The 121,083-nt window shown below is 39.7% G+C and overlaps 2 protein-coding genes and 1 long non-coding RNA gene across 6 annotated transcripts; 2 read left to right on the top strand and 1 right to left on the bottom strand.

The window, feature by feature from the left end:
• Positions 1 to 5,396: 5,396 nt before the first annotated feature.
• Positions 5,397 to 6,180, bottom strand: LOC133829951 (uncharacterized). The gene is made up of 2 exons (XR_009891905.1): positions 6,036 to 6,180; positions 5,397 to 5,674 (listed from the first exon to the last, which is right to left on the bottom strand). It is a non-coding gene; the product is annotated as an uncharacterized LOC133829951 (long non-coding RNA).
• A 34,950-nt stretch (positions 6,181 to 41,130) lies between these two features.
• LOC133829947 (probable LRR receptor-like serine/threonine-protein kinase At1g56140) lies at positions 41,131 to 82,359 on the top strand. 4 transcript variants are annotated; one of them, XM_062259793.1, is made up of 25 exons: positions 41,131 to 41,418; positions 41,629 to 41,812; positions 58,127 to 58,198; positions 58,305 to 58,376; positions 58,476 to 58,547; positions 60,335 to 60,406; positions 60,588 to 60,659; positions 60,765 to 60,836; positions 60,946 to 61,017; positions 61,097 to 61,168; positions 61,277 to 61,348; positions 61,429 to 61,500; positions 61,604 to 61,669; positions 61,735 to 61,803; positions 61,933 to 61,977; positions 62,127 to 62,191; positions 62,413 to 62,780; positions 62,918 to 63,116; positions 70,896 to 71,066; positions 71,155 to 71,273; positions 71,423 to 71,633; positions 71,716 to 71,947; positions 72,047 to 72,200; positions 72,374 to 72,766; positions 82,297 to 82,359. In XM_062259793.1, the coding sequence occupies exons 1-24, from the start codon at positions 41,283 to 41,285 to the stop codon at positions 72,749 to 72,751; spliced, it is 3,117 nt and encodes a 1,038-aa protein (XP_062115777.1). In that variant the 5' UTR covers positions 41,131 to 41,282; the 3' UTR covers positions 72,752 to 72,766; positions 82,297 to 82,359. The 4 variants fall into 4 exon arrangements, with proteins under 4 accessions (XP_062115777.1, XP_062115778.1, XP_062115776.1 ...); XM_062259794.1 differs by having other exon boundaries at positions 82,294 to 82,308; XM_062259792.1 differs by lacking the exon at positions 82,297 to 82,359 and having other exon boundaries at positions 72,374 to 72,886.
• A 15,831-nt stretch (positions 82,360 to 98,190) lies between these two features.
• On the top strand, positions 98,191 to 100,680 carry LOC133829950 (uncharacterized). The gene is made up of 7 exons (XM_062259798.1): positions 98,191 to 99,050; positions 99,131 to 99,382; positions 99,469 to 99,687; positions 99,779 to 99,871; positions 99,962 to 100,072; positions 100,166 to 100,278; positions 100,362 to 100,680. The coding sequence occupies exons 1-7, from the start codon at positions 98,997 to 98,999 to the stop codon at positions 100,612 to 100,614; spliced, it is 1,095 nt and encodes a 364-aa protein (XP_062115782.1). The 5' UTR covers positions 98,191 to 98,996; the 3' UTR covers positions 100,615 to 100,680.
• Positions 100,681 to 121,083: the final 20,403 nt, after the last annotated feature.

A 121,083-nucleotide genomic window follows, 5' to 3' on the forward strand; every position in this document is an offset into this window, starting at 1 on the left:
ATGGTGAATGCATGCATATGGGCTCATATGTTAATTATGAGGGTATTTTAGTAATTTGGCCGCTGTGGGTGTAATTGTGTATCTTGGGTGCATGATTGTGATTAATTAATATAGCCACATTATAAGGTGAATTGGTTCGAGCTATTCGACATGAGACGATCATGAGCTGCTAGTGTTCGGTCTAGTCATAACGGGTTTAAGTCTGGGGCTCGGGGTGAGTCTCGGGGTGAATTTAATGATTAGAGCATTACCGGGAATTAAAGGGTAATGGGATATGGATTATTGGTGTTTGAGGTTATTGGGAATAGCGGGAATTGGAGGGTGTTAACTGTGATTAATGAAATAGGTGCGAAAGGGCGGTTTTTCCCTTGGTGGCTGTTAAGGTTTTATTTTAGACCTAAGGGTATTTAGGTCTTTTTACCCTAAGAGATATATATCAGCCCTTAAGGCTATAGAAGAGTAACAAAAACAGAGTCTCTCCTCCTTCTCTCCCGATAGATTTTCTTCCTCTTTTTTCTTTGGATTTTCAAGCTCAGTTTGAGGAATTAAGCCAAGGAACCAAGCTTAGCCAAGCTAGGGTTATGCTCCACCATTGAAGAGGGTGTGTTTCTGGGATTAAGGTGAGTTTCTAGCCACTAGAACTCTTGATTTTGCTCTGTTTTCTAAGTTAAGCTTCAGCTGGTTTTTGGGTTGGAAACTTGGGAATTGGTTGGAGTTTTGGCTAAGGTTCTTGGGGTTGTGGTCCCTAGGACATGTGGAGATGGTATTTGGGTTCATTTGGGAGTTAATTTGATGTTTGGAAGCTTTTGGATTGGGTTAGAAATGGTAGAGTCGAAAGAAGGAAAATCTGGGAATTGGCTGGCTGAAGGTAGCGCTACAGCGCCCAGTGTAGGGCGCTACAACGCTACCTGCAGGAAGGTTGGGCGGTTTGTGGTTCTGCCTTGAGTGCTGGGGCGCTAGAAGGGCAGCGCTATAGCGCTACCCTGTTTCCTCATAACCCTATTTTGGGTGTTTTTAAGGGTTTTTGGCTTGGGGTTTCAATCCTTAAGGCCCGGGATCGAATCTACTCACTATGTGGGCATGTTTCGAGGTCCCGAGAATGGGGTTTAGGTTAAGACCCTATCTTTGGTAATTTTCATTAATTGGAGATTATTTGGTTATGACTAGGTGACCGCTAAAGGACTAAAAGTTGATCGTTCTCAAGGGTCGTTCTTTTAATCGTTCTAGCTCGACTTTGAGGTAAGAAAACTGCACCCTGTGTATTTGTGACATGCATGGCTATTATTGATGCATGTCGGTTGATTATTATGTATGACATGCATGGCTGTTCTTGATGCATGTTGGTTGACTATTAAACGTGACATGCATGGCTGTTAATGGTGCATGTTGGATTTGTGGATATATTGCATATGATGCATAAGAAACATGTGATTAGGACATGCTTGGTATACTGGGTGTGATATCGTTCAGAGCTTGGGCCTCTGTGTTAATGCATAGTCCTGTTGAGTAAGCATGCTGAATACCTTGTTTATAGATATTGGATATGTGATGTATGTTTGGTGGCATGGCTTACCTGTGTATGGCGCTGACTTATTAGTCAGAATCGACAATGGTGTCAGGTCCGTCTGTGAAGCTGTGACTTATTAGTTAAGTTCACCACGGGCTGAGTGCTGGTCGTGTTTTACCGACCCAAGGGTCAGAAGTGGCAGTGTGTTGTGAACGCCGGGCTAAATAAAGATTGGATCCAATCGAGGTCAGCATTGAATGACTCATATGGGGTATTAATGCTGGACCAACCAGAAGGTCAATGAGAATTATAAGCGCTTGCCTGGTCTATGAACAGATGTTTATGGCCAAGGTATATGACCCCGGTGACTGTTTGTCACACGGCCAAGGGACGCTGTCCATGGCACGACTCTAGAGTCGGGAGGAAGGTTATGTTGGTGACCATTCACCATGCACCTGTCCTAATCAAACTTATGAAAGGATCACTTATCAGTTAAGCCCTGGTGACCCTATCGTCACATGGCTAGAAGGAGCGATGCTCATTATTGTGACTTTTGGCTATTGTCACCTATTTGCTTGGACTGATAGTCCTGGATGGTTATTATGATCGTTGTTGATATTATATCATGCTTTATTGTGTTTTCTTGCTGGGCTTTGGCTCACGGGTGCTACGTGGTGCAGGTAAAGGCAAGAGGAAGCTGGACCATCCTTGAGTTGGAGAGTTTAGGTGATGATGTGTACATATGCGGCTGCTCGTCCGCCACGGCCGAGGTTTAAAGTGGAACTAGGGTTGAACCCCGTTTTGCCGCTTAGAACGACCTGTTGTAAATATTTTTCTGTAATAAACTCTGAAACTTTATTTTCGGGATCCCAATATATATACTAAACGTTCTAGTGAAACGTTACATCTTAACCAAAATGTTTAAACTCTAAACCGCTAATCATACTTAGTTACACGTTTTGGCCAAATGACTCGATTAGCGAGATTAGCACTGTTTACAAGGCACACCGTAACGGTCCCTGGAGTTTGGGGCGTTACATTATCTATTCCACTAGTTGTTCTCACTGAGCCTGTTATTGAAGAAAATCAGTATTCTTCTCAGTCTTTGTAGCTTGTCATTTGTTGAGCTATAGGCATTGCTCATCAATTCTGTAGCCAAAGATTTCCCTATCTGGTGGATGGAAGGATCAGTGCGAGGAGGAGGAGGATGTGTAGTTGATCTAGAAAGAATGGGAGCTGGAGGGGCCTCGGGTCGAGCCCTTTTTCTTGGTTCCCCACTGCCTTCTCTAGGGTTTCTTCTGCTCGACTTCTTCTTGCTCGTTGGAGTGTCTACAGAAGCGTAGATATCGAAGGCGTCATCGGATGTCATGACTACAAAACAAAAACAAATGAGCAGATATGTCACAAAATAGTTTGGCACAATAAAGAAACAAACTAAAAATAAATTCTAAGTAGTATACTCGAACTATTATTACTGGTCGCTACATTCTCTAAAGAACTACTGCTGCACTCACTATCTGCCTCGAAGAAGTCCGAGCTAAAACTACTGGTCGTAAATTTAAAGTTGCCATCCCTATCAAATAAATGATAAGGGATAGGCAGTTTATTTATGAGTGAGAAATCTATACCGTTCTCGTCGAAAGATTCGAGTATGAGACCAATATATTCTGGTAGTTTTTGTTTTCCCTTCCCATGATGGGGAGGGGTATTAGTTGCTCGAGTGTTGGGGGTAGGTTCTCGAATGGTCACTCCCGTTGGTCGGCGCCTCTGGGGTTGTGACACATCTTGTTGCTGCTCGGGGTTTTCTTGTCCTTCAGTGCCCTCTCCAGTGGTACTCCCCGCGATGGATTCCATCACTTCCTGGTAAGGTTCTAAAAGTCTGACCAGCCTTAAGTTGCTCTCCATGACCAGCTCCTTGACACTTTTTTCTATATTCGTCATGCTAGCCAGGGTTGTGGCTCTTATCTCCATTTCTGAAGTGGGGTCTGGTCGGTGCCATGGACTCAGATACAGCACAAAACAACTAAGGACAAGGAAAGATGAAAAATAATTGGATAAATGTCGATCAGAGATTAAAAGTTTACCTCCTCCTGGGAAGGCCATGTTGTTTGCAACTAAGTCGGTCATGAGGAAGTACTCTTGGAAGTACCTTCCTACATTGGACTTATGAGTAATGTCACTCAAGAATGTGCGAGCAGATTCCTGGTGGTAGAAATGAAAGAACCCCATGTTGTTCTGATTGGGGTTGGATTTGTGATATCTAAGAAGAGCAAAGGGGAAGTAAGAATCTACGACCGATAGATAGAAGAAAGAGAAAAGCAAGGATAATGTTGCTTGTGTATAAAAGTTAAGTTTTTATACGACCAGTAGCATCCTGATAAAAATACAATGAACATGCAAGCAAGTTGAAAATACAGATCAAAAAGTGAACATGAAATTTTTTTTCGGAAAAAATTTTCAACTCCGAAAACAGACGGGAAAAACCCAATTTTTCCGAAATACTCAAAATCGAATTTTCACTTTGATTTTGGACCCAAAATCGGTGTACCTATACCCCATATTCCTTCTAAGCATTGTTCTTTATGATATATTACCTAAAATCTCTATTCTAGCATAGTTGTTTTATGTTTTTTTTTTCCCCTAAACCCAATTACCCAAAAAAATTCTCAAGAACAGTAGAAACTCAGTAACAAAAACTTGTGAATCAGGACCAGAAGACATTAAAATTGCTACAAAGATAAGAGGATGGGTTCAAAAACTTACTTGGAGTACGAGTTGTAGGAGAAATCACGAAAGTTTTGCTTGGAGTTGCTCGAAGACATCTCGAGTCGCACTGGAGTCTCTGGGTTTTCTTGAAGGTTTTTCTAAATATTCTTGGAGAGAGAAGGTTCGGGTAATAAATGAAAAAAGGTGAAGAGGTTTATATTTATACTGCTCAAGGAAATAATGGAAGGTAATGGTGGGAATAGGGTTTCGATGCATGGGGAATCGTAATAACCGTCAAAACGTTTCTGGGAAACTGTAAACATCATGATTACTTGCCTTTTCAAAAAAATAATTACTAACGGATGTGATAGGTCAGATGGATTGTTGGTCGTGTAAGTTTATTAAATGTTGATCGCATTAAAATAAACTTAGGGGGCAAATGTTTACCCGAAAAATATTTGCTTGATGACGTGGCACAATAGGGACATACGTGGATAGCACGTGACTATTTAGTGATGATAGTCTAGTCGACCAACGACTAGGATAGCAAGCTGCTTGATGGATTCAAGAAAGATGTTGAACAGTACGACAGAAGATATGCTGATATATGCGACCAGGTCTGATTATAGTAACGAAGCCAGAGTTCAAATACAGTTATAAGTCGGATGTTTCTAAGATATTTGACCCTCTTTATGTGGAACTATTATGAATTATGTTATTATTCAAATATGTTTATGTTCAAAGTTTAAACACGGCCCATCAACCCATATGTACATCCTTGAACCTATAAGTAGGACTCATGGGATTCATTTGGGGAAGGCAGTATTTTGTATTCAGAAAGAGAACAAGTGTTTTTATACACAACTTTTGTATTCCACTTTGGAGCTTGTGAAACTTAGTGAACCCTAGTTTGTTGATCGCAGGTTTCAGAGTTTACATTAATAGAAACACTAAGTGGATGTAGGTTATTATCAATCTCTGGGGCCAAACCACTATAAAATCTTCGTGTTGTTTAGTTTTTGCATTCAGCTAACTAATTCTTATCGTTTTTAGTGACTTTGTGTCGTTGGCTAAATCATTCAGTCAACAAATGACAACTTATTTATCAATACAAAATTCTAAATAATAACAAAACAATCCCATGAATATCATGTGATTAAAATGTAAAAAAACCACATAAAAATTAATAACCTCCAACAAATATTTTTCATTCAAATACTCAAGTCTAATTATTACAAATGTCTCCAACAAACAAGGATTGACCTTAAATGCAGTAATCTATAGTACTATTCCAAAAGACAATGGATGAACATGTTTTGAACTTGTATTGTTTCCCCTCCTACTAAATAGGAAATATATACAAGAAAGATACACAAGTCATAGTTGCTAAATAATGGCAGTCTTCACTCGCTCTTCCTAACTCAAGAGTCAACGAAGTTTGAAAGGAACCACTTCAAATACCTGCTAGAAATAAAACCATTGTAAATGTACATCCAATATTTAATACTAATACTTTAGTGGAAACACAATATTGTCACTAATACTTCTTTAATAACAATCCAACAATGTCTAAACTTACTATCACTTTAGCACAAGTCCACAAAATCATTCTCACATAACTTTGGTGAGTGATTTCATCACTTCTTTCATTATTTCTTTTTCTTCTTTCTAGGCTGCCTTTCAATTCCATTAGGAATATAGATATGAAAGAAGATCATTTCTAAAGACGTGATAGCACAACAAGATAACATGGAATCAAAATGTTGATGTTGTAATAGTTAGTCCATAGAATGCAACATCACAATCTCAAACACAAACCAACCTCAAGCTCGCTAGTGTGGGATTAGCAAAGTCAACCAGTAAACGAAGGTCTAGACAGTCCATCTAGAAGACTGTGCACCATTCCATCATCTATCTTTTTTTGTTTTGAGACTAGAATTCCCTCCACAGAAGTCCTATCTTTTGAATAACTACAAAGATAGTAGCTAGCATTACTCTTCAATAAAACAAAACTAGATAAGGTGTCAATTCTTTTTCTTTTTATTTTTTGCAAAACTTTTCACAAAATTGAAATTAACTTAATGTGTGGCAACTAATATTTCAAGAATACATAGAATGCTCAACAAAAGATATTAAAAAATGCCCACATACAAAACATGTACCACTTCATACATCTGTGCTATATTTTTTTTGGAAAAGTCAAAAGATGCCAAGACACCATAGATCAAAACCCTACTTTTTATATTTCACATCGTATTTTTTATTACTCCATACATCAATTACTCTATAATTTTTTACATTATTTAAATATTATATTTATAAATATTTTTTAATAGTTAAAGTCAAAAGAAAAAATTAAAAATTAAAAAAGAAAAAAATAATAAAAAAATTGCTAAGAGCACTCACATTAGCATAGATATAATAGCTAATTTGTAAATTTTTAGCTAAAAACTAGTCAAAGTCTTTTACATCAGATGAGGTATACCTTAGTTATTTTTTCGTATTGCACTATAGCTTAGCTACATTTATAAAATACTATTCATCGAATGTAAAAATATTTTATTATTTTTATACTCCCACTTATTCTCTCTCATTCTCTTTTAGTTTTTATTTAGGTTTTCTAATCTTTATATATATTTATGTGAATATGTACATATATCTCTTCTAGTATAAATTACAAAAATTCTTGGTTTTAACTATTTCTTTTGTTAACTTAACAGAATATCCCAAATATTTAACGAAATATACTTTTTCAAACCAACTAAAAATAAATATTTATCAATTATATTAATATAAATTGAAATATTATAAAATATCATTAGATATTTATTCATTATATTAATATAAATTCAAATGTTATAAAATATCATTATTATAATAATTTATAATACAAAACTAGACATTTAATAATTATATCAAGATAAACTCAAAAGTTATAAATATTATTATTATAATAATATATAACATATAATATATAATCATTTGTTATAATAAATACTTAGTAACTATATTAATATAAATTATATAATCATTTGCTATAATAAATATTTAGTAACTATATTAATATAAATTCAAATATTATAAAATATTATTATTATAATAATATTTAATACAAAACTAGATATTTAATAATTATATTAATATAAATTCACATGTTATAAAATATTATTATTACAATAATATATAATACATAATAAATACATTATATATAAATGTCATGTGTACAAATAGTATGATTGTGTAACTAAATAAGAAATTAGAATAACATTTATCTTCTATCAAGAATAAAGAAATTTCTTCTACAATTATTGAGGTGCGATTTGAATAATATCATCAATGTTTTGTACCTTAAACAAGGTTGTTTGTAACCTAAAATGTTATCGTATTATTTTTTGAAAAAGAAAAACCATAAACTATGTTTTGGTTAAAATTTTCTTTTAATATGTTTATGTCATTCTTTTATATACAATATTGTTTACTTATTTAAAATTTATATAACATTCATAAAAAAAAATTATAAATTTTCTAAACAAAACTAAGCAAACGTGCATTGCACGTTGCTTGCATAAACAATGTTTTGGTTTAATTTTTCTTTTAATATGTATTTTGTTATCCAAAAAATTTGCATTAATAACGTGGAAAGTGATCCCTGGACACGTGGCTGACACCTACAAACGTTCTGCTAGAGTATCGACCAGAAGACGCATTAGAAGCAGTAAGCAGCCCAATCTTACCTGCGACCAGTCTGGTCGATAGTTCCGCATACAAAGCAACATTTATGAGAAGATCTTTGTAAATCCCTGTTGACGCCGTTTTTCGTCAACAGATAAAAGAAGAGCACAAAAACAATGAATGGCAATGGCCAAACGAAACAAACAAATCAAACACACGGTTTTTTACGTGGTTCAACAGTTAAATCTGCCTAGTCCACGAGTCTCTGTTATTAATCTTAAGATTATCTCTGAAAAGTTCTTTAGCATGAATTCTCCAGAGTTTTCTCTCAAGGATCAGAATTTCGGTCCTTTACAATGGTGCATGGCCTCTCTATTTATAGAGAAGGCTGCAGAATACTATCCCACATATTTTGGGTAGTTACTCGTTTGTGAATAAAATAAATGGAGTTAAATGCCTTTAATCAGATATAAAAGGAAACGTCCCCTGAAGATCAGGGGGCGTATTAACTGACTAAATAATATCCCACAATTCTCCGGGATTTACATCAATAAATGAAGATTACATCTCTTGTTTATAATACTTGTTGATATTCAAGGTGATTATCGCGTATCTCTAAGGCTTTAGCATCTCAGGTCTCACGTCATTGTTCGAGCTAATGGCATCTCCCGAGATCACGTGTCTTTCGAGATCGTACGTACATCTAGCTCGAGACCCCCGATCCGAAGTCGTCCCCAAAGATGAGTGTGTTCTCGGAGCTACCTTTCGAGATCGAGATCGTTTCGAGCTCATATATTCGAGGTCATATATCGTACTTTGTAGGCTCGATATACAATCCTGGAGCATACTTCAATCCTTACGAGACCATTTGTTGCGAATCCAACTTTCGAGGTCATATTTACCATGGTTCGAAATCTGGGTATAACATCTTGCCCCCTCAAAAGTATTTGTTCGAATCCTAAGAGAAGGAAACTTTTGAACTACTTTCTCTGGGAACCGCACCGTCATACACTTTCGAACATGGACACGCGTCAGCTAGGTATTGCTCACTTTAGGTACTTGAGTACCTTGGAAACACGCCCACGATCGTCCGTCTGACAACTTTTCGGCGCCTTCTTGTCATTGATCCCCATCTGTTCGATCTAGTGAGGATTTTCTTCAACGCTCCTGATTAATTCCGTTTTCCCACCTATATATACAAGACCCCGCTTCATCTTCTCCTTCACTTTTGTTCCTCGTAAGCAAGAGAAGAAGAAAAACATACCCAGAAACCTCTTGCCACAGTTTCTACTCTGTGCATGTTTTCTCGGCCGAAGAAACATAGGAATCCTGGTCTGTTCGAGTCAGTGAGTTCTTTCTTGCAACCTCTTCTCCAATCGACGATTTCTCTGCAATCACCATCACTGTGTAAGTATGCCATTTTTGTTTTCAGTTTTTTTTTTTATCCATACTGTTCTTATTGTGTATGCTAGTTTATGTTCTTAGCATAATAAGATAGGGGGTTTCGTTTCGATAGGCTTTCAAGTTTCCTAGACTTCCCCTGCTGGATTTCGCATCACTGGTTTATATCCAGTTTTAACGTTTGAGCGAAGTTTCAATTTTCTGGGTTTTGAAAATTTTAGGCCATGCTTCTTGTCTACTAAGTTTTCGGGTAAAAACCCCTGTCCTTGACAAATGCACGAAACCCAAGAATACCCTTTATGGTTAACCGCCACCTTTCTTTCCCTTGAATCTCGGGATTTTCAAAAAATCTTCCACGCTCCTTCTCTTTCCCGTGGAACACACGCTCTGACTCTTTAGTAAGGGTCTCAATATTTAATTTCTTGTTCCTAAATCCCCGAGCTCATACCATCGAGCTCGTGATTCTTGCATGCATGGCCCTCACCATTTTTTCTTTCTCGTTAGATGTCACAGAATCTGGAAAGACGGTGGGGGTTATTGCGAGCCATCCCTTACGAGCCTAAATCTCCGAGCCCAGAATCGCTGTTCGCCCGGAATCAGCGTCGGATAAAAGAATACGAGCTTGCGCGCGAGCAAGAGGACACTCGAGCCCACTATCGCCGTCAGATAGACGAGGTTATTGAAAAGAAGAGAAGAGTTCTTCGGGAGGCCATCTATCTAGAGCCCAACCCAGGACCTAGGCCAATTCCCCTCGATCCTGCGTTAAAAGTCACGATTGCATATCATCCAGGGGAACTCCAATTTTCTTTAATGGCGGAACCTTCGTCCTCTCAGCCTAGGAGAGAGATGTTCGAAGCCGAGCTCTACCAGAGCTCGGTTACCACCACCGACCAAATAACTGACATTTTGGCCCTCCATGGCCTTGGTTCGTTGGACACCCTGAAGTGTCGAGCTCCGGCTAGTCATGCACGAAGCTGTTTCGCCCCTGGGGGCCGCGATGTCAGTGTGAAATATGCGGCCTGGAGCCAGGAACATATAAGGGCAGGAGCTCTGCTGCCCTTGAAGTCCTTTTTCAGAGACTTCACTGATTTCGTTGGGTTGGCCCCATTCCAACTCAACACCAATTCGTATAGGGTGCTGTCTGCCCTGAGGTCCTTGTTCCACGAGCTGAGGTGGGAAGGACCTTCACCTCAAGAGATCTTATATCTCTTTTGTTTGAAAAGTAACCCCTCCCGAGCTCGGGGAGGGGACGGTTTTTACTATCTCTCGAGCTATCCCAAAGAGACGAAGGTTTTTGAGGATCTCCCCAATCACTCTCCTGACTCCAAAAAGGCTTTTTTCTGGACAGACGGTCTGTCCCTGTCTCGACATCGTTCGTTCAGGCGGATTCGTAAGTACTCTTGTTACTTTTATTATTTCTTTTTTTTTGAGCTCGGAATTTTAGCCCTTAAGACCATACTTAGCTGAAATGTGTTTCGCCTTTCAGCTAATTTTCAGCGTCCCTCCCCCACCAAGGCAATGAGGGAGCATAGAGAGGCCTTGCTCCAACTTCCTTATGGCAGGAGGTCTCTCTCGTATCTTCTTCAAGAGGGCAAGCTCCGAGCCTGTGGGTTGTTGGGAGAAGGCCAGTCAACCTCTGACTGGTCTAACAAAAAATACGAACGTTGGGAGGAGGTGCCACAGCCCACAAGCACCCTTCTTCCAAGGAGAGAAAAGAGGGCATCTCTCCCAGTTCGCTTGAGGAGTCCGCGATCTGGGAATGAAGCCAACGACGAGGCCTCGAGCTCGGACTCAGATGAAGGTAAAACCCTTCCTACTTCGAGAATGTGGTCCCCCACTTTGCTAAAACACAGGCCCAATAGGTTAGTCTCGTGCCCACAGGATAGATACCACTTCTACATATGGAGTTGGGTAGTGTGTCCATAGGTTTGATAGTGGGCTCGGGAAATACGACACTATGTACACCACGGACGAGGTGTGGAATGGGATAGCTATGCAGTATGGGACCAATGATTATAGGGACCTCTCGAGGTTATCACCGACTTATAGGGAAGGTACTCCCCCCGCCTCTTCTGAAGACGGGGGAATTTCATGGTCCCCAAGCTCGAGCTCGGGGGAAAGTTCCAGTTAGGTTTTTTCTACCATCACTCTATACGTCTGTGATACTGAAGTAACTTGTACACCTCTTTTACTGACTCACTGTGTTGACTTGTGCAGGCGAGATGGACTCCGACCTCGACGCCCTTATCGACAATGCAGGCGCCAAGAGGAGAAAACGCCCTAGGGCGGGATCACTGAAGACCGGTCAGCTGGGCAAAGGCTCCAAGAGATCTAAGAAAACGCCTCCTCCTGCCCCGCCGGCTTCGAGCTCTGCTGCTGCGTCGACTGGCCAGATCAGCGCCCCCACGACGATGCCATCCTCGCAGGCCGTCGTCTCTGCGGTGGCACCGGCCTCGCTGGCTGGTACCCCTGTCGTGGTTGAGTCCCAACCTCCTGTGGTGGGTCAAACGTCTTCTGCTTAGCTCGCCAAGAGACCTTCTGCTTCTCGAGCTCAGAAGCTAACCATCTCCACCCATATGGACTCGTATGTGGTGGATAATACTGCTGGACCTCACAGATCTACGCTGATCTTGGATGTTATGTCCCGGATCGGCCAGAGCTATGGCAGTTTCGAAGCTCCTCAGTGGCAGTGCCTAACTGGCACCCGAGACCGCACTGTCCTTTACGAGAAGAGTATCGAGCACACTGCCGCGGTAAGTATCCTTCTATATTCCTTTTGCTTACATTCATACTGTCCTCATGCTAATGGTGGTTTCTTCCATTTTTCAGGCTCTTGCCTTCACTGCCCAGCTCAATTACGAGCTGAACAACGAGATCCATTCGAGCAGGACTCATGCTCAAGAGGCGAAGGACCTCCACCTTAGAGCGAACGACGATCTGAAGGCGGCGAATACTAAGCTCGAGGCAGTGGTTAAGGAGCGTGAGGATATGGCCAAGGAGCTCGGAAAGCTAAAAACTGAACTCGAGGAGCAAAAGAAAGATAACACCCAGCTTCGGGAGACCAATAAGAAGCTCGAAGAGGACAAGGCCGCCACCTTTGACTTCATAGAGGATGTCAAAGCTCGCCTTACTGCCGAGTACAAAGAAAAGAAGGAAAAGGCGGTCGACTCAGCCATGTACCGGATGTGGGCTTATAACGAAGAGCTGGATACCAGCTTCTTGGGTCCCCACGAGGCGCCGCTTCTTGAACGATGGAATGCCCGGCTCGAGAAGGAAGAGGCTGAACGGCTTGAGAAGGAGAAGGCTGAGCAGCTCGAGAAGAAAAAGGCTGCTCCGGGCACCGTTTCGGAGGAAGCTCAGGAGGATAGTCATGCTATTTGTCCTGAGGGGTCCGATGCCACTGATGCTGAGAAGGCCAAGGAGACTCTTCTCCCTTGAATCTGACCTCGGGGAGATCAGTTATCGGGGCTGCGTCCCCTTATTTCTGTAACTATTTTAATATATGCCCACGGGGCTGATACAATTTCTTTTACCATTCTTTTATATGCTTTACATTTCTTGGCTCGAAATATTTTGCATATTTTGAAATTGATGAACTGGTTATGTTTATTTTTTCATACAAACATAGTTTGGATTTGGGCTCGAAATTCGATGCATTCATGCATAGTTTATTCGAATTATCCGCTTCCGAGCTCGTTACTTATCAAGGTCGGATATTACTTTAACCATGAACTCAAAAGTACTTATATGGTATGTAATGTGAATGATCTGGTTATATCTTTTTTGTCACTTTTCCTCATCCTCAGTATTTTGGCTCCGAGGTTATGAGTTCGAAACTATTTTTCTTTAAGATATTCCAGCCTCGATCTCGACATATTTCGCAATAGGTTTAGGCTCCCATCTATCATCGATCGATAATTTGGCTGGTTTGTTCCAAACCTGTTGTGTTTGCACATCTGGTTAACTCCAAATATTTTAGGTTCTCGATGGTCGGTTATATCCGAATTTATCTAAGCTCGCGTATTTGGTCATATCCAAATACTTTGTTTTTGATAATTCGGTTATGTCCGAACTATCTAAGATCGCGTACTTGGTTACATCCAAATACTTTATGTTTTTGATAATTCGGTTATGTCTGAACTATCTAAGATCGCGTACTTGGTTACATCCAAATACTTTATGTTTTTGATAATTCGGTTATGTCCGAACTATCTAAATTGCGTACTTGGTTATATCCAAATACTTTATATATTTTTATTTTTTTATTTTTTAAGCTGGTGGTATGTATACCAATGATGCCCCCTTAATATCCTATGAGTGTGACCGTAGGTTATTAAATTAAGAGATTGAAAAATAAAAATACATTACATGTGAAACAAAGCAGACCTTTTATTTGATGAAATTCAGAAACAAACAAACAAACAAGTACAGATAGAAATTCATGGTTACAGGCAACACTTCCTACACTATTGATAATATGGTCTAAGGTGTTCGCAATTCCATGCTCGTGGTATCAGGCTCCCATCTAATCTCGCAAGTTTGTATACGCCAGGTCGGATGACTGATTCTATCTGGTATGGTTCTTCCCAGTTTGGCCCGAGCACTCCAGCTGCTGGATCTCGGGTTGCTAAGAATACGCGTCTCAATATCAGATCTCCCACTCCGAACTTTCGATCTCGAACCCTTTTATTGAAATATCTTGTGGTTCGTTGCTGGTAAGCAGCATTTCTCAGCTGAGCCTCTTCCCTTTTTTCTTCGATCAAGTCTAGGGTTTCTTCGAGCCGAGTGTGATTTGAATCCTGATCGTAAATTTGAGTTCGAATCGTTGGGATTTCAACCTCGATGGGCAACATTGCCTCGCATCCGTACGCTAGAGAGAACGGGGTATGTCTCGTTGATGTCCGAGCTGTAGTTCTATATCCCCAAAGGACTTGAGGTAATTCCTCGGGCCATCGTCCCTTTGCCTCCTCCAACTTTTTCTTTAGAGAATTCTTGAGGGTTTTGTTAACGGCTTCGACCTGACCATTCGCTTGAGGGTGAGCCAATGATGAAAAACTCTTTATTATACTGTTCTTGTCACAAAATTTGGTGAATAAGTCGCAATCGAACTGGGTTCCGTTATCAGATACAATCTTTCTTGGTACTCCATATCGGCATACGATGTTCTTTACCACGAAATCAAGGATCTTTTTCGAAGTTATGGTCGCCAATGGTTCAGCCTCTGTCCATTTTGTGAAGTAATCAACGGCGACCACAGCATATTTTACTCCGCCTTTGCCAGTTGGGAGTGAGCCTATGAGGTCGATGCCCCATACCGCGAAAGGCCATGGGGATGTCAACATGGTCAGTTCGAAAGGTGGAGCTCGGGGTATCGTGGCGAATCTCTGGCATTTTTCGCACTTTTTCACGTACTCGAAAGAGTCCGTTTTAATGGTTGGCCAGAAATATCCTGGCGTATAATCTTCTTGGACAGGCTATGCCCCCCGGTATGGTCTCCGCAGAACCCTTCATGAATTTCTTCAATGATCTTCTTAGCTTCGGGAGGAGTTACACATCTAAGCAGCGGCATGGAGTACCCTCTTCTGTATAACTTTCCATCCAGAATGGTGTAACGAGGAAGTTGATACATCAACATTCGAGCCTGATTTCGATCTCTTGGAAGAATTCCATTTTCGAGATAATCAACTATTGGACTCATCCAGGTTGGTTCTGTTTCAATCATACACACATCTTCCTCGTCTGGTTCAGTAATGCTGGGTGCTGATAGGTGTTCTATGGGTATAACATTCAGCTCTTCATTTTCGGCGGAAGTGGCGAGCCGAGCTAAGGCATCTGCATTTGAGTTTTGTTCTCGGGGAACCTGTTCGATTGCATAAAACTCGAAATACTCTAATGCAGATTTTGCCTTCTCCAGATAAGCTGCCATTCTTGTGCCACGAGCCTGGTACTCCCCCAAGATTTGATTAACCACGAGCTGGGAGTCGCTGTAGCAATGTATAGCTTTGGCCTTGAGCTCTTTTGCTATTCGTAGTCCTGTAAGTAGAGCCTCGTATTCAGCTTCATTATTAGATGCTTTAAAACCAAATCTTAAAGCAGAGTGAAATTTGCTCCCTGCAGGAGTGATCAGAATAACTCCTGCCCCCGCTCTATTTTCATTTGACGAGCCGTTGACGTAAAGTTTCCACAGCTCGTGGGCTGTGGTTATTACCTCGTCGTCGGCTATACCAGTGCACTCCACTATGAAGTCTGCCAAGGTTGTGCCTTAATGGTCGTTCTTGGATGGTAAGTGATCTCGAACTGTCCGAGCTCAACAACCCATTTAAGGAGCCGACCTGACGCCTCTGGTTTAGACAGGACTTGCCTAAGTGGTTGATCTGTCAGTACATGGATGGGATGTGCTTGAAAGTAGGGGCGGAGCTTGCGAGATGAGTGGATTAGGCTGAGGGCAAGCTTCTCCATCAATGGATATCTTGACTCTGCCCCCAGTAATCTTTTGCTGATGTAATAGACGGGTTTCTGCAATTTCTCTTCTTCTCGAACGAGCACCGCGCTTATCGCGTGTTCGGTAGTTGAGAGGTATAGGAACAATACTTCTCCCGTCTCAGGCTTTGATAGGATGGGCGGTTCAGCTAAGTGCTTTTTGAGCTCCTGAAAGGCCAGCTCGCACTCCTCTGTCCATTCAAACTTCTTACTTCCTTTCAATAAGTTGAAGAATGGAAGGCCACGATCCGTTGACTTCGAGATGAATCTGCTCAGGGCGGCCATCCTGCCAGTCAAGCTTTGGACATTTTTATACTTCCGAGGTGAAGGCATATCAATCAGGGCCTTTATTTTGTCGGGATTAGCCTCGATCCCTCGAGAGTTGACAATAAAGCCCAGAAATTTTCCCGAAGATACCCCAAAAGTGCACTTCTGAGGATTTAGCTTCATGTTGTATTTCCTGAGTACGCCAAAGCACTCTTCGAGATCATCAACATGGTTCTTGTTAAGTTGAGACTTTACAAGCATGTCATCAACATAAACTTCCATGTTGTTCCATATTTGCTCTGAAAACATCATGTTTACGAGCCGCTAGTACGTGGCTCTAGCATTCTTGAGTCCGAATGGCATGACATTGTAGCAGTAGAGCCCTTTATTTGTGATGAAGCTCGTATGCTCTTGGTCGGGGGCATGCATGGGAATCTGGTTATATCCAGAATAGGCATCCATGAACGACATCAGGCCATGCCCCGCCGTGGCATCCACGAGCTGGTCAATTCTTGGCAGCGGAAAACAGTCTTTTGGGCAGGCCTTGTTGAGGTCTGAGTAGTCAATGCAGGTTCTCCACGTCCCATTGGGCTTCGGGACCAACACTGGATTGGCTACCCAGTCAGGGTAAAAAGCGTCCCTAATGAAATTGTTTGCTTTCAGCCTGTCAACTTCCTCCTTTAGTGCTTTCTTTCTGTCTTCGTCCAGCTGTCTTCGCTTTTGTTGCTTCGGGGGAAAGCTTTTGTCTATATTCAATGCGTGGCTCGCTACATTCGGGCTTATCCCCACCATGTCTGAGTGTGACCATGCGAAGACATCCTGGTTTTTCTTCAGAAAGCAAATTAATTGCTATTTTGCCTCGTCTTGGAGGTGTTTTCCGACCTTCACCTTCTTCGAGGGATCAGCTTCCTCGAGCTGAACTTCTTCGAGCTCCTCCAAAGGTTGGAGGTCAACTTTTTCCTCGATCCTCGGATCGATCTCCTCATCAATTTCTAAAACCGTCCCATCTTTATTTTGTATGATAACGAGTGCTTGAGCGCTCGTTTGTTTCTTTCCCCTCAAAGAAATGCTATAGCACTCCCTTCCTGCCAATTGATCTCCTTTTAATGTCCCGACCCCGCTTGGGGTTGGGAACTTAAGGGCCAGATGCCTCACAGATGACACTGCCCCCAGCCCGACTAGGGCGGGTCTCCCGAGCAGTACATTGTAGGCAGATGGTAAATCTACCACTACAAACTCCATTATCTTGGTCACCGAGACTGGATAGTCTCCCAAGGTCACAAGGAGTTCAATGGATCCCATACAAGCAGTCCCTTCTCCTGAAAAGCCGTACAAAGTAGTTGCACACGCCTTCAGGTCGCGAAGGGAGAGTCCCATTTTCTCGAGGGTCGCCTTATAAAGAATGTTGACCGAGCTCCCATTATCTATGAGAACTCGGCGGACTCTCTTGTTGGTAAGCTGAAGAGTAATAACCAATGGGTCATGATGAGGGAATTGAACATGAGATGCGTCCTCCTCAGTGAAGGTTATCGGTTGCGTTTCAACCCTTTGGCTTTTTGGTGCCCTAGGTTCGGGTTCATAAGGAGACCCGTCCCCTGTCTTCAACTCGTTAACATATCGCTTTTGAGCATTTCTGCCCCCTCCCGCGAGATGAGGCCCTCCCGAGATGGTTATTACATCCTCTCCATCAATCGGCGGGGGCCTGTCTTCTTCCCGAGATCGGGAGTTATTATTTTGTGTCGTCGAAGGCGCGGCTACTCTCTGACCCGCAGTAGTTTGTCCAGTACTCTGGTTTTTGACATACTGCCGGAAATAACCTCTCGAGATCAACCCTTCGATCTCGTCTTTCAGCTGTCGACGTTCGTCAGTGGTGTGTCCGGTGTCTCTATGGAACCGGCAATACTTATTGGAATCCCTTTTGGACTTCTGATTTCTCATTGGGTCCAGACGCCTGAAGGGGACCTGGTTTTCATTAGCCAGGTATATGTTTTCCCGAGACTCATTGAGTTCGGTGTGTACTTTATATACGGAGAAATACCTTTCTCCTTTCTTTTTCTTTCCTCCTTCAGCCTCGGGGTTATTTCCCTCGCTCTTTTTCCTCTTGGAGGGATTCTCCGAGGTAGGCTGTGAAGCTGCTGGGTCAGCCGAGGTTGAGGCGGAGTTAACGTTTATCGTTGTAGTTTCAGTCTGCGAGGTCGCCTTCAGCGTTGACCTCGCCTCCTCTACATTGACAAATCTCTGCGCCCGTCTGTTAAATTCGGTTATTGACCTCACCGGTTTCCCTTGCATGTCATCCCAAAGGGAACTTCCGGGTAAAACACCAGCTCGGATAGCCATCAGGTGCCCACTGTCATCCACATCTCGAGCTCGGGCGACCTCTAGATTAAATCTTGTCAGATAGCTTTTCAGTGTTTCGCCCGGCTGTTGTCGGACGTTAGTCAAAGTGGATGCCTCTGGTCTGACTCCCATCATAGCTCGGAACTGCTTCTTGAAGTCTCTAGACAACTGATCCCATGAAGTTATCGAGTGTCTCTTGTACTTCTCGAACCAACTCTTGGCAGGTCCGGCCAATGATGTTGGAAACAACATGCACCTGAGCTCGTAACCCACGTTACTAGCTCTCATAATAGTGTTGAATGTACTCAGGTGGCTACATGGGTCGGTTTTTCCTTCAAACGCTGGGACGTGAGGAATCCGGAACCCTTGAGGAAACTGAGTGTTAGAAATATTGGGAGCATACGGCTCGAGCTCCTCATCAGAGTCCTCGTATCGACCATTCCCTCGTTCATTCTTTAAAAGCCTAAAGGCTTTTTCGAGCTGATCAATCCTTTCTTGGACTGGGTCCTTAGGTGGTGTCTGGAATTGACAGTCATTGATCATGATCCCAGGCTCGTGTCTCCGTGAGGGATCTCTACGCCCATTTAGGTGATTCCTTAGGTCCGGATTTGTCTGATCTCCCTTCCCCCTGCTCTGATTCAGATGATTCCGCAGGTCAGGATGGATCTTGCGGCTTCCAGTATTTTTACGACCTCGGTCGCGTTTACTGACGGACCTGGTCTCTCCGGACTCGTCACTAGTGAAACTCATTGATCGGTCGTTTCGAGATGGGTCCTTCCCACGTCGCCTCGTCTCCGCAGTGTGAGACCGGGACGTCTGACTTTTCTCAGATTGTGCGCCTCTCGGCTCCTGGAAAGTCCCCCTGTGTCCTCGTCTATCCCCCGTACGCCCTTGATCCTGATCTCGAACAGGTTGAGCGTTTCTGCGGGGAGGTGAAGGATATCTTATGGGAGACGGAGGGAACCGTATAGGCGACGGTGGCTGCCTCCCTTGCCTCGGCCTAGAGGGTCCAGAATTTGCTCGAGATGGGTCAGTCGCGTTCGGTGCGCTACCAGGAACCTGAGTCCGAGCCTCGGTAGGAGCTCAGTTATTCTCAGTTCCTGCAGGCACTTCCACAGGTGGATTAGGCGGGACCCTAGCTCGGGTACTCCTCTGGGGCCTAGGAGGAGCAGATGGCTCTGCTGGTGCCGGAGGTTGAGTCGGCCTCCTTATGGCAGCATCTTTTCGCGGACGTCCACGGGGCCTCCAGGGAGGAACATGTACGTCCCTTGGAGGAGGGACTTGGTTTTCGCGCGGAGGCGGGGGCTGAGCCACCTGCGCCTCTGCGGCCATCCTAGTCAACTCCTCATTCCGTTTGTTGGCTTCTGCCAACAGCTGTTTCAATTGCCGGTTTTCCAGTTCTACAATAGGAACGTAACGCTCAGGATTGTAATACATATCCTCATCCCTCGGTGGAGGCGGTGGTCCTCGGGAATCGGAGGACCCACTCCTCTCCTCAGCATCCGGGTTCTCCATTGGTTGTTTTCCAGAACGCCTTGGGTAGCTTTCATCAGGGGTGTTCTGATTGTTTGTAGCCATGAATCTCTCAGGGATGAATGCTTAAGGCTCTCAATGAAAGCACCAAACTGTTGACGCCGTTTTTCGTCAACAGATAAAAGAAGAGCACAAAAACAATGAATGACAATGGCCAAACGAAACAAACAAATCAAACACACGGTTTTTTACGTGGTTCAGCAGTTAAATCTGCCTAATCCACGAGTCTCTGTTATTAATCTTAAGATTATCTCTGAAAAGTTCTTTAGCATGAATTCTCCAGAGTTTTCTCTCAAGGATCAGAATTCCGGTCCTTTACAATGGTGCATGGCCTCTCTATTTATAGAGAAGGCTGCAGAATACTATCCCACATATTTTGGGTAGTTACTCGTTTGTGAATAAAATAAATGGAGTTAAATGCCTTTAATCAGATATAAAAGGAAACGTCCCCTGAAGATCAGGGGGCGTATTAACTGACTAAATAATATCCCACAATTCTCCGGGATTTACATCAATAAATGAAGATTACATCTCTTGTTTATAATACTTGTTGATATTCAAGGTGATTATCGCGTATCTCTAAGGCTTTAGCATCTCAGGTCTCACGTCATTGTTCGAGCTAATGGCATCTCCCGAGATCACGTGTCTTTCGAGATCGTACGTACATCTAGCTCGAGACCCCCGATCCGAAGTCGTCCCCAAAGATGAGTGTGTTCTCGGAGCTACCTTTCGAGATCGAGATCGTTTCGAGCTCATATATTCGAGGTCATATATCGTACTTTGTAGGCTCGATATACAATCCTGGAGCATACTTCAATCCTTACGAGACCATTTGTTGCGAATCCAACTTTCGAGGTCATATTTACCATGGCTCGAAATCTGGGTATAACAATCCCGAATTTATCTCACACAATCTCCTGAGTATCCGATGATTCAGGAAAGAATATCTGTAACAATCTTTTGTAATCCCCCTTGAGCCTATAAATAGCAAAAGATAGCTCAAGGAAGGGACTTTTGGCTTTGGAATTATTTGAGACTATAGTAATTCTCCTAGTGATATTGTATTGTTCTTCAGAGGTTAGTGAAACTCATTGAACCCTTGTTCTTTGATCACTCCTTTGATTCTATATCAATAACAGTCTAAGTGGACGTAGGTTATTACCAGATCCTGGGCCCGAACCACTATAAAAATATAGTGTTGTTATTCATTTTTGTCATTGCGTTCTTCTCATCATATTCATTCATATCAAGCATATTCTGACTCCGTGTCAGTTGGCCAAATCTTGGGTCAACATTCTGGTGCTTTCATTGAGAGCTTGACTTATCATTGCTGAGAAAACCGATGGCGAAAGCTACAAAGAAAACTGGACAGGCGACCGCCGCTGCACCGTCAAACCCGCCACCTCCTCCTCCTCCTGCAAGCGTGGTGGAGGATGAGCCACATCTGGAATTTGAGGAGGAAGAGATGGATGATGCAACGCTGAAGAGTACCCTGGGCGCGTTGTAAGAAGAGCTGGCTAATCTGAGAGCCAGTCAGGAGACTGCTGCCGGAGTTGTGGCACGGCAACAACAGGAGATTGAACGGCAGCGGGCAGAGCTAAGCGAAAGGCAGGCGGAGATGGACTGCCGCTAGAACGAAGCCATGGCAGCCCTTGAGGCGGCCTTACAGCTGGCAAGGAATCGGCCCGCACCTCCTTCGCAACCTGACCAACCTGGCAATGGGCCACCCCAGAGGGGTCCTAATCCAAGCCCACCGATCCAGCCTTCAAGTCCGCAAAGGCCCGAGCAACCTCAAGCTCCCCAAGACGACGCCCCGTTGGACCCTGAGGCGCAGACACCATCCCAGGCTGGTCGCGGCGATCCCCCGCAACAAAGGCAGAATAGGGCCGAGCATCAACCTCGTAGTCCTAGACGCCGTAGGGGTGATGGGCCAAACCTACCGAACAGAGGTCAGTATCCCCCTGGTAACAGGAGGGACTCAGAGTTAGGCTCTGCGGTCCGAGGTCCCCCATGGCACGATGATGCATGGGGACACCACGACCAGTGCAAGCCGCCCTCTAACGCTCGGGATGGTTCAGCTAGGAATGGAAATCAAGGGAACAGTCGATCCCACCATAGCCAGTCGAGGTTCAGAGATGGCCATGGATATAATGAGGCCGACTCAGGCAAAGGGGACGCTGGCCAAAGGAATGAAGAAAGAGGTAAAGGCAAGAGCTAGGTACCTCAAGATGACCAACCCAATAGATGGGATGCCGGGGGGCAGCCCAGACAAAATAATGTCTTCAACAGGCTCGGGGGTAGCGAGCAGCGGAGAAGAGACGAGGATTTGCGTGACGTACTTAACGATCGCCGCGAGCAGCATGGCGAGAACGTCCCCCCGGCAACAGAGGCCACAGTGATTCATGCCGCTATACAGGCCTAGATAGACGCCCTCAACCAGGCAGTGCAACAGCTGGTCGGGGGAAGGACATCCTACATCGACCACGATAGGAGGAAAGGCACTCCTTTCGTACAGAGGATAGCTAATGCCGAAACTCCAAGCAAGTTCAAAATGCCTACACTCCCAAACTTTGACGGGTATGGAGACCCAGTCTCTCATGTCAACAAGTTTGAAATTCAAATGGACATTCAGAAAGTGTCCGAAGACGCTCGGTGCAGGATCTTCCCTGCAACACTTTCTGAAGCTGCGTAGGAATGGTTTTTTAAGTTCCCTCCCTCAAGCATAGTTTCCTGGGAAATGTTCGCAAGGGAGTTCTACGGACAGTTCTATGCAGGTCGTGTGCACCCAACCGAAGCAAACTAGCTGGTTGAAATTTGCCAGCAAGATGGGGAGTCGGTGAAGGACTACGTCCAGCGCTTTAAGCGAGCAGCATCTGGAGCAAAAACGGTGGGGGACGAAGGCAAAATGATGGCCATTACCGTAGGGGTTAAACGTTGTTCTCCCCTCTGGAAAAGTCTTCGAAAAGAAGGAGTGAGAACTACCCAAGAATTTTTAGATCGAGATGATCGCTACATCAAGCTCGAAGAAGCCATTGCTGATGATGGAAAGCCCTCAAGCAAGGGTAAGAAGGCTGCCGAACCTGCCAAAGTCGCCAATGGTTCCAAACCTAATGGCAACAACAAAGGCAACGGGAATGGCAACGTCAATGGCAAGAATGGTGGAAAATGGCCGTATAACAAGCCTTCCACCTCCGACAACAAACGAGCCAAGGGTAATCGTTATGAACCCCGGTTCACTAACTACACTGCCCTCGTTGAGTCTCGGGGAGAGGTTTATCAGGCCACAAGTTCTAGTGTGCCTTACAAAAAACCTGGCCCCATTCGGAAGGATATTTCGAAGAAAGACACTACCAAGTTCTGTCGTTATCATAACGACTACGGACATGACACCAATGAATGCAACCAGTTGAAAGATGAAATCGAGTTCCTTATTAGACAAGGACACTTAAGAAGGTACGTACGGGCCTCGGGAAATTCCCAACGAGAAGCTTCGGGTGGCGACGAGCAAGCGTCCATGCGCCAACGCTCGCCACCCTTACATCCTTCCCCTGTGGTTGGAACAATCTTAACCATCTGTGGAGGCCCGCACCTCGCGGGAAATAGCGGAAAGGCCAGGGAACGATATGCTCGGACTCTGCGCCATGACCAGGACATCGAGATGATGACTGTGGAGGACCGTGCACCAAAAAAGGCTCGGTCAGAGGAGGGTGGCATAACCTTCTCTGATGGCGACGCCCAACACGTCAGGTTCCCACATTTTGATCCGCTGGTCATGGACATCCAGATGGCCAATATGATGGTGAAGAGGGTACCGGTCGATACAGGAAGTTCAGTGAATATCCTGTATAAATCTACACTGGAACGCATGAAATTTTCCATCAAGGACTTGGAGCCCTGCAACCAAACGATATACGGCTTCTCTGGAGAAGGACTCGCTCCCGCCAGATTGATCAAACTCCCAGTAACGACGGGTACAGCGCCTGCGACAAGGACATTACTCACCACTTTTGTAGTGGTCGATTGTCCCTCGGCGTACAATGCCGTTATTGGAAGGCCCATAATGGTTGATCTACGGGCCGTCACCTCTATGTGGCACTTGGCCATGAAGTTCCCAACAGACGGGAGGATAGGGCGCGTGTTGGGAAACCAAAGGGAAGCCAGGGAGTGCTACAACGCCTCAATCACAAAGGCGAAGAGTGGGACGTCGAAGAGCGCTACCTCAGATAGGTTGCAGATGGCAGTTGATACACAAGCCCAATCCGGTGATGAAGTCACCAAATAGGGTGTTGCCCAAAGTGAGGATAGAGATTTAGATCCTCGCTTTGGGGATGTTGAAGAAAATGTTGGACCCATCGAGGACCTGAAGGAGGTCCAACTCGACGAAAAAGACCCGACCAGAGTCGTAAAGGTTGGGAGAAACTTAGAGCTTACCACGAAAAACGCACTAGTGGAATTTTTGCGAAAGAACCAGGAAGTTTTCGCCTGGTCCCATAAAGACATGGCTGGGATAGATCCTGCAGTAATCAGCCATGTCCTGAATATAGACAAGACCTTTCCACCCGTGCAACAAAAGAGAAGGTTGCTCGATAAAGATAGATCAAGAGCCTTAAAAGAAGAAGTCGAAAGACTAAAGGAGAATGGGTTCATCAGGGTGGCATTTTATCCATCATGGGTCTCCAATCCAGTGTTGGTTCCCAAGCCTAACGGCAAATGGCGAACCTGCGTGGATTTTACAGACCTCAATAAAGCCTGCCCAAAAGACTGCTTCCCACTCCCGAGGATCGACCAGCTGGTCGATGCGACTGCAGGGCACGAGATCCTCTCGTTCATGGATGCATATTCAGGCTACAACCAGATTAGCATTCATCCCCCTGACGAGGATCACACCAGCTTTCGGACCGATACAGGCTTGTACTGTTACAAAGTAATGCCCTTCGGACTGAAAAACGCAGGTGCGACTTACCAACGGCTAGTCAACCACATGTTCAAGGAGCAAATCGGTGTAAACATGGAGGTATATGTGGATGACATGCTGGTAAAGTCTAAGAAGGCAGAAGGGCATGTGAGGGATTTACAAGAGTGCTTTAGTGTGCTAAACAAGTACCAAATGAAGTTAAATCCCCTCAAATGTTCCTTTGGAGTTGGATCAGGGAAGTTTTTGGGGTTTATTGTAAATTCAAGAGGAATCGAGGCCAACCCCGACAAGATAAAAGCCCTGATCGACATGAAGTCGCCAGAGAGGATCAAAGATGTACAAAGTTTAACCGGAAGAATCGCAGCCCTAAGTAGATTCATTTCAAAATCGACAGACAAGTGTGTCCCTTTTTTCAATCTACTTAGGGGAAATAAGAAGTTTGAATGGACAGGAGACTGCGAGCAAGCATTCCAGGCCTTGAAAGCCCATATGGCACAGCCTCCCATCTTGTCAAAGCCAATTGAAGGAGAAACTTTGTTTATTTATCTGGCGATAACTGAAGTTGCTGCCAGCGCGGTATTAGTGCGAGAGGAGGAAGGCGTACAAAAAGCAGTCTACTATGTCATCAGGAGACTGATTGGGGTAGAATTAAGATATCCACCAATTGAGAGGTTAGCATATTGCTTGATCCTGGCCTCTAGGAAGTTACGCCCCTACTTTCAAGCCCATCCTATTACAGTTCTAACTGACCAGCCCTTTCGGCAAGTCCTCCAAAAACCGGAAGTGGCTAGACGATTATTAAAATGGGCAGTCGAACTGGGACAGTTCGATATAACTTATTCACCGCGAGCAGCAGTCAAGGGACAAGTCTTGGCTGACCTTATTGCAGAGTTCACCGAACTCCCAGCAGCGAGCAGTGCGAACAGCCTGAAGCGCCCGAGCCTCAAGACAAAGCTCCTTTGTGGAAGATATTCACGGATGGTTCATCCAACGAATCCCACGCTGGAGCGGGAGTGATATTGATAACGCCGAAAGGGTATCGATTTCACTGCGCCATCAGGTTCGACTTCACCGCGTCAAATAATGAAGCGGAATATGAAGCACTCCTCGCTGGATTGAGAATGGCAAAGGATATGAGCATAAAAACGCTTGATATCTACAGTGATTCACAACTGGTGGTGAATCAGATCCTAGGAGAATATCAAGCGCGAGGCTTGAGGATGGTGGCCTACTTAAATAAAACAAAAGACCTGCTAGCCCAGTTCACGAAGTACACCCTCCAACAAATCCCGCGAGATCAGAATTCAAATGCAGATGCCTTAGCCAAACTCGCGAGCGCAAAGGATGCTGACACTTTGAACATCATGCCAGTAGAAAGACTGAGTAACCCGAGCATACAAGCCACGGAATCCAGTATGGAGATTCGAATGGAGGATACATGGATGGCGCCTTTCTTGGAGTATCTGACAAATGGTACGCTGCCAACAGGTAGGAACAAAGCCAGAACTCTACAAAGGCGAGCTGCTAGATACATACTGATCGACGGTGTTATGTACCGAAGAGGATATTCAATGCCACTACTCAGGTGCGTTATGCCAGAAAAAGCTAAGGAACTCATGAAAGAGGTGCATGAAGGCTTCTGCGGGGATCACGCTGGGGGGCAGAGTTTGGCAAAAAAGATTCTAAGGCAAGGCTACTTCTAGCCAACTATGAACGAGGATTCGATGGAGTTTGTACGAAGATGCGATAAATGTCAAAGGTTCTCCAAGATTCCACGAGCGACTCCAAACGAATTGAAACAGATGCAAAGTCCGTGGCCTTTTGCAGTATGGGGGATAGATTTGATTGGATCCCTACTTACAGGGAAAGGCGGAGCAAAGTACGCAGTCGTGGCGGTCGATTACTTCACCAAATGGGCCGAAGCTGAACCGCTCGCTACCATCACGACGAAGAAAGTCCTTGACTTCGTTATCAAGAACATCGTCTGTCGATATGGTCTGCCCAGAAAGATAGTTTCAGACAACGGGACCCAATTTGACAGCGAATTATTCACCGATTTCTGCGAAAGACATGGAGTCATCAAAAGCTTTTCTTCAGTTGCACACCCCCAGGAGAATGGGCAGGTCGAAGCCGTGAATAAAACTCTTAAAAACACCTTGAAGAAAAGGCTTGAAGAAGCTAAGGGAGCGTGGACAGAGCAATTGCCTGAAGTCCTCTGGTCGTATAGAACGTCTCATCGAACTGCGACAGGACATACCCCATTTTCCTTAGCCTATGGATATGAGGCAATGTTGCTTGTCGAATTAGATCCCCCCTCACATCGACGTCTAACATACGACCAGGACCAGAACAACCAACTAATGATGGAATCTCTAGACTCGATTGACGAGATACGGGAGAAGGCCCAACTCCGAGTTGCTGCATACCAACAAAAAGTCGCCCGGTACTTTAACTCCAAAGTTAAAGAAAGAAAATTCAATGTCGGAGACTTGGTGCTACAACGAGTTTTCTTAAATACCTGCGACCCTACTTCTGGAGTGCTCGGACCTAATTGGGAAGGACCTTACCAGATTGAAGAAGTCCTTCATCTAGGCACCTACAAACTTGCACGCTTAAACGGAGATCTCGTTCCACGTTATTGGAATGGAGACCACCTGCTCAAGTATTATCACTAAACAGTCCTTTTTAAAGGACTGGCTTGTATTAATTTTTTCTTTTTACAAGTTTAGCAAAGAGGGTTAGCCATGCTATATGGCTAATCGCTCGTATATGTAAGATTCTATTTAAGAATCACTCGTAAAGACATGTTTAGTCCATTTTTAATACGAGATTATAAGGGACTGTGCGCAGCCAGTCATTCTTGCCAACCTTTGTGAATTTATATTTACAAGTATTTGTTCATTACGTGTGTTGTTTTGCTGTATTACAAGTATTATTTTTGCACACGAATAGGAATGTTCGAACAGGTCATGGTCAAGGCAAGTGACCAAGGACTTAAAGCTCCTCGATCACTTGGGGGGCATATAAGGCACATCGATAGCAAAGCATACCATGAGGTATGTAAACACATGAACAAAATGAGTGAAAGCATGCTAAGGTACTTAGAGTATTTTTCAAAATTTATATTTTGTCAAATCATCCCAAAGTACTATGCTAAGTTCGGTCATATGGACAAATGTTATAATAAATGAAAATATTATAGCATCATGCAATCTTTTACACCGCAAGTATCAATGCTTGGATGTAATTGTTCAAGTAAAATAAGAAAGATTTGCTGCCCGTGCAGCAAAGTTTAAAACGAAAATATTGTTTTTACATCACGACCCGTGGGTCGTGTAATCAAAAGGAAAGAAAAAATAAATGAAAAAGTTCAAGAGGCATTTGGGGCCGGAGGGTCCTTGGCAGCATTCTGGGTGACAGCATCCTCAGCAGCACCTTCTTCTTCAGCACCAGCCAGGCTTGGGGAAGCAGGGATCCTCGCTCTTGCCTCCTCTTCAGCTAGTTGGGTAGCGCAGCGAGCCAGCTCGGCAGCCCTGATATCCTCTGAAAGATAGCTGAAGTCAGCTCCCTGATTGTGTTTCCAGAAGTTGTAGAAACATCAGAGCGTCGTCTTCTTGTACCTTTCCATATTTTTGGAGTTGTCAAGCTCCAGCTGCTTCACTTTACCTTGAAGAGTGGCAATGGCCTCGTCCTTGGGTTTAAGCACCTCTTCCAACCTTCTGATTTCGCGAAGGTGGGTGCGGCTGGCATCTTGATAGTCCTGCCTCGACTTTATAGCAGCTTCCTTTGCAGCCTCAGCCTCCAACAACCTTGTCACCGCAGCGTCCCTCTCTCGAGCCATCGCTTCCAACTCCTTGGCGTGCCTGGCCTCTGCACTCGAAAGCTCCTCGGCTGCCTTCACCTGATACCCCTCAATGGCCTTTGCCTTAGCCTGCTCGATGGAAGCCTGGGCACGGGTACGAGCAGTAGTAGCAGACAGCAAGTCCTGTGAATAAAGGAAAAAGTTAGAACCTGTCGTGAAGAATAAAGGACTAAGGCTTGAGAAACAAAGAAGTACTTACGCTGGAAATTTCATTCAGGGTCCTATTCAGGATCAAGTCGGCCGTCATATTTTCTGCCTCGACCATTGCATCCTTGACACGGTCGTTTTTCCCGATGTATGCAATGCGGTCCTTCGCTGCTCGTACGGCACGGCCCGAGAGTTTGGCCCCAAGGGTCTCTTCCCTCCTGTCTTGTTCTCTGATGGGTGCAGCCGGAGGAGGGTTCTTTAGTGCCGGAGGAGGGATCCTTGGGGCGGAAGGAGTCTCTTTCTCAGCAGGGGCCGGAGGATGAATATAAGTTTGCCCAGCTGGCACGTCCCTGGGAGGGTCCTCCGTTCGACTCTTCTTGGCCGGTCTCTGGCTTGTTTCGCCGGCCTGTTTCCGCGACGACTTCCTTCAGAGCTGAGGAACTTCTTCCTCCTCCTCAGCATTGTATAGGTCAAAGACGTTGGGAGTAGCCATATCTGCACACAAGAAAAAGCATGCATAAGAATAAAGATAAAGGCAGATGAAAATTCTTTATGCAACAGAAAAGAGGTCACAAAGTGAATACCCGAGCTACAACTACTGGTCGCTATACTATTGATTCTATTAGTCATACACTCACTATCTAGCATGAAGAAGTCTGGCCCTAATTTTGGAGTATATGTAAAGTTGCCCTCCCCGTCAAACAAATGACAAGGAATTGGAAAACTATTCAAAAGCAAAATAGTTTTACCGTTCTCATCAGAAGACTCCCCCAAGTCCACAACTGGCTCTTTGGCCTTTTGTTTACCCTTCCCTTGGGGAGCAGAAGGCCTTTCTGCGGAAGGATTGCCCGTGGGCTCCCTGATAGAAACCCCCATTGGCCTCCTCCGAGGAGGGGACGCAGGAGGTTGCTGTTCGGGAACCCCCTCGGCAGTGGCATCGTCTACCATGGACCCTATTGTTTCATGGCGAGGAGCCAGGAGGCCAGACCGCCTCAGGTTTTCATCGGTGACCAGGGTCTTGACGCTTTTTGCTACGTCAGTCATCCTGGCCAAAGTATTGGACCTCAACACCATGTCTGGTGTTGGGGTCGGACGTAACCATGGGCCTGAAAGACAGATTACAGTTTGAGAAAAATGAAAGAGAACAACTTGATTAAAAGTATCGACCAGTCGAAGACAAGCACTTACCTCCTCGAGCGAAGGCCAGGTTGTTGCTGGTTATGTCCTGTGTAAGGAAGTACTCCTTACTATACTGCCCCATGTTCGATATGTGCGTGGTGTCACTCAGGAACGTCCGGTTGGTCTCCTGGTGGCAGAAGTGAAAGAAACTCGTTCCATATTGTTGCCGGTTGGATTTAAGGTCAAAAAGATAGTTGACCTCATGAGGGGTGGGTTCTGGCCATTTCTTGAGTTTGTACAGGATATAGAGTGCGGCCAGCATTCTATATCCATTTGGAGTAATTTGGAAGGGGGCGACACCGAAATAATTGGCCACCCCCTCATAAAAAGGATGTAGAGGGAGGTAAGCCCCCGCCTCTAAGTGATACCGAGACCAGGCACTGAATATGCCCCCAGGGAGGTTAGCCCTTTGGTCTGCGGCGAGAATTGTAATGGAAACCCCTGTAAGAGGGTATTTCCTGAAGTAGTTAGCAACCATCCGCATGGTCACGGAGCTGGTCGGAGTAGTATACCACTCGACATCAGGCAGATTCTGATGCCGAGGACGGGCCCTAGTTTGGATATTAGGGTCAAGAATAGGATTTTCTCGACCACTGGTCGAAGGAGCCCTAGCTTGCGGATCAGGCTGGGCAGGAAGGTTTGGACTGTTTTCAGACTCAGGTCTTTTCTTGCCTACTGATTTTGAACGGGCCATTTGAGGAGAAGGACGGGGTCTAGTAGAGGACCGTGAGAAGGGAATCTCGTGAACTCAGTCGGCCGGTTGTTCTTCACCCTCGAGCAACTGGGCGAGAAGGTCGTCATCAATGGGCCGCTCACCTCCCCACAAATCCGGCATCAATGTCTGCAAACAGAAGAATGGGGAGGTGAGGATAGAGAATTTTTAAAAGCTTTTTAGAATAACGCTGGACGAGTATAAAAAGCCAAGCTTTTATACAACAACATTCTAACAAAAAGCTAAAATGTTCCATACGAACAGTTTGAAAGACGGATTAAAGGGTGAAAGTAAAAAGTTTTTCAAGAAAGCTTTTTCAACTCCCCTTAGGGCGGGAAAAACCTATTTTCCAACTAGCCTAAAGATCGAATTTTTACTTCGATCTTACGTCCTAAAAGTATGATCCTGACTAATCAAACTAACTCGTAATCTTTTTTGCCTACAAAACATTCTACTCACAAGCATCTCAAACCAGAAGCAGGTGGACTCAAACAGTCAACATACAGAAGCATGCACCACGAAAACTTGAAGCGTAAGAATTCGAAAACTTACCAAGAAAATGATCGTGGAGATGGAAAAAGGGCCTTCGGAGATCAAGGAACTCTCGGTCTGAGTCTTGGAAATAAAGAAGAAAACGGTCTCCGGGGACGATTAAAGCTCTGGTTTTTAGGGTTTCTTGTGAAGGCAATGACGTGCGTAAAAAGAAAAGGAAGATTTCGAAGGTATTATATAAGTTTGTCTGTGGCATTAAAAAGGTGTAATCATCAGTTTCCCTTTTTCAAAGTATGGGGAAGCGGAATGGCCGTCGAAATATTTCTGGGGAACCGAAAAGACGTGATTAGATAGAAGTAGGTTACTGTTTCCAAGAACGCACGAAGGGTTCTGACACGCAAGGTGGGGTTACCGAAGAGTCGTTCGTCCGAAAGTTTATTTATTGCTCATGATAAATAAACTTGGGGGGCAAATGTTATCCAAAAAATTAGCATTAATGACGTGGCAAGTGATCCCTGGACACGTGGCTGACACCTGGAAACGTTCTGCTAGAGTATCGACCAGAAGACGCATTAGAAGCAGTAAGCGACCCAGTCTTACCTGCGACCAGTCTGGTCGATAGTTCCGCATACAAAGCAACATTTATGAGAAGATCTTTGTAAATCCCGAATTTATCTCACACAATCTCCTGAGTATCCGATGATTCAGGAAAGAATATCTGTAACAATTTTTTGTAATCCCCCTTGAGCCTATAAATAGCAAAAGATAGCTCAAGGAAGGGACTTTTGGCTTTGGAATTATTTGAGACTATAGTAATTCTCCTAGTGGTATTGTATTGTTCTTCAGAGGTTAGTGAAACTCATTGAACCCTTGTTCTTTGATCACTCCTTTGATTCTATATCAATAACAGTCTAAGTGGACGTAGGTTATTACCAGATCCTGGGGCCGAACCACTATAAAAATATCGTGTTGTTATTCATTTTTGTCATTGCGTTCTTCTCATCATATTCATTCATATCAAGCATATTCTGACTCCGTGTCAGTTGGCCAAATCTTGGGTTAACATATTTATGTCATTCTTTTATATACAATATTGTTTACTTATTTAAAATTTATATAACAATTATACAAAACTCAATAAAAATGTTAATAAATTTTATAAACAAATGTGTATTGCAGGTTACTTGCACCGAGTATATATATAAATGTGTGTGTACGCATTTTATATATATAGTATGTGTATTATATATATATATTGTGTGCTTCTGATATCTATACATATATTATAAGATTCATTAATTAGTTGTTTTGTTACTTAAGTATTTGTTAAATTTTACAATATATTATTTTTTATATTTTGTTATTACAATATATAATGAATATTCTTTACAATAACTTTACTATTTATATATTTTTTAATCAATTTATACCTTAGTTTTTTTTCTTCTGAATTTAGATTAATTTAATATAAAGTATAATTATATTTGACATTATATATGAATAAAATAGAGAATATAACTGCGTTTCACATAGTCTTTATAATAATAAAATTATATATTTTAAAAATCATTTTTTGGTTTATTTTACATTTTTAATTAATTTATTTCCATTATATATTTTGCCATAAAGTGAATTTATCACAGGTAAACATTTTTTTCCTTCCTTCAATTCATGTTCTCTTCCATTTTTTCATTCGACATGAAAATCTTTGACATAGTAAAATTATCAAGTCACTCTTTCAAATTATATTCATTCAACCTCAACTTAGAAACAAATTATTTCCCACAAAGATTTCGAATCTCTCTAGGAAAAACATTGTTACTTGGAGACAATCTATTAAACCACTTGTATACTAATGTGTCTAGTAACTTTTCAGCTCAGCTACAACATTAAATAAGACCAAAGTTGTCTAATATTATAATTATATAGATATTTTATTATAGTACATAAAATATGTATATATAAATAATTAATAAACTAAATAGTTATCATCAATTTATTAAGTTTGTTATGAAGTTGTTCAATTTTCTTCCATTCAAAAGATTTTTTAAATAAAAATGACTATTCAAATTTTGAATAATTCGGTTATGATTCTATTAATTATTTTTTTATATTTTTTATTAATTATCCATCAATATTTTTAATTAATTATATGATCATTATAAATTTTAACTATGATCATCGCTATAATATATATTTATCTAATATGAAAGAAATAATTTTGTGATCTCTAATTTTTCTTGTTTTTACACAATCAAACATAGATTTGTACCATCCCCAAAACCAAAATAGAGCCTAAAATCGTTGTATTGTACCAAATCACAATGCAACAATTCAAAATTTGTTTATTATTATTTTTTTGTTTTCTTATTGTTTTTGTTTTTTTTTTATTTAATGCTTTTGGAGATTTGAAAAAGTATATGGTTGCAAACAACATCATGTTAATAGTTTTACAAAATCATGCTGCAAAATTTATATTTAGTACTAAAAATTTAAAAATTAAATATATCACATAGGATATACACAAATCAACAATTTTAGATACACAATGTGTGTATATATATATACATATATCATATAAACTAGATACCAGCAACGCGCAATATGCACGTTTGCTTAGTTTTATTTATAGAATTTATTAATTATTTTAATTAAATTTATATTAATGTCATATAAATTTCAAATAAATATCCTATTTTAATTAAATAATTTATTTATTTTTGTTTAAGTTTTTTGTCGGTTTAGTTTTTAAATTTGGGAGTGACAACAAAAGATTATATATTATATGTTTAATGTAATATTAAATATTATACTTATATTTTAAATTTAAGTTTCTTGCTAGTTTAAAAAAAAAAATTGTTACTAATTGACAGTAGATTATATTATATGTTTAATATGATATTATTCTAATAAATGAGTTTAAGTTTAATTAAATTTTATTTAAGTTATAAAACGTATGAATTTATTATTTTTAAATAATTATCATTGTAAAATATCTAAAAAATATCATATTTTAATTTGTTTAATTATTTATTATTTTTAAATAATTATTATTGTAAGCTATCTCAAAAATATCATATTTTAATTTGTTTAATTATTTATTATTTTTAAATAATTATCATTGTAAAACATCTAAAAAATATCCTATTTTAATTTTTTTAATTATTTAAGTTTTAATTGTTTACAAACTATCGTTAAATATAAGAATATTCTGTTAAATATAAGAATATTCCGTTAAAGTTAACATTAAAGAAAATAAAAAACTGTTAAAACCAAGAATTTCCGTTATCTACACACTTATTATATAGAAGAGAGATATATATTTATATGAATAAATAAGATTTTTGCCCCAGAACTATTACCACTGTCACATCGTGCCCCCTGAATATTTAGCGTTGTTAAAAATTCCACCTGAACTATGCACGTTACTGAGTTGTGGGACTTCTGTTAGATTTCATCCTATGTGGCTAATAGAGAGCAGATTTGACATTTTGGGTATTGACATGGCATTGCCACGTTAGTGCCACGTGTATAATTAAAATTAAAAAAATCATTTTAAATATTGAAAAGACAAAATATTAATTAAAAAATTATATAATCTATATTCTTAATAAAAAATATATTTCTTTACTTCTTTTTTCTTTCTGCCCCACTCCTCAACTTCGACTTCTCTCCTTCTTCATCTTCTACATTTTCTTTTTTCAGATATCTGTGAGGTTTGGGGTCACCAACGACGGGGTTGGGGTCGTGGATTGTGGGGTTGGGGTCTGGGACTTGCGGGCTAGATCTGCGGGTTTGGGGTCGACGGTGACGTGGTTGGGGTTGGGGTCGGGGACTACGGGGTTGGGGACTGCAAGCTTGATCTGTGACGTTTTGGGTTGGCGGCGACGAGGTTTTGGGTCGGGGACTGCGGGGTTGGGTCGGGGACTGCAGTGTTGGGTTGGGGTCGGGGCTTGTAGAGGTTGAAGGTGAAGTCATTGGGGTTGGGACTGAGTTCATATATGCATTTTTTTCATGCCCATTTAAATATGTGCTCTAGTTTTGTGTTTAGGTTTTGCTTGTAAATTTTGATGTTAAATTTATTTGAGATAAAAACTTTGGAATTGATTTGGGAAAGTGAAGAAGATATATCAATGGAGTGTATGTAAGGAGTTTGATTTAGATTAATATAATGATTAACAGTGGGTGGGTATCAAAATGGTTCTTTTAATTATTGTCTTTTTAATAATTTAATTAAACTTTTTTTTAACTGCAACTAATACGCCAATTTTTTTGTTTTGAAAATTTAATAATTTTATAAATATAATTATTTATTAATTAATTTTATTTAAATAAAATCTATTTTATATATTTGATATTTTGTTTAATTTTAAAATTATACATTTTTAGTATTTATTTTGTTTTTTCAATCTTTAAAATGATTTTTTAAAATTAATTTTTAAATTTACATTATACACGTGGCACTGTCGTGACACTACCATATCAGTACCCAAAATGCAAAATCTGCTCTCCGTTAGCCAAATAGGATGAAATCTAAAAGAAGTCCCACAATTCAGTAACGTGCATAGTTCGGGGGGAATTTTTAACAACCCGAAATATTCAGGGGGCACGATGTGACAGTAGTAATAGTTCGGGGGGCAAAAATCATATTTATTCAATATATATATCGAGAGAGAGAGAGAGAGAATACCTTGAAACTTAAATTATTGATTAATATTCTCTTGAGCAGTTGAAGCCAAGCCATGAAGCTAAATAATAAACAATGCTCTTAATTAAATTAATATCACATATATATATATATTCTCTTGAGCAATTGAGGCCAAGCCATGAAGCTAAATAATGAATAGTTCTCTTAATTAAATTAATATAACGCGTGTATATATATATTGATATTTTTAATTGTAAAAATATATTGGTTTTGAATTTGAAATATAAAATATACACCAAAATCTTTGTGAATTATAAATAGGAGATAATAGATATAATTATTTTCTTAATTAATCAATAACTATAAATTAAAATAAATAGAATAAAAAATATAAGAAAAAAATGAGAAAATTGATAGAGTAGTTTGGAGAGGTTTTAGAGTTCTACATCATCACCTTGAAGCTCTAATTCATATAAATATATAGATACTACAAATATTAAAATATATGGATATATTATTGAAAGTGAAAAAATTATTTAAAATGAATAAAATAAGTAGAGTTTTGGTGATGTAAAATTAGAAGTTGGTGTATGGTAATTTGAGGTAAAATAAAATAAAAAGTAAAATTTTGGTGATGCAAAATAGATATAGAGTAGCTCTGTGACAGCCAGAATCCCGTGATCCGTAAGAGGAAAGACTAGGTAAGTTGTGCAATCCCACACCGCCTGGGGAAAGTCAAGTGTGATGATTCTAAGACTGTGTAGGTATGAGACTGCACAGTTGAAGATGACCTAAATGGATTGATGGGTACTACCTATGCCAACAAGATGCCTCTTCTTTTCGGTAGCCCATTACTTGAGAACTCCAAAGTTAAGCGTACGTGATCTGGAGTAATCTCAAGATGGGTGGCCTCCTGGGAAGTTTTCCCAGGAAGCGTGCGAGTGAGGACAAAGCACACTGGAAAGACTCGTGTTGGTTTGTAGGACCAGTCGTCATTCCAGAAAGCAGCCACAGTGACGTGGGGCATTACAAGCTTGTTATACCCAGATTTCGAGCCATGGTAAATGTGACCTCGAAAGTTGGATTCGCAACAAATGGTCTCGTAAGGATTAGAGTATGCTCCAGGATTGTATATCGAGCCTGCAAAGTACGATATATGACCTCGAATATGGTGACCTCGAAACGATCGCGATCTCGGAAGGTAGCTCCGAGAACATCCTCATCTTCAGGGACGGCTTCGGATCAGGGGTCTTGAGCTCGATGTACGTATGATCTCGAAAGCCACGTGAACTCGGGAGATGTCATTAGCTCGGACGACGACGGGAAACCTGGGAAGCTAAAGCCTTAAAGATACGCGATAACCGTCTTGAATATCTACAAGTATTATAAATATGAGATGTAATCCTCATTTATTAATGTAAATCCCCTAGAATCGTGGGATATTATTTGGTCAGTTATGCGTTTCCTGGTCTTCAGGGACGTTTCCTTTTATATCTGATTATAGGCATTTAAAGCCATTTATTTTATTTACACAAAAAGAGTAACTACCCAAAATATGTGGGAAAGTATTCTGCAGCCTTCTCTATAAATAGAGAGGGCATGCACCATTGTAAAGGACCGAAATTCTGATCCTTGAGAGAGAACTCTGAAGAATTCATGCTTAAGAATTTTAAGAGATAATCTTGAGATTAATAACAGAGACTCGTGGACTAGGCAGATTTAACTGCTGAACCACGTAAAAATCGTGTGTTTGATTTGTTTTATTGTATTTGGCCATTATCAATTATTGTTTATGTGCTCTTCTTTCACTGTTTGACGAAAAACGGCGTCAACAAAGCTCACTTGGTGTGAGTGCTCTAATGGGAGAGAAAGGGCAAAAAAAAGATTAAAAAATATTTACATAGCTAATTTAAGCTTAGCTTCATTTAGAAGAATTTATGTAGAAGCTACAACTAAAATATAATTTTGAAAAAAAAAAATCTATTATAAATGTATTTTTTCATCTAAATATATCTACTTGTTTATTATATATTAACCCAAATTAATATCATAATAACATAAACAATATTTGAATCTTAAATATTTTTATTTTGTTCTAAAAATATGTTTATATCTTTTTATTTATTAGATATTTTTAAACATTTTTTATTTTGGTAATTTTATATTAACAAGCCACATTAATATAAAGATTTTAAAAAAAAATATTTAATATAGAAATTATTATACACTATAATGTTATTTTTTCATTTCATAGTATTTTTAAATTATAATTTATCAAACACATATTAATTTCATACTTTAGCAAAAAAAATAATAATTAAAATTATAAAAAGTGAGAGTTTTGCATCACTTAATTTTACATATTTGTGGCTATATCATGACTAGATTATTATACTATGATCATTATAGTTAGAATTTTAGCTAGAGTGACTAGTTATAATGTATATACAATTATACATGTGTACTATATAATATAACCTTTTTGTTGATGAACATTTTATTATTGCCTTCTCAAAAATATTTTTTAATTTTAACATGTTTAAATAGATACAATATTAATATTCAAATTTATTTAGTATGTGTGAATTTATTTTAATAAAAAAATATAACATTTATTTTGGTTTTTTAATATTTAACACCACTTCAATTATATAGTTTACCAAACATTCAGCTACAACTTTTCCATCTCACAACACTTTAATATCTATAATTTACCAACACTCATTAACTTTTCCTCACAGCACAACTTAGGGGTGAACATTTGACCCGCAAAATCCGCCCGACCCGAACCCCGAGAACCCGAATTTTTGGAAAACCCGTTCATTTCGAGCTTAATTCGACCCGAACCCGAAATATGTCTGGTCGGGTTCGAGTTTAAAATGCAGTATTTTCGGGTTCAGGTGACACCCAAACCCGACTGAAATTAAAAAAAAATATATGAAAAAATGGTATTTTCGGCCCAAAACCCAGTAGGCCCAGCTCAACTCGAACCCAACCCGAAAAAACCCAAAACCTGAAACCCGAAAAAAACCAAAAAAATTCGGATCGGTTTCGGTACCATTTTTCTCTACCCAAAACCCACAAAACCCGAACCCGAAACATGAAAATCTGACCCGTGTCCACCCCTAGTACAACTACAGTCATTTTTCTCTCATAGTATAGTTACAACTGTTTTTCCCCATAATACAACTGCACCAAACCAAACTGGCCCTAGGTCATTTAGCTACAAACTTTTACATTTTGACTACTTTAATGCAGCCATTAACACTCCCATTGGATGAACTAAAATGTGTTATTCTTTATAATATAGAGAAAAAATGGTTAAGTAGTCTTCCAATGGATGATGTAAAATTATATCGTTTTACCTAAATGAATAGTATTTCTCTATATGTAGTGAAATACTATTCATCAAACTATAAATAGTTTATTATTTTTTTTATAAACTTTTGTATATATATATATATATATGACTGTGATACTATTATATTTAATTATTTTATTTCTTAAAATGAATAAAATATTTTAAAAAATATAATATATAAATGATGTAGAGAAAAAACAGAGAAGCAGATGTATAATATAATGTAAAAGTTTTAAGGTAAATTATAAAAATGTATTTGGTGATATATTTTGTAATACACTTTCTCTATAATATTTAGCTAAAACTTATAAAAACATCTTCCATCAGTTCCTTTATACATATATTTATAATAGCTATGCACAAACTCCAATTAATCTATATCTACATTTACATAATATTTACATATCCTTTATATAATATTTTAATATTTTTTTATAAGTTTTCTCTCTCCATTTAGTATATATATATTTATTATTTTTTTTAATTTTTTCAATTATTTTATTTTACTTTAAGTAATAAAATATGTTTAAAGATATAATATTTAAATGATGTAAATAAATATATAGAGAAACTGATGTATGGTATAATGTAACTTAGATGTAAAATAGAAAAATGTGTGTTTTGATGAGATATTTTTAAAAATGGAGTAAAGTATTAGGAGTACTTCCTGCTCGACTTTATATTTCTCACTTCAACTTTCCTAAAAACAATTATGACTTTCCTTGAAAATGGATTAATAAAGACGATAATGTTTGATTCAAGAGCCTCTATCATTACTCATTAAATGAATGGCTCCAATTGGTGCCCATTAATCATGCATCAATCAATAATAAATATTGATTTCGCTATTTATTGTTATTATTGGAAGAATTTATGGTGGTTATAAATTTATGCCCGTAGCAGCTGTTGGGCACAATCTGGGATAGATCTACACTATCTTTTTGGATTTTGTATTTTGTGAAATAATTAAAAAGATTTTATAAATTTGAATTTTGTTAAAATATTTTTTTAATATAATCTTATAAAAAATATTTTGATCAAATTCAAATTAATTTTTTTTTTGTAATCATTTGACAAACACATAATCTAAAATTATAATATATTTTAAAATAAAGGATTTATAGGAAAATTAAGTTAAAATAAGAAGATCAAACTTGTATACACCTTAAAGAAAAAGAAGCGCACATATTTAAATAAATTATTATATATTAATCAACAAAAAGATGGAAAATTATGAAATTTAATTGAATTAATCAAAAGAGTAAACTGTACATTCGTGGTAGTTTATGTTAGTTGTTGAACTTGTTGTGTTTGGGTTTTTCTTCAAAAAATAGTTTTGATTTGATATCCTATTTTATAATGTTCAATACATTTTAATTTTCTTACGTGGATATCTCATAAAAATTAATTAATTATCCTTCTATTAACTAAATATCTTCCAATCAATAATGATAAATATAGAGATTTATCAAAATATATATATATAGAGACAAAAATACATATATAGAAAAAAGATATAATAGTAATTAAAATAAGGGCATTTTTGCCATTTGGAGTCAAACTCCATTTCTACGTTGATGTGTCATTATTATGGAGCCAATACACTAGTGTGTCTGGTACGTTGGAAGTCTTTTTCTACTCCAATAATATTGGCGTTTTGCTCTCTTAGTCAAATTCATTAGTACCGGTTTCATTTGGCAACTTGGGATGAGAATATCAAATCTAATATAAAATAAATTTATTTTAGATGATGCGTAGGTTTATGTTTTTAAGTAAGTCCAATTTTTAGTTTAATATAAAGATAATCTTAATCATTTTAAATACTTAAATTCTGTATTTCTTTAATCTAAACTGACTCTAGCTTTATTACCACAAATTTAAACTTCGTACCAAATACGCCTTGTAGTTAGTCTCGTGATGTATACATTTGAGACTTTTCTATAAGCAAGCAACTCTACTTGTCCATCCATGAATCTCTCTTAGCTCAATTCTTTTCTCATTTATATGCATCATACTAATGAGAAACTAGATCTAAAGTTATTAAAACTATATTGTTATTAATCATGTCAGGAGGAGTCTCATCGTTACTACCAATTTTTAGTATTTTCACTGTCTATGTTGCCTGGTTTGTTGTTATTAACAGTTCATTAACAAGAGCTCAGAATGTAACTCATCAGCCCACTACAGCTCCCTCTGAAGGTCTCCTTCTTTTTGTCTTTCTCTCTCAATTTATATATGTTAATTGAAAGCTCAAAAAAACTTTATTATTACTATAGTTTTTCACTTAAAAAAGTTGTAGGTCTTACGAAGAAAAAGGAAGCAAGAAAATTGTTTACATTAGAAAATTCACAGCAAACTGACCTTTCTCTTTGAAAATAATTTTGGTTTGGTTGAGATCGATGCATGCAGTGAGAGCTTTGAACTCTATCTTTGAGCAATGGATGATAAAGGCTAACACTCAGCAATGGAACATAAGTGGGGAACCATGCAGTGGTGCCGCCTTAGACGACTCCATCGACATCGACTCATTCAACCCCTTTATCAAATGCAACTGCAATTTCAACAATGGCTCTCTCTGCCACATTACTAAACTGTAAGTACATGTCTCCACACTACTCCATGTCTACATAAATAGGGATATGGATAGCTTTTACAATTACAAGTGAGTTATTTATATATTCTTATAAAAAAAAATAACAATAATTTGTGTGCTTCTCGATTTTTTATTTTTGTAAATTTTCACTTCCAATTAATTAATTTTAATTCAATTTTTTCCCAAATCCAGTAAATATAGTCTTGTTTTATCCCTAATTTTATGAATAACATTAAATTGTCAGGTAAGAAATTATATTTGCTAAATTTAGAACGAATTGCTTCAAATCAAAGTTTATGAAGTATATATTCATAGACTGTATCATTTGGCAAAAGTTAGAGAAGCAAGAAGTAGAACCCTGAAAACCCTAAACCCCATTGCCATATCCTCCATTTCTCCTTCTCGAGAGGCCTAACTTTCAATTCGTAGCAGAGTTTCCAAAGCTTATCCGCAGAAGAAACCGAGAGCCATGAAAAGCCAGTACAGCATCCCAAACGTAATGTCGATATAACTTTTGGCGAACCGTCAACTATCGCAAGAAAAATCCGAAGATTGAGTGTTTCGATAAAGAAAACCAAACCCAATATTGAATTGGTCGACGATGTTGAAACTGAAAAAATAAAATTAAAAAAATATTTATATATATTTACAGCATAAATAGCCAATAATATTTAACGAGTATTGTTGAACATACTCATTTTATTTATTTATTTATTATTTTATGGCAAAATACTAAAAAAAAACTTGAAAATAGTGGTTTGCCTGAAATTTTATGGCAATAACAACCATAATGAAAATTTTGCCATTTATTTTTTCTTCCCAAATTAATAAATTAAATAAAAGTTTGCTTGAAATTTCTTAAACATGTTATTATTATTATCTAAAATCACTTCTAATATGAAAATGGAGGGAATGTAAATGGAGAAAAAGGAAATGGGAATGAGAAAAGGAATAGGAATGAAACAAAAATTAATATGGATAAAAAAAATTGATAAAAATTTATTAAATTTTTTTCAATTTTGTATTGGAATGGTCTTTCTTTCAATTTTTAAATGGAATAGTCATTCCACTAAAATAGTAGAAAAATCATTCCAATACTCTAAAATACAACAACAAAAAATAATAAAATGAAAATTGATTCATTTCCATTTCATTTCATTACTCACCAACCAAACATCACATTTTATTATTTTAAGACTATCATTTTTTCGATATATTTAAAAGTATTATTATTATTATTATTTTAGTCTATTATAAATTAAACTTTAATTTTTATTTAAAATAAATTTATTTAAATTATCTAAAATAATAATATTATTTTATTTTGAATTTAAATCATAAATTTCTTTTTAAATTACTCAACTTTCAAATATTTTAAAAAGTATGTTAAAATAATTGAAGTGGGGACATTTTTGCCAATTTATCACTTATTCCATTTCATTCTCACACCAAATGAAACAAAATAATCATGATTCCAATGTTCATTCAAACACCAAACCAAACATATATAGTAACCAATTACTATTAACATTACCATTCTTATTCAATTTAATTACTATTCTCATTATCATTACCATTCAATTTCATCAAACCAAACATCACCTAAGTATTAGACTGATACGCGGTCAAACTCATATTTTGAAAATAATTTAGATTTATTTTTCAAAAAGAAAAATCAATTATAAATACATTTTAAAATAATAAAACATTTTGATCAATAATTTTTTTTTTTTTTAATTTATGAAATATCAAAATAAAATAAATAAATAATTTTAAATTAAATCAAATTTAGAAAAAAAAAATTCCATCGAATATATAAATACATAAATAAATTAAATCACCAAAAAAACATATATGCAAATTTAATATCTAAAATCTAAATCAATCTCAAAACAATAATGATATTAAATCCCCAACAAAAAGAACACATGTATCAAAGAGCCGATTCCAAGCACCTCATTTATGAATAATTAGATGTATCAAACAACAAATAAGATATTAAAAGTAAAACAAAGGAGGATCAAATTTCATAACAAATCAAACCAATACTTTGGAAGGAAAAAAATTCAAACCAAAATCTCACATTTTCACACTACAACAAAATAGAGGTTTTATGACTTTATTTAGGAGACATTGAAAGTCTACATTGTCTCCCATAGGGGAAGATGTTGTAGGTGAATTCATTGTAAGTATATATATCACGTCTCCCAATAGGAGAGGTGAGAGACATCTCACGTCTCCCAGTGGGAGAGGTTGAAAAGTGTTAAAAAACGTTGACTTCCAACCTCTCCCACTGTGAGACGTGGGAAGTGTAACGCCCTACTACCTTAGAGCTGTTACTAAGAGTGTTTAAAACGTGCAATCAAATCGCTAATCGAGGTTTTTAAGACAAAAGTGTAATTAAATCATAATCAGAGACATAATCTTTGAAAATAATTATATTTCATTGAAAATCATAAGTGTTTAACATTTGGGATCCCAAAATACAATTTTAGAAATATTTACAACTCAAAAATATGATTACAGTTGAATAAACGAAAAAATCTAGGTTTAGTACATTCATCTCCCAAAATACTTCTGATCGTGACATTCAGGCAGGCTAACACATGTACGCGCCGCTTCACGCTCTCCGTACTCATGATTGGTTGACTTTCTCCTTGTCCTTACCTGCACCACAGAGCACCCGTGAGCCGAAGCCCAGCAAGAAAACTCACAAACAGATAACACATGCATATCAAACACTTAACAAATAAACAGGCCATCAATAGGCTGAACACATACGGCCATGCCGTCCCAGGCACTTTACCAAGCCCTGGGTTCGCAGTCCACACCATGAGGATAACCCAGGTATCCTTTAGGGTCTCGCCCTAGCAACTTGCACTCCGCGTGCTAAACGCTGCTCCCAGCTCCTTGCCGCACTCGGCCTTGCACTCCACGTGCCTAACGCCGTTCCCGGCCCCTTGCCGTTCTCGACCTTCGCCGTTATCGGCCTTCGCTGTTCACGGCTCATGCTGTTCATTCAATACATTCACACATGATAAAGCTAACCATAAATCTAAACACATATGAATTCAATCAAAGGGCCATACCCCGCAACACAGTCATACAGGGTCGAGCCCTGCAACTCAATCATATAGGGCCGAGCCCTGCAACACATGTTGTATGGGAAAAGTAGTTTTCTTACCTGCGTCCTGAGCTTTCCAGGCACCGATATCCCGAGCACAGTCCCCTAGTCCGAGCCTCGCCAAAGCCCTAATCACAACGCATTAACAATATTCATCCATCAAGTTCTAATCCACTAAATAGCTTTAGGTCATAATTCTAGTCTCCGTGACATTGAATTCTATCAATCCGGGTGATAAAATCCATCCCGAGCCTTAACTATTGAATTCTCGAGCCTAAAACCTCTTAAAAACCCAAAAATGCTCTAAGCGCCGCGACCCTAGGGACCCATGCCGCGACCCCCAACTCAATCTGAGGCCCTGCCTCAAAACAGCCCACACGCACCACGGCCCTTGCCGAAGGGCGCCACGGTGCGCTTTCATTTCCAGGCGGCCCAAGTTCTAAGGGGCCGCGACTCAGTAAGAACAGGGCCGCGGCCCGAGCCCTCGAGCCCAGAAAAACACCCTATTTTCACCTCAAAAACCAGTCCAATTATCCCTAAAATTAAGCCAACATTCCAAACTAGTTATCACAAAGATTATACTATTGATTCAGCAGCAAAACCCAACAGAAACTCAAGCCAAAACCCTTATAAAATCAAAGTTGAATCCTAATCCCTCCAACATGCAAAACTCTAATATTCAACCTTAAAACCAGCTGCAAATTATCACAATTCAACATATTAGGAGCTTACCTTGATGAGTTATGTTTCTGTGTAGATTCTCTAGGTTCCAAGCTTTAATTCCTCAAGACCCCAGGTCCACTTCTCAGTTGTTAGCTTAATTCACCAAGAGTTTTCCTTTGATATGCCTTAGAGAGAAATGATGAGAGAGTAGGGAAGACAACTTCAGATGAGAGGGAAAGAAAGAGTCAGTTTAGATAAAGTCTGGGGGTTTCAACTGTTTTGTTTTATTTAACTTAAATCTATGTGGTTACCTCAAGGCTCGGGGTACCAAAAACGTCCCCGAGGGCAAAATGGTAAATTTTCCCAGTATTCCCTCCTAGACATTCTAAAATATTTTCATATCCCGATAACTCAATAACATATCTAATACTCGAAATACCCCTCGACTCGACCCGAGTCGGATTCTCAACCCCGTTGTGACTTTTTGGCTAACTGCTCCCTAGGACTGTCTCGGATCGTGCTATACAGATAAATCACATATATATCATATTTATCACATTTATGCCCTCAACGGGCTAAAATTACAAACTTGCCCCTAATAACCAGATGGGGCCCACATGCATATTTAATTCACCTAAACATGCATTTCTAATCACATATTCATTAAATTCACATATTACCATATTAAATCATTTATTGCCCTCCAGACACGCTAATCAAGGCCCTAAGCCTTATTAGAAAATTTTGGGACATTACAATTATCCCCTCCTTACAGAAATTTCATCCTCGAAATTACCTGAACAACTCGGGATACCGCTCTCGCATATCCGATTCCAATTCCCATGTCACCTGCTCAACCTTGTTGTTTCTCCACAGCACTTTCACCAAGGCGATGGTCTTGCTACACAAAACTTTGTCCTTCCTGTCAAGGATCTGAACTAGCTTCACCTCGTACGATAAATCCTGATCCAGCTCCAAATTCTCATAGCTTAAGACATGAGTAGAATCTGATACATACTTCCGGAGCATAGACACATAAAATACATCATGAACCCCTGATAAAGTTGGAGGCATCGCTAATCTGTAAGCTACCTCCCTAACCCGTTCCAAGACCTCGAAGGGGCCAACAAATCTAGGGCTCAGCTTGCCCCGAACACCAAATCGTTTCACTCCTCTCAGAAGTGAAACCCTAAGGAACACATGGTCACCGACCTGAAACTCTATACTTCTGCGTCTGAAGTCTGAGTAACTCTTCTGGCGACTCTAGGAGGCGAGCATTCAATGTAACGCCCCAACTCCAGGGACCGTTACGGTGCACATTGCAAACAGTGCTAAACTCGCTAATCGAGTCATTTGGCCATAAACGTGTAACTAAGTATGATTAGTGGTTTAGGGATTAAAATTTCGGTTAAGATATAACGTTTGACTAGAACGTTTACTGTATACATTGGGATCCCAAAAAATATAATTTAAAGGTTTATTACAAGAAAATATTTACAACCAGCCGATCTAAGCGGAAAAACAGGGTTTAGCCCTAGTTCCTCTCCTTCAAACCTCGACCGTGGCGGTCGAGCAGCTGCATATGTACACATCGTCACATAAGCTCTCCAACTCAAGGATGGTCCAGCTTTCTTTTGCCTTTACCTGCACCACATAGCACCCGTGAGCCGAAGCTCAGCAAGAAAAACTCAATATGCTCATGAACAGTCATATCATGATATCAAATCATATCTGGCATGCCTAGCAAACATAGCTTTATTCAAGCATGCAAATGAATTCAAACAATGCTGGGGTATCCAGGATAAGAAATTCTGCCCTTCTGAATGGATGACTATCAAGTCAATCCTAATCAGATGAGTGTTTTAACACTTGAGGTTCTGGTAAACCATACTGAGTGACCAACAAGCAAGTCACTACGAGGCTCAGCACCCAAAGCCATGCATATGATGATCAAAATGATCATATAGAGCTTATAGCTCTGAACAGATGAGTGATTATCACTTTGAGGTTCTAGAAAACCATACTGAGTGGCTGACAAGCAAGTCACTAACTTAAACAGAAGAGTGGTTGCTGGGTAAGCCACTAGCCTTAAACAGATGAGAGACTGATGGGTAAGTCCCTAACTTAATAGATGAGTGATTGATGGGTAAGTCACACAAGCGCTTATAATTTTCATCAAACTTGAGGTCGGTCCGACATTAATGCTCTTTGAGTCATCCAATGCAGATTGTCGATTAGATCTAATCTTTGTTGGCTTGCGTTGAACACGCTAAGGCCATCCTGACTTATGAGTCAGCACCGTGTGACCAGTGCCCAGTACCACTGCCGAACCTAACTAATGAGTCATAGGTTCACAGTTGATACTAACACCTTTGCCAATTCTGACTAATGAGTTAGTACCATGCACAAGTAAGCATTGCCACCAAACACATGTCATATGTCAAATATTCAAACATAAGGCATTCAGCATGCTTACTTAATAGTTGCTGGCATAATTATGATCATGCACAAACACAGAGACTCAAGCTCTGACCAATCTCACAGTCAATATTCATGGCATGCCCTAATCACATGTTTCTCGTGCATCACATGCATCACACTTAATCATCCAGCATGCCTCAACAATAACCATATGCAAATGAGCAAGATTGCTAAGCATTCAATATGATATCAATGTTTACATTTAAACATTCAACATGCATCAAGAATGACCATGCATGTCACATATGGGGTGCAGTTTTCTTACCTTTGGTCCAAGCACAGGTTACCAATAAATAAGCCACAAGCACGATCCTGATTCCAAGACCCTAGTGATAACCTAGTCACGACCATAATATAAAACCTCATCAAAATGAGTAAATGAATACTTCCAAACCCAACCCAAGCCTCCGGGACAACAAATCCCACACAACTAGGTGGTAGGATCGATCCCAGGCCCTTAGAGTTAAGTTCCCATGCTCAAAACATCAATTTGGCCAAAAATGGCACCAAGCGCCGCGGCCCTCCCGACAAGCGCTGTGACCCTTAGGCAAAACAGAACCACCATCTGCTTCTTCAAGCCTAGGCCGCGACGCCCAAGAACAGGGCCGCAGCCCTACCTCGAACCAGCCATTTTTCCCCGTTTTTTACCTTTTAAAACCTCCCAAAAACATATCCAAACATCTCCAAACTCAAAAATCAAAGTTCCCAACACATCCCCATCATCCAAAACCAACAAAACCCAAGTCTCAAATCACCCAAAAACTCATCCAAACACAAAGTCTAATTCAAGCTTAAAAAATTTAAAAACTTAGAACCTAAAACTTGAATTACCTCCGATTGAGTTGTTTCCCAACTAAATCCTCCGGCTAATAAGCTTCTAATCTTCCCTAGGATTGTTATGCCTCGATCCTCGCTTGAATCCGAGTCCTAGAACTCCAGATACCTTCAAAAACACGATTGGGAGACGAAAAGGAAACTTTGAGGGAGAGAGAATGTATAGAATGTTCTTTTATTCTTTTAAAAGGTTACTTCAAGCTTAAGTAGCCTCAACCACATCCTAACACTCGGGGTCCCGAAAACACCCTCGGGGACAAAATACTCAAAACCTCCATAATTTCCCCCTGATCTTACTAACTCCCAATTTATCACCAAATATTAGTTCCCATTACCCAATAACCCGGTAATGCTCTAAATACCCCTTGACTTACTCCAAGTCAAGCTTAAATCCCGTTGTGACTTTCCCACTAGCTTACCTCCTAGGATCGTCTTGTGCTGGGTAACCCTGGCATAACCAAATAATAACAAAGCACCACGCCCATTTCACATATATGCCAAAAATGCCTGAAATGGCCAAAATACAAAAATCACCAAATTAATCACAAATGGGTTCACATGCATATTTAATACACCTAAACATGCATATTATCATTAAATAACATAATAAATCAATAATGGCCCTCCCGGCCTCCTAATCAAGGTCCTAAACCTGATTAGGAAATTTGGGGCATTACATTCAAGCTCTAATCTTCTCAATCGCCTCATTGGTCCTCTGAACCATTTCAGGACCCAAATATCTTCTCTCACCTGTCTCATCCCAATGGATAGGTGATCTGCACTTTCTTCCATATAGCATTTCATACGGAGCCACTTCAATAGTTGCCTGATAACTGTTGTTGTACAAAAATTCAATCAAAGGGAGATATTTTCTCCCAGATCCCCCAAAATCTAACACACAAGCTCATAACATATCTTCCGGTATCTGAATCGTCCTCTTAGACTGTCCATCCGTCTGAGGATGATAAGTGGTACTAAACCATAACTGTGTGCCCATAGCCTTCTATAGGCTCTCCCAAAACTTGGAGGTGAAGGTGGGGTCCCTGTCGGATACTATCGACCTTGGAGCCCCATGAAGTCGAACAATTTCCTTCACATATAACTCGACATATTGCTCCACAGTATAAGTCGTCCTGACAGGTAAAAAGTGGGCGGACTTGGTATACCTATCCATAATCACCCACACAGAATCATGTTGTCCCATGGTCTTTGGCAAACCAACCACAAAGTCCATGGTAATATCTTCCCATTTCCACTCTGGAATCCCTAGAGGCTGCAATAATCCTGCTGGCCTCTGATGTTCAGCCTTTACCTCCTGACAAGTTAAACACTTGGCCACATAATCCACCACATCCATTTTCATCCCTGGCCACCAATACAAGGTTCTCAAATCTTGGTACATCTTCATCGTACCTGGAAGTAAAGAATAGGGAGTGGTATGAGACTCATCTAAGATCTCCCGCTGAATACTTGAATTCGACGGAACGCAAATCCGACCATTATACTTGAGTAATCCTGTCTCTGAAATAGAGAAGTCCTTAGCTTCTCCTGCTAAGACGCTCTCCCTGCGTTCTTCTAACTGGGGATCCTCCCTCTGTGCCTCCTTGATCCTCTCAAGAAGTGTAGACTGAAGAGTGATGTTGGCTAACTGACCAACCACCAACTCTATACCTACCCTTGTCATCTCCTCAGCTAATCTATCAGATATTTGTCTCGAACTGAACAGTTGTCCTGGGCCTCTCTGACTCAATGCATCAGCCACTACATTAGCCTTCCCAGGATGGTATAGGATATCACAATCATAATCCTTTACCAACTCTAGCCACCGTCTCTGGCGCATATTCAAATCCTTCTGAGTAAATAAATACTTTAAACTTTTATGGTCGGTGTATATCTCGCACTTTTCACCATAAAGATAATGCCTCCAAATCTTAAGTGCGAATACCACTGTCGCCAACTCCAGATCATGTGTAGTGTATCTCTGCTCGTATTCCTTAACTGTCTCGATGCATAAGCTATCACCTTTCCAGTTTGCATCAGCACACACCCTAAACCCTGTCTGGATGCATCACAATAGACCACAAACTTTTCATTATCTATAGGCAGACTCAATACTGGAGCGGTGATCAGTCGCTGCTTCAGTTCCTTAAAACTGTTTTCACATCTGTCTGTCTAGACATACTTAGTCTTCTTCCTTGTCAATTCTGTCAATGGCGTCGCTATTCTGGAGAACCCCTCAACAAATCACCGATAATACCCTGCTAATCCTAGAAAACATCTCACTTCAGAAACACTGTTCGGTCTAGGCCAGTTTCTCACTGCTAATCATAATGCATTCACGTGGTCACACTTAGACATGATTGGAATTAGCCCCAATGTTATAAGCCACGCATTAAACATCATATTTTTTTTCCTCTGAAGCATCAAAAGCGAAGACTCCTCGACGACAAGAGGAAAAAGGCATTTTAAGAGGAAGTCGACAGATTGAAGGAAAATTGGTTTTATTCGAGATGCTTTCTACCGGAATGGGTAGCTAATTCAATACTAGTCTCGGAACTGAATGGCAAGTGTTGAACTTGCATCAATTATTCAGACCTCAAAAAATCGTGCCCAAAAGATTGCTTTTAGTTGCTCAAATCGATCAACTCGTTGATGCAACCTCAGGTCATGATATCACATCGTTCATGGATGCATATTTTGGATATAACCATATAGCAATGCATGCACCAGACCAGGAGAATACGAGCTTCATTATGAACAAATGGCTATACTGTTACAGTGTAATTCCTTTCAGGCTCAAAAATGTTGGAGTGACGTACCAAAGACTGGTAAATAGAATGTTTGCTGAAGATATTGGAAACAAATTGGAAGTGTATGTGGACGATATGTTGGTCAAGTCCAAACACAATAATAACCATGTTGACGACCTCGCGGATGCTTCGCTATACTTCGAAAGTACAATAAGAGGCTCAACCCACAAAAGTACTCATTTGGGGTATCTTCGGGAAAGTTCTTAGGATTTATAGTGAATGCTCGAGGCATCAAGGCAAACTTGGATAAGATCAAAGCATTAGTCGACATGCCTTCATCTCGAAAGCATAAAGACATCCATATTTTAACAGGACAAATGGCAGCTTTAAGTAGGTCATATCAAAATTCACAAACAAATGTCTACAATTATTTAATCTTTTGAGAGTGGGCAAGAAGTTCGAGTGGTCAGACGAGTGCGAGCTTACCTTCCAGACTCTTAAAAAGAGCATCGCTAAGCCACTAATCTTCTCCAAACAAGTCACGGGGGAAATATTGTACTTATACCTTGCTACAACCAAGCATTCAATCACTGCAGCACTTGTTCGGGAGGATAAGAAAGTACAAGGATCAGTCTACTACATCGGTAAAAGACTACTAGGAGATGAGTCAAGATATCCATTGATGGGAAACTAGCACTATGCCTAATTCATGCATCTCGAAAGCTTCGACCTTACTTTCAAGCACATCCCATTCATGTGCTGAACAATCAGCCACTAAGACAGATATTAGCGAAACTTGAAGCTTTCGAAAGACTATTAAAGTGAGCAATTGAACTCGGGCAGTTCAAGATCACATACCACCTGAGAACGATGATAAAAGTTCAGACATTGGCTGATTTTCTAGTCTAATGTGCAGGAATAACCAACGAAGAAGTCATAACCCCAGCTTGTGAGCTATGGAGACTTTATGTTGATGGATCCTTCAATGAGACCGGATCAGGGGCATGCATTATCCTAATAACTCCATTAGAAAACTTGTTTAACTCAGCCTTAAGGTTTGGTTTTGAGGCTACAAATAACAAGGCTGAATATGAGGCACTGGTAGCTGGGCTTCAAGTAGCTTCTGAGCTAAAAGCTAAGGCCATACACTACTATAGTGATTCTCAGTTGGTAGTCAACCAAGTGTTAGGAGAGTACCAGGCTCGGGAGATTAGGATGGCAGCATATCTGGAAAAAGTCAAAGGGGCATTCGAACAATTCGAGTTCTATGTGATCGTGCAGGTTTTGCGAGAATAAAACTCGAATGCAGACACCTTAGCTCGACTCACCACAACCAAGGAGGCTGACACACTCAACGTGGTACCAGTGGATTTTTTTCCATAACCAAGCATAATCGAGCCCGACGAGGTCAAAGACGACATGATAGACTTTCAGCCTACTTGGATGACACCTATAACCGAATACCTCGAAACTAGGAACCTTTCTATAGACCGGAACGAGGTTCGAAAACGGATGTACAAAATACCAAGGTAAACTATTGTTCAGAAGAGGATATTCCATGCCATTAATGCGATGTGTTACCCCACCTGAAACAAAGAAAATCCTAGAAGAAATTCACGAAGGATTTTGTGGAGATCCTTCGTGAATTTCTTCTAGGTATGGGATGCCAAGGAAGATAGTTTCAGACAATGGAACCCAATTCGACAGCGAGCTGTTTACACAGTTCTACGATAAAAATGGGATCATTAAAAGCTTCTCGTCAATGGCCCATCCCCAAGAAAATGGTCAGGGCGAAGCTGTAAAAAAGACTCTCAAGAATTCTATGAAGAAAATGCTTGAAGAAGCTAAAGACAGATGGTCCGAAGAATTACTACAAGTCCTATGGGCCTATAGGACGACAACTCGAACCTCAACTTGACACACACTATAACGCACTACTACCAAGGGACCGTTACAATGTGCATTTTAAACAGTGCTAAACTCGTTAATCGAGTCATTTGGCCATAATCGTGTAACTAAGTATGATTAACGGTTTAGGGTTAAAAATTTTGGTTAAGAAACATGTTTTAATAAAACATTTATTGTATACATTGGGATCCCAAAATATAATTTAAATGTTAATTACAATAAAATATTTACATCCAACCGACCTAAGCGGCAAAATAGGGTTTAACCCTAGTTCCTCTTTCAACCCTCAGCCGTGGCGGTCGAGCAGCCGTATATGTACACATCGTCACCTAAGCTCTCCAACTAAAGAATGGTCTAGCTTTCTTTTGCCTTTACTTGCACCACATAACACCCGTGAGCCAAAGCTCAACAAGAAAACTCAATATGCTCATAAACAGTAATAACATGTTACTAAATCATAATAGGCATGCCTATCAATAATAGCCCTATTCATGCATGCAAATAAGTCCAAATAATGAACAAACTTAAACCAGATAAGTGACTGATGAGTAACTCATGAACTTAAACTAGATAAGTAACTGATGAGTAAGTTACGAACTCAAACCAGATAAGTGACTGATGATCAAGTCACGAACTTGGGCTCAGCACCCATAGCCATGTGACATTGCAGTCATCTGAGCCTTTTGGCCCTGGCTCTAAGTAACTAGCCTATAGACTAGACAAGCACTTTTAGTTTTCATCAAACTTAAGGTCAGTCAAGCATTTCATACTTATGTTGATAATGCTTATGTCGATTAGATCTAATCTTTTCGGTTCTGTGTTCATTACACTTATGCCGCTCTTGACTCATAGGTCAATTCCATACGACCAGTGCTCAGTACTACTACTGAACTTGACTAATGAGTCACAGCTTCACAGTCAATACTGACACCCTTGCCGATTCCTGACTCATAGGTCAGTTCCACTCACAAGTAAGCAATGCAACCAGGCATAAATAATATGTCAAATATCCAAATGTAGGGCATTCAGCATGCTTACTTAACAATCACTAGCATAATTACAATCATGCACATATATAGAGACTCAAGCTCTAATCAATCTCATATTCAATATTCTTGTCATGCCCTACTCTCATGTATCTCATGCATTACATGCATCACATACTGGGTGCAGTTTTCTTACCTTTGGTTCGAGCGAGAAATAATAAATGAACGACCCTTGAAATATGGAATCCCTTAGCAGTCACCTAGTCATAACCAAATATGGAATCCAATTAATGAAATCAATAATAAAAGGTTCTTGACCTAAATCTCACTCCCGGAACCTTGAATCGTACTCAAACGGTTAGTAGATTCAATCCCGAGCCTTAGGATTTGAAACCCTGAGCCAAAAACCCTAAAAAATGCCAAAAATAGGACCCTGGAAAAATAGGGTGGCGCTATAGCGCTGCCCCCTAGCGCCTAGGCGCTACAAGTAGGGATGAATGGCCCTGGCTAGCGCTGTAGCGCCCTCCCTTGGGCGTTGTAGCACTAGAACCAGGCATATTCAGCCTTGGTTCTTCCTTCTTCGATTTCTCCATTTCCAACCTAAAATACTTGATTCCAAACCTCATTCAAACTCACAAAGGAACCCCAAAACCATACATACAAGTCATAGGCATCATAACCCAATCAATCTTTGCCAAATACTCCCATCAATTCTCACTATCCAAATCAAAGTTTTAGCTGAAAATCAATATGAAAACAGAGCTAGAACTAAAGTTTATATGGTTAAAAACTTACCTCAAGCTCAATATGGAACCCTCTTCAATGGTGGAACACAACCCTAGACCCTCAAAGCTTGATTCCTTAGCTTGATTCCTCAAATGGAACTCAAAAATTCAAACAGTCAGTTGCAAACGTACTTAATTTTTTTTATACGTGTGGAATACAGACTATTTGAACTTTGATTTCGACACTGTATATTATTTGGAATTTCTTGAAAATTGGTGGGATTACTATTATCACTATCATGTACGCTGTTGTTTACCGAGTTTTTGGGAAACTATAAATATATTTGTGAAATAAGAGCTAGAAAGAAAGACTAAGAAATGAACAAGATCACAATTTTTACGTGATTGGGGTGTTAATAAGCCTTAGTCCACGAGTCACTAATATTAATTTTAAGAGAGTTTAACAATGGAGCTTTTCTGCAAGTTCAACAGCGTTTATGCATACAAGAGAAAATCGGATCCCTGCTGCAGTGCACGAATGACCCTATTTATAGGCAGTCATGTGACTTAGGTCGGACTAATCCAGACCCAATAATGATATAATCATAAGTGCTCTCTAACAAAGCTACAATACAAGAGTATAATGTGATTACAAGTTATTAATCTTAGCCCATTGGGCTGACTTAAGTATAGTAGAGCCTTACAGTTGCCCTTTGTATGTTGGCACGGATTGATCCGCGTGGGCTACCAAGGGGATCTTGGGGACATGATCTGTCAGAATAGTGACAGTGCCATTTCCTAGGAACATTATGCATTTCGTGCATACCCCATTCTATAAGTTAGTTAGGGAGACCGATTGCCAGATTTCTCGGGGACATGTCAGCAGTAGGAAGGACTGGGTTTGTTTCATCAGGACATATGGTCCAAGTTCATTTACCAATGTCAAGGTTCTTTTACCAAGACTCGGGTTCATTTACCGATGGCGGGTGAGAGCGTTGAGGATGGACTCGGAGACTTCACCTAGATCCCACTCCATAGGATCCGACTCTTGGAATGGATCGTCTGCCACCATAATCTAAATCCCAAAGAATAAAGATTGGACATGCTCAGGAAGGTGGTTCGGGCCTGCATCTCAACTTCGGTCCCCTTATTATGCTCGTGGTACTCACTAGTTATTGGGCTCGACATGGTCTGGCCTATAGGGCTTAGTTGCTCATCGCTCGCTGGGCCCAGGCCTCTCCCAAGAGCTCATGAAACTTGTTTGGCCGTGCCACGTGTCCAAGGTGGAAAATATGGATAACAGTTGTCATACAAAAAAAAATTGAGTTATAATTTCTTCAAGTACCGAAAATAGAAAATGCCCCTACAATAAGGGCAAAAGTAATGCCCCTACCTAAGAGCTCCTTATAACTTTATATAAAATAAGCCCACCACAAAAAATCAAAATATATCTTATTTTCATATATATATATATATAAATATATTTAACATAATTATTTATTTATTATAATACTTATTAATAAATTAATACTTAAAATAATTTCAATAAGGTATAGTAGTCTCTTTATTAAAACATCTAACTACAATTAATTTAAGGGGCTCTTTTATACACTTTTGCAAAACAATGGGAGTGATATGGTATTTTCTAAAATCACATATAAACCTTTTTTTTTTTAATATCTTTAATTTGTATATAATTTTTTCAGCCTATTTTTTTTCTATGGTATATATATATATATATATATAAATATTAGTTACCTATTTATTTAGAAAATTTATTAATTTTTTATGATTGTTATATAAATTTTAAATAAATAAAAAATATCATATCTAAAAGAATGACATAAACATATTAAAATAAAAAATTAACCAAAACATTCTTTATAGTTTTTTTTTAAAAAAATAATACGATAACTTTTTAGAACACAAACCACCATATTTAAGTTACAAAACATTCATGATATTATTCAAATCACACCTCAATAATTGGAGAATAATTTTTTTTATTCTTGATAGAAGATAAATGTTATTCTAATTTCTTATTTAGTTATACAGTCATATTATTTGTACACATACGACACTTATACAATGTATTGTTATGTATTATATATTATTGCAATAATAATATTTTATAATATGTGAATTTATATTAATATAATTATTAAATATCTAGTCTAGTATTAAATATTATTATCACAATGATATTTTATAATATTTGAATTTATATTAATATAATTAATAAATATTTATTTTTGATAAATTTTAAAAATATATTTCGTTAAATATTTGAAATATTCGGTTATAAGTTAACAAAAGAAATCAATAAAACAAAAAATTTATACTTTTAATATAGAAGTGATATATGTTATAGATCTATTTTATAAGATGTAATATATCAATTTATCCTAATTAAGAATATTTTTTTATTGTTCTTTTACATAATTAAAAAAAATCCATTATTATATTTATTGTTAAAGATTTTTTAATGTCCGCATATTATTTATATATCTTAAATATATTAAATTTGAATAAAATGATAATTTAATATCTACATATAACTGATTAATAATAACAAAATTTGGCCATTTTGTTATATTATTAATAATTAAGGATATATTTTTCAGAGACATATATAGCACTAGACTTAGTGATATACACTTATGTGAGGTTTATTCATGACGGGTGCTTTTTTCCTCCATTGCCCTTTATATATTTATAGGTGTAAATATTCCTTTATTTTAACCAAAACACGAGCCTCTTCAGAATTTTGTCAAATAGAAGATTTAAAGTGGTATTTACATTTTGTACATTATCCATCTTTGATTTTGGTTGCCACAATGCAGGAAAGTTCAGAAAATGAATGTTGCTGGTCCGATTCCAGAAGAGCTATGGACTCTGACCTTCTTAAACGATCTGTATTTGTTTATTTTGGACCTTTCATAGTTTTCGTCACCTCTTCACAACTTTAATTAAGAATAACATGGTGCATCATATATACTTGGTTTATTTCATCTGTTGTAGGAATTTGGGCAACAATTTCTTGACAGGCTCTCTTTCTCCATCAATTGGAAACCTTATTAACATGAAAACCTTGTAAGCTTACCTAAAGTTTGAGCTTGGAATTAACAAGATTAGTATGATATGTTAAAAATATTTCTCTCCACTTGATCATTATTTTTTGGCAATTACTAGGGCCTTAAGCGCAAATGCACTGTCAGGGGAGGTACCAAAGGAATTGGGACTACTTACCGAGCTATTTTATTTGTAAGTAATAGCCATTCTTTTATTTGGGTATTTTTATGATGTAGTTTCCATCAACACTTGAGTCCAAAAAATTGATTTTGTTAGATTTCTAATATTTTCAAATCTTATTATTTAGGTTCTATTTTTATTTTTTTAATTTTTTAAATATATTAAAAAATAAAAAATAAATAATGAATCATTATTAAAATATTTAGACACTTAATTTATGATAATAACAAACATGATATGAGAAAAAAATATTTTCATGGCATTTTTAAAAATATTTAATAGTTTTATAAATTAAATTAATATTTTATTAAAAAAATATTATTACCTATATTGTTGTTTTATAATTAATATTAATAAATATATTATCTCGATTATCTTGATATTATGAATTTTTATTATATTTATACTTGTTTATTTCGTACACTTTTTTTTTTTAAAAATAATGCAACTTAATAATGTATCTAAAGTTATTTATGTACATATATATATTTATATATATACTAGATACAAGGAATGTGTAATTGTTTAATTTTATTTATAGAATTTGTTAATTATTTTTATTAAATTTATATTAATGCCATGTAAATTTGGAAATAAATATCCTATTTTAATTAAATAATTTTTTTTAAGTTTATGTTTGTTTTAGTTTTTGAATTTAGGAATGACAACAAAAGATTATATATTATATATTATATGTTTAATGTAATATTAAATATTATACGTTGATTTTAAATTTAAGTTTCTTGCTAGTTTTTTTTAAAAAAAAGGCAACTTGTTGTTAATTCACAGTAGATTATATTATATGTTTAATATGATATTATTCTAATAAATGAGTTTAATTTTAATTAAATTTTATTACCATTGTAAAATATCCCAAAAATATCATATTTTAATTTGTTTAATTATTTATTATTTTAAAATAATTATTATTGTAAAATATCTTATTTTAATTTATTTAATTATTTATTTTATATTTTAATTTGTTTAATTATTTATTATTTTAAAATAATTATCATTGTAAAATATCTGAAAAATATCATATTTTAATTATTTATTATTTTAAAATAATTATCATTGTGAAATACCTTTAAAATATTTTATTTTAATTTTTTTAATTATTTATTTTATTTTATTTAAGTTTTAGTGTTTACAAACTACAGTTAAATATAAGAATATTCTGTTAAATATAAAAATATTCCGTTAAAATTAACGGAAAAAAATAAAAAACCGTTAAAACAAAAAATTTCCGTTATCTACGCACTTATTATATAGAATATATATATATATATATGATTAATTATAAGTTGCATTATAGGAAAAAAATTACAAAATAAAAATAAATATATACATGATAAACATTGCTAATTTCGTGATAGTTATTAATATTAAAAAAATATAGGTAAGAATTTTTTTTAATGAAAAATTGATTTAATTTATAAAACTATTAAATATTTTTTAAAATGTCATGAAAATATATTTTTTTAATGTCATGTTTGGTATTGCCATAAATTAAGTAATCTAATTTTTTTTAAGATTAATTAACTATTTTTTAATATATTTTGAAAGAAAAAAGATATAAAAATAGCATTTAAGGATTTAAATGATACTATTTGAAATAAGTTTGATACCTAAGTGTTAACTCAAAAAAAAAAACCATTTTATTTGAATGGTAACTATATCTTTTCTCTTTTTCCCTTCTTTGTGAAATTTCCAACGGCTAATTCAATCATATTATTGCCTTCTCTTATATAGTTTATTATATTATTGACATTAATTCTTGGAAATAATTTTGTACGTAGGTACTTTTCAGTGAACAATTTCTCCGGTCCGCTGCCGCCAGAACTAGGGAATTTAAACAAATTAGAACATCTGTAAGCTTGTACTATTACGTCTCATTTAAAGATATTAAGTTCTTATTGGCTGCATTTAGTTATAATAGTCCATTAATCCAGCATGAAATCCATTGAGATTTTCTGTTCAACTAAATGATTGCAGTTGTAGGTTGGTTTCACTCCATCCTGATTCCTTTTCTTCTCATTGTTTATTTGGTAGTCATTTTCACAGTTCTGGAGTTAGTGGCGAGATTCCTTCAACATATGAAAATCTCAAAAGCTTGGAAGCAGTGTAAATTGTTTCTTCTAACTCATGATATAATAATAGGCATACTGTTATATAAGAAGAATTGAAAAAGTTATAGGTTTCTTGTCTAATGAAATCTTTCTTTAACAGATTTGCATCAGATACTGAACTCACAGGCAAGATACCAGACTTCATAGGAAGTTGGTCAAATCTTACTACCTTGTAAGACAAGTTGAACAGAGATATGTGTATTTTAATAACATTGCAACATCTATATCTGTATTATTAACAATAATAATATATAGTTAGCTACTTGTTTATGTCAATGCAGGGTATTTCAAGGAAACTCTTTTCAAGGGCCTATACCATCAACGTTTGCGAATCTAACTTCTTTAGTACAATTGTGAGTAACATGCTCAATACAAATCTATCTACAAATTTTTAAAGCTAATGATCCAAGTGTGAACTATATATATATGTAGGCGGTTGAGTGATATATCTAATGCAAGTTCTTCTCTTGCATTTGTCGCCAATATGAAGTCTCTAGAAACCTTGTAAGTAACATGTTTTCAACACATAATCATATAGCTTATATGTATATATAAAAAAAATTAATGTTATCTTTTGTGTTACAATCAAACAACTTATAATATTACCTGCAGAGAACTGAGGAATAACGATATCATTGGCTCAATTCCATGGAATATTGGCGAACTCACACGGTTGAAACATCTGTAAGTTCATTAAGGTACTCAATGCTACCCAACTTGCACTATTTTCTAACTATAAAATTGTACTTTTTTTTTCTTTATAGGGATTTGAGCTTCAACAAGTTAAATGGACAGATCCCAGACTCTCTGTTCAACATGAGTGCACTTCAAGCATTGTAATATATCCTTGTCTCTCTTTGATTGTGTCATATGATATGATATGGTGAATGATAACTACTACTATAGTATTAAAGCAAGTAATTTTGTTTCGTTACTCAGGTTTCTTGGAAACAATAGCCTAAGTGGTACCTTGACTAGGACGAAAAGTGCACCTCTTCTCACTATGTAAGTTAATATATTTGATATTTTAGCAAGATCTTAAATTAACACTCGTACTTTTATGCTTGCAGAGATCTATCATACAATAATTTAGTGGGAATCATTCCTTCTTGGGTCTACAATCAGCAAAATTTACACATGTATTAATTTCTTTGATATATCTCAATTTTCACATCAATTATTGTGTTATGCTTTTGTAATAATAGTTCATGCTTGTTTTACCACAACTACAACTAGCCTTAATTTTATACTTTCCTTTTTTGATGCAGTAACTTGGTTGGCAACAATTTTATGATAGATAATTCAAACAATAGGTATTTTTTCACAATTATTTTTATAGAATAATTCACACATTGTTGCTCTTGGTTATTGCAAAGCAATATGGATAAGGGACTACTGAACACTAGCTAGTTGAAATTGATTATCTGAATTTTATCTAAATTTATTATTTGTTTGTTATCAGCACTCTTCTTTCAGGATTAAACTGCCTTCAAAAAAGTTTCCCTTGTAATAGAGGTCGTCCTCTCTGTAAGTATAATTAGGACAATTTGTTTATTTTCTTTGCTTTGATTCAATGAGCTATATGTATATATATCTATATATATATATATTACTTTAGAAATATTTGTTAATAAATGCCCTTTGCATTCATTCATTAATATATAATAATTGTACAATTGTTTCTAGTAGTTGTGAATACTTGTTACTTTCTTAGCTAGCTAAATGACTTATTTTTCTTTCTTCTGCAGATTATAACTTTGGGATAAACTCTGGTGGTAAGCAAATGACATCTTCTAATGGGCTTGTGTATGAGGAGGATGATCAACCTCTTGGTCCAGCTACTCATTTTGTCACCAGCTCCAGAAGATGGGCAGTGAGCAATGTTGGAATTTTCGCATGGACTAATGATCTTAACACTTCATCATCTCAATTCACAAGTACTTTTGACACGGAGCTTTTCCTGACTGCAAGGATTTCTGCTTCATCGTTGAGATACTATGGTCTGGGGCTTGAGAATGGTAACTACACTGTCAAACTCCAATTTGCAGAAATTGCTTTGGAAAATTCTCTCACGTGGAAAAGTACTGGCAGACGTGTATTTGATATTTATATCCAAGTAATGAGCACCTAATTGTCCTAAGATTTCTCTCTCATAATTCTCTTTTGTAACTTAAACTAATGTTCCATCAATTGAGTTTTTCTTGTTTTTTTGTATACCTTTTCATGACTATTTGTGGTGTGAATTTATGACAGGGAAATCGCGTAATACAGAATTTTGACATAAAAAAAGAGGCAGGTGGGATTTCTTTTAGGGCAGTCCAGAAGGAATTTAAGGCTCGGGTTTCACAGAACTACCTTGAAATCCATCTTTTTTGGGCTGGAAAAGGAACTTGTTGCATACCAGTATATGGTAATTATGGACCTTCCATTTCAGCAATCAGTGCTACTCCAGGTAACAACATAGTCTGATAATTTCTAGAAGCAAATGCATGGTGGCCTAACACTTGCAAGTGATAGTTATCTAGTTTATTGCAAATTTTGAGTATTACAAAGATATTGTATTATTAGATTTGTAAGAAAGAAAGAATTGAACTGAAAGAATGTATTGTATTGACTTAGCTGATTAAAGAAGGACCGGCTCCTTATATACAAAGTACAGTTAGTTAGTTACAACTGAATCAATAGAAGTTGTTAAGCTACTGAAATAACAGACTTAACAACTTAACAAGCTAATACAACCACTAATAACTAACTAACACACCAACTACTCCTTAACAGCCCCTTAAACTCAGTGTGGATAAGGAAACCACAGTGAGTTTGTCTTTCAAGTTTGAGAATTGAGTGCTTGATATGGGCTTGGTTAGGCAGTCGGCTACTTGATCAAGGGCAGGAACATGCTTGACCAAAAGCTGATGCTGCAGCACTTTGTCCCAAACAAAGTAGAGATCAATTTCTATGTGCTTGGTGCGGGCATGGAGGACTGGATTCGCAGCAAGCATAACCGAGCTAAGATTGTCACACCAAACTCTTGATAGCTCTTGAAGAGGCATACGAAACTCACTGAGTGAGGATTGGATCCAAGTCAACTCAGTCACAACATTGGCTAAACTTCTAAACTCAGCTTCTGTTAATGACAGAGAAATGATACTTTGTTTCTTAGATTTCCAAGCTATAAGAATGCCACCAAAATAGACACAAAAACCAATTATGGATTTGCAGTTATCAAGATCGGAAGCCCAATCAGCATCACTAAAGGCTTCAAGTTTAAGATTCAAAGACCGTTGCATATGAATACCATGGTCTAATGCTCCAGCAAGATATCTCAGTATCCTTTTGACAACAATCCAGTGAGAAGAAAGAGGATTGTGCATAAATTGAGCTACCTTATTGACACAGTAAGCAATCTCAGGTCGTGTGACCGTTGCATATTGCAGAGCACCAACAATAGACCTATACAATGTGGCATCTTCGATAGGATCACTATCATAGTTTGACAGCTTCAAACCAGCATTCATAGGAGTACTAATAGGTTTAGCATTCTGCATTCAAGCTCTACAAAGAAGATTTTGAATATGCTTCCTCTGTGAAAGATGGAAACCAGTAGAGGTTGTAGTCACATGGATGCCCAAAAAATAGTTTACATGACCCAAATCTTTTAGAGCAAACGAGGAATTCAGATCAGAAACAAGTTGAGAGATAAACATGTTAGAGTTACCCATTATCAAAATACCATCAACATAGACAAGAACGTAAGTGGAATGGATGGATGTAGCACAAACAAAAAGAGACGAGTGAGCCTTAGTGGATACAAAACCATAGCTGAACAAGGCAATGGAGAGCTTCTCAAACCATGCGTGTGGAGCTTGTTTGAGACTATCACTGTTTTGTGTAATCGACAAACTTTAGTTTGATGTAGCTTATCTTCAAACCCCAGTTGAGCCATATAGACTTCCTCTTGCAAATCACCATTGAGGAATGCATTATTCACATCTAGTTTTCGAATACACCAACCTTTAGATAGTGCAATTGTCACAACAGCCCGAATTGTAATAGGCTTTACAACTGGACTAAAGGTTTCATTGTAGTGAAAACCTTGTTGTTGATGGAACCCTTTAGCAACAAGTCGGGCATTGTACTTTTGGATGGTCCCATCGGGATGCTCTTTGACTTTATAGACTCATTTGCAACCAATAAGAGTTCTTCCAACAGTCCACCAAAGACCAAGTAGAATACTTGTGTAAGGCATTAAAATCAACTTTCATTGATAGTAGATACAAAATTGGAAATTAATGGATGTTGGGAAATATCATTATCATGTTGAGATAAAGGTGTAGTAATTGGTGATGTGTAGGCATTTTGGGTCGTGCGAGGCAGAGAGGATATAAAGGCTACGGGAGACTGAGGAGAGGTTGGAGTTGGTGATGTAGAAGAGGAAGTGGTGGCTATAGAGTGAGGTTGGACAGATGGGTGGACAAAGGCCAGTATTGGGGGCTTGGCTGAAGGCATTTTGGGTGGTGAAGGTTATGGAGGTAAGGAAGGTGGGACAGTTGGTGAGGCAAAAGGAAAGGAATCTTACTGAAATAGGACATCTCGGGAGAGATATATGCGTCCTTCCTTTGAGAGACACTTATAGCTTTTGTGAGTCAAGCTATAACCGAGAAAAGTACATGGTGTAGACCGATAATTGAGTTTGTTCCTATTACAGGGTAGGTTCTCAAATTAGGAAAGCATAGGCAGCCAAACACATAAAGTTTGGAATAATCTGGTTTGACCTGAAACAAAACTTCAATAGGAGACACATTAGTTAGGACAAGAGTAGGCATTCGATTAATCAAATACACAGCAGTCCTAATGGCTTCATCCCAAAACTTTAATGGCATAGATGATTGAGCTAACAAGGTAAGGTCACTCTCCACTATGTGCCTATGTTTACGCTCGACAATGCCATTTTGTTCATGTGTGTGGGCATGAAAGTCTATGAATAATGCCATGTGTGTCTAGAAAACTTGTGAATGTACGGTACTCACCCCTTTAGTCGGATTGAATGGTTTTTATTTTAAAACCAAGTTGTAGTTCTACTTGAGTTTTAAACTTGACAAATGTAGGTAATGCTTCATCTTTAGTTCTAAGTAAATAGATCCAAGTGTGTCTAGAGAAGACATCTTTGAAGCTAATGTAATACCTATAGCCGTTAGATGATGTGACAGGGGCAGGACCCCATAGATCCGAATGCAAGAGTTTTAATGGTTCTGTATAAACAATATTGGAAAGTGTAAAAGGCAGCTTATGGTGTTTTCGAAGACAACAAGCATTGCACAAATCTGAAACACTTTTATTATGAAAACCAATGTTACAAGAGTTAAATACAAATTTCATAATCTTTGTGGAAGGATGTCCTTCGCAATCATGCCATAGACGAAACACATTAAGGGGTACAAAGGTGGAATTACTTAAGCATGTAATATCAGAAATTGTATGAAAGTTTGACTGTGGAGTGGAGGAGAAACTAGCTGACGAATGAGGTGGTGAAGATTTTGCAATGAGAGCAAGTTGGGTGGGATCAAACCGATAGAGACCCTTATGGCACCTCCCAACCAGTAAGGTCTTCCCTGTAGCTGGGTCCTTCACACAACAAAAATTAGAATGAAACTCAAAAAATACATGGTTATCTTGTGCAAATTGAGAGACACTAAGTATATTTTTAGTAATGGCTAGGACATGAAGTAAATTGAGTAAATAAAGAGGTTTAGGGTGCAAGGGAGTGTGAAATGAAGATTGCCCAACATGTTTAATTTCCAAACCTGTACCATTACCCATGTTAATTTGATATTCACCGAAGTATTCAAATGTGTGCAATAGGTTGTTGTGATCGGGAGTAAGGTGGTGAGTGGCTCCGGAATCGGGATACCAGCTGCCATCTGAGACCGTTTCGGGAGTAGCTAACATTGCTTGCATATCACCACTTGAAGCATTTGGGGGAAAATTCTGGAATGATTCAGGTCCATAGAAGGATTTATCAAATATGTAGAAGCAAGTTTTGACAGAATGACCTTGCTTATGGCAGAGTTGACATTGTACCCAAAAATTGTAGGAACCACGACCAACACCTGGGTAGCTTTTGGCACTTCTGAAAGGAGATGGAGGCATACCACGAGTAGGGAAAGGAGAAGCTCGGCCACCATGGTTGTTGAATGAAGGTGAATGCCTAAATGAAGGAATGTTATACCCATATTGTGGGTAATAGCCTCTGGAATAGCCACCACGGGAACCTCCATTCAAGTACCCTCCACGAGGGTTATTAGGACGAGATTGAGAAGCAAGATTGGCCTCGGCAGTAGCAATGCCCAGATCTTTAGCCCCCTAGTCAATCCGAACTTCTTGGGCCTTCAAGAGTGCTTCAATATCAGATACAGTATAAGGATCAATAGGAGTATTAACAGAGGTTATAAAAATTTCATAATCTTTGGTTAAGCCATAAAAGATAGCTTCAATCTGATCTTGTTCAGAAGTAACATGGCCTATGGAGGCAAGAGTATCAACAGTAGTTTTGATTTTGAGAATATATTCACTTAAAGAACCAACCATTCGAGTATTACGAAGGAGAGTACGAAATCGACTTATCTTAGCTTAATTTTGAGATGTGTAATAATCGGAAAGAGCAGACCAAATTTGGGATGTTGAATCACGTCCGATCATTCGATTGGTCATTTTCTCATACATTGATGAAAGAAGCCAAGTGATGAGCAAGTTGTCCTGTTGCTCCTAATCTTTATATTCTGGATTGACGCGATTTGCAGCACGATCAACATCGGTCAGAAATTGTGCTGGAATGTTTGAATCATCCAAGAAATTTTGCAGAAGATTGCCTCGGATGGCATGAAAAACTTGATGTTTCCATGGAAGAAAGTTGTGGTCATCTAATCGAATAGAAATAGTGTAAATTGGATGGGACATGTTCGTGATAGAGTGACAGTAGCATAAGCAGCTTGAGAAGAGGCACCACCATTAGTGGTATCGGAAGCTTGAGCCATTTGTGATCAGAGAAGAAGAAGGATAGAGAAGAATGACAATGAGTCAAAGAAAGGTCACTGATACAATATTAGATTTGTAAGAAAGAAAGAATTGAACTGAAAGAATGTATTGTATTGACTTAGCTGATTAAAGGACCAGCTCATTACATACAAATAGTAGAGTTAGTTAGTTACAACTAAATCAATAAAAGTTGTTAAGCTACAGAAATAACAGACTTAACAACTTAACAAACTAATACAACAACTAATAACTAACTAACACAGCAACTACTCCTTAACAAGGATAAACATTGTTAAAAAGACTAAGGTAGCCCTATAATGAGAAAGACTAAACTATTTGTCCCATCCCTCTCAAACTCACAATGCTGTATGCAATAAGGTGGGTTAAAAAATCTCATGTGGGATATTATATTCTATTATACAATTACACATTAAGCACATAATACAAATAGTGTAACAACCTCATTTGTCAATCCCCCATTTATTACAAAAAAATAGTGATGAAAAAACGAGTTATTAATTTTATTTCTTCTTAAATCAAAAAATAAAACTACTTGCATTTTATTTTGATATTTTAAAAACGTTTCTTCAAATACGAAATCCTCTTAAAACTTGTTTCAAACATTGTATACAAAAGCTTTCATAATTTTGTACTTATTAAAAGTATTGTTCCCCGAAGATGATCCAAAGTAAGATGTCACTTGTTTAATTACAAAACACTCGCTTAGGCCAACAATAGGGCCATATGTAAACATATTCTCAAATTCTACTAAACCGGGTAGTAGAATCCTTCCCGAGCTCTTAGGTTTGAGTCCCCGCAACTCAAAATCTTATTTGGCCACTTTCCCCAATTAGAATCGCGACTCGCCCCTGAAGAGCCGCAGCGTACCTCTAGGCAGAGAGCCCGAACCACCAAGGCTTTGGACACGCGCTACGGCGCCAAGGCAGTTCAAAAGATCCTCAGCACCTCTGAGTTCATGCGGGCTGCAGCGCTCCAAGAACAGCGTCGCCGCACAACCCCGCAAACCCAAAATTACAATGTTTTTCAGCGACTTTCTTTGAATCAAAACCCCTAAAATCAGTCCCCAACTTCAACCAAGCCCTGAATTAAGTTCTTGTTGTAATTCTTTCCTACAACACAGAACTCAGCAATGCACAAACACTCCAATACAATAACTAATAAAACTGTTAAAAATAATGCAAGAAACAATCGAACAATAAAATTGCTAAGGTAATGCTAAAGCAATTTAAGTCAGCAAAACATAACAATGAACAATAATGCAGTAAAGTAATCAAAGACACAAGAATTATACAGGTTCGGCCAAACCAAGGACCTACTTCCTGTTCACTCCCCTGAGTAGTCTCTTTTATTGATTTAAGAGATGAAATTACAAAGCTAACAATGTTAGGTGCATCACTAGTCTCAAAACTTCTCCAAGAACTCAATTCGAGTTCTTTCTTGATCTTCTTGAAGTCAATCGGCTGAACTCTTCTTCACAGCTTCACAACCTCTCTATCTAGGCTCTCAACTCACTAATTCAATATGAATTACAGTACTATACAATGTGTATCCCGAGCCCCTTTTATAACTAAGACATAGAGACCGAAATGACTAAAATAACCTTGATGCACACTAACTAACTTTTAACAACTAACTGTATAAACTAACAGTATGTTAGTTTATCCTTTTTACTGTGGATTACAATTCCACAGTTCTAAACTCAAAACAACACATTATAAGCATCATATAAACGCTAAGAACCAAGCTAAAACCTCACCACAACTCAAAATTTAAACCTTGAATAATTACGACCCTAAGCAACACCTCCAAGCTTCCAATCAAGTAATCTCCTCCAAATCAAAGAACTTCACCACAAAGAAAGGGAGAAAGAGGGAAACGAGAGAGAGAAAAAGAGAGCTGTTGTGTTTAGTGTTATCTAATTTCTAAAGGCTTCTAATTGACTAAGTCAATTCCATGGGCATGAAAAGACCAAAACGCCCCTTGCCCAAACCTTAGCTCTTTAATGCCCTCAAGGGAAAATGGTCTTTTTCCAGCATTCCCCACTAATCCTCAATTAACACCAAATAACTTCCCATTACCCAATAAATTTCGGTAATGTGCTAAATTACCAAAATACCCCTAGGCTCACCTCAAGTTGTGTATTTAACTCCATTGTGACTTTTTCACTAATTTGCTCACTAGGATCGTCTCATGTCGAATAACTCAAATGTATCCACATAATAATGTGGTCTAAATTACAAAACACATATATTTACAAATACACCATCAAATGGTCAAAATTACGAAAATATACTTCTAATAAAGAAACGGACTCACATTCATATTTAATATACCTAAACATGCTACAATAGTCATATGATAATACAACTCACATAATTCATATAATCATAAAAATGCACATAATATCTATTTATGCTCTCTTGGCACACTAATCAAGGTACTAAGCATGATTAGCAAATTTAAGATGTTACAGATATTATGTGAATATGTATATTATATTTTTTTATATAATTAATGAGATTAAAAATATCTACATAAATAATGAAAATATGTGTTTAAATTTAATAATTATAAAATAAAATACTAATATTTCAAATAATAAAAACTTTGATATCCTAAAAAGTAAAATAATTATGATTACATATTAATTTTAAGTCATGAATCATGCTAATAATTATAATAAGATATCATAAATAAATTCAATAATCACCCCTATCACTAGCTATTTCAAAAAACAAACATGCTTCCAAATGGCAAATCATACTGGAAACTCAATTTTCCAAATATGATAAAAACCAATTCAAACACAATATCAAAAGGCTTGTTTAGAGAAAAAATTATATCTATTTGATGTAATACGATGTTCTTGTAGATATGATTAAACTAACCATTGTAATATCATGATAATTATTCAACAATTTGAAGAGAAAGCAAAAAGAGATGAAGAGAAAAAAAAAAGAAGAAGAAGAAGAAGTTAATTTGGTGCAAATTTAGGATAATACAAACAAAACATCCTATATATACCAAAGTTATAACATAAAAAAGAGACTAAAATAGCCTATAATGGGAAAAACTAAATCAACATTCCAAAGAACTATTTATGCTAACAATAAGAACTGATTTTTGACCTCGTACGTGTAAGTATATAATGTAGTTGAATATTGTTGTTTTGATACAGATTTCACACCTACTGTCAGTAACCTTCCTCCAACTATAAGCAATAAGAAGAGTCGAACTAGTCTGATTGTGGAGATCATTGTTGGGACTGTCATTTTAAGCCTTTTGTCTGTTTTAGTGGCCTGTTATGTTGTTCAGAGAAGAAATAAGTCGCAAATGAATGATGATGACGGTAAGCACTTTTCAATATGTTGCAAATTAGTTGTTGTTTGAAAGAAAATTGTAATAGGAAAGCTTAATGATTGTTATTTTATATGCAGAGTTGTTGGGGATGGATGTTAAACCATTAACTTTTGGTTATGCTGAACTAAGGACAGCAACAAATAATTTCGATTCTTCAAATAAGCTGGGAGAAGGAGGATTTGGACCTGTCTTCATGGTGTGCAGTGGCATTAATTAACTTCATTCATAATATTCTATAGGCTAAACGATTATCATTTTTTAATAACACAAATAGTTCATTAGTTAATACAAAATGGTAATCAAATTCCTTTCACTGAACTTTTTCACATTTGATACAACTAATAGGGAACACTTGAAGATGGAAGAGTTATTGCAGTGAAGCAATTGTCTGTGACTTCTCACCAAGGAAAGAGCCAGTTTGTGGCTGAGATTGCCACAATAACTGCTGTGCAACATCGTAACCTGGTCAAATTATATGGGTGTTGTATCGAGGGAGAGAAACGACTTCTAGTTTACGAGTATATGGAGAACAAGAGTCTTGATCAAGCATTATTTGGTATAAGAAAATTCCATTGTTGCTTATTATAAGACCACATCTAATTTAACATAGCTAATAAAATGGTTGAATCCATTATCAGGTAACCAAAGCTTGAATCTGAATTGGCCAACACGATTTGACATTTGCCTGGGCATAGCAAGAGGCCTAGCTTACCTTCATGAAGAGTCACGACTTCGAATTGTGCACAGAGATGTCAAATGTAGCAACATTCTTCTTGATTCTGATCTCATTCCCAAAATATCAGACTTTGGTTTGGCCAAACTGTATGATGATAAAATGACTCATATAAGTACAAGAGTAGCAGGAACTATGTAAGATTTTCTGTGATGATCGGACTTTAATTTTTATTTATACTTCTCATCATGTATATCAATAAAAAATTCTTCACTAATATTTCATTGTTATTGTAGTGGTTATCTTGCACCTGAATACGCCATGCTTGGTCACCTTACTGAGAAAACAGATGTCTTCGCTTTTGGAGTTGTGGCATTAGAAATCGTTACTGGCAGACCAAATTATTATGACTCAAGCTTAGATGAAGGAAAGACCTATCTTCTTGACTTGGTGGGTACTAAAATTAGATTTTTTTCTATAAAAGACTCAAGTATCTTCTAATGTCTCATGTCATGCTAAATGGATTCTAATCTTAGCTTTCAAAAGTTTCGTAGAATAAACTTTTATTACCAACTACATTGTCCCCTAACAAACACTATATTATCTTTGTTTATGCTCACTAGGCTTGGAATCTACATGAAGAAGACCGTGAAATCGAACTGGTTGATTCAAAACTATCAGAATTCATTGAGGAAGAAGTGAGAAGAATCATCCGAGTAGCTTTTTTATGCACTCGAACATCACCTTCAGCTCGACCATCGATGTCCAAAGTGGTGGCAATTCTTTCAGGAGATATTGATATGGACACAGAGGTTTCAAGGCCTGGTTACTTGGTCGAGTGGAAATTCAACGATGTCAACAGCTTAATGAGTCGGATTGCACAAGGGACTGATCCTACCTTATATGCATCCCATACAAGTATAAGCATGGAGGCAGATGCAATGCTATCACCAGGCGATAGGGGAACTCATCCAATGCTTCAAAACAGAAATAGTGGTTGAAGTTGATAAAAGATGGTTAGTGTTTGTCTAATATGATAGAAAAATTAGGACCCCCTTGTTATGTATCCATGCTTGTAGTGTGTGAGATGTTCTATATTTTTTAGCAGCATATATAATTTAGGCTCTTGAAGAGAATTTATGAGGGTGTTTGGCACCTTAACTAAAAAACTGTTTTTTGTTTTTAAAAGCTAAAAACTGTTTTTTGAAAACAAGTAAGGGTGTTTGACATTGTTTTCAGAAAACAATTTTTAAAAACAAAGTTACAAAAAACAGAAAATTTTGAGAACAACAAAAAGTTGTTTTCTGTTGTTCTCAAATTTTTTTCCCTAACTTTACTTCTTATTTTTCATCATTTTTTCTTTCAAATTATTTTATCTCATTATTTATTACAAATTTTTAAAATATTTTTCTCTTTGTAAATATATTTGTTAATTTTTTATTTAAGATTTAAAAAAAATAAAACTAAAAAAATTGTTTTTAGAAAACATTAACCAAACAACTTTTATTTTTTGAAAACTACAAAAACAGTTTTCTGTTCTCATTTCTGAGAACAAAATTTTGAAAATAAAAAACAGAAAACAATGCCAAACAGGCCTGTTTTTCTCTTTCTCCATCCCAAATGTATTTCTCTAACTCTTTTTTTGTTTGTATAACATTTATACTTTTTTTTTACAAAAACATTTTTTTGTTTCTCCATAATAGCAAAAATCAGACATAATATATAAGAACGCCTTAAAAAAGCATAAAAAATGCCTCAGAACAATGATTCATCATCAATCCTTCGCATTGTTGGGGATTTAATCAACAAAATGTTAGATATTTAAATAAAGAGAATGGAGAAAATTAACAAACATAATAATATATTATTAATTGAAGAACAGAAAAATAAATACAAAATAATAAATTATAAAACTGGTAATTGAAAAGAAAGCCGAGGCACGTAAACACGCTTTCCTTAAAGCAGATTTGCCCCCTCTACCTGATTGGTGTTAGAGGATACGTGAGCAACCACTTCCCAGGATACAACGACTAACGAGTAGAGGAATACACTACTTTCACTACTCCAGCGAACTCGGATTAATACCTTCACTCTATCACCTTAAGACTTACGAAAAACAAAGAAGAAGAAGACAAGAGAGCTTTTTAGTGAGTGACTCTATTTTTTGGTGTCTCTAGAATGAAAGGTGAAGCCTCCTTTTATAGGCTTCATATGGGGTGGAATACCAAGTGTGGACACAAGGGAATTAATGCCAAAAATCCCACAAAATTAGTGATATTGATCAATCACAATCTTTACCATAATTTCTGATATCAATCAGAATATTCACCATTATTACGGTGATTACATCCTTGACCAAATCTGCATTTATTAGCAGCTATCAATGGACCACATTTAAGGCATCAATTTTCCATTCACACATTAGCCTAAATTGGCTATTTATTATATATAAAATATAATTTTTCCAACAATCCCCCACATGAATGAAATTGATCAACGATAAGGAATACACAGAGAAAAGACTCACAATGAATTGACAAGACTCGACTCGACTCAACACGGTGATAGAATTCTACGGTAGATACCTGCATAGGATAGGTGGGTGTTAACCTTTGAACCTTCCATTGTGAAAATATATTTACCTTACTAGCTGATCAGTGGACGCGATGTCTTTGAACTGTCTGCTGTTGATGTAAATGATGATATATCTCACACGGATATCGTTCTGGCATCATATCGATTCTCATGATTATGTTCATTTTGGCCATGAACATCCGCCTAGTTCTGCGAGAGGTTTTAGAGAATTTGGCCCCCACAATTCTCCTTTGAAGCGACCCCACTTCTCTCTCACATAGGTGACCTCTTAATTAAGAACAATCCCGCATTGCCCCGTTAGGACTTCCGACGCATAAGGGTCATTAAAAGCTTAATGTTTATCCTTTTTCCACAACGGGAATCACTATTTCATCAACAGAATGGGTAGGGTTAGTCCCCACAGTGATCTTACAAGGTTTATATAATTAGGTTGTCCCATTGAACCTAGATCTTGGGATCTCCAGTCAACTAGGTTGGGTTTTCCTTTATATCTACCTTATTTCTTCTGGGCTTAAGTCTCATTCCTTCTGATGTCTTTTCAACTTGATCTCTATTTAACCCTTCGGTTAGCGGATCCGCAATATTATCTTTTGACTTCACATAGTCAATTGAGATAACTCCAGTTGAGATCAATTGTCTAATGGTATTATGTCGTCGACGTATATGTCTTGACTTACCGTTATATAGAACATTCTTTGCTCTGCCAATTGTTGCTTGATTATCACAATATATACATAATGCAGGCACAGGTTTAGGCCAATCTGGAATATCCTCTAGGAAATTAGGTAGCCATTCTTCCTCTTCACTACATTTATCCAGAGCAACAAACTCAGATTCCATTGTAGATCTAGTGATTACAGTTTGTTTCGAAGATTTCCATGAAACCGCTGCACCACCTAGAGTGAAGACATATCCACCAGTACCTTTTGAGTTATGAATATCAGATATCCAACTTGCATCAGTGTATCCTTCAAGCACAGCTGGATCTCTGGTGTAGTTTAGCCCATAGTCACGAGTATACCTTAAGTACCTAAGTACCCTTGCAATTGCTTTCCAGTATTCAACACCTGGATTACTCGTGAATCGAATCAAAGTACTTATAGTATAGGCAATGTCTGGTCTAGTACAACTCATCAAGTACATTAGACTTCCTATTACTCTAGCATATTCTACTTGGGACACACTTTCACCATTATTCTTGGATAGATGCTGACTTGTATTGATTGGTGTTCTGGAAATTCCAGAATCATCTTTACCGAATTTGTCAAGTATCTTGTCCACATAGTGTGACTGACTCAAAATGAGTCCATCTGGCGTCCTTATAATTTTTATCCCTAAAATTACATCAGCCAGTCCCATATCCTTCATGTCAAACCTTGAGTTTAACATTGTTTTGGTGGATTTAACCATTCGTTGGTTGCTTCCAACAATGAGTATGTCATCTACATACAAACATAGAATGATATATCCCTCGTTTGTGGTTTTGATATACACACATTTGTCACACTCATTGATTTTAAATCCATTTGTCATCATGACACTATCAAATTTTTCGTCCCATTGCTTTGGTGCTTGCTTAAGTCCATACAGTGACTTAACAAGTTTGCAAACTTTCCTTTCTTTCCCTGGAACTACAAAACCCTCGGGTTGTTACATGTATATTTCTTCATCGAGATCTCCATTTAGAAAGGCAATTTTTACATCCATTTGATGGACTTCTAGATTTCGCAATGCAGCAATTGCCAAAATCATCCTGATAGAATTTATTCTCGTCACTGGAGAATAAGTATCAAAGTAGCCATAGCCTTCTTGTTGTTTGTAACCTTTTATTACCAATCGGGCCTTGTACTTATCAATTGTTCCATCTATTTTCATTTTTCTTTTGAAAATCCACTTGGAACCTAAAGTTTTACATCCAGGAGGAAGGTCAACTAGTTCCCAAGTATGATTTTGCAGGATGGAATCAATTTCACTCCTTATGGCTTCCTTCCAAAAAGGACCTTCAATAGAGCTCACAGCTTCTTTATATGTTCGAGGTTCTGCCTCTATCATATAAATTAGAAAATCTGGTCCAAAATAATTTTCTATCCTTGCCCTTTTGCTTCGCCTTGGCTCTACTTGGACTTCATCAGTTTCCTCTTCTTGTTCTCGATCATCCATCGTTTCAGATGTTCGCTTAGAAGAGCTTGGTCCAACCCCATTATCTTTGCAAGGAAATACATGTTCAAAGAATGATGCATTCTTTGATTCCATTATCGTATTCTTGTGAATGTTCGGGTTTTTAGACTCATGTACAAGAAATCGATATGCATTTCTATTTTGTGCATAACCAATGAAAATACAATCTACTGTTTTTGGACCTATTTTCATTCTTTTTGGCAATGGTGCAATCACCTTAGCCAGACATCCCCACACTTTTAAGTATTTGTATGAAGGTTGTCTACCTTTCCATAATTCATATGGTGTCTTTTGATCTTTCTTTCGGGGAATCTTATTTAAAAGATAATTAGCTGACAAAATAGCTTCACCCCACATGTTCTGCGGTAATCCAGAACTTAATAACATGGCATTCATCATCTCTTTTAAAAGTGCGATTTTTCCGTTCTGCCACTTCATTGGATTCAGGAGAATAAGGTGGTGTTACCTCGTGAATGATTCCATTTTGTGCACAAAGTTCACTAAATGGTTCTACATATTCACCACCACGATCACTTCTTATCATCTTAATTTTCTTATTAAGTTGATTTTCAACCTCTTGCTTATAGAGAGTAAATTTCTCTATAGCCTCATCTTTGCTTTTTAGCAAGTACACATAACAATACTTTGTCCTATCATCAATAAAAGTAATAAAGTATTTGTTACCACCTCTTGTTTGAACAAATTTTAAATCACAAATATCACTGTGAATTAAATCATGGGGTTCAGTGTCTCTTTCAACTGTTTTGAACGATGACCTGGTTAATTTCGCTTCTACACAAGTTTCGCACTTATGTTTTGAATCAATATTGAACGTGGGTATGTGATTCAAGTTAATTAATCTACGCAAAGAATTATAATTAACATGACCTAGTCTACCATGCCATAAATTTGAAGACTCAAGAAGGTAAACAGAAGAAGTACTAGCTTTATTATTATCAATAACAGCATTTGGCTTAACAGCCATTACATTCATCTTCCACATGCCCTCTTTTACATAACCCTTCGCAATAGGAACACCCGCTTTAGTGAGTACAATTTTCTGAGATTCAAACACCATCTTGAACCCATGTACACTCAGCAGAGTTCCAGATATCAGATTCCTACGAATGTCAGGCACATACAATACATTTTGCAGCTTGACATTCTTTCCAGACGTCATCTTCAAGAACACAGTTCCTTCCCCTTTTATCTCAGAGGTTGCCGAGTTGCCCATGTAGAGCTTCTCTCCATTTTCCAGTGTAGTCATATCAGAGAATGCTGACTTGTTTGCACATATATGACGAGTAGCTCCAGTGTCGAGCCACCATTCCTTTGGATTCGCATCCACCAGGTTGACTTCAGAGACCACGGCACATAAGTCTAATTCAGCGACCTCTTGGGATATCACGTCCACCATATAGGTCTCATTGCCTTTCTTCTTGTGCAATTTGCACTCAGATGATTTATGTCCCATCTTGCCACAGTTAAAGCACTTCCCTTGGAACTTTGGCTTCTTTGCAATTCCACCTTTTGGTCCCAACTTGGGCCCTTGCTTGTGCTTAGGATTCTTCCCTTTTGAGCCTCTATCATGCTCCATCAAGTTTGCCTTGGCAGCATTAGGATTCAAGGTTCGCTTCTCATTACCTTGGTTATCCTCTTCAACGCTAAGTTTGAGAATGAGATCTTCAACACTCATTTCCTTTCGCTTGTGCTTCAAATAGTTCTTGAAGTCTTTCCATGCAGGGGGTAGCTTCTCAATAATTGCAGCTACTTGGAATGATTCACTCAAAACCATTCCTTCAGCATGGATCCCGTGGATGATCAATTGAAGCTCTTGCACTTGGCTTATCACATTCTTGGAGTCTACCATCTTGAAGTTCAAGAATTGACCAACCAAGAATTTCTTGGCGCCAGCATCTTCAGCCTTATATTTGTGGTCCAAAGAGTTCCACAATTCTTTGGTTGTTTTCTTCACACTGTACACACCATACAGAGTGTCAGATAAGCCATTCAGAAGATAATTCCTACACAGGAATTCAGCGTGCTTCCAAGTGTCAATTGCTTGCTGAGTTTGCACATCTATCTCATCCTCTCCAATAAAGGGAGGATCCTCTTTTAAGAATCTTGCAAGATTCAATGTTGTCAAATAGAAAAGCATTTTCTGCTGCCACATTTTGAAGTTCACCACAGTGAACTTATCCGGTTTCTCATTATGGTTCACAGGAACCGTTGAGACCGTTGGTACCAATGGTACCGAAACTTGCACAGCCTGACCCTTAGATTGGTCCTTGGTGGTTGAAGCTGGAGTTCGGGGAGATCTTTCAATGCTTCCAGTAGCAATGACATCCATATTTTCAGCCATATCTGATTGGTGTTAGAGGATATTTAGTTATTTTACGTTTCAAGCAATAGTATATGATAATTTATAAATATGTATTCACTGCCTAAAACAGTACCAAAACTAAAAAAAATGCACATAAACTAATTGAATTAGAGAGATCCGAATGAGATAATAAAAGCATTTATACAATCAGACATGGAAAAATATATTAAACATGAGGCATTAAGAGCACATAACTGGCCATCAAAATACAAAAATAACATATATAAAATTATATGGATTTTAAGGACGTGAAGACAATTAAAATAAAAAAGTTATATTGATCCTATGTAAATAATGTAAAAGGTAAGAATCAAATCAATATATATCATTATAAAATCAGAGAAAGGATTACAGAACAATTTTTTTTTTTTTTAAAAAGAAACTAATTACATCGTATCATAAATTACACATATTTATAGCATAATATAAAAAGATATCCTAAAGGAAAAACAGATATGTAGAAAGAAAGTATATAAATACTATAAATCAAACATAAATTGATACAAAAGAATATGATAAATAATATGTCAAATAATCAAACATAATATATATATTTATATATATAGAAGTCACAGAAAATGTAATCATGCATACAAACTTTATATATAAATATATATGATATGAAGTGGTTGAAAACACTGTAATGAAACCGAAATCAATAGTTCACAGTATATATACATATAAATGAAACAAAAAAAATTACACCAAAAATTATTTATAACGAAAGAAATATGTCCTTCAACCTGTTGATCTTCTCCAAAAGAAATCTGCTTTAAGATTGTTAGATATTTAAATAAAGAGAATGGAGAAAATTAACAAACATAATAATATATTATTAATTGAAGAACAAAAAAATAAATACAAAATAATAAATTATAAAACTGGTAATTGAAAAGAAAGCCGAGGCACGTAAACACGCTTTCCTTAAAGCAGATTTGCCCCCTCTACCTGATTGGTGTTAGAGGATACGTGAGCAACCACTTCACAGGATACAACGACTAACGAGTAGAGGAATACACCACTTTCACTACTCCAGCGAACTCGGATTAATACCTTCACTCTATCACCTTAAGACTTACGAAAAACAAAGAAGAAGAAGACAAGAGAGCTTTTTAGTGGGTGACTCTATTTTTTGGTGTCTCTAGAATGAAAGGTGAAGCCTCCTTTTATAGGCTTCATATGGGGTGGAATACCAAGTGTGGACACAAGGGAATTAATGCCAAAAATCCCACAAAATTAGTGATATTGATCAATCACAATCTTTACCATAATTTCTTATATCAATCAGAATATTCACCATTATTACGGTGATTACATCCTTGACCAAATCTGCATTTATTAGCAGCTATCAATGGACCACATTTAAGGCATCAAATTTCCATTCACACATTAGCCTAAATTGGCTATTTATTATATATAAAATATAATTTTTCCAACACAAAAATCATACACATTTACCTCCAAGCCACCAGTTCAAAAATCTTAAAGCAACCAAGCCTAATCCAAAAATCGAAGGGCCACCAAGCTTAATCTGAAAACTCAAAGCCACCAGCACCAACCAAAAACTCTTAAAGCAAATGAAGCCAACCTGAAATCACAAATCCTCTAAACAAATCAAACCTAATGAATCAATTCACCTAAAATACTAACAGTAATCCGAGCAAAGCCATAATAATCTTCATGAAATCACAAAGCCAATAGAAACAATTTTAATCACTGTAACAAAGCATAGACGAAAGGCAGCAACAAAGCTAATCAACCCAGAAAAAAAGGAAGGCAGTAGTGGACCGTGTCTTCAAGAAGAAGAAGAAGAATAAGATGGGTGGCGTGAGTGTGAGGAATAGAGATTAGGGTTGCAGAGAGAAAAAGAAGGAGAAGGACGGCGTGAGTGTGTGAGGAATTAGAGATTAGGTTTTAAGTTTTAATTTTTTTATATATACAGATTTATATATATATAATATATAAACTTTATTGTTGTTTTTTTAATTTGGTAATCTTTAGCAATATTGGTTTATGTTATTAAACCTATGACAATTTTAACACCTAAGCATTTCATGTCATCAATAATTTTAATAAAAATTGGAGGGAAAGTTAAGCGCCACTATCTAAAATTTCTCCCTCCAAAATAAACGTAGTTAAAAGTATTTACCTACCAACACTACTAGAAATATAGGCTTTTACTTCGGTTTTTATAGTGAGCATACAAAAAAACTGAAGTAAAAACCTTTTCAAACTCTTTTACTTCGTTTTTGGAATTGGCGCTCTGAAAAAAATTACATACTACTTTGCTTTTTAAAAAAAACGAAGTGAAAAATTCATAGTGAAGAGGGCCGTGTTTGGTTGCACAAGCCCGTGTATTATGTTTAGAGATAATATAAATGCAAAAAAATGGCCGAGCCAAACATGGCCCTTGTGCACCTTTAACTTCGATTTTTAGGTAAAAACTGAAGTAGAAAGTGCACTTTCCACTTGGGTTTTTACCTAAAAACCGAAGTTAAAGGTGCACATAATACACGGGCTTGGCAATTTCCACTTTCCACTTATGGACCTTTTACTTCGGTTTTTACACTTTCCACTTATGGACCTTTTACTTCGGTTTTTAGGTAAAAACCGAAGTGGAAAGTAGACTTTCCACTTCGGTTTTTACCTAAAAACCGAAGTAAAAGGGTTTTATAACCCTTTTCATCTCCCCGAACGGTCATCTCTCTCAAACCCTCCTCTCTCCTCTGTGCAAAAAACCCCCAAAAACCTCCATTAACAACCATGAGCCAACACCCATTTTCATTCTCCAAACTTTTTTTTTCTTTATTTCTTGCTACATTTCTACACTATAAACCGAAATATAGTCCAAAAATCTGTTTTTTTTTTGTTTTTTAGAGAAAAAAAAGGCATTTGGCCGTGGGTATTTTCTCCCTTTTTTCTTGGTGTTTCTTGTCGGATTTTGACCGGATTTTTGTCATTGCAAGGGGATTTTGAGCTTCAAAACAGGTATAGATTACTATAATGTAGTTTTGATGATAATTTTTTATTTTTCTATGTTTTTTTTATTTTTTTTAATATTCCGAATTTTATAATTAATATATTTAATATTTTGTTAAATTTTATAATTAATATAATTAATATTTTGTTAATTTTTATAATTATTTGTTTATTTTGTTAGTTTAAATAATGTGATAAAAATTAGGTTTATTATAAATATATATATGTATATTAGTGAATTTTAGAAATTGTGACAATAGATAAATTTGTTTTTTAAATATTTGAAAAAAAATAAATAGGTTGAAGATGATCAAAGTGTTGTTCATTAGTTTCATTAACTAGTTTGATTTTTTTTATTTATTGGTTTGATAATTAATTATGTAGTTTACTAATTATGTAATGTTTTAGTAGGGTCGTTGATTGAGTGGTGAACTTTGTTGTTCATTTCGGGTGCATTGAAGATTAATATTGAAGGTTAGTTATTTTTTTTATTTATATTACTACAAGATTTATGTATAAAGATAAGACTAATGTAATCATGCATATTAGATGTAGTGAAAGTTATGTTTGAAAATTAGTGAAGTAGGCTCTGGGAAATTTGCGTGCTGTGGTGATATAAGGATGGATTGATTTATGCTTGATTATTGTGTTTGTTTGTGTTGTTGTTATAGGAAATTTTTAAATTGCGGTATGCTATAGAAACAGAGGATACTCTGCCGAATTTTTTAAAAATTTTATAAGACTAGAACCTAATAATGATGGATTCATCTATGCTTGATTATTGTGTTTGTTTTAAATGGTTTTATAGGTAATTATGAAATTACGGTATGCTATAGAAATAGAGGATACTCTGCCGAATTTTTTAAAAAATTTATAAGACTAGAACCTAATAATGATGGTGTACGCCCTGGTTTTCCCACGGGCTTATTAGCAGGTCGAGTCTCGGACTAATCATGGTTTAGTCGGAGGACTCCCCCAGGCCGGAGATCCTGTTTCCAGATCGTACCTTCTTAGCTCGAGGGATCCTCAAAGGCTCGCCAAGGGCCCCCAAGACCGGATGAAGGCATCAGAAGACCTGAAGGCTGAAGGTCGGTTCAAGGGGGCAGCTCGTTGTACGAGCTGGCCATGGACCTCTGACCCTTTGTAAAGTCAATACACGCAAGATAAACGTGCATATATCTGACATAACGTGTCCGATATCCCCCTGACTTCTCGGACACGCAGCAAGAACGTGCGCATTCAGACACCCACGGCTGGGTTGGGCCGTGCGGCCCATTATCTCCTTGCATACTGATTAGACCACACTCATGTGTCAGGTTTAGGAATTAATCATAATTGTCACAGAGTTTATATGACAAATGGTAAGGTCACGGGATGACCTCCCTACCAACTTCCAGGTGCCTTCTCCTATAAATATGGGGACCCTGGAGTTGATAGGGGGTTGGAAAAGATAGTCTCTGAAGAGCCATATACTTTGTAAACAAAATACCCAGAATATATGAATAAGATGGACTAGTGGAGTAGAAGGATTTTAACCTTTGAACCACTTAAAAAACGTGTCTGGAGTCACCTAGTTCATTCTCTAAGATTTCATATCTGTGACGGTTCTATTTTCAGTACTAATCCCTTTCTCTTCTTCTCTTAATTACCTGTTGGCGAATAACCGCGTCAACAGTTTGGTGCTTTCATTGAGAGCAAGTTCGATTAGTACTACCACAAACATCCAACTATGGTGACCACTCAATCCAGACATGGCAACGAAACAGAACAGCATGATGGGCAGGAGGCCCACCATGTTGCCATCCCTGATGAGCAAATTCCTGAAGTCCAGCAGAGGCCAGGAAAGCAGCTGGCGGGCCAAGACGACACTGGTAGTTCAGCGCCCCGGCCACCTAATCTGAATCCGTGATATTATACTACGGTGGAGATGGAGAATGCTCAGCTGAGGAGCCAGTTAGCAGCAGCTGGCCAGCAAATCCAGGATATTCTGGACCGACTACCCCCTCTCGCAACCAACGTTAACGTTGGAGAGAGGCAAGGTGAGGCTCCTAAGTCTCGCCGGAGTAATCGGTCCAGGCACAGCCGTTCGGATAGACTTCCTGCAGCCAACTCTACCCCTTCATCACACCATCAAGAGGAAAACTTCAGGGAAATGCCTAGAACCGGACAACAGCAGTACAGCCGTTCGGTTAGGACATCAACCCCTAGCTCTCAACCTTCCTCGAGGGCGCCCAGGAGAGATCGAGGAAATTCCCGAAGAAGATCCGGGGAGGGCCAGAGACGTCAGCCAGTCCCCGAAGATCGTCCTGCGCCTCGTCCAGCTCGCCCAGCGCGGGACCAGTAGGCTGGCAGGGCCGAAAGGCCCCCACCGAATTTAATCCGTCCGGACGGAACTAGGATCGCCTCCCCAGTCAGGCATCCTCCTTCTCCAATCAGATACCCATCTCCTCAGCCTGTCCGAGACATCCCAGCCTACGGGAGTAGTAGGAGAGACCCGCCGTCGGCTGGGCCTTCCTGGCGCAGCAGGGCGCCAGGACAGGATCAGATCATAACCGCCAAAGACGCACTCCAAGCCTATCCAGCAGGAGCCACTGGACTGGTAGTCGCCGGAGTGATCTCTCGGGAGGAGACCTGCGTCAGCGACTAAGCTCGGCACAAAGTCACCAGACTACACAGGGAGGCGACCTCCGTGATCGCCTCAACTCTCACAGAGACGATCGAGCTGGAGGTGGTAACCAGGCCCATTCTGTGGGAGTTCGATCCGAAGTACGTAACAGAGGGAATGTCCCAAATAACCCATCTCAAGATAGGGGGGCAACAACCCACCTAATATGTACAACGGGTCCGGAGCTGTTGAACAGCCCAGGAATAACCCAGGATCTCAGGACAAAACCCTCGAGCGCCTAGCTCAGATGGAGGAACTGATGAGAAAGCTCCTATCAGAGAAAGAAAAAGACGAATATGATTCGGGTGACAAAATGGAGCTCTTCGCCCCCAACATAGCGGCGACGGCATCCCGTCTGGCTTCCGTATGCCTCACTTGTCAAAGCTCAACGAGGACGGAGACCCGTCGGACCATTTAGGGATGTTCAACATCCTAATGATGGCCCATAACATCGGTCCGGAGCTGCGTTGCTTGATCTTTCCTTCCACACTGACTGGACCTGCCAGGCAGTGGTTCAAGCAGAGTAAAAGGCAGTCAATCAGCTCCTGGAAGACCTTTTCGGCTGACTTCAAAAGGGCATTCCGCGCCTCCCAGGCCGCCTGAGTCCAGGCCGACTCCCTTGCTAACGTAAGACAGCAGCCCGGTGAGACGCTGAAAGCCTACTTGAGCAGATTCGCGAATATCGCTGCTCGAGCCAGAGACGCTGACGATAGCTCCAAGCTCATGGCCATGAGGACCGGAATCCTGGTAGGTGGAGACCTGTGGAAAGATATTCAAAGGAGGGGAGTCAGCTCGGTTAGTGAATTCCTTAACAGAGCCCAAGAGTGGATAAATTTGGAAGAGGCTGAAGCTTCCGCCGCGGGGACCAGCCAGATTCCCGAGAAGCCGGCTGGAACGGGGACAGAGACCGTAGTGGTGATTCCCGACGTCGCGCAGAACAACTAGCCCGGTGGTGGCAAAAGAAAGGGGAATGGTGAAAACAGCCATCACGGTCAAAAGAAGAATAAGTCTGTGGATAAATTCAAGCCCGTGTTCAGAACATATACCGAGCTCACCCAGTCCAGGGAAAATATTTTCCTGGCCAACGCTGCTCGGGTCCCTTGGAAAAGGCCGGAGCCATTAAAGCACCACAAGGGAAAGAGAGATACTTCAAAATTCTGTCGTTTCCATAACGACGTCGGCCACAATATCGACGACTGCAGGCATCTCAAAGATGAAATCGAAACTCTCATCCGAGCAGGCCCATTGGCGCAATACTCACGAAACAGGGTCCCAGCAAGTCGACCCGTTCCAGAGGTCCCAGCCAGCCAGCCCGGGCCTCGGATAGATCATGACGTCCTTCCCCCCGCGGTCGAGGGAGAGATATCCACCATCTCTGGAGGACCGCATATGGCTGGCACGAGTAGAGGCGCCCAGAAGAGATATGTGAATGAATTAAAGTCTCACAATGGAGCAGAGTTCGTCTCGGAGCAACGTCAGTCAAAACAACAACGGTTAGAGAAACAACCGATAACTTTCACGGAGGAAGATGCAGACCATGTCCAATTCCCTCATAACGATCCCTTGGTCGTAGCAGTCCAGCTCGCCAACCGGAAAGTAAGGAGAGTGTTGGTGGACAATGGGAGTTCGGTGAACCTCTTATTCCGATCCCCCTTAGAAAAGATGGGTCTGACCGTCGCCGAGCTAAAGGCAACCTCGATGATGCTATATGGATTTTCAGGAGAAGGATCAGCAACAATAGGGACGATCGAGCTGGTGATCACCCTAGGGGAAGAATCTCGGACAGTGTCCAAACTACTCGAGTTCGTGGTCATTGACTGCTCCGCTGCCTACAATGCCATTTTGGGACGACCTACGCTCATAGCTTTCGAGGCTATCACTTCCATCCGACACCTCGCCATGAAGTTCCCTACTTCAACAGGAGTCTGTACTATCAAGGGTGACCAGCTCGCTGCCAGGGAATGCTAGAGCATTTCCACGAAGGGAAAATCTAAACCCGGGCAGCTGACAATGGCCATTCAGGGCGGAGAGGAATCTCAGGGACCCAAGGCGGCTCCTGAGATTGAAAAACCTCAGGTTTCCGAAGAGGAAAAGCTTGCCTTAAGTGAGGACATTGACCCCCATGTAGGCGAGGATAGATCTGAGCTCCAGGCTATTGAAGAGCTCGAGGAGGTGAACATTGATAAACAAAACCCATCACGGACGGTTAAGCTTGGGAAGAACCTCTGTGACCAAAGAAAAGTGGAGCTGACTACGTTTCTGCAGAAAAACCTGGACGTGTTCGCATGGTCGCACGAGGACATGATAGGGATCAGCCCGAGTGTCATCATGCACACACTCCACCTGGATAAGAGTGTTCCTGCCAAATCCCAAAAGCAGAGGCGTTTAGGAACGACCCGAGCCGAAGCCCTTGAAGAAGAAGTGGCCCGGCTCAAAAAGTGTGGCTTTATCCGCGAAGCCAAATTTCCAATTTGGGTCGCTAATCCCATGCTGGTTCCAAAGCCCACGGGATGTGGCGGACCTGTATTGACTTCTCCGACCTGAATAAAGCCTGCCCCAAGGATTGCTTTCCACTGCCAAGGATCGATCAGCTGGTGGATGCCACGGCGGGGCACGAGCTCATGTCCTTCATGGATGCGTACTCAGGCTACAATCAGATCGTGATGAATCCGGCAGACCAGGAACATACCAGCTTCATGACCCCGACTAACGTCTATTGCTATAAGGTCATGCCATTTGGCCTGAAGAATGCCGGAGCTACCTACCAAAGGCTTGTAAACAGAATGTTCAAAGACCAAATCGGAAAAAACATGGAAGTGTACGTCGATGACATGCTGGTCAAGTCAAAGACTGCCGACAACCACGTTTCCGACCTAGAAGAGTGTTTTAACATACTGCGAGAGTATGGCATGAGGCTCAATCCTTAGAAGTGCACCTTCGGTGTAGCATCGGGGAAATTCCTGGGTTTCATAGTCAAAACCCGAGGAATCGAGGCAAACCCCGACAAGATCAGGTCACTGCTCAAGCTTCCTTCCCCTAGGTCGCGAAAGGATGTCCAAGGCCTCACAGGAAGGGTGGCAGCGCTCAACCGGTTCATTTCCAAATCAACCGACAAGTGTTTGCCCTTCTACAACCTGCTCCGGGGAAACAAGAAGTTTGAGTGGACAATAGAATGCGAAAGCGCATTCCTCGACCTGAAGGCGAATCTGGCTGAACCGCCTGTGCTATCTAAGCCCAAGGCGGGAGAACCTCTTTTCCTCTACATGGCCGTCACTGAGGACGCAGCTAGCGCCGTGCTAGTACGAGAAGAGGACCAAGTTCAAAAGCTAGTCTACTACATCAGCAAGAGACTCCTCGGAGCAGAATCAAGATACCTAGTGATGGAAAAACTGGCGTTCTGCCTAATCACGGCCTCGCGAAAGCTCAGGCCGTACTTCCAGTCCCACTCTGTACACGTCATGACCGATCAGCCTTTAAGGAAGGTTTTGCAAAAGCCTGAAGCATCGGGACGTCTATTAAAATGGGCGGTCGAACTCAGTCAGTTCGAGATTTTCTATACTCCACGAACTGCCATAAAAAGTCAGGCCTTGGCCGACTTTGTGGCGGAATGCACGGTATTCCAGGAGAATCCATCAGAAGGCTTGCCTCAGGTCGCCTCCCCACATTCGTCGTGGAAGATCTTCGTTGATGGTTCATCTAACGAGAACGGCTCCAGGGCCGGAATCATCCTGATATCCCCCGAGGGACATAGATTCCACTTGGCGCTAAGGTTCGGATTCAAGGCGTCTAACAACGAGTCAGAGTACGAGGCTTTGTTGGCTGGGCTGAGGATAGCTAGTGAGCTAAAGGCGAGCTCCGTCCAGTGCTTCAGCGACTCCCAGCTCGTGGTGAACCAGGTTCTGGGAGAATATCAGGCGCGGGGACCCAAGATGGCCGCCTATTTGGCGAAAGTAAAAGCCGAGCTGTCTGCATTTGGGCGAGGGTCGATCAAACAGATACCTCGGGAGCAGAACGCCAACGCAGATGCTCTCGCCAAACTCGCCACCTCGGGAGAGGCAGAAACCCTGGGGTTGGTGCCAGTAGAATTCTTGGAAAAACCAAGTATAGAAGGAGATCGGGCGGAGATCGAGATGATTGATATTAGGCCGACCTGGATGACTCCCATTCTGGAGTATCTCGTCGAGGGCAGGTTACCCGAAGAACATAACGACGCACGGCGAGTCCTTTATCAAGCTCCTAGATACACGCTAGTCGAAGGAGTGTTATACCGACGTGGGCACTCCCTACCTCTCCTTCGCTGCGTTCTTCCGAGTGAAGCGAAGGCCATCCTGCAGGAAGTTCACGAAGGATTCTGCGGAGACCACGCTGGGGGGCAAAGCCTGGCCTTAAAGGTTCTCAGGTAAGGCTATTATTGGCCGACTCTATCCAAAGACTCGATCTCGTATGTGAAAAGATGCGACAAGTGTCAGCGATTCAGTGTGGTTGCCCGAGCTCCTCCAGTCGAGCTAAAAATGATCTCGGCTCCTTGACCATTTTCCGTTTGGGGAATAGATCTAGTGGGCGCCCTGCCCACCGGAAAGGGCGGGGTCTGTTACGTCGTGGTAGCCATTGACTACTTTACCAAGTGGGCCGAAGCAGAGCCGTTGGCGACAATAACATCGAAGAAAGTACTCGACTTTGTGGTGAAAAGCATCATCTGTCGATTTGGCCTACCTAAGAAGATCGTCTCCGACAACGGCACTCAATTTGACAGCGATTTGTTCACCGAATTTTGTGAAAGGCACGGGATTGTGAAAAGCTTCTCGTCCGTGGCTTATCCCCAGGCGAACGGCCAGGTCGAGGCTGTGAACAAAACTCTAAAGGCAAGCCTCAAGAAGAGGCTAGATGAGGCAAAGGGGGTCTGGCCAGAACAGCTCCCCCAGGTCCTGTGGGCATACCGGACCTCGCATCGGACTCCCACGGGTCACACTCCTTTCTCCCTAACCTTTGGGAGTGAAGCAGTCCTCCCCGTGGAGGTTAAAGTTCTGTCGCATAGAGTCCAGTCCTACGACCAAGATCGGAACCACGAACTCCTATGCCACTCCCTAGACCTAATTGATGAACGGCGGGAGGACTCGCAACTCCAGCTCGCCCATTATCAGCAAAAGATCACTCGCTACTTCAACACTAAGGTCAAAAAACGTGCCTTTAGCGTTGGCGATTTGGTCCTAAGGAGAGTTTTCCTGGCTGGAAAAGATCCCAAAGATGGGGTTTTGGGACCAAACTAGGAAGGACCATACCAGGTCTTCGAAGTCATCAAGGAGGGAACTTATAAGTTAGCTCGACTTGATGGAGGGGCGATCCTGCGGACTTGGAATGCCATTCACTTAAAGAAATACTATCAATGATCCACTTGTAAGGCCTGGAAGGCCACTTTCTATGTATAAATAAAAATCAAATGTTTCTTTTTATTTGCAAGTGTGATTTCAAAGTAACCACGAAATAACCTTTCCCAGTTACTTGGGGGGCATATGGTACCTGGATATAACCAGGTCTCCTTAACGACTTAGTTGTTGACTCCTATCTATAGATAAAAGTTAACACGAACTAAGTTTTCAAAATAAGTTCCTGGTTTTAACCGGGTCATAAAACTTAGAAGTTAACTTAAATTTATTGATCGTGGTTCTTCTTAAAGAGCTCGGGATATAGATAAAAGTTAACACGAACTAAGTTTTCAAAATAAGTTCCTGGTTTTAACCGGGTCATAAAACTTAGAAGTTAACTTAAATTTATTGATCATGGTTCTTCTTAAAGAGCTCGGGATATGGATAAAAGTTAACACGAACTAAGTTTTCAAAATAAGTTCATGGTTTTAACCGGGTCATAAAACTTAGAAGTTAACTTAAATTTATTGATCGTGGTTCTTCTTAAAGAGCTCGGGATATGGATAAAAGTTAACACAAACTAAGTTTTCAAAATAAGTTCCTGGTTTTAACCGGGTCATAAAACTTAGAAGTTAACTTAAATTTATTGATCGTGGTTCTTCTTAAAGAGCTCGGGATATGGATAAAAGTTAACACGAACTAAGTTTTCAAAATAAGTCCCTGGTTTTAACCGGGTCATAAAACTTGGAAGTTAACTTGAGTTTATTGGTCATTGCTCTTTCTTAAAGAGCTCGGGATATAAATAACGGTTAGCATGAACTAAGCTTATATAAAAAAAATATACATATAAGTTAATATTAAGTGAATCGTCTCGAGGTGAAAACACCTCATGAAAAGGTTACAAAGACAAAATAAAATAATTAAAAATGCATAAGTGCCCTAAGCCCCACCAGCTGGTCCTTTGGAGGTCGCGGTCTCGCCCTGCTCCGCCACGCCAGAGGCTTCCCCAGTCTCCGAGGGCGGTACCTCTTTGTTTAGGCGGGCTTGGAGCTTCGGCAGCAAAGTAGCCCAGAAGTCCGCTGGCATAAAAGAGAAGTCAGCATCCGGGTTATGGGCCCAGCAGTAATAGAACAGGTCCTGCATGGACTGCTCCGAGATGGCCCGCTTGGCTTCCAAGGCGGCCTGGGCCTCGGTCTTCGCTGCCTCGAGATCTGTTCGCGAAGTGGCAAGGGAGGTTTCAAGTTCTCGGTTCCTTGAGCGGCTCCTCTCTAGCTCGGTCTTCGAAGCCGCCAGCGCATCTTTCGCCGCCTGAGCTTCCCGAAGGGCGGCCTGGCGCTCAGCCTCCATCTCCTCGAGCTGAGCCTTGGTCCTGGCGATACCTCGATGTATGGCAGCAATGCCCTGCAAGAAAGGAAGGATAAGTTGGCTAAGTGGAAAAACAAGGCATTGTGTAAGTGTTAAAGCTTTAAAAGAAGTGGGGCAGATTACCGTTAGGGTCATGTCCATCGAAGACTCTATGACTCGGACCGGGCTCGTTGTTTCAATAGCCCGGAGATCCCTCTCTTTGAGCTTGTAGAAGCATCCGACGGCATAGCTCGCCGACTCATACACCGTCCCCCGAAATGCTTCTGGGATCTTTTTCAGATCTTGGGGGTCCACCGGGATGCGTACGTTCGGGGCTGCCACGCCCAGAATCCCGACCTCCGGTACCACGTCCTGGGTGGCTAACGGAGATCGCTGGGGCGGCGGGGGCATGTGTCCTGCTCCGGCAGCAAGAAGGATTGCCCCCCCGACCTGGGATGGCGGGGTCTTTTCCTTCTCCTTAGCCGGGGATTTGGTGGAGGCCCCAGCCGCGCTCTTAGACTCTCGAAGCCTTTTCAACCTTAGCCCTGCTGGGGATTCCCGCCGAAGACTACACCCCGCAGATTACCCCCGGGCTGAGACATCTCTTCTGCCAAAAACAAAAACATGGTTATTACAAGTTAGCAATCATGCAGAAGTTAAAAGCAAAAAGTATACGAATATTAAGGGAGCCCTACCCCCCGAGCTGGAAGAGCCTAGGACAATTATCTCACGAACTGGCTCGGGTTCTAGGTCCGGTTCTGACTCGGGGCTGGATTCTTCTACATACTGTCTAAACCCCGGGGCATAGGCACCCCTCTGAAGTGATGGCCATGTGCGTAAGTTGGTCCCATACTCCTAAAAAAGGATCGACCTAAAAGCTAGGGTGTTATCTACTACTACGGTTCCCCTAGGCCGGCTCTCTTGGTGATCCAGCACGAGCCGGTCAACACAATGGAGCAGGAGTGTATTCAGGTCTGGGTCCCTCCCGTGACGCTGGACGATCTGCCTAGGATTGAATCTAACCAGCCGGGGGTTTGCGGTGGCCCTATCTACATTCTTAAACAAATAAGGGTTACCTTGGCCGGAAGGACCCGCGGCTGCTCCGGTTTGGATCCTCTCCTCGTCCATCCCTTGAGCGACCTCCAAGGTCCTCTTTCTATTCCTCACGAGCGGAACTTCAGCCACCTCGTCCTCCTCGTCTTCCTCTGCCGCGACCTCCTCCACGGTGATAGGCCTGTTGTCGCGGGCTGGGGGCGGCCCCCGAGGCCTCTTCAGGTTTAGAGTCTGGTTTGGGAAGATCAATTTGCAGAACACCATCGTCTCTTCCGTCACGAGCACGCGGTAGTCCTTTTCGCTGGGGGGCAGGCCCGCCAATGTGTCATACTGACCCCCGAGGGTCACAGACTTTTCGGTCCTTGCGTAGATGGCTGCAAGATTGGCTGGAGTCAGGGTGGAATACGGGAGGAGCTAAAATTTAAAAAAAAAAAAAAACACTCAAAAGGCGAGCTAAGGTCAGGGATCACTTACGAGGGCGATTAAAATAATGGTGCTCGCAATTCCGGAACCCAGTTGACATGAAGAACTGGTCCTTGAAGTCATTTGGATGGCTTGGAAGCTCGATGACCGCCGCTGTATTAGGAAAACGGGTTAAGTAGTAGAACCCGTCACCTCGTCCCCGCTGGTCCGGGCTGGCTTTGAGGCAGAAGAAATATAGAATATCCGCAGGAGTGGGGACCTCCCACTCCTGCTTCTTGAATAAATACCTCAAGCCCGCCAGTAGACGGTAGGAGTTGGGGGGGAGCTGAAATGGGGCCAACCCCACATAATTCAGGAAGTCAGCGAAGTACTGATCCAGGGGAAGGAAGGCCCCTGCCTTGAAGTGTTCGCCGTTCCAGGCCGCGAACGATTCGTCGAGTGGCGTGCAGCTCCGCTCGCCTTCCTCAGCAGGTCGGCCAATCACGGAGGCTCTCCCCACTGGAATGTTGTGGGTGAGGAAGAGTTTGTTAATCTTCGCCTGGTCGGTTACCTTTGAGACGATTCTCTCCGCCTCAAAGAATGCGTCGGGGGCCACCTCGACCTGCTTCTCCACGGCCAGCCCGAAGTGGGGGATCGGCGAGCTTGACATCACTGCCTTTCCTTTCTCTTGCTGGGAGACCGAGCTTCCCACGTTCTTCGTAGTCAGATTCCTTTTTGGAGCCATCTGGTCGCCTATCGAACAAAAGAAAACACTTTAGAAAAGGCGACCCAAGCAGAAGGGCGAAGTAATTATTATTTACACGAGCTGAGGTAAGCCCAGCCCATGGAGAGTGGAACCACGCGGTTCAATGAACACGCGCGTATGCCCCCAACAGATCCCAGATTACTCGGAATTCGTGTGTCAGGGGATTCAGAGTAAAAATTTGCCTTGGGGGGGAAGTTTCAACAGGCAGAACGTTGCAAAACCGCTTTTGAGGCGTATCCCCTAAGCTACCCGGTTTTGCACCCAAAGTTCCTAAAGATCCTAACCAGAAATTGTTCCTGAAGAAACATCTTGAAACCCATACTCTAAGGCGATTTCCTACAACAAGTGTGCCCTAGCCTAAAAGGGGTCGTCGCCCTCCTACCCACGCAACCCAGAAAACCCTTGCATGCGGCTACAGTAATTTTTTTTACCTAAACTACAGTGGCATGTTTTCAAAATCAACAGGGTCAGAAAACTTACAGTATATGGCTGGATGGTAAACGAGAGTGTTGCGTTGGTAGGAGCCTCGTCGGTGCAGTAGCTTCCAAAGCTTTGGAGAGACTCGTGCGCCTAAGCTTCTTGAACAAGGAAAATGGTGGCAGTAGAGTCGAGGGTTTCGTTCTTCTGAAAGTCAGAGAAGGAAGAAGGAGAGAGATTTGGGAAATTTTGGAATGAAGGGGTGGCCCATGCGTAGGGTGGCCACTCCCTTTTTATATAAGGGAAGGATCACGTGAAGAAGGCTCTTGGATGGCCCTAGTGAGGGATCCGAGGCCTTCCACTCGAAATATGAAACGATGGCTGGACAATAGGCTAGGCCATTAAATGCGGTTCTCGTAAAGCGTACCGTCACCACCCACGACGTTCCACGTATCAGACGCCTGCACAAAGAATGGAATGTGAAGGGTTGTGGGGAAGCCTAAAAGCCCCTACTATGGTCTCCTATATATGACGTCATATACGACGAGCAGGGGCTTGGGGGGCAGGTGTACGCCCTGGTTTTCCCACGGGCTTATTAGCAGGTCGAGTCTCGGACTAATCATGGTTTAGTCGGAGGACTCCCCCAGGCCGGAGATCCTGTTTCCAGATCGTACCTTCTTAGCTCGAGGGATCCTCAAAGGCTCGCCAAGGGCCCCCAAGACCGGATGAAGGCATCAGAAGACCTGAAGGCTGAAGGTCGGTTCAAGGGGGCAGCTCGTTGTACGAGCTGGCCATGGACCTCTGACCCTTTGTAAAGTCAATACACGCAAGATAAACGTGCATATATCTGACATAACGTGTCCGATATCCCCCTGACTTCTCGGACACGCAGCAAGAACGTGCGCATTCAGACACCCACGGCTGGGTTGGGCCGTGCGGCCCATTATCTCCTTGCATACTGATTAGACCACACTCATGTGTCAGGTTTAGGAATTAATCATAATTGTCACAGAGTTTATATGACAAATGGTAAGGTCACGGGATGACCTCCCTACCAACTTCCAGGTGCCTTCTCCTATAAATATGGGGACCCTGGGAGTTGATAGGGGGTTGGAAAAGATAGTCTCTGAAGAGCCATATACTTTGTAAACAAAATACCCAGAATATATGAATAAGATGGACTAGTGGAGTAGAAGGATTTTAACCTTTGAACCACTTAAAAAACGTGTCTGGAGTCACCTAGTTCATTCTCTAAGATTTCATATCTGTGACGGTTCTATTTTCAGTACTAATCCCTTTCTCTTCTTCTCTTAATTACCTGTTGGCGAAGAACCGCGTCAACAGATGGATTCATCTATGCTTGATTATTGTGTTTGTTTGTATTGGTTTTATAGGTAATTATGAAATTACGGTATGCTATAGAAACAGAGGATACTCTGTCGAATTTTTAAAAAAATTTATAAGACTAGAACCTAATATAAGTTTTTTTCTAACTTATTAGGAATTTAATATTGTTATTAGTATGGATAAATCATGGATGCTTGAGAGGAGAGAAACATCACAATTTCAAGATGGATTCAACAAATTTTTAGAGTTTTGCCTAAAGAATTGTAGTGATCCACAAAAAATTCGTTGTCCTTGTATCGATTGTGGTAATGGAGTAAAGGGGAATATTACCATGATAAAGGATCATGGATTTTGTCAGGGATTTGATATGAGTTATAGTAAATGGTATTGGCATGGAGAATTATTAAATGATGACCCATATCCATTAGGTAGGCAAGGTGTAGATGATTTTGAGAGTAATGATTTTGATGATCATCCTATAGAATTGCTTGATGAAACACAAGAAGAGTTTTTTCATAATCCAGAAAAATTTGATAGTATGGTTAGAGATGCAGGCAGACAATTGTTCAGTGGTTGCAATAAACTAAGATTGCCCACAATGGTTAAATTTTATAACATAAAAGCATAAAATGGAGTTAGTGATAAGTGTTTCAGTCAATTTTTAGCTGCTTTCAAGGAGATTTTGCCGCTAGAAAATTGTTTTCCGGAGTCTACATATGAAGTAAAGAAAACATTAAGTTTGATAGGGTTGAAGTATGAGAAGATTCATGCATGTCCGAATGATTGTATTTTATATCGTAAGGAGTATGCAGACATGGACGCTTGCCCAGAATGTGGTTTATCACGGTACAAACCTAACAAAAGTAAGGAGATTAGGAAACTTATTCCTCAGAAAGTGCTATGGTACTTACCTTTGACTTCGCGGCTGAAGCGATTATATCGAAGTGTAGAACACTCCAAGAACTTAATATGGCACGAGACTGGACGAGTGAAAGATGGTAAACTCCGGCATCCTGCAGATTCACAGGCCTGGAAGAAGGTAGATTATATTAATCTAGAATTCAAAAATGAACCAAGACATTTTCGTCTCGGTTTAGCTGTTGATGGAGTAAACCCGCATAGATCTCTTAGTAGTAGGCATAGTTCATGGCCTGTCTTCCTGGTTATGTACAATCTTCCTCCTTGGTTGTTCATGAAAAGGAAGTTCATGATGCTTTCATTAATGATTTCAGGCCCAAAACAACCAGGACATGATATCAATGTTTATTTGGCACCATTAATTGATGATTTGAAAGAGTTGTATGAAAATGGTGTTGAGGCATATGATGGTTTTAAAAAAGAAGTGTTTAATTTGAAAGCGGTGTTGTTATGGACTGTTAATGATTTTCCAGCATATGGTAACCTATCAGGTTTAAGCACAAAAGGTTACCAAGCTTGTCCAATTTTTTGCACCAACACAAGGGCCCGTCGCTTGTCAAATGGACGCAAAATGTGTTATATGGGTCATAGACGATATTTGCATTTAAGTCATCCTGACAGAAATAAAGAAAAAGCATTTGACGGTACTGTGGAACGAGACATTGCTCCTTTGCCATTTTCAGGTGAGCAAATTCTTAAGGAAGTAGAAAAAGTTGACTTTAGGTATGGGAAGAAGAATAAAAACAAAAAAGTCAATGGATGTTTTCAAAGAAAATCAATTTTCTTTCAACTTCCTTACTGGAAAGATTTACTCGTTAGACATTGCTTGGATGTCATGCACATAGAAAAAAATGTATGTGAAAGTATAATCGGTACATTACTTGATATCCCAGGTAAAACCAAAGATGGTTTGTCTAGTCGTTTAGATCTTGTTGAGATGGGTATAAGACACCGCTTGGCACCTGAAGAAAAAGGGGCTCGCACATATTTGCCTCCTGCTTGTTTTACATTGTCTAAAGAAGAGAAACAAGTCGTATGTCAATCATTGGCAGGGATGAAAGTGCCTGATGGTTATTCATCGAATGTTCGAAACTTGGTGTCTATGGAAGATTTGAAGTTAATTGGAATGAAATCACATGATTGTCATATATTAATGCAACAATTACTTCCAATTTCCATTCGGTCAATTTTACCAAAAAGAGTTCGAGATAGTGTGACAAGTGTGTGCATCTTCTTCAATAAACTATGCGGAAAAGAATTGGAAATGAAGAAGTTTAATGCATTGCATGATGAAATAGTTGAAACTTTATGCAAGCTTGAAAAATATTTTCCACCATCTTTTTTTGACATCATGATACATTTGATGGTCCATTTAGTAAGAGAAGCGAAGTTGTGTGGGCCAGTTTGGGCGAGATGGATGTATCCATTTGAAAGGAATATGAAGGTGTTGAAAGGATATGTACGTAATCACCATCGCCCTGAAGCTTGTATGGTTGAGTGTTATTTAGCAGAAGAAGTTGTGGAATTTTGTTCAGAGTACATGGTTGGAATCGACACAATCAGAATTAGCAAACCACGGAATAACTTGGATGGAGTTGATAGAGGATTACGAGGGAAAGGAACAGTAGTGACCATATCTTGTGCAGAATTAGATCAAGCTCATTTAGTTGTGTTGGAAAACAATCCTGAGGTTCAACCATATATAACGTAAGTTATAAATTTAATAAACATTATGCTCATTTTTGTGTATAATTGAAATTTTAATGTTGTACTTCGTATTTCCAGTGAGCACATGGAGTTATTACAATCAATGATTCTCAACAAAGTTAAAAATAAACAGAAATGGACTAAAAACCAAAAAAGATATTTTTATTGTTATAAAAGACGACATTTAAATTTTTTTTTTTTATTCTATATCTCTATCTCTTATTCTATATTTTTCTATATCTCTTCATAGTAGAAATCCTAAATTAAATAGGATATAAATTAAAAATTGAAAAAGAGAAAAAGAGAAAAAATAAAAATAGCAGAGAAAAAAAAAAGATTCTAATCCAAACTTTATATATATTATATATTTGATTAATTGAATTTTGGTTGGTGATTAAGGCGAAGTTCCATAAAAACCCCAGCCTTCTTTGAAATATCATGAACAGTTCCTGTATAGATGAGCATAATAAAACATTTAGTCGATGGTTGAAAAATACTATTCTAGCAAGGTTGGGAGAAGAAAACCATGAAGTGTCAACAGAGTTAAAACGCATATCATTTGGACCAAGTGTTCATGTAATAAAGCACCATGCTTACATTGTTGGAGGAAAAAGATTTCACACAAAGTCAAGAGATGATGCTCGAATGGTTCAAAATAGTGGAGTAAGTATTGTGGCAGAAGCAATGCATTTCGCTAGTGCAAAAGACAATAATCCAGTTGCTGGTACTATGACATATTATGGGGTTGTTGAAGAAATATGGGAGCTTGATTATTCCTTATTTCAAATTCCTCTGCTCAAGTGTTCTTGGGTGGACAACAATGTTGGGTTAGAATATATGAACTTGGATTCACTTTGGTTGATTTAAGTAAGAAAGGTCACAAGAATGATCCTTTCATCATGGCTACCCAAGCAAAACAAGTGTTTTACATAACTGATCCTGCTGATGATAAATGGTCAGTTGTTTTACAAACCCCGGAAAGGCAGTTTATAGAAGATGAAAATGATGATTTGTTTCATGACAATTTTATTGTTGGACAACCAATACATGAGCAAGTTGAGCAAATCCATGATTTCAATGAAGATGATGATGATGGGGAATACATTAGAAATGATATTAGAGACGGAATATGGGTAGATTGTGGATCAACCAAGAAAAGAAAAAGGAAAAGAAAATGTGTCCAGTGAGTAATGTATTCATTTTTATGTTAAATATGTATTGATTTCTGTCATAATTGTAACGTTAATTCTTATTTATGTGCAGATGACAATTTCTGAAGGGGAGAACACACCAAATAGGCGAGGCCCAACAAAGAAGAACAATATCAATAATCAAAAAGCTAAGGGAATAAAGAGAAATGTTCAGTTTAATGATAAAGGTCAACCTATAGGGAAAGCATATAGTGAGATGCAATCGTACCTTGGAGTTAAAACTGGGAGAACGGTCTCTCTCAATTATAAGGATTGGAGACAAGTCCCACAAGAATTGAAGAATAGAATATGGGAGGATGTATATGTAAGAAAATATTTTAATAACTTTAATTTATTGATCATTTTCATGAATTACTTTGCATTTCATTAATCATTTTCTTTCTATTTCAGGGTGCCTTTAACATTCCAGAAAATTGGAAACCAGAATTAATTAAATGTGTGGGAAGAATGATGAGAGATTTTAAGACCAACATCACTAGTGACTACATCTACCCTTTGGCAGAAGACGGTCTGATAGATGAACTCCAAATCCCTCCTAAGAAATATCCAGAACTTGACCTAGAAGATTGGAGGACATTTGTTAGCCACCGTTTATCTCCTGAGTTTATGGTACTATTATGTAGATCTATTATGTATATGATTTATTAGTTTTGAAATACTAATAATTGATTAAAAACTTATTGTTACTTATTTTATGTAGGCTTTGCGGGAATCACAACGTGAAAGAGCTCTCAAATATACTTCGAGGCATCGTACATCTCGTAGAGGGCTTGCCAATGTTAGAGAGGACTTGGTAAGTAATTCACATCACTATTTTATAACTGTCAACCTGTTATGAAGAATATTGCACTCACCAACTTTAATTAATTGTTGTATGTTGTAGAAAACTGAACTAGGTGTGGCAGATGTAGAACGGTACCAAGTTTGGATAAGAGCACGAGAAAAGAAGAAGGTTCTTGTCACAAATTTGGACAAACAAATTGAAGCAAGAATTGTAAGTGGTTTCAAGCAAGTATTTTAAAGTAATGTAGGAATGATAAAGTTCTTATAAGTCACTAATATAAGTGATCACTGGTTTGTTCCACAGAATGAGCTGAAAGAAAAAGTTAGTAGTGGAGAAATCATTGCAAAGGGTCGGAATGACATATTAACGCAAGCTTTAGGGACACCTGAGCATCCAGGGCGTGTTAGAGCACTTGGGTATGATATTATTTTTTATTTGTTGCATTTAACTTAATTCTATAATATTTTAGTTTTTAAATAAATTTGGTTGGTTATTGTAGGTCGTTTGCGAAGATTTCGTCCGTCTTTGGAAGAAAACCAAAAATAGCAACAGAAATGGCTGATGTTGTTAGTAAGAAAGATGCAGAAATTGCGAGGCTCAGAGCAGAACTTAAAGCTTTAGAGGAGGAAAAGGCTAAACAAGCAAGTGGGATAGATGATATGGATGAACACGACAACGATGACGAGCAGAACGACGAAGAATATCACACACCATACATGCAAGATGATGTTGGGGTTTTATGCCCTAATTAAAACCCAAATTCTTTGTAATCTCATTTTATTATCAATAAAAGAATAGAAATCATTTTTTGACTTGGTCAATCACTTTGCTCACATGTCTTATTTTCATGATTATTTATTTAATATAAACTTCTATTAAATCCCGAGCATATAGCTAATCTTATTTATAGTGACGTAATCACAGTGGAATATAAATATGATTATATGTTCAAAAATAAGTTAGTCCTAAGATTAGTCAGTGCACCGGATTTACACTGACTTGCCAATCTACGATATGATCTACTTACACATTACAGTGTTATGTTCTTTCCAGAACATTAGCAAAGTAAATAAGATCGGATGTATTTGTTACATCGGACAGGACCGATATTGACAGTTGATAAGATAAGTAAACATACCGTTATTATCTATTTTAGTCATATCATATAGTTGACCATGGGTCAATTCAATCTCAATTCTGAGTGGTTAGTATTCTAACTGATTGTATTATTTGAGTTCTTTGACTTGTTCGTTACCAGCTTACCCTACGGACTAGCCCATACTTACATCTTGGGAACTCGGTAGTATAATTGAGTGGGAGTGTTAATCATAGATATGAACATCTATAGCTTCTGATGAAGAAGTGAAACGATGGTTTCCTTTTAGTTTGGTTCAAGGTGTTAAATGATAGAGATCTCATTTCAGTAATTAAATTAGTTTACTGAAATATCATTTACAAGGAACTAAGTGTTTTAAGGATAAAATACAATGAGGGGTAAAACGGTATTTTAGTCCTATCTCATTGTAGACCGTCTATAGAGGATTGAGTGACAATTATGGTTGTAACAATGGATAATTAATAGCGTATCTATATTTGTTATAGAGCGTTCTATGAATTCAAGAGTGCAATTCCAAGTCTATAGTGGAGTCACGAGGAATTAATAAGTTAGTAAATTTATTTGTTAGATTTATGATAACTTATTGGAGCTTGATTTCATAGGCCCATGGTCCCCATTGTACCTTGGATAAAATCATCTAGATAGTCTCAATTAATTGATTTAATCATCAATTAGAATTATCAAAGTTGACCAGGTCAATTTTGGATAGTTTCACAGAGTTGTGTAATTTTGAGAAGAAAAGAGAAATTATGACAGATTTATTAATTAAGATAAATTTGTATCTAAATTAATAAATAAATTTAAATCAAGGTTCAAATTATAAATAAATAATTTGATAAAGGATTTAAATAATTATTTAATTAATTAAATCAATAGAAAATAATACAGGCCTTGATTTTAAGTCCAATGGGCTTATAATCAAATGGGAAATTTCACGGGCCTATAGCCCATGATAATTTCGACCTAGGGCTTCAAAATGGCTATTATTTTATTGATTTTTTAATTAAATTAAATGGCCTAATTGAGTCTATAAAAGGAGTGCTTATAGAGAAGTCAAAAAAGAAAGGGTTTTTGATAAGTCAGATTTTCTGATAGTTTTATATTCTCTCTAAACACAAGTCCTTTTCTAAGCCTCTTTGTATTTTCTCTTCTTCTCTCTATATCTATCTCATGTGTTGAGAATTGCCCACACTAGTCTAGGTGGTTCTAAGGATACATTGGAAGATCGTGAAGAAAATAGAAGATCGGTTCAGTTTCTTGATAATACTCTGCGACAGAGAGGATACAAGAGTTAGAGAAACTGAAGGAAGGACTCTTAATTCCGCTGCGTATACTGTAAGTATTATATTGTTTGTTTCTCTTTGAATTCAATTTAGAAACATGTTTTAGGCTATCTCGTATTAATTTGTTTAATATCAGATATACATGAAAATAAATAAAGATCCTGTATAAGTTATTTCTAACAGATGACACACCGTACATGCAGGATTATGTGTTACTTTGTTCGGATAATATTCATAATGTGGTGGCAGAGGGTGTTGTCATTGATGGGGTGGGTCCACTGACTATTCATGGTGTGCAACTGACAGACGAATACGTGAGGGTGCGAGTCACCAAAATATTACAAAAGGATGTTGAAATCCCATGTTCTGTTGGGGAGATACGCTGTGTTCGAGATGCTTATGATGTATTCATTCCTTGGCCAAAAGAATTAATTATGACTGACCAGGTATAAACGAATTCTTTAATTTGTTCCTATTAAAATATTTGTTGGTCCATTATTTTAATATTATTTTTACTTGATGTTGCGTAGGGTCCTCTAAAAAAGAAACCTCCTATGTCAAAAAGTCCATCCAAGGATAAGACGAACTGTAATTCTTTGACTAGCCCACATCTGTCATCAGCTGGGTCTCACGTCAATCCAGAAAATACTCTGACCGAAGGCCAACCATTTGCCGATCACATCATGAATCGCATCCATGTTAGCCTTCAATTTATGGTGAGAGAATTTTGCAGAGTTAAGGGAATGAACATAGTCGTTTCAATTCCAGTGGACCCATCATTCATGAATCGCGAGTCAATCTTTATAACCTCAGAGGATGTGCAACAAGTTGCTACTCTGCATATGATTGGAGGCTCAGCAATGATATTCGGATTAAGGTATCCCTTCAACTAATTCTTTGGAATGATATGAATTTAGAATCAGTTATGAGTACTGCTCTGTGATCTGTTGCAAATTTTCATAGCAAATTGAATGTTTACAGGTTTGGGTAGTCCTATTTATAGGGGAAACTCTGCCGAAATTTTTCAAAAATATTTAACACTAAAGAAAATTTTGCAGATGCATTTGGGAGTCCCTATTTCCAAACCAGCGTGTATTTTACAAGTTTTTTTACATTGAACGTCTTAGCATTAATAATCTTAACGATGTAGAACGATCAACCATTGACTTGGAAAATTGGTTGATGACCATGGATAGAGTTGGTCAACTATACTTTATACCTTGGAACATACGGTAAGAAATAGTGTAAACTTTTATTATTTGATTATTCATATATTAAAAATTTAATTATTTTACTTAACATGCTTCTTATTTTAGGGAACATTGGATGTTGGTGATTGCTATGCCAAAAGGAAAAATCGTGTTCTTAGATCCACTGAAATCACACAAACGTCCTAAAGAAATTGATAGTATGATAATGAGGTAAGTTTTAAATTTTTTAAAATATTTCTTAATATGCAACAACTATTACATGTTACTATATTTTAATAACTTTTGTTAATTTTCTTTATAAATAGTGCATATTATAAGGCTTCTTCCAATGAATTACTCGGCCATCCTACAAAGATATTCAATGTTGAATGTCCAAGACAACCACAAAGTCATGAATATGGTTTTTATGTGTTGAAGTACATTAGAGATCTTGTACGGGCATCAAATGCAATAGTAACCCTAAAAGAAAAAGTAAGTTCATTTTTTATAACTTATTTTGGTATCGATAATCTATAAAATTAATTTATATTTATTAATTTTACAGTTTGGTGGGAAGACGCAATATTGTGAGATTGCAGACCTCTTGCCAATCCAACACGAATGGTTAGGTCAATTGATGACATACATTTATCAGTAAGTCTATTTTGTTTATAAGTTCGTTTAGTTGTAAGTTATTTGTTTTTTGTAAATGTATTAATGTTAAGGGCTAGTTATCTTACTTAAGTACTTGTGTTTTATATGCTTATGTATAACATTTTTAATTAATAAAAGTTATCATATTTTTATTCAATATTGTAAATTCATATAATTAAATCGTTGAAAAAGAATTAGGCCAAATATATATATATTAATTAGACCATTTAAATATATATAAATAAAATTAGACCAAAAAATATATATATATATAAATAGAAATCGTCTATTTAAAAATAATCAGAAATAGTAAGAAATAATCGTTGACAAAGAATTACGCTAATATATATAAATAAAAGTAGGCCAAATATATATATATATAAATAGAAATCGTCCATTTAAAAATAATCAGAAATATATATTAATTAAAAAGCTGGGGCACTTTCTACTTCGGTTTTAGGTAAAACCGAAGTAAAAGGGCCACTTTCCACTTCGGTTTTACCTAAGAACCGAAGTAGAATATCCCCTTTCTACTTCGGTTCTTAGGTAAAACCGAAGTGGAAAGTGGCCCTTTTACTTCGGTTTTACCTAAAAACCGAAGTAGAAAGTGCCCAGGATGGTCGCGTATATTCACTTTCTAGTTCGGTTATTATGTAAAACCGAAGTAGAAAGTGGGGATTCTACTTCGGTTTTTAACTAGTTTTTACTTCGCTCCGAACTACTGCGGTTGCGAATTTTAGCGAAAACCGAAGTAAATCAAGCTTAAAAACCGAAGTAAAAGCCCCTTTTCCTTGTTGTGCAATCGTATTAGTAGGAAATAGTTTTTTTTTTTTTAAATTGTATATGTCATTGACCAAATATTTACCTACCAATAAATATAAGTACGTAAGAAATTGGTATGTAAATGTCAGATTTCTTATAGTGAATACTCAATTCTACAACCATACTCTCAAGCTTTCAAACAACATAAATCAGAGTAAAAACCTTAAAGTTCAAGCTGAGAATCCTTACCTTAATCCCAGAATTATCTCTAAGCTTTGCTCAATCAAGAACCTAGCTCAAATAGCTCCAATTTTCCCAACCTCAAGCTTCAAAAATCAACCGAGTGAGAGAGAGAAAGAGAATATGATCGAGAGAGAAGAGAGAACCCTTGTTTTCCTGCCTTGGTTCCTTCTACAGCCTACTTGGCTAAGTATATCTAATGGCCTAAATGACCAAATTGCTCCTAGGGTCATCTAAAACCTTCAAAGCCACCCGAGGGCGATTTCATAATTTCCACCTACCCCGTTAATCATAATTAACGTCCTCCAATTCCTGTTATTCTAAATATCCTCAAATAATCACTAAATCATTTCCCATTACCCGCTTGTTGACGCCGCTTTTCGTCAACAGATAAAAGAAGAGAGCACGCAAACAATTAAAGACAATGACTAAAACAAACAAACGAATCAGACACGCGGTTTTTACGTGGTTCAGCAGTTAAATCTGCCTAGTCCACGAGTCTCTGTTATTAATCTCAAGATTATCTCTGAACAATCCTTTAGCCTGAAATCTCCAGAGTTTTCTCTCAAGAATCAGAAATTCGATCCTTTACAATGGTGCATGCCTTCTCTATTTATAGAGAAGGATGCAGAATACTATCCCACATATCTTGGGTAGTTACTCTTTTGTGAATAAAATAAATGGCTTTAAATGCCTATAATCAAATATAAAAGGAAACGTCCCTGAAGACCAGGAAACGCATAACTGACCAAATAATATCCCACGATTCTTGGGGATTTACATTAACAAATGAGGATCATATCCCATATCTACAACACTTGTAGATATTCAAGGTAGTCATTGCGTATCTCCAAGGCTTCACGTCATTGTGCGAGCCGCTGACACTTCCCGAGCTTACATTTCTTTCGAGATGGCATATCGAGCTCGAGATCCCTACTCCGAAGTTGCCTCTGAAGATGAGGGGCTCACAGAGCTATCCTTCGAGATCGAGATCATTTCGAGGTCACCATATTCGAGATCTGTACCATACTTTGCAGGCTCCGATTTACAATCGTAGAGCATACCCTTAACCCTCACGAGACCATTTAATGCGAACTCAGCTTTCGAGGTCATTTTGCTATGGCTCGAAATCTGGGTATAACATTTTGCCCCCTCAAAAGTATTTGTTCGAATCCTAAGAGAAGGAGACTTTTGAACTACTCTTTTCGGGAACCATACTGTCACTCTCTTAAAAATGGACACGTGCCAGATGGGTATTGCTCACTTTAGGTACTTGAGTACCTTGGGAACATGCCCACGATCGTTCGTCTGACAGCTTTTCGGCGCTATCTCATCATCGACTCCCCTCCATTCGATCTGATGAGGATTTCAATCAACGTTCCTGATTAATTCAGTTTTCCCACCTATTTATGCAAGACTCCCTCTTCGTCTTCTTCACATTTTCTCATCACAGACCAGAAAAAAGAAACACTCCCTAAACCTCTTACCACAGTTCATGCTCATTGCATGTTTTCCAGGCCGAAGAAACAAAAGAATCCTGGTTTGTACGACTCAGTGAGTTCTTTCCTGCAACCTCTTCTCCACTCGACGATTTCGCTGCACTCCCCATTACTGTGTAAGTACGCCATTTTTGTTGTTCCTTTTATATTGTGCTGGCTGTGTATGTTAGTTTACGTTATTAGCATGATGCGATAGGAGGGTTTGAACCGATAGGTTTTTAGGCTTTCTGGATTCTCACTCTGGAAGTTCGTCTCTGGTTTATATTCGGATTCAATCGTTTGAATGTGGTTTCAACTTTCTGGGTTTTGAAGATTTTAGGCTATGATTCTTGTACACCAAGTTTTCGGGTAAAAACCCTTATTCTTGACAATTACACGAAACCCGAAAAAGCCCTTTCCTGGCTAACCGCCACCTTTCTTTCCCTTGAACTTCGGGATTTTCAAAAAATCATCCACGTTCTTTTTCTTCCCTGTGGAACACGCGCTCGGGTCTTAATATTTAGTTTCTTGCCCTTAGTTATCCGAGCTTATCTTATCGAGTTCGTGATCCTTGCATGCATGGCCCTCACCATTTTTCTCTCTCGTTAGATGTCACAGAATCTGGAAAGACGGTGGGGGTCATTACGAGTAATCCCTTACGAGCCCAAATCTCCGAGCCCGGAATCGGTCTTTGTCCGGAACCAGCGTCTGATTAAAGAGTACGAGATCGCACGCGAGCAAGAAGACATCCGAGCCCATTATCGCCGCCAGATTGACGAGGTCATCGAAAAGAAGAGAAGAGTCCTTCGGGAAGCCATCTATCCGGAGCCGAACCCCGGACCTAGGCCAGTTCCCCTTGACCCCGCGTTAAAAGTCACGGTAGCATACTATCCGGGGGAACTTCAGTTTTCCTTAATGGCGGAGCCTTCGTCTTCGCAGCCTTGGAGGGAGATGTTTGAAGCCGAGTTCTACCAGAGCTCGGTTACCACCTCCGACCAGATAACTGACATCCTGGCCCTTCATGGCCTTAGCTCGTTGGACACACTGAACTGCCGAGCTCCGACAAGACATGAACGGAGCTGCTTCGCTCCTGGGGGCCGTGATTCCAGTGTGAAGTACGCGGCCTGGAGCCAGGAACACCTAAAGGCAGGAGCTTTGCTGCCCCTGAAGTCCTTTTTCAGAGATTTCACCGATTTCGTTGGGTTGGCTCCATTCCAACTCAACACCAACTCATACAGGGTGCTGTCTGCCCTGAGGTCCTTATTCCACGAGCTGGGGTGGATAGGACCTTCACCCCAAGAGATTTTATACCTCTTTTGTTTAAAGAGTAATCCCTCCCGAGCTCGGGGAGGAGATGGTTTTTACTACCTTTCGAGCTATCCCAAAGAGACAAAAATCTTTGAAGACCTTCCGAACCATCCCCCTGACTTCAAAAGGGCTTTTTTCTGGACAGACGGTCTGTTCCCGTCTCGACATCGTTCGTTTAGGCGAATTCGTAAGTATTCTCGTCATTTTCTATTTTTGAGCTCGAATCTTTAGTCCTTGTATCCATGTTTAGTTGAAGTGTATCTCGCCTTTCAGCTAACTTTCAGCGTCCCACCCCCGACGAGACAATGAAGGAGCACAGAGGGAGCCTGCTCCGACTCCCTTATGGCAGGAGGTCTCTTTCATTTCTGTTACATGAGGACAAGCTTCGAGCTTGTGGCTTGTTGGGACAGGGCCAGTCAACCTCTGACTGGTCCAGTAAAAAATACGAACGCTGGGAGGAAGTGCCTCTGCCTACAGGCATCCTTCCTCCGAGGAGGAAAAGGAAAGCACCTCTCCCAATTCGCTCGAGAAGTTCGCGGTCAGGGAACGAGGCAAATGATGAAGCCTCGGGTTCGGACTCCGATGGAGGTAATACCCTTCCTACTTCGCGAATGTGGTCTCCCACTTTATTAAAAAACAGGCCCAATAGACTAGTCTCGTGCCCACAGGATAGATATCACTTCTATATATGGAGTTGGGTAGATGACTGTGTCCATAGGTTTGATAGTGGGCTCGGGAAATACGACACTATGTATACCACAGACGAGATGTGGAATGGGATAGCTGTGCAGTATGGGACCGATGACTATAGGGACCTTTCGAGGTTATCACCAAATTATAGGGAAGGCCCTCCCCCCGCCTCTTCTGAAGACGGGGGAATTTCATGGTCCCCAAGCTCGATCTCGGGGGAAAGTTCCAGTTAGGTTTCTTCTTTCACCACTCTATATAGTGTTGGAGTAACTTGTATTTCTTTCACTGACTCACTGTGATGACTTGTGCAGGCAACATGGACTCCGACCTCGACGCCCTCATCGACAATGCGGGTGCCAAGAGGAGCAAGCGCCCCAGGGCAAGGGGACTGACAACCAGTCAGCCTGGGAAAAGCTCCAAGAGATCCAGGAAAACGCCTCCTCCTCCCCCGCCGGCTTCGAGCTCTGCTGCTGCGTCGACTGGCCAGACTAACGTCCCCACGACGATACCGCCCTCGCAGGCCGTCGTCCCTGGGGTGGCGCCGGCCTCGCAGACTGATATCGCTGCCGTGGTTGAATCCCAACCTCCTATGGCGGGTCAAATGCCTTCTACCCAGCTCGTCAAAATACCTTCTGCTTCCCGAGCCCAGAAGCTAACTATTTCCACCCATATGGATTCGTATGTGGTGGACAATGCTGCCGGTCCTCACGGGTCTACACTGATCTCGGATGTAATGTCCCGGATTGGCCAGAGCTATGGAAATTTTGAGGCTCCTCAGTGGCAGTGTCTAACTGGCACTCGGGACCGCACTGTCCTGTACGAGAAGAGTATCAAGCACACTGCCGCGGTAAGTATCCTATATATTCCTTTTGCTTACATTCATGCTGTCTCGAGGCTAATGATGGTTTCTTCCTTTTTTCAGGCTCTTGCTTTCACTGCCCAGCTTAATTACGAGCTGAACAACGAGGTCCATACGAGCAGGACCCTCGCCCAAGAGGAGAGGGACCTCCACCTTAAAGCGAATGACGACCTGAAGGCAGTGAATACTAAGCTCGAGGCAGTGGTTAAGGAGCGTGAGGAAATGGCCAAGGAGCTCGGAAAGCTGAAAAACGAACTCGAGGAGCAGAAGAAAGACAACATCCAGCTTCGGGAGACCAATAAGAAGCTCGAGGAAGACAAGGCCGTCACCCTCGACCTCATGGAGGATATCAAAACCCGCCTTACTGCTGAGTTCAAAGAAAAGAAGGAAACGGCGGTCGATTCAGCCATGTACCGGATGTGGGCCTATAACGAAGAACTGGACACCAGTTTTTTGGGTCCCCTCGAGGCGTCCTTCCTCGAACGATGGAATGCCCGGCTCGAGAAGGAAGAGGCTGACCAACTCGAGAAGGATAAAGCTACTCCGAGTACTATTTCGGAGGGAGCTCAGGAGGATAGTCATGCTATTCGTCCTGAGGGGTCCGGTGCCACTGATGCTGAGAAGGCCAAGGAGACTCCTCTTCTTTGAATCTGACCTCGGGGAGATCAGTTTTCGGGGCTGCGTCCCATTATTTCTGTAATTATTTCAACTTGTGCCCACGGGGCTGATACAATTTCCTTTATTATTCTTTTATATACTTACATTTCTTGGTTCGAAATATTTTGCATATTTTTATAATTGATGGACCGGTTATGTTTATTTATGCATACAAACATAGTTTGGATTTAGGCTCGAAATTCGATGCATTCATGCATAGTTTATTCGATTTATCCGTTTCCAACCTCGTTATTTATCAAGGTCGGACATTACTGTAACCATGAACTGAAAAGTACTTATATGGCATGTAATATGAATGATTTGGTTAATCTTTTTAGTCACTTTTCCTCATCCTTAGTATCTTAGCTCCGAGGTTATGAGTTCGAAACTATTTTAAGATGTTCCAGCCTCGATCTCGACATATTTTGTGACGGGTTTAGGCTCCCATTCATCATTGATCGATAATTTGGCTGGTTTGTTCCAAACCTGTTATGCTTGCACATCTGGTTAATTCCAAACGTTTTTTGTTTTTGGTAGCTCGGTAATGTCCGAACTATCTAAGCCCGCGTACTTGGTTATTTCCAAATACTTAATGTTTTTTATAATTCGGTTAAGTCCGAACTATCTAAGCTCGCTCGGTTAAGTCCGAACTATCTAAACTCGCGTATTTGGTTATATCCAAATACTTTTTTGTTTTTTATAATTCGGTTAAGTCCGAACTATCTTAGCTCGCGTATTTGGTTGTATCCAAATACTTTTTGTATTGTATTTTTTTTTTTAAAGCTAGAGGTATGTATACCAATGTTGCCCCCTTAATATCCTATGAGTGTGACCATAGGTTATTAAATTAAGAGAGATTGCAAAAATAAAAATAAGTTACATGTGAAACAAAGTAGACCCTTTATTTGAAATTCAAAAACAAACTAAGTACAGAAAATCATGGTTATGGGCGACACTTCCTACACTATTGATAATATGGTCTAAGGTGTTCGCCATTCCATGCTCGTGGTATGAGGTTCCCATCTAATCTCGCAAGTTTGTATACGCCAGGGCGGATGACTGATTCTATCTGGTATGGTCCTTCCCAGTTTGGCCCGAGTACTCCTGTTGCTGGATCTCGGGTTGCTAAGAATACTCGTCTCAAAATCAGGTCTCCTACTCCGAACTTTCGACTTCGGACCCTTTTATTGAAATATCTTGTTGTTCGTTGCTGGTAAGCAACATTTCTCAGCTGAGCCTCCTCCCTTTTTTCTTCGATCAAGTCTAGGGTTTCTTCGAGCTGAGTATGATTGGAACTTTGGTCGTAAATCTGAGTTCGAATTGTCGGAATTTCGACCTCAATGGGCAACATTGCCTCGCAGCCGTATGCTAGAGAAAACGGGGTATGCCCAGTTGATGTCCGAGCTGTAGTTCTATATCCCCAAAGGACTTGGGGTAATTCCTCAGGCCATCGTCCCTTTGCTTCTTCCAACTTTTTCTTCAAGGAACTCTTGAGAGTTTTATTAACGGCTTCGACCTGACCGTTCGCCTGAGGGTGAGCCACTGACGAAAAGCTCTTTATTATACCGTTCTTGTTACAAAAGTTGGAAAATAAGTCGCAATCAAACTGGGTTCCGTTGTCAGACACAATCTTTCTTGGCACTCCATATCGGCATACGATGTTCTTTACCACGAAATCCAGGATCTTCTTCGAAGTTATGGTCGCCAATGGTTCAGCCTCCGTCCATTTCGTGAAGTAATCAACCGCGACCACAGCATACTTTACTCCTCCTTTGCCAGTTGGGAGTGAGCCTATGAGGTCGATGCCCCATACCGCAAAAGGCCATGGGGACGTCAACATGGTTAGTTCGGAAGGTGGAGCTCGGGGTATCATGGCGAATCTCTGGCACTTGTCGCATTTTTTCACGAACTCGAAAGAATTCGTCTTAATGGTTGGCCAGAAATATCCTTGGCGTATAATTTTCTTGGATAGGCTGTGCCCCCCGGTATGATCTCCGCAAAACCCTTCATGAACTTCTCTAATAATCTTCTTTGCCTCGGGGGGAGTCACGCATCTGAGCAATGGCATGGAATACCCTCTTCTGTATAGCCTTCCATCCAGGATGGTGTAACGAGGAAGTTGATACATTAGTTTCCGAGCCTGACTTCGATCTTTGGGAAGAATTCCATTTTCGAGGTATTCAACGATCGGGCTCATCCAGGTCGGTTCTGTCTCGATCATGCACACATCTTCCTTGTCTGACTCAGTAATGCTGGGTGCTGACAGATGTTCTATGGGTACAACATTCAGCTCCTCATTTTCAGTGGAAGTGGCGAGCCGAGCTAAGGCATCTGCATTTGAGTTTTGTTCTCGGGGAACTTGTTCGATTGCATAAAACTCAAAAAACTCCAATGCGTACTTTGCCTTCTCCAGATAAGCTGCCATTTTTGTGCCACGAGCCTGATATTCTCCCAAGATTTGATTAACTACGAGCTGGGAGTCGCTGTAGCAATGTATAGCTCTGGCCTTGAGTTCCTTTGCTATTCGTAGTCCCGCCAGTAAAGCCTCGTACTCAGCTTCATTATTAGATGCTTTAAAGCCGAATCTTAATGCAGAGTGAAATTTGCTCCCTGCAGGGGTGATCAGAATAACTCCTGCCCCCGCTCCATTTTCATTTGACGACCCGTCGACGTAAAGTTTCCACAGCTCGTGGGCCGTGGTTGTTACTTCGTCGTCGGCTGTACCGGTGCACTCTACTATAAAATCTGCCAACGCTTGTGCCTTAATGGTTGTTCTCGGATGGTAGGTGATCTCGAATTGTCCGAGCTCAACAGCCCACTTAAGGAGTCGACCAGATGCCTCTGGTTTGGACAAGACTTGCCTTAATGGTTGATCTGTCAGTACATGGATAGGATGTGCCTGAAAGTAAGGGCGGAGCTTTCGAGATGAGTGGATCAGACTGAGGGCGAGTTTCTCCATCAGTGGATACCTTGACTTTGCCCCCAGTAATCTTTTACTGATGTAGTAGACGGGTTTCTGTATTCTCTCTTCCTCTCGGACGAGCACCGCGCTTATCGCGTGTTCAGTTGTTGAGATATAAGAACAGTACTTCTCCCGTCTCAGGTTTCGATAGGATAGGTGGTTCGGCTAAGTGCCTTTTTAGCTCTTGAAAGGCTAGCTCGCACTCGTCTGTCCATTCGAACTTTTTACTTCCTTTCAATAAGTTGAAGAACGGGAGACCGCGGTCCGTTGACTTCGAAATGAACCTGCCCAGAGCTGCCATCCTGCCAGTCAAGCTTTGAACATCTTTATGCTTCCGAGGTGACGGCATATCAATCAGGGCCTTTATTTTATCGGGATTAGCCTCGATTCCACGAGAGTTGACAATGAAACCCAGAAATTTCCCTGAAGGCACCCCAAAAGTGCACTTCTGAGGATTCAACTTCATGTTGTACTTTCTGAGCACGTCAAAGCACTCTTCGAGGTCATCAACATGGTTCTTGTTAAGTTGAGACTTTACGAGCATGTCGTCAACATAAACTTCCATGTTGTTCCCTATTTGCTCTGAGAACATCATGTTTACGAGCCGCTGGTACGTTGCTCCGGCATTCTTGAGTCCGAATGGCATGACATTGTAGCAGTAGAGCCCTTTATCCGTAATGAAGCTTGTATGCTCTTGGTCGGGGGCATGCATGGGAATCTGGTTATATCCAGAATAGGCATCCATGAATGACATCAGACCATGCCCCGCCGTGGCATCCACGAGCTGATCAATTCTCGGTAGGGGAAAACAGTCTTTCGGGCAGGCCTTGTTGAGGTCTGAGTAGTCAATGCACGTCCTCCATGTCCCATTGGGTTTCGGGACCAACACTGGATTGGCCACCCAATCAGGGTAAAAAGCGTCCCTTATAAAATTATTTGCTTTCAGCCTGTCCACCTCCTCCTTTAGTGCTTTCTTTCTGTCTTCATCCAGCTGCCTTCGCTTTTGCTGCTTCGGAGGAAAGCTTTTGTCTATATTCAATGCGTGGCTCGCTATATTAGGGCTTATTCCCACCATGTCAGAGTGGGACCACGCGAAGACATCCTGATTTTTCTTCAGAAAGCAAATTAATTGCTATTTTGATTCGTCTAGGAGGTGTTTCCCGACCTTCACCTTTTTCGAGGGACTAGATTCATCGAGCTGAACCTCTTCGAGCTCCTCCAAAGGTTGGAGGTCAATCTTCTCTTCAATCCTTGGATCGATCTCCTCGTCAATTTTTAGAACTGTCCCGTCTTTATACTGTATGACAACAAGTGCTTGCGCGCTTGTTTGTTTCTTTCCCCTTAAGGAAATGCTGTAGCACTCCCTTCCTGCCAGTTGATCTCCTTTCAATGTTCCGACCCCGCTTGGAGTTGGGAACTTAAGGGCTAGATGCCTTACAGATGAATTTGCCCCCAGCCCGACCAGGGCGGGTCTCCCGAGCAATACATTGTAGGCAGATGGTAACTCTACTACCACGAACTCCATCATCTTGGTCACCGAGACTGGATAGTCTCCCAAGGTCACAGGGTGTTCAATGGAACCCATACAAGCGGTTCCTTCTCCAGAAAAGCCGTACAAAGTGGTTGCACAAGCCCTCAGGTCGCGAAGGGAGAGCCCCATTTTCTCTAGGGTTGCTATATAAAGAATGTTAACTGAGCTCCCATTGTCTATGAGAACTCGGCGCACTCTTTTGTTGGCAAGCTGTAGGGTGATGACGAGTGGATCATGATGAGGGAACTGGACGTGAGAGGCATCCTCCTCGGTGAAGGTTATAGGCTGAGTCTCAACCCTTTGGCTTTTTGGTGCCCTTGGTTCGGGTTCATATGGGGACCCGTCCCCTGTTTTCAGCTCATTCACATATCGTTTTTGAGCATTTCTGCCCCCTCCTGCGAGATGAGGACCTCCCGAGATGGTTATTACGTCCTCTCCATCTATCGGTCGAGGCCTATCCTCATCCCGAGATCGGGAGTTATTATTCTGTGTCGCCGGAAGTGCGGCTACTCTCTGGCTGGCAGTAGTCTGTCCAGTATTCTGGTTTTTGACATACTGCCGGAAATAACCTCTCGAGATCAATCCTTCGATCTCGTCCTTCAGCTGTCGGCACTCATCAGTTGTGTGGCCGGTGTCCCTATGAAATCGACAATACTTGCTGGAGTCCCTCTTGGACTTTTGATTCCTCATAGGATCCGGTCGCCTGAAGGGGACCTGGTTTTCATTAGCCAGGTATATGTTTTCCCGGGACTCGTTGAGCTCGGTATGCACTTTATATACGGAGAAATATCTTTCTCCTTTTTTCTTCTTTCCTCCATCAGCCTCGGGATTATTTCCCTCGCTTTTTTTTCTCTTGGAAGGATTCTCCGAGGCAGGTTGTGCAACTAGAGGATCAACCGAGGTTGAGGCGGAGTTAATGTTTATCGTTGTAGTTTCGTTCTGCGAGGTCGCTTTGAGTGTTGACCTCGCTTCCTCTACATTAACAAATTTCTGCGCCCGTCTGTTAAACTCGGTTATCGACCTCACCGGTTTCCCTTGTATGTCATCCCAAAGTGCACTCCCGGGTAAACACCAGCTCGGATGGCCATCAAGTGCCCGCTGTCATCCACGTCACGAGCTCGGGCGACCTCTAGATTAAATCTTGTCAGGTAGCTCTTTAGTGTTTCACCTGGTTGTTGTCGGACGTTAGTCAAAGTGGATGCTTCGGGTCTGACTCCCACCATAGCCCGGAACTGTTTCTTGAAGTCTCTAGACAATTGATCCCACGAAGTTATAGAATGTCTCTTGTACTTCTCGAACCAACTCTTGGCAGGCCCGGCCAATGATGTTGGAAACAACATACATCTGAGCTCGTAACGTACGTTACTAGCTCTCATAATAGTGTTGAATGTACTCAGATGGCTGCATGGGTCGGTTTTTCCCTCAAACGCTGGGACATGAGGAATCCGGAACCCTTGGGGGAACTGAGTGCTAGAAATATTGGGAGCAAACGGCTCGAGCTCCTCATCAGAGTCCTCATATCGACCGTTTCCTCGCTCATTCTTCAAAAGCCTAAAGGCTTTTTCGAGCTGATCGATCCTTTCTTGTACTGGGTCCTTAGGCGGTGTTTGGAATTGATAGTCATTAATCGCGATCCCAGGCTCGCGTCTCCGTGAGGGATCTCTACGCCCATTCAGATGATTCCTAAGATCCGGGTTTGTCTGATCTCCCTTTCCCCTGCTCTGATTCAGGTGATTGCGCAGGTCGGGATGGCTCTTGTGATTCCCAGTATTTTTACGACCCCGGTCGTGTTTACTGACAGACCTTGTTTCTCCGGACTCATCGCTAGTGAAACTCATCGATCGGTCATTTCGTGGTGGATCCTTTCTACGTCGCCTCGTCACTGCAGTACGAGATCGGGACGTCTGACTTCTCTCGGATGGCGCGCCTTTCCGCCCCTGGAACGTCTCCCCGTTTCCTTGTCTCTCCCCTGTACGCCCTTGATCCTGATCTCGACCAGGTTGAGCGTTCCTGCGGGGAGGTGAAGGATATCTTACGGGAGACGGAGGAAACCGTATAGGTGACGGTGGTTTCCGTCCTTGCCTCGGCCTGGAAGGTCCAGAATTTGCCCGAGATGGACCGGTTGCGTTTGGTGCGCTACCAGGAACCTGAGTCCGAGCCTCGACAGGAGCTTGGTTGTTCTCAGTTCCTGTAGGCACTTCCACGGGTGGATTAGGCGGGACCCGAGCTCGGGTACTCCTCTGAGGCCTAGAAGGAGCAGATGGCTCTGTTGGTGCTGGAGGCTGAGCTGGCCTCCTTGTGTTAGCATTTTTTCGTGGACGTCCACGGGGCTTCCGGGGAGGAACGTGTACGTCCCTTGGAGGAGGGGCTCGGTCTTCGCACGGAGGTGGGGGCTGAGCCACCTGCGCCTCCGCGGCTATCCTAGTCAACTCCTCGTTACGTTTGTTGGCATCTGCCAGCAGTTGTTTCAGCTGCCGATTCTCCAATTCTACAATAGGGACATAACGTTCAGGGTTATAGTACATGTCCTCATCCCTTGGTTGTGGAGGTGGTCCCCGGGAATCAGAGGACCCACTCCTTTCATCAGCGTCCGGGTTCTCCATTGGCTGTTTTCCAGGACGCCTTGGGTAATTTTCTTCAGGAGTGTTCTGATTGTTTGTAGCCATGAATCTCTCAGGGATGGATGCTTGAGGCTCTCAATGAAAGCACCAAACTGTTGACGCCGCTTTTCGTCAACAGATAAAAGAAGAGAGCACGCAAACAATTAAAGACAATGACTAAAACAAACAAACGAATCAGACACGCGGTTTTTACGTGGTTCAGCAGTTAAATCTGCCTAGTCCACGAGTCTCTGTTATTAATCTCAAGATTATCTCTGAACAATCCTTTAGCCTGAATTCTCCAGAGTTTTCTCTCAAGAATCAGAAATTCGATCCTTTACAATGGTGCATGCCTTCTCTATTTATAGAGAAGGATGCAGAATACTATCCCACATATCTTGGGTAGTTACTCTTTTGTGAATAAAATAAATGGCTTTAAATGCCTATAATCAAATATAAAAGGAAACGTCCCTGAAGACCAGGAAACGCATAACTGACCAAATAATATCCCACGATTCTTGGGGATTTACATTAACAAATGAGGATCATATCCCATATCTACAACACTTGTAGATATTCAAGGTAGTCATTGCGTATCTCCAAGGCTTCACGTCATTGTGCGAGCCGCTGACACTTCCCGAGCTTACATTTCTTTCGAGATGGCATATCGAGCTCGAGATCCCTACTCCGAAGTTGCCTCTGAAGATGAGGGGCTCACAGAGCTATCCTTCGAGATCGAGATCATTTCGAGGTCACCATATTCGAGATCTGTACCATACTTTGCAGGCTCCGATTTACAATCGTAGAGCATACCCTTAACCCTCACGAGACCATTTAATGCGAACTCAGCTTTCGAGGTCATTTTGCTATGGCTCGAAATCTGGGTATAACACCGCTCATTCCCGGTAATGTACTAAGCACCAAAATACCCCTAGGCTCCCCCCCCCCCCCCCCCCCGAGCCCTCGGTAAATAACCATGTTATGACAAAAACTTCTAATTTGCTTCCTAGGATCGTCTCATGCCAAATAGCTCAAACACATCTACATAATAATGTGGTCTCACCCATATATCACATACATGCACATAAATATACAAATATAGCCATATAATAATACAATGCACATAATCCTGCATATAATTACATAATAACACATTAAATCAATTATGACCCTTCTGGCCCCCTAATCCAGACACTAAGCCACATTAGAGAATTTGAGACATTACAATTTCACACTAATTTTGTAAATACAAAGTACCCAATAATAATTATTAATAAGGGTATTTGCGGCATAAATACCTAATGTTTTCAGTTTTATACACTTATATACCACATTTTTTTCGACGGAATAAATACCAAACGTTGTGATTTGGGCAATTTCGTCACTACCACTCCGTTAAATACTACTATGACTGATTAGAATGCCAGGTGTCATGATCTTATTAGTCAATTTCATATTAATTTTTTAAAAAATAATTTCAACATTATTTAAAATCAGAAAAATAATTAAAAATATGTTTTAAATTATAAAAATTAAAATTTATCAAAAAATTATAAAATTAATTTAATTAAATTTAAAAATAAGTTTAATTATTTTTAAATTACCATATTAACACAACTTTTATGATCCACATTGTTCATCTTCATCATAAAAAATCCTTCAAATCTACGCACTTCTTTAATTAGGCCAGTGGTACTTTTCTTGATTTCTTAGAGTAAAGAATGTACAGTTCAACTGCTATTTCCAATGAATCTTGCTACCAATCTATGCTTGAGATGAACAATGTTCCACGGTGTAAGCATGAATGCATGAAGAGGACCAATTACAATCTCAAATTCAAATAATTTTGAATGAAGAAAAGATTCAATAAACCAGAAGAACAATTCGGTGAGAAAAAAAAAATCAATTAACCAACCAGAACCTAAAAAAAATCTGAAAAAGAATAACCCATGGAAGATAATCCAAAACCCAAAAACTCTTCGACTTCGCGAACCCAACACCCCCAACGACATCTTCTCCACCCCTGCACCTCGTCGGTTAGGGGTGCACACGGGTCGGATTTTCGGGTTCGAGTTTTGCGGGTGGAGAAAAATGGTACCGAAACCGATCTGAATTTTTTCAAGTTTTTTTGGGTTTTGGATTTTTTCGGGTTGGGTTCGAGTTGAGCTGAGTCTGCTGGGTTTTGGGCCGAAAATACCATTTTTTTTTAGATTTTTTTTTAAATTTCAGTCGGGTTTGGGTGTCACCCGAACCCAAAATTACTACATTTTAAACCCGTACCTGACCCGACATATTTCGCGTTCGGGTCAAATTAAGCCCGAAATGAACGAGTTTTCCGAAAATTCGGGTTCTCGGGGTTCGGGTTTTCGGGTTTTGCGAGTCAAATGTTCACCCCTATTGTCGGTGGACCATTGAAGCTTAACCAAAACCCAGACACGAGCTTCCTCCCCAACCTAGCTACTAGCCTCTGCATCTCCAACCTGTCAACATCCCCAGATTTCTCCCCAACCCAGCCGCAAGCCTTCACCTGAGAAGAAGAAGACGATAGATCATATGAGGAAGACAGAGAAAAAGTATTTGATTTAGGGTAGTTTTAATAAGTTTGATTTAGGGTATTTGATTGAAAGGGATCTCAGGCCATTGACCATGCCTAAAAGCTTCTGAGCCTTGATGGGTAAGAGGTTCCTTGCTAGATCTGGTTCCTCTCTTTCTTTCTCTCTCTCTTCTCGCACAACCCAAACACAGGTGACACACATCCTCCTTGACGAACACAAACGATGATGACAGAACACAGAAGCTTTCAGGCAGCACCTCCTTTCTGCACAACTCGACCCAGGCCTTTAACGCCACACCTCCTCCGCCATGAAACCTCCATCGCGTAGTCCCACTTCTTGACAGATCTGGGTTTCGCCGAAGAAGAAGAGAAGAAGCAAAGAAGATAAGAGAAGAGAAGAAGACGATTGAAAATTAAAATTAGGTTTAATTTTGAATTTTTTTAATAAATTAATTTTTTGATCAAGAAAGAAATATTTCATTAATCACTAACCCAAATACAATCAAAAACCTCCCTCAAATAGAAGGCTCAAACAACATTACACTGAACATAAATTCCTCACAAAGAGTCTCTCATTGGCTGTCATTTTCTTTTGAGAGAAAAAAACTAACTCTATGCACTATATCTCTTTTTATTATCTCAACAATAACATTCACCCTAAATGAGTAACCATTAAAAATACAAGAATTCCTGTTTTGCCAAATATGATATGAAGTTGCTGAAAAAACCGCTGCCAATATCTCTGACTTCACACCCTTCCTCCTATCTTCAATCCAACAAGTCCAATCTTTGAGTCGAAGAGGCCACTTACAGCCTATCCAAGATTGAATACAGTGAGTTACCTATTGAGAACAATTACAATGAAAACAAAAAAAAGATGTTCATGACTCTCTTCAAGTTGATAACAAACTGGGCAAAGGCTGTTGTCCAGATGCTGAAGCACCTTTTGCAAGTGGTCTCGGGTGAGTAAGTTGTCATTTACCGCTTGCCAAATAATAAAACAATGCTTAGGCACACTCATCCTATTCCACACAAAATGATGATACTTAACTTGATCTTGGTGGATTATTCTTTTATAGAACAAACCAATCTTGAAGTACCCATGACTAGCTGCCGCATTTATGTCCACTTCAGTAAATGTATCTCTGATATGGCACAGCTTGCGCCAATACCAACTAGAGTCAGCTTACTTCCAGAAATTTTGACCTCTTAAATAGACAACATTGATCCACTTAACCCACAACACCTCAGGCTGATGACTTATAGCCCAAATATACTTAGCAAGCATAGCTTTGTTCCATTTAGTGCCTTCACCAAAACCCAACCCTCCATAATC

Source organism: Humulus lupulus, chromosome 4 (assembly GCF_963169125.1).
Source record: "Humulus lupulus chromosome 4, drHumLupu1.1, whole genome shotgun sequence".
NCBI classification, from domain to species: domain Eukaryota; kingdom Viridiplantae; phylum Streptophyta; class Magnoliopsida; order Rosales; family Cannabaceae; genus Humulus; species Humulus lupulus.

Bases quoted from the DNA above. Each gene is read 5' to 3' on its own strand.
- LOC133829947 (XM_062259793.1), top strand. From the start codon at position 41,283: ATGTCAGGAGGAGTCTCATCGTTACTACCAATTTTTAGTATTTTCACT. The intron at 61,169-61,276 runs GTAAGTAACATG...TATTACCTGCAG, and splicing joins ATGAAGTCTCTAGAAACCTT to AGAACTGAGGAATAACGATA. The intron at 61,670-61,734 runs GTAAGTTAATAT...TTATGCTTGCAG, and splicing joins AGTGCACCTCTTCTCACTAT to AGATCTATCATACAATAATT.
- LOC133829950 (XM_062259798.1), top strand. From the start codon at position 98,997: ATGGGTAGATTGTGGATCAACCAAGAAAAGAAAAAGGAAAAGAAAATG. The intron at 99,051-99,130 runs GTGAGTAATGTA...ATTTATGTGCAG, and splicing joins AGGAAAAGAAAATGTGTCCA to ATGACAATTTCTGAAGGGGA. The intron at 100,073-100,165 runs GTAAGTGGTTTC...TTTGTTCCACAG, and splicing joins AACAAATTGAAGCAAGAATT to AATGAGCTGAAAGAAAAAGT.